Raw genomic sequence first — 128,373 nt, 5'->3', positions numbered from 1 at the left:
ACATAGGCGTACAGAGGCCCATTATCAGCAACCATCACTCCTGTGCTCTTGAGTCAACATGGGCCAGCATCCCTGGGAACGCTTTTGGTGTGTAGCCAGTTCAGAAGGGAAACCCGAGTGTGGTGGCATCAGCTGATTGCATCAGTGGATATTGCACCAATTGGATTCACACACTAATTACATGCGGTCTATTTAAGTTTACCAGTTCTACACACGCTTCATCAATGCTGGATGTCAGGCACTCCCATTGCGTGACTCATGCTGATGTAACTAGCTGTTACTCGCTATGCTCACTGTTTCTGATATGAACTTTTGGTAACACTTTATTTGACCCCTAGCATAACACGGTCATAACCATGCCATAATATATAAGTCACAACACTCTCATGACACATTTATACGCATTGTGATATATATTCTAATATTTTCTGGCTGGTTATGAGTGTCAAAGACAACAAATCATACACAAGGCAAACCATTCCATTCTACGTGTAAATAGTATGTTATATAACATTTCCTAAAATTGGCAATTTTTTTACTGTTGTAATTGTAAACGCATTGATGTCAAATATGGGCCGAGCCCAATGGTTTGTCGCTGATGAATGCAGGAGCAGGACAAAACGCCCTCTTTGGGACTTATAACTGACATATGGTCATGTACGTGATAGGCCTATCTGGCTTATTATTACTCTTATAACTACAAAACATGTACTGTGATAGATTCTATACATTTCCATATTTTGAAATTAAAGTTTGACAACATTTATGTAGTGCTACAACTAGGGGCAGACATTTGAACTGTTAGCTGCAGCCAAAACCATGCCCCGTTAGCCAAAACCATGCCCCGGGACGTTCATGTAGAATGCCCCGGGGCGTGGTTTTGGCTTAACTGCGTTGGGAAAAAGCAATTTTTCCACTGGGCTTCTCTTCTTCTAACGTATGAGGCGCACCTGATCTCTTTCCAAGTCCGGAAGTGAATATCACGTAGTGCGATCTTTTTTATTTTATTTTTTTATTTAAATTTTATATAACAATGTTGTGGACCGAGCTAGCCATTAACGTCACTTAACGATCAAAGACAGATTCAATGGCTGTAGCATAGCGTATTCGACAGAATAATTAGCTAATAAATATTTGAGAAATTATGAATAATAAGCATATGCTTTTACCTGATAATAGACTACTGATGATAATATAACTTCAAATACTGAGCTAGTAACGTTAAGTAGCCTAGGTTAACTTAGCTGACCTTCAATTGAGGGAATTAAGCAGATTTCCGAGACATTTCTTTTTGAAACTCTGAAAATAAATACATGGGCAGCTGGGCTTGACAATCTGGACCCTCGCTTTCTAAAATTATCAGCCGAAATTGTTGAAACCCCTATTACTAGCCTATTCAACCTCTCTTTCGTATCGTCTGAGATCCCCAAAGATTCGAAAGCTGCCGCGGTCATCCCCCTCTTCAAAGGGGGAGACACTAGACCCAAACTGTTAAAGACCTATATCCATCCTGCCCTGCCTTTCTAAAATCTTCGAAAGCCAAGTTAATAAACAGATCACCAACCATTTCGAATCCCACCGTACCTTCTCCACTATGCAATCTGGCTTCTGAGTTGGTCATGGGTGCACCTCAGCCACGCTCAAGGTCCTAAACGATATCATAACCGCCATCGATAAAAGACCGTACTGTGCAGCCATCTTCATCGACCTGGCCAAGGCTTTTGACTCTGTCAATCATCACATTCTTATCGGTAGACGCAATAGCCTTGGCTTCTCAAATGACTGCCTCGCCTGGTTCACCAACTACTTCTCAGAGTAGTCTGGCCCTTATTTGAACACTGTGCTAACAAACCTCCAAACGAGCTTCAACGCCATACAACACTCCTTCCGTGGCCTCCAACGGCTTTTAAATGCTAGTAAAACTAAGTGCATGCTCTTCAACCGATTGCTGCCCACACCCTCCCGCCCGACTAGCATCACTACTCTGGACGGTTCTGACCTAGAATATGTGGACAACTACAAATACCTAGGTGTCTGGTTAGGCTGTAAACTGTCCTTCCAGACTCACATTAAGCATCTCCAATCCAAAATTAAATCTAGAATCGGCTTCCTATTTCGCAACAAAGCCTCCTTCACTCATGCCGCCAAACATACCCTCGTAAAACTGACTATCCTACCGATCCTTGACTTCGGCGATGTAATTTACAAAATAGCCCCCAACACTCTACTGAGCAAACTGGATGTAGTCTATCACAGTGCCATCCGTTTTATCACCAAAGCCCCATATACTTCCCACCACTGCGACCTGTATGCTATCGTTGGCTGGTCCTCACTACATATTCGTCGTCAAACCCACTGGCTCCAGATCATCTACAAGTCTTTGCTAGGTAAAGCCCCGCCTTATCTCAGCTCACTGGTCACCATAGCAACACCCACCCGTAGGACACGCTCCTGCAGGTATATTGCGCTGGTCATCCCCAAAGCCAACACTTCCTTTGATATTACGGTAGGCATTACGGTAGGCAGCTAATTGTTAAATTACATTTTCCATCCTTACCTTGGAAGGTCACTGTCTCTGTGCTGATCACCTGTGAGTGAGACAATGCTAGCTAGCCAATGGGAGCGTAGTAGAATGCCTCTCGGAATAACCGGGCGTGGTTTTTCCTTAACTGCGTTGGGGGGGGGGAAAGACGCAGGAAAATGTAGATTGTCCGTGTCTCCTTATGTGCTATTTCATAGTATTGTCTTCACTATTATTCTACAATGTAGAAAATGGTAAAAATAAAAGAAACCCTTGGATGAGTAGGTGTTCTAAAACTTTTGACGGTAGTGTATAAAAGGTAATGCATTTCAAATATAAATGATAATTATTTAGGCAATATTTAAGCGTTAGGTTCTAGGTGCGCAAAGAATAGCTGCTCTGATTGAAGAGGAGCCAGAGTCACATGTCTGTGGAACTTGTTCAGTTTATGTCTCAGTTGTTGAATCTTGTTATGTTCATACAAATATTTACACAGTGAGATGACGTTTCCTTTTTTTGCTGAGTTTATCTCGTTTTTTTGATCTGGAATGGATCCGGGAAGTTTTGAAGAGTTAGTGAGGAAGACAGTAATGAGGGAAGAAATCAGCCCAGCACAGAGATGGTCAGTCACCTTGAGATTTTTGTCCCCCGGGGAGACATTCATCTCCCTGTCCAACATGTTTAGAATCAGCCGGCAAGCCATTCTGAAATAGTGATGGGAACATGCACTAGTGCAAAGTGCTAAAAGGTAGCTAGCTAAGTATGAGGAGCTTAGGCAATTTCAACACTGCATAGGATCTTTGGACGGGAAACACATCAACATCCAAACCCCCAAGCACAGTGGATCCCAGTACCACAATTACAAGGGCAATGCTAGGGACACTCACACACAAACAGTGCTTTTAAAATGTGTTTTCAACTTATATACAGTATATCACAAAAGTGAGTACACCCCTCACATTTTTGTAAATATTTGAGTATATCTTTTCATGTGACAACACTGAAGAAATGACACTTTGCTACAATGTAAAGTAGTGAGTGTACAGCTTGTATAACAGTGTAAATTTGCTGTCCCCTCAAAATAACTCAACACACAGCCATTAATGTCTAAACCGCTGGCAACAAAAGTGAGTACACCCCTAAGTGAAAATGTCCAAATTGGGCCCAATTAGCAATTTTCCCTCCCCGGTGTCATGTTACTGGTGTGATAAAGTCCTCTCCTCTCCTCTTTTGACCTCACCCTCTCACCTTCCCCCCCTACTCACAAGGCAGGCAATACGCTTGACCTCATCTTTACTAGATGCTGTTCTTCCACTAATCTCATTGCAACTCCCCTCCAAGTCTCCGACCACTACCTTGTATCCTTTTCCCTCTCGCTCTCATCCAACACTTCCCACACTGCCCCTACTCGGATGGTATCGCGCCGTCCCAACCTTCGCTCTCTCTCCCCCGCTACTCTCTCCTCTTCCATCCTATCATCTCTTCCCTCTGCTCAAACCTTCTCCAACCTATCTCCTGATTCTGCCTCCTCAACCCTCCTCTCCTCCCTTTCTGCATCCTTTGACTCTCTATGTCCCCTATCCTCCAGGCCGGCTCGGTCCTCCCCTCCTGCTCCGTGGCTCGACGACTCATTGCGAGCTCACAGAACAGGGCTCCGGGCAGCCGAGCGGAAATGGAGGAAAACTCGCCTCCCTGCGGACCTGGCATCCTTTCACTCCCTCCTCTCTACATTCTCCTCTTCTGTCTCTGCTGCTAAAGCCAATTTCTACCACTCTAAATTCCAAGCATCTGCCTCTAACCCTAGGAAGCTCTTTGCCACCTTCTCCTCCCTCCTGAATCCTCCTCCCCCTCCTCCCCCCTCCTCCCTCTCTGCTGATGACTTCGTCAACCATTTTGAAAAGAAGGTCGACGACATCCGATCCTCGTTTGCTAAGTCAAACGACACCGCTGGTTCTGCTCACACTGCCCTACCCTGTGCTTTGACCTCTTTCTCCCCTCTCTCTCCAGATGAAATCTCGCGTCTTGTGACGGCCGGCCGCCCAACAACCTGCCCGCTTGACCCTATCCCCTCCTCTCTTCTCCAGACCATTTCCGGAGACCTTCTCCCTTACCTCACCTCGCTCATCAACTCATCCTTGACCGCTGGCTACGTCCCTTCCGTCTTCAAGAGAGCGAGAGTTGCACCCCTTCTGAAAAAACCTACACTCGATCCCTCCGATGTCAACAACTACAGACCAGTATCCCTTCTTTCTTTTCTCTCCAAAACTCTTGAACGTGCCGTCCTTGGCCAGCTCTCCTGCTATCTCTCTCAGAATGACCTTCTTGATCCAAATCAGTCAGGTTTCAAGACTAGTCATTCAACTGAGACTGCTCTTCTCTGTGTCACGGAGGCGCTCCGCACTGCTAAAGCTAACTCTCTCTCCTCTGCTCTCATCCTTCTAGACCTATCGGCTGCCTTTGATACTGTGAACCATCAGATCCTCCTCTCCACCCTCTCCGAGCTGGGCATCTCCGGCGCGGCCCACGCTTGGATTGCGTCCTACCTGACAGGTCGCTCCTACCAGGTGGCGTGGCGAGAATCTGTCTCCGCACCACGTGCTCTCACCACTGGTGTCCCCCAGGGCTCTGTTCTAGGCCCTCTCCTATTCTCGCTATACACCAAGTCACTTGGCTCTGTCATATCCTCACATGGTCTCTCCTATCATTGCTATGCAGACGACACACAATTAATCTTCTCCTTTCCCCCCTCTGATAACCAGGTGGTGAATCGCATCTCTGCATGTCTGGCAGACATATCAGTGTGGATGACGGATCACCACCTCAAGCTGAACCTCGGCAAGACGGAGCTGCTCTTCCTCCCGGGGAAGGACTGCCCGTTCCATGATCTCGCCATCACGGTTGACAACTCCATTGTGTCCTCCTCCCAGAGTGCTAAGAACCTTGGCGTGATCCTGGACAACACCCTGTCGTTCTCAACTAACATCAAGGCGGTGACCCGTTCCTGTAGGTTCATGCTCTACAACATTCGCAGAGTACGACCCTGCCTCACGCAGGAAGCGGCGCAGGTCCTAATCCAGGCACTTGTCATCTCCCGTCTGGATTACTGCAACTCGCTGTTGGCTGGGCTCCCTGCCTGTGCCATTAAACCCCTACAACTCATCCAGAACGCCGCAGCCCGTCTGGTGTTCAACTTTCCCAAGTTCTCTCACGTCACCCCGCTCCTCCGCTCTCTCCACTGGCTTCCAGTTGAAGCTCGCATCCGCTACAAGACCATGGTGCTTGCCTACGGAGCTGTGAGGGGAACGGCACCTCCGTACCTTCAGGCTCTGATCAGGCCCTACACCCAAACAAGGGCACTGCGTTCATCCACCTCTGGCCTGCTCGCCTCCCTACCTCTGAGGAAGTACAGTTCCCGCTCAGCCCAGTCAAAACTGTTCGCTGCTCTGGCACCCCAATGGTGGAACAAACTCCCTCACGACGCCAGGTCAGCGGAGTCAATCACCACCTTCCGGAGACACCTGAAACCCCACCTCTTTAAGGAATACCTAGGATAGGATAAAGTAATCCTTCTAACCCCCCCCCCTTAAAAGAGTTAGATGCACTATTGTAAAGTGGTTGTTCCACTGGATATCATAAGGTGAATGCACCAATTTGTAAGTCGCTCTGGATAAGAGCTTCTGCTAAATGACTTAAATGTAAATGTAAATAAAGGGTGTGATAAATTTGGTGTCATCGCTCTCACACTCCCTCATACTGACTGGTCACTGGAAGTTCAACATGGCACCTCATGGCAAATTATTATAGGCGGATTAAGGTGTTTTTGACTGAGGTCAAAATGACCCCAAATGACTTGAATTTATAAAAAGTCCAATATTTTGAAAAATTGAACAAACCATCTTTCAAAATGACCCTAGTTGGTAGTACGAGGGTTAAAAGCAAGGGTTGGAACCTAAATTATTTTCCAATCATTTCGTTCTAAACAGAACTGCTCGGCCTCCGACCGCAAGGCACTACAGAGAGTAATGCGTACAGCCCAGTACATCACTGGGGCCAAGCTTCCTGCCATCCAGGACCTCTATACCAGGCGGTGTCAGAGGAAAGCCCTAAAAATAGTCAAAGACTCCATACACCCTAGCCATAGACCGTTCAATCTGCTACCGCAGGGCAAGCGATACCGGAGCGTCAAGTCAATAACTCTAAGTCGGACGTTTACATACACCTTAGCCAAATACATTTAAACTCAGTTTTTCACAATTCCTGACATTTAATCCTAGTAAAAATTCCCTGTCCTAGGTCAGTTAGGATCACCACTTTATTTTAAGAATGTGAAATGTCAGAATAATAGTAGAGAGAATGATTTATTTCAGATTTTATTTCTTTCATCACATTCCCAGTGGGTCAGAAGTTTACATACACTCAATTAGTTTTTGGTAGAACTGTCTTTAAATTGTTTAACTTTGGTCAAACATTTCGGGTAGCCCTCCCCAAGCTTCCCGCAATAAGTTGGGTGAAATTTGGCCCATTCCTCCTGATAGAGTTGGTGTACCGGAGTCAGGTTTGTAGGCCCCCTTGCTCACACACACTTTTTCAGTTCTGCCGACACATTTTCTATAGGATTGAGGTCAGGGCTTTGTGATGGCCACTGCAATATCTTGACACTTTTGTCCTTAAGCCATTTTCCACAACTTTGGAAGTATGCTTGGGGTCATTGTCCATTTGGAAGACCCATTTGCGACCAAGCTTTAACTTCCTGACTGATGTCTTGAGATGTTGCTTCAATATATCCACATAATTTTCCTACCTGATGATGCCATCTATTTTGTGAAGTGCATCAGTCCCTCCTGCAGCAAATCACCCCCACAACATGATGCTGCCACCCCCGTGCTTGTTGTTCTTCAGCTTGCACGCATCACCCTCTTTCCTCTAAACATAACGATGGTCATTATGGCCAAACAGTTCTAAAAAGAAAGTGTGATCTTTGTCCCCATGTGCAGTTGCAAACTGTAATCTGGCTTTTTTATGGCGGTTTTGGAGCAATGGTTTCTTCCTTGCTGAGAGGCTGTCACGCCCTGACCATAGAGAACCCTCGGGGTTCTCTATGGTCTATGTTTTAGGTCAGGGCGTGACTAGGGGGGTTCTAGGTGTTATTTTCTACGTTGGTTGGTGTGTATGGTTCCCAATTGGAGGCTTTCGTTGCCTCTAATTGGGGATCATACTTAGTGTGTCCCTTTTCCCACCTGCGATGTGGGATATTGTTTTGTTTAGTGCCTATGTGCGCTACGTAGTGCACGTTCGTTAATTCTTTGTTGTTTTGAAGTTTCACTAATAAATATGTGGAACTCTGATCACGCTGCGGCTTGGTCCACTCATTTATATAACGAGCTTGACAGCGGCCTTTCAGGTTATGTCGGTATAGGACTTGTTTTACTGTGGATATAGATACTTTTGTACCTGTTTCCTCCAGTATCTTCACGAGGTCCTTTGCTGTTGTTCTGGGATTGATTTGCACTTTTCGCACCAAAGTACGTTCATCTCTAGGAGACAGAGAGGGTCTCCTTCCTGAGCAGTATGACGGCTGCGTGGTCCCATGGTGTTTATACTTGCGTACTATTGTTTGTACAGATGAACATGGTACCTTCAGGCATTTGGAAATTGCTCCCAAGGATGAACCAGACTTGTGGAGGTCTACATTTTTTTTTGTCTGAGGTCTTGGCTAATTTCTTTTGACTTTCCCATGATGTCAAGCAAAGAGGTACTGAGTTTGAAGGTAGGCCTTGAAATACATCCACAGGTACACTTCCAATTGACTTAAATGATGATCAATTAGCCTATCAGAAGCTTCTAAAGCCATGACATTATTTTCTGGAATTTTCCAAGCTGTTTAAAGGCACAGTCAACTTAGTGTATGTAAACTTCTGACCCACTGGAATTGTGATACAGTGAAATAATCTGTCTGTTAACAATTGTTGGAAAAATTCCTTGTGTCATGCACAAAATAGATTTCCTAACCAACTAGCCAAAACTATAGTTTGTTAACAAGAAATTTGTGGAGTGGTTGAAAAACGAGTTTTAATGACTCCAACCTAAGTATATGTAAACTTCCGACTTCAACTGTAGCATATCGTGCTTACTAACTGTAGTTCTATTATCTTCATGTGATGCTTCGCTCTGGCAGTGAGCTACCCTGAAGAAGCAGAGCCCTAACACAAAGACATGCATTTATAAATGGTTAAATGTACACATGGTGTTTCCTTTCTCAAATAAAGCTTAGCCAGTTCAGATAGGAAACCCGAGTGTGGTGGCATCAGCTGATTGCATCAGTGGATATTGTGCCAATTCGATTCACACTAATTACATGTGGTCTATTTAAGTTGACCAGTTCCACACATGCTTCCTCAATGCCAGATGTCACGCGCTCGCATGTGCTGGGGTCTCTTGGTGCCGCTAGCTGTTACTCGCTATGCTCGCTGAGCCCTAACACCAAGACATGCATTGTTATCTTTTCTAATAAATAGTTAAACGTATACGTGGTGTTTTCTTTCTGAAATGTATTATATCCAGCACAGAGAAAGATAACCCATTTTAACAAAATACTTTTATGATAAGACCTTTCAGCTTTTATACAAAGTAAGTAAAAGTCTAAACAAAGATGTCTAGCTATAGTGCCATTGCCGATTTAACCTATTATACTCAGTGGTGTAGTGCTATTTTTGTAGGTGCCAGAGCGCAAAAAGAAAATGTCATAATTTTTCTAACACTTGCACCGTAGCCTGTTGAATACTATCATTTTATATGCGTAAAACGCATCATCCAAATGCTACGTATGCCTATACGCATTGACTTGAACAAATGTTTGTATTTTTAATCCCCTCAAACTGTAATGGAGATGCAGGGAGTCAGGAAGCAGGTGCAGTTGGTGAGTTTAATAAGTGATACGAAACAAGAGCAGCATCTGGACATGAAAACAGAACCAATGCTGCCTGATGAGTGAGGCTACAGAGCGTGAGATAAAGGGAAAGTAATCAAAGGTAGTGTGCATGATGATGGTTGCCAGGTGTACATAATGATGGGTTGCCAAGACCGGTGGTTTGTAAACCGGTGAAGTCGAGTGCTTGGACTTTGACTAGGCCATTCCAAAACGTCGTGCTTTTTAGCCATTTTCATGTAGAATTGATTGTGTGTTCTGTATCATTATCTTGCTGCATGACCCAGCTGTGCTTCAGCTTACAGACAGATGGCCTGACATTCTCCTGTATAATTCTCTGATACGGAGCAGCATTCATGGTTCCTTCTATTAAGGCAAGTTGTTCAGGTCCTGAGGTAGCAAAGCATCCCCGAACGATCATTTCATTAGGTACTGTATGTCGGCACAATCGAAAATTAGGTTTAAATTTAAATCAAGCTAAATAACATGGATCTTCAATGTCCGGAGTGAATCTAGCCCTTAGTAATGAACTGTAGAGATTCTTAAATATCGTTCCTTCCTTACCAGTAAGTCCGTTCCCTGGAAGAGATAACCACCACAGCTTTATACCGTGAAACCTTGACATTATCAACCCAATGGATTTAAGTTATTTTCAACACCCAACGGTACATGTTGAGACAGCAAAAACATTGAATAGCTGTTGCCAATTAAACTTTCAGTTACATATTTTCAGTGAAATATTAATTCAAGAGTGAGATCTCATAGGAGGCACAGAAAACTCACTTCAGAAGGAATGTTTTAATGGTAGACCATTTCCACACAACAATGACACAATTAAAATGTTCACACGTGTCAACTTCCGCAACAGTTACTCATAAGGGAAGCAAATACAGAATTTCATCCGATTGTTTCTCTGCACCCATCTCATCAACCATTCATGTAACACTTGTTCCATGTAAGAAAATACAGCATTTTTTCCCAACTTAATATTTGGCAAATACAAAAGCAAACCTAGTCTTCCTCCCACAAAGAAATGTGATGACATGGATTCCTAGACCTCCAATCCTTTTTTTCTACTAAAATAACCCATAATGTTAACTCTATACAGCTAAAGGGTGTAGTTACTAATAGAGTCCATTTATACAACATTAGGGGAGAAATAAATTATTTCACAAAGTCACAGTCAGAGAAAGAAATAAGAACTTTACAATATTGTAATTCGGACAATGTATATATTTTTTTCAGAAACAAAAGTGTCCATCTCTAATAACAGAGAAATTAAAGATAACTATATTTTCAGTACATTCATCTTAAACAATGTTAAGAGACTTGGGTAAAAAAAACAATAAAACAATGACCGTTTAAATACAAGACGGAGCTTTTTGGTGGGTCATTTCGACCCACAAGGTCTATGGAGTAGCCTGGTCTCAGATCTGCTTTTGCTCTTGCCAACTAGCCAACAGAAGGCACTTTTGATGGCATTTGTTGATGCAGCGAACATGACCGTCTTAGTTCTAAATCTTGGGACCTTTTAGAATTCACTCAACACTTTATGAACAGGACACTGGTCAAGATTAGCCGAGGGCGTATTATGCATTTAGCTGTATTTCTATTGACTTTATTAATAAATTATTTTAATTTGACATAAGGAGTCACATTTAACGTATGTTTTTATCTAACAGGTCAGGAACACAGCCTGAAAGCTTATTTTAGGGACTTTGACTTGTGTGATATAATAAGCCAAACATATTCCACCCACCTCTCTGGAATTGTGGGACTATTATTAAGTCTCCCAAATAATTCCATAGTAACATGGTTTATGTCCCAACAGCACTGAACTACTGTACCAACGATTGCTATTGTAGTTTGTTGATGGCTGACAGTGCCAACATAGACACAGTGAGTAACCCATAGGAAAGTCTGTACTGTGCAACCAGACTACTTTAAATCAACCAGGAGTGGAGCTTTAGAAGTGAGCACACAGGCTTATTTCTTGATCAGTGTCATCATGCAATGATGTCTCTTCCCAATGACCTCAGTGAGTTTGTCACTGCTAAATACCAAGTGCAGAGCTAGTGAGTGAGTTACAATGCAAACAATATGTACCTCATAAACCAAATTGTGTAACAATCTGCCATATAACATGTAGCTATGATAAGTGCCCATCTAAAACCGTATCAATGAGACTGTTCAATGTGAGCCAGGGGATGTTGCATTGGAAAGCAACCTCACAAACAAGTACAATATTATTTGGGGTTGAATGGCTTTAAGCTGATCTAGTCTGCTTCCCTTGGCGCTGGTTCTGGACGTTCCAACTGGCTTGGGTTGTTCCACACACCTTGGGCAATACTGAGAGGTAGTGGCAAAGACACTGAGTACTGTGTGGTTTCCTTCCCCACAAACAGTGCTGTTGTACCATTAAGAGAGAGACAATGAACCGTATTTCTCAACCAACAACAGTAACCTACAAAAATGCCTTAAGAGCTTTAAAAAAAATAAAAAACCAGCCTACTACTACTATCACCACCATTGAGCAGACAGACAATCATTGCTTGTTTAGCCGCCTGTGCTACATTACCATTAGAATATACAGGAGGGGTGAGACACTAACATAGCATTTAAATAGTTATTAATAAATTAAAAAAATAACAACGGTGAGAATGAGCAAAAAGTAGTGATACATTACATATATCCCACCTCCCAACAAAATAAAGGCAATTCACTTCACATCTCTTTTAGGCACATACGTCTTAATGGATCCCACTCCTACAGTAGCGTGTGGTGTCAGGAATGCTTTTCACACGTAATAAAGACAAGACAGTGAAGGTGCCATTATGGAGAGTAAGTAGTCTCGGCAGAGAAGAAATTAACTAGGGCCATGTTCATTAGACACCAAACGTAAGAAATCTAAATGAAACAGCTGGGACTACCTGGACCTTGTTTTCCAGTGGAGATAGTTGAACACTGAGGAAGGGCTTATCAGATGCCTTGGGACCTCAGTGAGTGTGACTGAGAAAGAGATGAAAGAAACTGATCAGTGAGCACTTAACTTACATTAGATCCACGCAACTTAGAGCAGCATGCCTCGCTTGGGATTGTATGAACTTAAGATGTCACACACTGACTGACTGCAAAACAGATCTTCATACAGACTCAGATGACGACTTGATTTCAGTTACTTTTTTGTTCCTCATTTTGTGATTCAATTATTAGATTTTTTTACTTAAAGTCTATGTTAACACTAAATCACAATCTAGCCTGGAATACTGCTCAGCAGCTATTTACAGAATTTCTAAAAGAAAACAAACACAATAATCTGACTGAATTACACACAATCTCAAATGGTTCATATTAGTGGTCCTTTTCAAAAGACAAAACAAAATTGCTGTAAAATGTAAACATAAAAAAACTACTGTATGGTGTTTGTTGTTCATCTGTTTCTCTGTTTCGCTCTCCTCATGGATTCATAGCTGCTGCTGTGAACTGTATGATTGTTCACCCCATGACCATGCATTTTGTATTCTGACCCATTTTTCAGTTCCGCTCAGGTTGTAGTAATGTTTCAGCTAGCTTCCGGACCCGGACAGATGTGCAGGAACTTCCTATTTATTTCAAGTAAACACCTTTTTATAAGTCCCAGTTTTTTCCCATGTTCTGGTCCTTCTGTTTCAGGAGAAGGGTGTCCTGTCCTCCCATCTTCCACAGTGAAGACTGGCATTCTGCCTTCCTGCTTGCTTGGATTGAATGTGTTTTACCCCCATAACCCTATTCATCACCTGTGTCACAGGAGTTAGATTTTTTTTTTTTAAGAAACAAATTATTCCCCCTCTTTTAAAAAATTCTTCCATCACATATGAAACAATGAACTTGAGAGATGTCTGGCCCAATTTTTTTTTAAGGTAATCTTCTTGTTTCTTTTTTACAACACACAGCAGAATAAACATTGTTTTGGAAGCAAGGTCTCCTGGTGGCAAGTCAAAATGTTCTGTTCAAGAGGTCACATTTCATTTTTTGTTTGTTATATTTTTCACTTGCCTACTGTACTTTTACAACCCATCTTAGTCCTGTTTGGCTGGCACCTGCTGCTTCCAGGCCTCATTCAAGTAAACCAGTCGCTTGTAGTTGAGCATAAAGAGAATGAAGTTCAGTGCATATGTGGTGATGCAGATGATGCAGAAGTCCTTGAGGACGAAGTAGAGGATGTAGCCCAGATAGAGCGAGCCCATCACCGATAGGATAGACGTCGTCATGAGGATCAGGGCAGCCATCGCACTCACGGTGATTCCTGTAACCAACCAGATGAGAGAGAGCAGGGGCTTAGGCTACTGACATGACGTGCACTGCACAAACAAGTACAGTAAGACATGCTGTGCAAAGGTGGCAGTGAAGAAATATAATCACTTTGACAAACACTACTACATGGAAAAGACAAAAGCAAGCGTTTTGGATAAAAACGGTGGTCATGAAATGCCTGGACCTTGTACACTTGAATCAGGGGGGAATACATTTGGTGCCTTTGTATGGAGCCAGTCAGCTTTAAGTCTTAACACTTATTTATTTGCTTACTCATGCTTGACATCGATGTACATAAATACAGAGATCAGACACCTGGCTGTTAATGGCACCCTATTTCCCATACAGTGCACTACTTTTGAACAAGGCCCATAGGAATCTGGTCAAAAGTAGTGCACTATATAGGGAAAACGGTGCCATTTTGGACTCAGTCAGTGACCCATCACATTAGTGGTGGCTTCTGTGCTATGCAGCCCTTAGGCCCCTCATTTGTAACCTGGCACTAGTGAGTGACCACCACAAATCTCTGGCTGCACCCTTCAACTGAAAGTGGAGCGCTTAAGACCAGACCTGGGTTCAAAATACTATTTGAAATCTTCTACAGTGCCAGATGGGTGGGTTTGCAGTTTTAGGACTTGTCTTGGTCCAATAAGCCGGGCAAGCTCAATCAAACCCAGAAAGTTTTTGAAATGACTTAGTCAACATGGATGTGGAGTCTCTATACACCACCATTGAACATGAACAAGGATTGGCAGCTATGCACCATTTCTCGAGTACCCGGCCTGAGACCGAGATGCCTCCCACAGAATTCATGGTCTCACTGACTGAATGGACTCTTAATAATAACATTTTTCTTTCAGAACAAGTTAAAGGATGTACCATGTGAGCTTACTACGCTGGTTTGTACTTATGTAAAATGGGAAAAATACTTCAGTTTAGATCCTTCTAAAAACCAGCTATTTGACCGGATTATATGGTGGGGATGCTAAATTGATGGATGTTTGCCTGTTCTGGTCTGGCTCAGAAGATTAACTTATTTCTTCCACCAATACCTTAACAGCATTAACCTTAACATCAAACTATGGAATACTGCAAGGATAACATTTTTTGGACCTTGACATCAGTAAAGATGACAGAGGTTGTTTGCACACATCAATCATTTGGAAGCCTACGGATTGGAATAGCATTCTGAGGGCAGACAGCTTCCAACCTAAAAGGCTAAAAGAGAACATTCCATATGGCCAATTCGAAAGAATCCACAGAATTTGCGATCAGGAAACAGACTACAGTGTCAAATCTGCTGAATTGGAGAATCGCTTCTTGAATCGGGGCTACGGCGCTCAGGTCCTGAAAGATGCAGGTAGTAGGGCTGGACAACTTGACAGAGAGAACATGTTGCGAAGGGGAGCGCCTCATGATGCACCAGAGAGAGTGTACTTTGTTACAAAATATGTCACTACGCCAAGTCTTACCAGAGCCACCAGTTATAAGCGATGTCCTACCCAAATTGACAAATTAGTCTACAGCTATCTTCCTGGTTACTCTCAAAACACTTTGCTATACCACAAACCCAGGAGCTCATTTAAATGCAAGTATTTTGTTGACAGCTTCAAGTCAAGCATTTCCTTAACTGCAAAACCACTCGTGGTTACAGATTTATCGGCACCATCTTGAAGGCAAGATGACGCCAATAAAGATGGCAGAGTCGCTTCTAGTCCTTAGGAAACTGCAGTATTTTGTTTTTTATGCATTATTTTTTACATTGTTAGCCCAGAAAACATTAAGTGTATAAGCATTTCGTTACACTCGCAATAACATCTGCTAACCATGTGTATGTGACCAATTAAAATTTGATTGGAATGTCCACAGTGCAAGGTGTTATATATTGGACGGACAAAGAGACACCTTCAAGACCGCTTAGTTGAACACAAGTATGCCATACGGGTAGGCAATGAAGACTACCCCATGGCAAGGCACTACAAGCCCTTACACCATTGCAACCCTGCCTCCCTACAAGCTATGGGCATTGATCATGTTCCGGCCTCAATTAGAAAAGGGGACCATCTTAAACAGCTAAACCAAAGGGAAAGTTTTTGGATTTACAAACTACAGGCCACTAAGTACCCTGGTTTAAATTAAGATATGGATTTCTCTCCTTTGCTGTCATCTAGTGGACATTTTGCTCTATTTCCCTCAGCTATGTTTAGACTGTTGTGGTCCATGTTAACTGTGTAATAGTGTACTATAAAATAAATGGTTATCCTATTCTTAACACTGACCAGTCATATTCAGGGTTGGAACGGCCTTTCTGGGGCTTCTGATGCTTCTAGCCTTGAGATGCATTTCTGATAACATATCTACAGTATTTCACTTTTTAATGTGGATAGTATTGCTTACTAGGTGTTACAAATAATTTCTGTAACCACTCCCTCTTCAAAATCAGGGTTGATCAAATCAAAGATTTTTAAACTTTGTTTCCATTGAACATGCCATACAAATAAAGGCATTTTATCTTGGTCCTCCTCTCTTTCTGATGACTTCAAATAGTGTTTGAACCCAGGTCTGCTTAAGAAAGTAAACCACCGAGCCAGATGCATGACAGGACACAGGACCCTCTGGTTAAAGGAGGAAGAAGAGCAGGTGTTCTAGAGTAAAGGACATTCTAAACAGACATGTTCTGGTTCTGGCACAGACTTCTATTCATAGTGATGAAATTATATTAGAGGGGAAAGGGACAAACAGTGCTCACACATTCTGTACGAGAGTACAGGGCGAGAGTGCTACAGGATAAGGTTAAAGCTACCGGTTTTTAGTTAACGGGGAACTGTGTAAATACAGTGTGAAAAAAGCAGCAAGAATGGGGCAACAGAAACCAAATGTACAGTAAGCCTTAGGCCATATCTTTTGGCCTAAGTCTTCTTAGCTGACTTGATCATGAGAATAAAAAATGAAACGATGTCCAGTGGCCACAGATGAAAAGGCCCTCTCGCTCAAGCTCTTTTTAGGAGAATTACCATTCTGAGACACCAGCTAATCTAAGGTCCCTTCAACCTACGTGTCTAAATGATAATTTAAAAAAAATAACTAATATCCTCACTAACCTAACCACAATGCCTGGACAGTAAGTTTCACCCACTGTACCACTGTTGTGTTAGTCAAATCCACCTGTGTAGTAAATCGGTATGGGAGAAGGGCCTCTAGTTCTGAGGCAGCACCAGTTGGTTAAGCAGGCCGCAGGGCCCTTAGGCCAGTCAGCAGGGGAACAGATCTAAACCTGCAGGACTGAGTCAGCAAAACCTCCAACCTGCCACAAGGACATCAGACAGTCAGGCGGGAGTGTATAGTATGACTTCACACAGGGAAGGGGCCCTTAGAGGGGCTCAGCAAGAAGCATTACACTTATCTAGGCCTACTACCTTAAGGACACCAACATTTCAGGTATATAATAGAGCAGGGTTCCCCACAACTGGCTTCCCGTGGGCCGAATTCGGCTGAAAACGTTTGAGTATTTGAATTTGTTGCTTTCGGTGCTGCTGTCAAAATGTCTCTCACATCGTATACTGGTTGAGAGGACCAAGTCCCCTCATGAAAGCTTGTCCCCAAAAACATGAATTCACTTAATCATCTCTCCCTCACGTCCAAATATACTTTCCCCCTTTTGTCTGTGTCACATCTAAAGCCTTCCACATGCTTCAGTTTGGTTAGGCAAACGAGTGTGCCCGCATTCTTCCTTAATATAGAGAAATATTTTTATTTTTCACACATTAGGTGGAACAGTGTCTCATCTATCTGGTCAGATCCGCTGGAGAAAAGGAGAGAGCAGGGAGATGGACCCGTAAGAGACGGACCCTTTGCTGCTTTCTCCGTCTCTCCCCTGAGACTGACCATCAAATGGAGGCGCCATCAGTCCAGTAAAATAAAAAAGCAAATGATTTACATGTATGCTCAGCTGTGCCTCGCAAGTAATACAACTGATCTATTTTGTTATCATAGCTCGAGTTTTGAAATATAATACGGTCTGAGACAGTGGTTCCCAAACTGTTTATAGTCACATACCCCTTCAAACATTCAACCTACACCTGCGTACCCCCTCTAGCACCAGGGTCAGCGAACTCTCAAATGTTTTTGCCATCATTGTAAGCCTGCCCCACACACACTATAGTATACATTTATAAAACATAAGAGTGTGTTGTCACACCCCGCTCGTGGGAAGTGACAAAGAGCTCTTATAGGACCAAGGCACAAATAATATTATAATAACCAATTATCTTACATATAAAACCTTATTTGTTCATCGAAAATTGTGAATAACTCACCACAGGTTAATGAGAAGGGTGTGCTTGAAAGGATGCACATAACTCTGCAATGTTGGGTTTTATTGGAGAGTTTCAGTCTTAAATCATTTTCCACACACAGTCTGTGCCTCTATTTAATTTTCATGCTCGTGAGGGCCGAGAATCCACTCTCACATAGGTACGTGATTGCAAAGGGCATCAGTGTCTTAACAGAGCAATTTCTCAAGGCAGGATACTCTGAGCGCAGCCCAATTCAGAAATCTGTCAGTGGCTTCTGATTGTAATACATTTTCACAGAACCGCTTGTTGCAATTTTGATGAGGCTCTCTTGTTCAGATATCAGTAAGTTGACTGGAGGCAGGGTATGAAAGGGATAACGAATCTAGTTTGTGTCATCCGTTTCGGGAAAGTACCTGTGTAATTGCGCAACCAACTCACTCCGGTGCTTCGCTATATCACATTTGACATTGTCCGTAAGCTTGAGTTCATTTGCACATAAAATCAAACGACGATGGAAAGACCTGTGTGTTGTCCTTGTTAATGCAGTCAGAGAAGAGCTCCAACTTCTTAATCATAGCCTCAATTTTGTCCCGCACATTGAATATAGTTGCGGAGAGTCCCTGTAATCCTAGATTCAGATCATTCAAGCGAAAAAAAACATCAACCATATAGGCCAGTTGTGTGAGAAACTCATCATGCAAGCGGTCAGACAAGTGAAAATTATGGTCAGTAAAAATAACTTTAAGCTCATCTCAATTAAAAATAAACGTGTCAATACTTTGCCCCTTGATAACCAGCGCGCTTCTGTATGTTGTAAAAGCATTACATTACATGGTGCCCATGTCATTGCAAAGTGCAGAAAAAACACGAGAGTTCAGGGCCCTTGCTTTAACAAAGTTAAACATTTTCACTGTAGTGTCCAAAACGTCTTTCAAGCGGTCAGGCATTCCCTTGGCAGCAAGAGCCTCTCGGTGGATGCTGCAGTGTACCCAAGTGGTGTCGGGAGCAACTGCTTGCACGCACGTTACCACTCCACTATGTCTCCCTGTCATGGCTTTTGCACCATCAGTACAGATACCAACACATCTTGACCAACAAAGTCCATTTGATGTCACAAAGCTGTCCAGTACTTAAAAAATATCCTCTCCTGTTGTCCTGGTTTCCAGTGGTTTGCAGAAGAGGCTGTCTTCCTTAATTGACCCCCCATAAATGTAACGGACATATACCAGGAGATATGCCAGGCCCGCCACGTCTGTTGACTCATCCAGCTGTAATGCATATAATTCACTGGCTTGTATGCGAAGCAGTAATTGTTTCAAAACATCTCCTGCCATGTCACTGATGCATCGTGAAACAGTGTTGTTTGATGAAGGCATTGTCTGTGTAGTTTTTTGGGGCCTTTTCCCCCAGCATTGTCCCAGCCATATCCGTGGCAGCAGGAAGAATTAAGTCCTCCACAATAGTATGGGGCTTGCCAAGCCTAGCCACTTGGTAGCTCACCATATAAGACGCTTCTAGCCCCTTCTTATTAATGGTATCTGTTGCTTTTATACACGTCTTACTACTCGAAAGTAGTCTTAATTTTCGCTTATTTTTCAAATTGGCATGTTTTGTTTCTAAATGTCTGCGCAATAGTGAAGGTTTCATCGAGTTGTGAGATTGTTATATGTGCATAAGTACTCACTGTGGCTGAGGAAAGGCACTACTCCCAATATAAGTGAAGCCCAAATCAATGTAGTTCTCATCATATTTGCGCCTCTTCGATGGTCCATGTCCCTGTCTGTTGTTTGGTGCTTTCCCGGGTAAGGGGGCAGTAGCTCTTCGGCTGCATCATCAGACTCAGTGTCCATGCTAGCTGGGCTAACAACAAATGTAGAATTACTGACGCTAGTATTGGATCTGCTCGTGGAAGCAGAACAACTTGTGTCGTCGACAGGTGCAGTGCTGCTGGTATGTGTCTCTATGGGCCTTAGTTTTTTTAGACCTTTTATCCATTTTCGAGCAAACGGAATGAGCAGCACCTACGTTTGGCTACATACGGAATGTTAGTGGAATTCCCACAAGAAACGGTTATTGTGATTGGATGTTAATTATTTGACTAGACTACCTGTATTTGACATTGTGTTGTTATTTTGCTCAACACTAGATAGTTTACATTTTATTTTTGGCAGTGAAACAAGGCTACTCAGGCAAGAAAAAAACCTCACCCAAATGTATAGCCCTGTTGGAAAATATAAATGGACCGTTGAAAAATGTGAAGAAAATTTTTACTTAAATTAAATAAAATAATGAATCGCTTTTTGGTGTACCTCCGGCGGCATTGCGCGTACCCCTGGTTTGGGAATACCTGGTCTGAGAAGAACAATATTGGCAGACCATGCCAATACAAGAATGTGATATTAGGCCTACTGCACAAACCTAATTCCTACAAAACGTTTATTAGGTTAATGTTGTATATGCTTACATTTTGTAAGTATTTTATTTTTTAATCTGAGTGGTAAAAAAAATATTAAAAAAGAGGTTGGTGACCACTGGCCTAGGCTACATCTTGATTTAACCGGTTGATTTAGATTTAGCATTAGCTGATTGTCTCTGTCTAGATCAAGTGCCATTCTGTGACTGGCTAATATGCTTTTTTTGCTGCGGTAAAGAGTATCTTGATGATATGGAGTATCGTGATACTAAACCTGGCATTGAAGTAAAAATTCTGGTATCGTGACAACGCTACCTTTAATATACTCCACAGTCCTGACTCAGGACTTATCTGAGCCAGGGTGCAGTCAAATATAGTAAAGAGGGAGTGAGGGCTTGACAGAGTGGTGTCAGCACAAATAGCCCAAAGCGACTATTCAAGGAGGCTTGTCACCTAAATTCTCTCCATACTTTGAATAGCAAGAGCCGGTGGCTGTGAAATCGAAAGTCTTACCTAGTAACAGTTGAAAGACATAAAAGAAAATTCCATAGACACTGTTTGGCTGGTTCATTGCACTGTCGATTCCGAAGATTGAGCCCAACAGTCCAAATCCTCGACCCCACCTACACAGGGAGAGAAATTAGAAAAAAACGAATGGAAATTTGTTAGTAATCGTGATGAATTGCAGGGACAAATAGCAATGTACGCCAAGGAAAATGTCTGAGAAGGTCAAACTATTATTGGGTGAGATTCTGATAAGGTGATAGCCTAAATGGTGTAATTTACAAGTTATAATCATAAAGATATGACGGGTGACGTCTACAATCCTAAATTATATAACCATGTTGATACAGTATCTCAATAGGAAGGCTTAACAGTGTCATTTACAAGTTAGAACCATAAAAGTAAAAGCAGAATTTCATCAAACCAAAGGGAACAAACGGAATATAGTAACTGAGCCTACTGTACGGCCTCAGAAGCAAGATAAAAGTACCCTGGAAACCTGAGTGGCGCAACAACCACTGGTCCTGGTTTGTCGTCTCCCCTCCTTGCACTGCCTCCACAGGATCACACCACTGCATTGTTCACAGCAGAATTTAAGCAATGCATTCAGGACCTACAGAGTGTACAAAACATTAGGAACACCGTCCTAATATTGAGTTGCAACCCCTTTTGCCTCAATTCATCGGGGCATGGACTCTAAAAGGTGTCGAAAGCATACCACCGGGATGCTGGCCAGCTAGGGAAATTAACTTTTTGGCCCACCCGCCACTATGTCATCTACCAGTCTCTCAGATCATTTACCAGCCAAAATATGTTTTACGCTATATTTACAGAAAACACATTTTTTGATAAGACAAGAAATGTATTACTAGTAAGAAGTAATGGGGTATATTGCTGAATTTCATGAACTGCGTCTTAACAAATACATGGTAAACATTTTATTTTTTATTTTTTAGATACAATAGTAAAAACAGCTGTTCGGTTGTAGAACTGTTTATCAAGAATCAACAAAGGCGTCTACCATGCCACAAAAGGCTAAGTGATGTGGCTTATTTATTATACTTCAGGGCACTACGCTGATATAAGGAGTACATGTGCTCCTAATTAGAAATGTAGAAGCACACAAATCTAGGAGAAGGACTAAAGAATAAAGTTTTGATAAGAAATAACAAAAGAATTATGAATTAAAGTCCTTAGGGGTGATCCATGCTCAATCAACCACAATCATTAGGTGAGACAAATGTTCAGCTGCCCCTTTAAGGGACAGGGAGTATACGTTATTTATAATAAGAGTCACCTGGAGAAAATCTGACCTCAGAAATTAAAATGGAAGGCCCCCCTTCAGCAAAAAGTGACCTTCCCCTTTAGCAAAATAAAAATGTAAACGAAGTGGATAGCAGATAACATGCCTACCGTTTACCAGAGAATAAGATATGCAGTTTTATAAACTGTTCTTCGTACTGTAAGCATTTGCAGAACATACATCCATAGTAGACCTGATTACCAACAATGACGAGACAGCCTACAGGGAGGTGGTGAGGGCCCTGGTGGAGTGATGACAGGAAAATAACCTCTCAACGTCAACAAAACGAAGGAGCTGATCGAGGACTTCAGGAAAAAGCAGAGGGAGCACGCACCTATCTACATTGACAGGACTGCAGTGGAGAAGGTGGAAAGCGTCAAGTTCCCCGACGTACAAGTCACTGACGATCTGAAATGATTCACCCACATCATCCACAGTGGCGCAGTGGTCTAACACACTGCATCGCAGTGCTAGCTGTGCCACTAGAGATCCTGGTTCCAGTCCAGGCTCTGTCACAGCCAGCTGTGACCAGTAGATCCATGGGGCGGCGCACAATTGGCCCAGCATCGTCCGGGTTAGTGGAGGGTTTGGCCGGCCGGGATGTCCATGTCCCATCGCGCTCTAGCGAATCCTGTGGCGTTCCAGGCGCATGCATGCTAAGGTTGCCAGGTGTACGGTGTTTCCTCTGACAAATTGGTGCGGCTGGCTTCCGGGTTAAGCGGACATTGTGTCAAGAAGCAGTGTGGCTTGGCCGGGTCGTGTTTCGGAGGAAACACAGCTCTCGACCTTTGCCTCTCCCGAGTCCGTACGAGAGTTGCAGCGATGAGACAAGACTAACTACCAATTGGATATCACAAAATTGGGCAGAAAAAAATTATACAGTTGAAGTCGGAAGTTTACATACACTTAGGTTGGAGTCAATAAAACTAGTTTTTCAACCACTACACAAATTTCTGGTTAACAAACTATAGTTTCGGCAAGTCGGTTAGGACATCTACTTTGTGCATGACAAGTAATTTTTCCAACAATTGTTTACAGACAGATTATTTCACTTATAATTCACTGTATCACAATTCTAGTTGGTCAGAAGTTTACATACACTAAGTTGACTGTGCCTTTAAAAAGCTTGGAAAATTCCAGAAAATGCTAATTGACATCATTTGAGTCAATTGGATGTGTACGTATGGATGTATTTACTTTCAAACTCAGTGGCTCTTTGCTTGACGTGATGGGGAAATGAAAAGAAATCAGCCAAGACCTCAGAAAAAAAACTGTAGACCTCCACAAGTCTGGTTCATCCTTGGGAGCAATTTCCAAACGCCTGAAGGTATCACGTTCAACTGTACAAACAATAGCACAGTATAAAGTATAAACACCTTGGGACCACGCAGCCGTCATACCGCTCAGGAAGAAGATACTTTCTGTCTCCTAGAGATGAACATACGTTGGTGTGAAAAGATGCTGGAGGAAACAGGTACAAAAGTATTTATATCCACAGTAAAACAAGTCCTATATCGACATAACCTGAAAGGCCGCTCAGCAAGGAAGAAGCCACTGCTCCAAAACCACCATAAAAAAAGCCAGACTATGGTTTGTAACTGCACATGGGGACAAAGATTGTACTTTTTGGAGAAATGTCCTGTGGTCTGATGAAACAAAAATAGAACAGTTTGGCCATAATGACCATCGTTATGTTTGGAGGAAAAAGGGGGAGGCTTGCAAGCCGAAAAACACCATTCCAATCGTGAAGCACAGGGGTGGCAGCATCATGTTGTGGGGGTGCTTTGCTGCAAAGGGGACTGGTGCACGTCACACAAATGTTGGCATCATAAGGTAGGAAAATGATGTGGATATATTGAAGCAACATCTCAAGACATCAGTCAGGAAGTTAAAGCTTGGTCGCAAATGGGTCTTCCAAATGGACTACGACCCCAAGCATACTTCCAAAGTTGTGTCAAAATGGCTTAAAGACAACAAAGTCAAGGTATTGGAGTGGCCATCACAAAGCCCTGACCTCAATCCCGTAGAAAATTTGGCCTACAAAACTGACTCCGTTACACCAGCTCTGTCAGGAGGAATGGGCCAAATTTCACCCAACTTATTGTGGGAAGCTTGTGGAAGGTTACCCGAAACGTTTGACCCAAGTTAAACAACTTAAAGGCAATGCTACCAAATACCAATTGAGTGTATGTAAACTTCTGACCCACTGGTAATGTGATGAAAGAAATAAATGACTAACATTATTCTGACATTTCACATTCTTAAAATAAAGTGGTGAACCTAACTAACCTAAGACAGGGAATTTTTTACTAGGATTAAATGTCAGGAATTGTGAAAAACTGTGTTGAAATGTATTTGGCTAAGGTGTATGTAAACTTCCGACTTCAACTGTACCTAGACATGGAATCACTGGTCACTTTAATAATGGAACACTAGTTACTATAATGTTGACATACTGCTTTACTCATTTCATACATATATACTGTATTCTATTCAATGCCACTCCGACTTTGCTCGTCCTAATATTTATACATTACTTAATTCCATTATTTTACTTTTAGATGTGTGTATTGTTCGATATTACTGCACTGTTGGAGCTAGGAACACAAGCATTTCGCTTGTCAGAACTGTCCTGTGAGGATCCAAATAGGTCAGATCAGCTTTGTAATAAATAACTTCAACCAGACCCATTCTCACCCGCAGAGTGGGGAGAAGAAAACTGGTGGGGGTTGACAGCTCACACCCAGTTGTAAATCAAGGCGAGAACATTCAGCAAATCCCTCTCCAAATTCACCTAAGGAATGTGCTTTTGTTTCAACAGACCTTTTCCTGACGAAACTAACACGTTCTAAAGCGAATACTGGAACAATATTGCTAACATAGGACGTGGGGAATGGTCAGGGGCGATCTGGAGAACACTGGTGACGTTTTGGGTGTTATTTTGTGATGTCATTAAAAATGCCATAAAAGGAAATACTGTAACTTGGAAAGATTATCAACTATGTGTGTGGTGTCCAGCCGATGCATTGTGCATGAAAAATGATGTTTTTGTTAAGGGACATGATTTTAGGAGCCATTTATTTTGACAAGGCACACCCTTGAGTGAGGTCAGAGAGCGTGTCAGCCTGACGGATCCACCCCTTTTGAATGAACTGTATAAAATGATGGGTTAAGAATGAACATATCATACCAGAGACGTTGAGCTACAGCTCACGTTTAAAGTGGTTTGACCTCAATCTCAACATAAGGTAGAGAAGATAAAGTCACCTCCCGGACAATCACTGGTAAGGCTGATTAGCTATCCTAAGTAAAAATCGAATTGAAGTGGGACCATTCTACTACTTGGCTCAATCCACTGTAGTATGCTACTCTCATTACCCCACTGGGATCCATCAACACGGCTGACTAGCCTATTTTCAAAGCAGCATCTTCCAGAGCAAATGGAAGGAGAATAAACGTTTAGTTCTGTTCAGGACTATACGACAACTCACCGGATACTGGACGACTTCCGAGAAAAACAGTAGAAGATAGGTTGGGATCCTTTTAGACAATCAGAGCCTTACAAGCATGCCACGATAAATGCCCAACCAATCCCCTTTCCAAGGCAGCCCGTTTCAGAGAGATACATGGCGAACCAAGGCTTTTCCACATAAATACATTCATGACTTCTTACTCCAAGCGGGCGGCGGTTCGTGTGCAAAGTATAAGTGAGAGTAATTTCAAAATGTTCCAACGTTAAGTGTCTGTCCCTCTCGCCCTCTCCATGTCTTTTGGAACAAGCAGCCATATTGTTGTCAGTCCGCTAGGGACCTGTTTCTAATGCATTAAGTGTGTATGTTTATCCTGTGCTACCATTTAGTTAGCTAGTAAATAAATAATTAAACCAATTTGTGTAGTACTGAATCATAAGTAAGGCTTGGGTTTTTGCAGAAGCAAGGTTATGACTGTTCAGAACGATATGATAAGAGGTTGTGATTGATAAGCTGACTGTTTATGGATGTGATAGGTAAAGACCTTAAGAGTTTAATTTGGGAGATGGTAACTCTTTTAAAGAACCGCTCTCATGGTGCCCCAGATCCCAATGAGTTAATTGTTACATGTTACATAATTGTTTAACCGGGTAACAAAACATAGTTAATTGATTAGATAAATAACAGTCTTCAAATTAATGAAAGTAAAGTCGCGCTACACCCGCAATAACATCTGCTAAATGTGTATGTGACCAATACATTTTATTTGATTACATGGTAATGCAGAATATATAGCGCACATGGCTGCGAGCAAGAAGGTTGTGGGTCAGCAGACCACCGTGGACAAGAGTAGGGGTGGAAATATCTTTCTAGTAAAAGCATTGCATGAATCTAGCATAGTATTTGCGGGTCCAAGAAAAAAATTGCCGTTTTTATGTCAAGCAGTTTTAAGGTATTTTACATGACTGGAGACCTTAGTATAATATGTTTTAATACCACCTGTACAGAGATGGGCCTATATATTAATCTTATCATATTTCTCAAATGCCAAATCAATGTGTCTTGTTTGCAACAAAACTGTCCCTGTTTGCAAATAATGAAATCTAAGGCATCATTATGAATCTGAGAATGGGATTTTCAAAAGTTAAGACTACCTTTTCAACCCAGACAGAGTAGGCCTACCAACTCAGAAAAATGTAAGCTTTAACTTCTGCCTACTCTTCTCCGGTGGCTTAACCCAACGAGAGAAAGTCACAAGTGTTCCCCTAAAAGCTGTCTTGGTTGAAACATTTTCTATTGTAAAGAAAGTGAATAGCTTAATCAATTGATAGTGACATAATTAGATTACTTCCCAAGCTATAGGTTGTAGCTCAGCCTCAAAGTCAAAGAAACAAAACAAAGATACCATATGCATTGGAGTCACCTCTTTCCCATGTATTTGACAACTTGTTTCTAGCATAAAGCATTGTTATAGATCACTTCAAATAATTGGATTCGTTATATTTTCTTCTAAATCTTAAGCTAAAAGGCGTAGGCCTATGCTTTTTGACATTTTCTTTAATATAAGGTATTCCTATGGCATACCCTCTCATACACGCTCAATTCGAGTCCTGGTTTTAACTTAATAGCTCTTCACTGACACAGAGGTAGGCTATTTAAATACTGCATGGTGGGTGGAGGAATCTATGGATAGCAGCCTATAGCCTAATTTCGTCTATCAAAAAGGTAGACATACCTTTTATTTCTTAAGAAGAAATAGGCTCCAACATAAAGCCCCCTGGTTGTTAGTTTAGTCAAAACTAAAATTATGACTGTTGAAATTAATTATGCCTACTCGAATTTGAGCTATCCATTTCAGATTGACTGTGCTGCAGCTTCAAGTTTCAGCACCAAGTTACTTGAATCTGGCTTATAGTGAGGTCAATAACTCTGATTACTACATCATAGACAAGAAACATACTGTTTTATTCAAATCAATTATAGTAGTAGCAAGCTATCAAAGTTGACCTCCAGTCCTCACATTCGCGCTCGCCATCTCAAACGGAACAGATCATATAGGCTAGTCCACGTGTACGAAATCAACTTTTTTGGACTAGGCCTACCCAAAAATTATTTTGAGAAGAAGCCTTTGACTCTTCTCATAATCAATATTCCCAGGTAAGAAGTTTTAGGTTGTAGTTATTATAGGACTATTTCTCTCTATACTATTTGTATTTCATATACCTTTGACTATTGGATGTTCTTATAGGCACTATAGTATTGCCAGCCTAATCTCGGGAGTTGATAGGCTTGAAGTCATAAACAGCGCTGTGCTTCAAGCATTGCGAAGAGCTGCTGGCAAAAGCAGGAAAGTGCGGTTTGAATGAATGCTTACGAGCCTGGTGCTGCCTACCACCGCTCAGTCAGACTACTCTATCAAATCATAGACTTAATTATAATATAATAAACACAGAAATACGAGTCTTTGGTCATTAATATGGTCAAATCCGGGAACTATCAGTTCGAAAACAAAACCTTTATTCTTTCAGTGAAATACGGAACTGTTTCATATTTTATCGAACGGGTGGCAACCTTAAGTCTAAATATTGCTGTTACATTGCACAACCTTCAATGTTATGTCATAATTAATTAAAATTCTGGCAAATTAGTCTTTGATAGGAAGAAATGGTCTGCATATACCCGAATGCGCTTTTGTTAAATCATCACCCGTTTGGCGAAGTAGGCTGTGATTCGATGATAAATTAACAGGCACCGCAATTATTATATGCAACGCAGGACAAGCTAGTTCCCTAGTAATATCATCAACCATGTGTAGTTAACTAGTGACTATGTTAAGATTTTTTTATTTTTACAAGATAAGTTTAATGCTAACTAGCAACTTACCTTGGCTCCTTGCTGCACTCGTGTAACAGGTGGTCAAGCCTGCCACGCAGTCTCCTCGTGGATTGCAACGTGATAGGCCATAAACGGCATCCAAAAATGCCGATTACCAATTGTTATGAAAACTTGAAATCGACTCTTTAATCAGCATGGCTGATTTAATTATCGGTCGACCTCTAGTTAATGGCTTTTGTTAAAAAGAGGGGAGTCACAGCTTTCCATTCCTACTTTATTTCTCAACTCCTAAATATGTGTGAACTGCACCATTTTAAACCCAGGGTTTTTAGCAGAAGCATGGTTAAGCACATTACCGCTCTGCAACTGGCAGTGAGTGCACAGGGGAGAGTCAGGCTAAATGTAACATCGGTCAATTGTAGGCTGACTGGGGTACAATGCCTCTCTACCTCGAAATAATGTATTTAGAACTACTCAAATTGTGATGAGACAGATAATATTTTTTGTTGAGTAAGAGTAGTGGAAACCAGGAAAAGTGTTGGGGGGAAAATTGTTACATGAAGTGGTTTCTGTGAGAAGTACAGGCAGGGGGCTTTTTACCCCGGGTGGCGAGTTACCAAGTTACCCTAACAGGTAGGCCTACATTATATTCAGTGTTTATGCAAGTTTTTTGGGACATAAAATTTATCTATGATAATAACTAGTTAAAAGATCACATTTGAGATCTGGCTAATGATTAGCCTAATAGGGTAAATGCAGAAAGGAAACCCCATGCTTCAGCCTATTTATTTGTACTTTGCTGCATCAGTTGGGCTAAAGGTGATAATGATTATTGCTAATGACATGGTCCATATCAGGTATGCTTAGGCTATATGTGACTCGTTTCTGAAAACTAGGTGTATGTTGCGTGTCACTACTTAACAGGAGCGCCATTTGAATGTAAACTTCTTTTTTTTTTTTTTTTTTTATCAAAACGTTTTTTGGGGCAGAAATGCTTTCTGGAACATGTGAAATTTCATGTGCCTTAATAACAAACTATATGCCATCTGTAAATACAAATACAATTGTTAAATAACGAGCATAGTTGGTTTAGCCATGGAAAAAGCCCGCAACCTTCCCGCTAGCCATGATTGGCTGAGATAATGAGTGGGCTGGACATGCCGAGAGATGAGTTCAGATTGGTCTGCCACGTAGCACGCTTCTGTCTATAATATGAGCTGGTTAGTATGTGTAGGTAATCCTTTCTAACATGGCTGTTTTGAAAGATATCACGTAAAATAATTGCTTAAGTGGCGCTCTCCACTTTCTGGAGGACCAAGTTTTGAAATCAGTGGAATTCCCGGTGGAATTAGAGTATGATAGCTAAGGAGATGGAGAAAATTCTGGCGTTTGATTGCAAATATGAAGACTGAGTCGAAAAGAGAACACACGGAAGTCTCCGGATTACATGTTCAAACTAAGGGCAACCATGGCATCCGTGACAAAAAGGGAGAAGCGTCCATCCATGTATACGGGTAAGTGAGTCTAGCTAGCTACATTTTCAGATATTACACATTTCTAATTTTGTCAGAAAGTCGTTTTCATTTCAAGTTAGTGTACTTCCTAGCAGTTAGGCCTACTTCCCTATAGGGTTCCTGTATACAGTTCACAGACATGCCACACAGACAAAGAGCATCAAGTCACTACGCTCTACCATAAAAAAACTCCCCTTGTTGAGACAAAATACTGTAGTCCTACACAATGACACTTCACAGGGCAGGTTGAGGTTGGTTATTTGCTTCGGTGTTATTCAAGGCTGCTCATGATGGCGTTTGGCAGGCAGATTGTGGTTGATTAACTGAATGTCTCAGCAGTGCTGTTCTCATGACTTGTGCATCATGTCTGAAAAAACTTTCCCTGCATTTTCCCCTGACATTGCTTGGATGTCAGCATTTGTACACCAAACAGGAGTGTGCATGTCCTACAACCCAGATAGCTACTCACAAATAAATTACCTAAGATCACTTGGGCACATGAACTATGTGTGACCAACAATCATAAGCTGAACTCTAATGACACTGTTTCACTTTAGGACTCTAGTTTAATTCAACAGACTATTCAACAGTTTCAGACAACAGATGCCCTTATGTGAATTCAGGTTTGTTAATATACTATTCTGTATTTCCCAATCTAAGGATTCGGTTGTTTATCTTGTCATTGACATATTACAGCCCACAATCCAACTAATCGCATCGAGGGCAGAAATGCCAGGCCCATATTTGAGATCGCTATGGAATTATACAAATGCAGCATAGTTTCTAAAATTGTAGTGAGACTTATTAAAATGATATCAGTTTAAGATCTTGGTAAACTTGTTTGAGGTACTCTCCAATGTATTTAATGTGTAAAGTAGACAGCTGATTCACATAGCTAAGAAAATGCTACACAAAACTGGCTGAATGGCTACGCCTCTCGTCGAGCTAGCTAGCCAATGTTAACTCAATAAGGGTGGCGCCCCATTCGCTAACTAGCTAATTTAGCAATCTAATTAAAACTAAATATCAGTGTTAAGGTTGGAGAACAATAGTGTGCATCCATGCAAATTAAAATACACAATTTCATAGTATCTAACAGCCAGCTAGTAGCTAACTTAGTTGTTGCCTGGTGAATAGCTAAGTAACTTACCGTAGTGTTAGCAATGTGGCTACGATAGCTTCTACACACTAAACAGGCTACGTTTATTATCAACAGAGTTGACATGTTTAATGTACTAAAGAACAGCGCATGCTAAAACATTGACAGTTTAGCACAATGATGGTAAAAAAAACGCTCAGTGTCATCCAGAGCGCTGCTAGTACTCGGCGCCGCTGTTGAATTAAAATTACCTGGAGGTGAAGACTTTTGAACAGCTGATAGAATTGCTCAAGTCGCACATGGCCCGATAATTCGAGTCTCTGGCCTTTTCCGTTTCCACATGATAGGCGTATAAAGACAACAATATGCCCAATAAGCAAACAAGGAGCCTGGCTATTCTTTCCCATCGAGGGGTGGACACTCTCAGGACGGGCGCCGCCATCTTTCCGGCCTCGCTCGAGTCGTCCACGCAACGCAACCGATGACGAGAACTGCGACGTGGAAAAACGTGCCACACGACCAGGGCAGTCGGTATTGATGCTGCATTCAAATAGTAGTCGGAACTAGGAAACTCGAAAATGTCCGAATTGCTGATTCGATGTGCCACCTGTATAACTACTGTTAGTACGTCGGAAATTTCCGAGTTTCCTAGTTCCGAATAACACGTAAATGCTGATTGGCTGACAGACGTGGTATATCAGAACGTATACCATTGGTATGACAAAACATGTATTTTTACTGCTCTAATTATGTTGGTAACCAGTTTATAATAGCAATAAGGGACATATGGGGTTTGTGGTATATGGCCAATATACCACGGCTAAGGGCTGTATCCAGGCACTCCACGTTGCATCATGCTAAGAACAGCCCTATACCACACCCCATCATTCATTATTGCTTAAGTATAAGTCATAATACCTAGCCGTAAAACCCAGAAATGTTTCCAATCGTTTTTTAACCATTCATTTTTCCGTCTGGAATTTTAGAACTACTTCATATAAGGTATCTGTTTTTGTAGGCTTATCCTGGCATGACGTTTTGATAACCGCACAAATCTCTCTCGGACAAGGTAACTTTTCTCAATATATTTGCCTGTAATTACCCCCCCAAAAAATGAAATGCTAATTACCTCTAATGTGGCTATCATACAGAACTAACTACACATCCTGCCTCAAGCTTTGACGTCATCACCCAAGGCACGTTTCTCCATGCAAACTCTCATCGACAAGTAACAAGTAAACTACCATGTAGATACAGTATTATAGCCTTTTTAGTTTCTCGTGTAAATTATTGATAGTGTGTATTTCTCGTGTAGTCTTGTTTAGCATTTTTTAAATTAGCTAGCTACGTTTAGCAGTTTTTAAATGACTCGATTTTCTAAATGTTTATTACACTCTGGCCTTTTGTAGCGAGCTATCTAACCTTAGGTCTCTCCGTCGATCAGAAACAAGGATGGTTCTGTGCTATGTACCGGATTGTAACCACTACTCCAATAAGCACACACACATTTGATTGTTTTCCGACCTCGAGAGACGTCGCTGGAGCAGTCTGATAAGGTAAGCCCTGTTTGCTAGCTACTAACAAGCTATTTTGGTTAGGTCAAAGCTCTGTGGTTAGCTAGGTACTTATGAAAATTAGCTAGATAACTACCGACCGTAGGTAATGTGCGTGTACAATGCACGTTACCTACCTTAGAAGTAAAAGGAGAACCAGCATATGCTAGAATGACTGTGTTGAGTGAGCTATTCAGCTGGTTAACGTTAGCTCACGGTTTGTGTAACGTTAGTCATACTTTTTCACGTGGTGACATGCTAGCTAGCATTAGCCAACCAGGGAAGGGATATTTAGCTAACGTTAACTCACCATTTGTGTAGCCAGACTTGCTACAGTAGCTAACATTAGGACGGCACCACGGCAATGATAGTTGGTTAGCTAGCATGTCACCACTTAGAAAAGTCTGACTACACGAACGGTGAACTAATGTTAACTTATGGCTGCAGGGGCAGTATTGAGTAGCTTGGATGAAAGGTGCCCATTTCAAACGGCCTGCTCCTCAGTCATAGTTCCTAATATTTGCATATTATTATTAGTATTGGATAGAAAACACTCCAAAGTTTCTAAAACTGTTTGAATTATGTCTGTGAGATTAACAGAACTCATATTGGCAGGCAAAATCCTGAGTTGAAATCAAAACAGGAAGTCAGAAATCTGAGCTTGTCTGTATTCACCAGAGTCCTTTAAGAAATCCAATTGAGTTATGACTGATGTTGCACTGCCTAGGGGTTCCACTAGATGTCAGCAATCAATAGAAATTCCAATGAGACTTCTATGATGTTGTGGGAGCGAATGAGAGCAGAATCAGTCAGGTGTCTGTCAAGCTGCCATGCGCTGCTCATGCCTTTTCTTCATGCACGACACTGACGTTCCATTGCTCACAGAGACAAGAAGGAATACTCCGGTTGGAACTTTATTGAAGCTATATGTTAAAAACAGCCTAATGATTGATTCAGTACTTAGTTTGAAATGTTTCTTCGACCGGTAATATCACATTTTGAAGTTTTGGTCCGATATAACGCTGACCAGAGTTAGCGTTTGGATATGTAAACCAGACTCGCTAACAAAAGAAGGTATTTGGACATAAATAACGGATTTTTTCGAACAAAACAAACATTTATTGTGGACCTGGGATTCCTGGGGCCTGTTGCACAAAACTAGGATAAGGGATTAAGCCAGGATATCTTGGTGATCCTGGCTCAATTGATCCGTAATCCGGTTGCACTAAAGATGGATAGGGGGCAGGAGGATATGTTATGGTATAAATTACCATGGAGATTTATTCTGTGGAGCTAGCCTGCTCCAGACCAGGCTAAATTCCAGGATCTATTTAATCTCATCCCTAATGTCAGTCAGCAGTCACCACAAATGGAAACCAATAGTTATTTCACTGCTCACTATACATTGTTATCACATATAACTAGACCCACTGTTATTATTTAAACGTTTGTGATCATTAATTTCAATGATTTTGGATAAAAAATGATTTTTAGATGATGTTGCTATCATTAGATAATTTACAGTTTCCCATAGACTATAAGGCTATATATAAAATGATAGAATATTAGGGCCACAGAGGGGAAAAAAACACAAGTCATAATATTGTAACCAGTTGTTTTAAAGGAGGACAGTTGTTAAAATGACAGATGTGGGGCATTTCGTGAAATTGTACTTCAGTATGGTTTCATAAACAAAGACATGCTGATGTGCCAGAATATTAAGTATCACATTGTCATAAGTATCAAAACTAAAAACAATATGTAGCTTTTCTGCAGAAAGAACCAGCCTCATAAATTTATGACTTTATCCTTTTTCTTCAGTGTGGCCCTAGTACTCTGTCATATAAACAAATACACATTCCATATGAATATAAAAACACAATGTGTAACATTATGTTCCTTTATTGAATAAGGACAAAACAAAGCAGGTAAACCATCAGCTCCTTTCGAAACTGAAGTCACAGTGACTCTACAAGATGGAAAGCACAGAATCCAAGCATATTATACAAAATGATACATACACATTCAAAGGTCTGTATATAACACACCCTGCATGTCTGCACACTAAAATAAATGCAGGACAAATCCATACACATCAACTGAACAGACAAATGAATGGATGCAGTAGCCTCCCTGCAGCCTTGTATTACACACAGTATACCGCACAAACATCATAAGAGGCCAAATTCGTCAAAAAACGAACCCAAAAAAACCCAAATTCCTCTGCCACCGCAGGACATATTTAACCAAAATTGAAAGCACACATACTAACTAAAATAATTCAACACATATTGGTCCCTCAGCAGCCGACCACTGTCGTCATCAGGGAAGATTGCCGGATTGTCCCAGTCCATGGCTGGTGGCACTCTGGGGGCCCTCTCCTTCCTCAGGCAGGCCACATTGTGGAGGACAGCACAAGCCACAGTAATATCACATGCCCTAACAGGGCTGACCCTTAATTTGTGAAGGCAGTGAAAGCGTGCCTTCAGGAGGCCAAAGGTCATTTCAACTCTGGCCCTGGTCCTGGCATGGGCATGGTTGTAGGCCTGCTGTGCTTCCTGGGGGTCTGTGAAAGGTGTCAGGAGAAAAGGCTGGCAGCCATACCCCCTGTCTCCCAGCAACACACCAGAGAATTCACCTGTCAACACAAAATCTCATCATTACTACCTCATAAACACAGTGATATTCTTGACACAGCCATGATGGTTATAAATAGGGGTTGTGTGGCTTACCTTGTGATAGGCACTGATAGATTTCAGAGGCCCGAAAGATTCTGGAGTCATGGACTGAGCCAGGCCATTTTGCCACAACATTGCTGATCACACAGTCAGCATTGCAGACCATCTGAAATCATAAGATGAGGAATATTACACCAATCAATGCACATCACTGGCAATGCAGAGTGTTCGTCAATGGACAATATCAAAAAGTTATGTTCACCTGAACATTAATGCTGTGAAAGGATTTCCTATTCACAAAATCGGCCTCATGGGCACCTGAGGGGGCTTTTATCCTTATGTGTGTGCAGTCCACTGCACCAATGACATTGGGGAAACCTGTCACACAAAGTAATGAGTATCCTACTATGTGTTAACAGTTGTCCTGTAATTTGTAGATCCTCTTACCTGCAATCCTATAGAACTCCTCTTTGATGTCACAGAGTCTTCTGTGGCCAGGGAAGGAGATGAAGACATCTGCTAATGCTTTGATAGCCAGACACACACTCCTTATTGTGCGGCAAATTGTGGCCTTGTTCAGCTGTTCTGCATCCCCCACTGAGTACAGGAAGGCTCCACTAGCAAAAAAGCGCAAGGCCACACAAACCATTTGCTCCACACTCAGTGCATGGCTCCGTGCAGTGCGGTGCTTAATCCTGGGACCCAGTAGTCTGCATAGATACCTGATGCCATCTGCAGAAAACCTGTATCTTTCATATAGATGGTCATCAGGGAAGGCCAGTGGGTCCAACCGGTCCCTGAAGACCCTTTCTCGCCTGAAGGCTCTCCTCAGCACAAGTGCTTCTTCATCCACCACATCTCGCACGAATGGGCATGCCATTGTCAGAGCAGAAAGGAACACACAATTTTGGGCCTTCATATAGGCTAGTGGCCACACCTGGTGCTGGGGGGGTGGGCAAAAGAGGGCGATGCCTTATAACGATGACTTGGTTGTACTGATTGCTGGGAAAATTAAAAAAAACTTAGAAAGATGCCACCGTCCTGTGTGCTCACAATAAGAGCTCATATGTCATGGCTCACTTGACTTTACGAGAATATACCTAATTTTTATTTTGAGCTGTGTCATCTTCTTGGAGCTGGGGGAGGAAAGAAAAATAATGATTAATACATTTGTGTTACAGTTAGCATACAGTGTACATTGAAGGCATATCTCACCTCCCTCTCAAGTTTTTTTATTTCAAGGTCCAGTTTCCTAATTGTCCTCTTTTTTATTTCGGACTCCAGTGCAAGATTTTCCATCTTTTTCTTCTTGTACTGAATGTCTATGTCTGCCAGTTCTATTTGGCGCCGGAGGTGGTTGCCATACAACTTTCTGATAGCTTGTGAGCTCTGTGAACACAATACAATTAGCGCAGCTGGAATTTGGCAGGATGTGGTGTCCTTTTATTAATACGCACTATGTTGCCAGGCTGGTTTTCCCACTGTATAGCATCTGGGTCCTGTAAAAGAAATTAGATTTTTTGATTTTGATGAGGACTCCTCACCATTGTAGAGTAAATAGTACTTTCACAGTCTTAACATGATACCTCATGCCTTCTGGAATCCAGAGAGATGGTCTCCTCCTCATCATCGTCTCCATCATGTGCTGTTGCTGCTGCACTGGGGCCTTCACCCTATCACATTTAATCGGATTCATATTGAAGCTAGTAGACAAGACATGCCAGGCCTACAGTATGCCTTTGATGGAGTACTCACTGGATCAGCATCGTCTGGTGCTTGTGCTGGTGGCTCTAACAGGAACACAGTGCTGCCAGACACTGCAAGGCAATAGGTAAACCAAAGTCAGACAGTCCAAATTGATTCAATATGAATGTGGTTGTATCCCATGTAGAGATGGAAGGACATACCTTGAATGAAGCGGGTGGCATCTTGGGAGGAACCTATGCTCGTCTCTTTCCCCCCAGGGATCCCCTCTAAGACGGGCCTGCCTTTATTTAGCTCCAAGGCCATGTCCTCTGCTGGGGTAAGGTCAGCCTTTGGTGACCCACCACCCGTGCCTTGTCTGTGGGTATTCTTTTTCACTGCTAAAACAGTACAGACAATGTGTGAGCAGGCACCTTCTGGGTACAATATATGCTTGTGCTTTGTTAAATATTAGTCAGGGACCATACCATTCTGCAGAATGTTCTTGTATTTGATTTTGACCTGCTGCCATGTCCGTTTTGGCCCGTTCATGTTTAATCTACACACACACACACATTTAATGGAGTCACACTGCAAAAAATTACTTGGTATTTTTGTCTTGTTTTCAGTAAAAATATCAAAAAATTTATCATAGCTTTATACAGTGTGATGGAGTTACTTTACACAATTTCACTCATATCTGCAGTGCATTTCAAATAAAAATTTAACCGTTTCATAATTACAGTACAACTGCATTTTTGGAGATGTGAATTAAATATTTGAATTGTAATTGTGATGTTTCAGCGGAGCGGTGAGTGTGTAATTGTGCACTACTTACGCATTCAGGCGGTCTGCAATACTTTGCCACGCTTTTTCTCTTTGCTTTATCACTGTGGCGGTGTTGCCTTTCTTCTTAATTATATCTTTTACCTCCTCGTATGCCTCCATGAGGATTTGTGCTTCCGACGGGGAAAAGTACGCGGCTCTAGTTGCCATGGTAAATCAGTTAATCTGTGATCTGTGGCGGGGTCTATTTGAGTGAGCCGTGAGCGCGCACCTATCCAGGATTGGTTTCACCTGGCTTAATGAATCCGTGTCTGCTCATCCTGGCTTGGTCTTTGTGCAACCAATTAAGCCTGGACGCACATGTTTTGGCTTCATTGAGCTCAGCTGAGTCATTTATCCCGGATGTCTTAATTCTACTTTTGTGCAACAGGCCCCAGGCAATATTTAGCTAAATAACTAGTTAAAACTTCTTATGGCTGCAGTCCCGATATCGGGACCAATATGACAACAGCCAGTCCAAGTGCAGGGCGCCAAATTCAAAAACCAGAAATCTCATAATTAAAATTCCTCAAACATACATGTGTCTTATATCATTTTAAATGTAATCTTGTTGTTAATCGCACCAAAGTGTCCGATTTCAAATAAGCTTTTCAGCGAAAGCACTACAAACGATTATGTTAGGTCACCACAAAACCAAAAATAATCACAGCCATTTTTCCCAGCTAAATATAGCTTCACAAAAACCAGAATAGAGATAAAATGAATCACTAACCTTCGATTATTTTCATCAGATGACACTCATAGGACTTCATGTTACACAATACATGCATGTTTTGTTTGATTAAATTCATATTTATATCAAAAAATCTGAGTTTACATTGAGGCTACAAGATTCACTAAATGCAAAAACATCAAGTGACTTTGCATAGCCCATTGTTTCAACATGAATACTCATCATAAATATAGATGATAATACAAGTTATACACATTGAATTATAGATATACCTCTCCTTAATGCAACCGCTATGTCAGATTTCAAAAAAACTTTACAGAAAAATAACTGCACGCTATTATCTGAGACGGCGCTCAAAGTAGCATACCACAGCTGCAAAGATAGCGTCACTATAAATAATAAAATACATGATAAATATTCCATTACCTTTGTTGATTAGGATCAGAAAGCACACCAGGGGCCTGTTGCACAAAAGTAGAATTAAGACATCCGGGATAAATGACTCAGCTGAGCTCAATGAAGCCAAAACATGTGCGTCCAGGCTTAATTGGTTGCACAAAGACCAAGCCAGGATGAGCAGACACGGATTCATTAAGCCAGGTGAAACCAATCCTGGATAGGTGCGCGCTCACGGCTCACTCAAATAGACCCCGCCACAGATCACAGATTAACTGATTTACCATGGCAACTAGAGCCGCGTACTTTTCCCCGTCGGAAGCACAAATCCTCATGGAGGCATACGAGGAGGTAAAAGATATAATTAAGAAGAAAGGCAACACCGCCACAGTGATAAAGCAAAGAGAAAAAGCGTGGCAAAGTATTGCAGACCGCCTGAATGCGTAAGTAGTGCACAATTACACACTCACCGCTCCGCTGAAACATCACAATTACAATTCAAATATTTAATTCACATCTCCAAAAATGCAGTTGTACTGTAATTATGAAACGGTTAAATTTTTATTTGAAATGCACTGCAGATATGAGTGAAATTGTGTAAAGTAACTCCATCACACTGTATAAAGCTATGATAATTTTTTTGATATTTTTACTGAAAACAAGACAAAAATACCAAGTAATTTTTTGCAGTGTGACTCCATTAAATGTGTGTGTGTGTGTAGATTAAACATGAACGGGCCAAAACGGACATGGCAGCAGGTCAAAATCAAATACAAGAACATTCTGCAGAATGGTATGGTCCCTGACTAATATTTAACAAAGCACAAGCATATATTGTACCCAGAAGGTGCCTGCTCACACATTGTCTGTACTGTTTTAGCAGTGAAAAAGAATACCCACAGACAAGGCACGGGTGGTGGGTCACCAAAGGCTGACCTTACCCCAGCAGAGGACATGGCCTTGGAGCTAAATAAAGGCAGGCCCGTCTTAGAGGGGATCCCTGGGGGGAAAGAGACGAGCATAGGTTCCTCCCAAGATGCCACCCGCTTCATTCAAGGTATGTCCTTCCATCTCTACATGGGATACAACCACATTCATATTGAATCAATTTGGACTGTCTGACTTTGGTTTACCTATTGCCTTGCAGTGTCTGGCAGCACTGTGTTCCTGTTAGAGCCACCAGCACAAGCACCAGACGATGCTGATCCAGTGAGTACTCCATCAAAGGCATACTGTAGGCCTGGCATGTCTTGTCTACTAGCTTCAATATGAATCCGATTAAATGTGATAGGGTGAAGGCCCCAGTGCAGCAGCAACAGCACATGATGGAGACGATGATGAGGAGGAGACCATCTCTCTGGATTCCAGAAGGCATGAGGTATCATGTTAAGACTGTGAAAGTACTATTTACTCTACAATGGTGAGGAGTCCTCATCAAAATCAAAAAATCTAATTTCTTTTACAGGACCCAGATGCTATACAGTGGGAAAACCAGCCTGGCAACATAGTGCGTATTAATAAAAGGACACCACATCCTGCCAAATTCCAGCTGCGCTAATTGTATTGTGTTCACAGAGCTCACAAGCTATCAGAAAGTTGTATGGCAACCACCTCCGGCGCCAAATAGAACTGGCAGACATAGACATTCAGTACAAGAAGAAAAAGATGGAAAATCTTGCACTGGAGTCCGAAATAAAAAAGAGGACAATTAGGAAACTGGACCTTGAAATAAAAAAACTTGAGAGGGAGGTGAGATATGCCTTCAATGTACACTGTATGCTAACTGTAACACAAATGTATTAATCATTATTTTTCTTTCCTCCCCCAGCTCCAAGAAGATGACACAGCTCAAAATAAAAATTAGGTATATTCTCGTAAAGTCAAGTGAGCCATGACATATGAGCTCTTATTGTGAGCACACAGGACGGTGGCATCTTTCTAAGTTTTTTTTAATTTTCCCAGCAATCAGTACAACCAAGTCATCGTTATAAGGCATCGCCCTCTTTTGCCCACCCCCCCAGCACCAGGTGTGGCCACTAGCCTATATGAAGGCCCAAAATTGTGTGTTCCTTTCTGCTCTGACAATGGCATGCCCATTCGTGCGAGATGTGGTGGATGAAGAAGCACTTGTGCTGAGGAGAGCCTTCAGGCGAGAAAGGGTCTTCAGGGACCGGTTGGACCCACTGGCCTTCCCTGATGACCATCTATATGAAAGATACAGGTTTTCTGCAGATGGCATCAGGTATCTATGCAGACTACTGGGTCCCAGGATTAAGCACCGCACTGCACGGAGCCATGCACTGAGTGTGGAGCAAATGGTTTGTGTGGCCTTGCGCTTTTTTGCTAGTGGAGCCTTCCTGTACTCAGTGGGGGATGCAGAACAGCTGAACAAGGCCACAATTTGCCGCACAATAAGGAGTGTGTGTCTGGCTATCAAAGCATTAGCAGATGTCTTCATCTCCTTCCCTGGCCACAGAAGACTCTGTGACATCAAAGAGGAGTTCTATAGGATTGCAGGTAAGAGGATCTACAAATTACAGGACAACTGTTAACACATAGTAGGATACTCATTACTTTGTGTGACAGGTTTCCCCAATGTCATTGGTGCAGTGGACTGCACACACATAAGGATAAAAGCCCCCTCAGGTGCCCATGAGGCCGATTTTGTGAATAGGAAATCCTTTCACAGCATTAATGTTCAGGTGAACATAACTTTTTGATATTGTCCATTGACGAACACTCTGCATTGCCAGTGATGTGCATTGATTGGTGTAATATTCCTCATCTTATGATTTCAGATGGTCTGCAATGCTGACTGTGTGATCAGCAATGTTGTGGCAAAATGGCCTGGCTCAGTCCATGACTCCAGAATCTTTCGGGCCTCTGAAATCTATCAGTGCCTATCACAAGGTAAGCCACACAACCCCTATTTATAACCATCATGGCTGTGTCAAGAATATCACTGTGTTTATGAGGTAGTAATGATGAGATTTTGTGTTGACAGGTGAATTCTCTGGTGTGTTGCTGGGAGACAGGGGGTATGGCTGCCAGCCTTTTCTCCTGACACCTTTCACAGACCCCCAGGAAGCACAGCAGGCCTACAACCATGCCCATGCCAGGACCAGGGCCAGAGTTGAAATGACCTTTGGCCTCCTGAAGGCACACTTTCACTGCCTTCACAAATTAAGGGTCAGCCCTGTTAGGGCATGTGATATTACTGTGGCTTGTGCTGTCCTCCACAATGTGGCCTGCCTGAGGAAGGAGAGGGCCCCCAGAGTGCCACCAGCCATGGACTGGGACAATCCGGCAATCTTCCCTGATGACGACAGTGGTCGGCTGCTGAGGGACCAATATGTGTTGAATTATTTTAGTTAGTATGTGTGCTTTCAATTTTGGTTAAATATGTCCTGCGGTGGCAGAGGAATTTGGGTTTTTTTGGGTTCGTTTTTTGACGAATTTGGCCTCTTATGATGTTTGTGCGGTATACTGTGTGTAATACAAGGCTGCAGGGAGGCTACTGCATCCATTCATTTGTCTGTTCAGTTGATGTGTATGGATTTGTCCTGCATTTATTTTAGTGTGCAGACATGCAGGGTGTGTTATATACAGACCTTTGAATGTGTATGTATCATTTTGTATAATATGCTTGGATTCTGTGCTTTCCATCTTGTAGAGTCACTGTGACTTCAGTTTCGAAAGGAGCTGATGGTTTACCTGCTTTGTTTTGTCCTTATTCAATAAAGGAACATAATGTTACACATTGTGTTTTTATATTCATATGAAATGTGTATTTGTTTATATGACAGAGTACTAGGGCCACACTGAAGAAAAAGGATAAAGTCATAAATTTATGAGGCTGGTTCTTTCTGCAGAAAAGCTACATATTGTTTTTACAGTTTTGATACTTATGACAATGTGATACTTAATATTCTGGCACATCAGCATGTCTTTGTTTATGAAACCATACTGAAGTACAATTTCACGAAATGCCCCACATCTGTCATTTTAACAACTGTCCTCCTTTAAAACAACTGGTTACAATATTATGACTTGTGTTTTTTTCCCCTCTGTGGCCCTAATATTCTATCATTTTATATATAGCCTTATAGTCTATGGGAAACTGTAAATTATCTAATGATAGCAACATCATCTAAAAATCATTTTTTATCCAAAATCATTGAAATTAATGATCACAAACGTTTAAATAATAACAGTGGGTCTAGTTATATGTGATAACAATGTATAGTGAGCAGTGAAATAACTATTGGTTTCCATTTGTGGTGACTGCTGACTGACATTAGGGATGAGATTAAATAGATCCTGGAATTTAGCCTGGTCTGGAGCAGGCTAGCTCCACAGAATAAATCTCCATGGTAATTTATACCATAACATATCCTCCTGCCCCCTATCCATCTTTAGTGCAACCGGATTACGGATCAATTGAGCCAGGATCACCAAGATATCCTGGCTTAATCCCTTATCCTAGTTTTGTGCAACAGGCCCCTGGTTGGCTAGCTAGCTGAATTTGGCTAGCTAGCTCACAAGGGACTTATTTATTTATTAGATTTTTTTATTTCACATTTATTTAACCAGGTAGGCTAGTTGAGAACAAGTTCTCATTTGCAACTGCGACCTGGCCAATATGAAGCATAGCAATTCGACACATACAACAACAGAGTTACACATGGAATAAACAAAACAGTCAATAATACAGTAGAAAAAGAAAACAAAAAGTCTATATACAGTGAGTGGAAATGAGGTAAGATAAGGGAGTGAAGGCAATAAATAGGCCATGGTGCCAAAGCAATTACAATATAGCAATTAAACACTGGAATGGTAGATGTGCAGAAGATGAATGTGCAAGTAGAGATACTGGGGTTCAAAGGAGCAAGATAAATAAATAAATACAGTATGGGGATGAGGTAGGTAGATGGATGGGCTATGTACAGGTGTAGTGATCTGTGAGCTGCTCTGACAGCTGGTGCTTATGTGACAGGTTAAAGGAAATACTCATAGCCTGTTATACATTAAAAAGTATTAGTAAGTTCATAGATGTTTTAAGATCCTCACATACTAAGGTTAAGAAGATCATGCATTCAGTATTAGTTGATAGAGATTGATAACATTCATATAATTGTGTTAAAATCCGTCAAGCGTACAAAGGGTACGAATTGTGAGAGGAATGTGTAAACGTTATATTGATTACTTTATTTTGTGGTGCCTAATGGAAGGGTAAAAGTGTTAATCTGTGATCTACTAAATGCTCTTAATCTATGAGCCTGAGATCGATTGCTCTGGTCTCCACCCAAGTTCCCGGGGAAATCGCGGTCTTTCCTTATTGCACTAAAAGTTCTCCTTGAGGAAACAATACCGTATCACTCTCGTGATTATTTCTCCCCTTTTTCAGGTACGTTATTGATGATAAAAAAGAGTAATTTAAATGTAATAACTCACTAACATGTCAAGAGTGTTTAAGGTTAATAAGTTTGCAGAGAGTAATATGATCCCTGCTCGGTTGCAGCGAAGAATAGCTTCGTACTGAGAGTAGCTGCCATTTTATGTCGATTGTGAATGAACATGTGCGTTGTTAATAAGATATTTTGCGGTGTTATTTGTATAATGGTTTTTCAAACACTTTATTGCCTGTTGATAAATTTAGTTATGGTTTACTGAGGTAAAGCTTTGTGCTTGACAGTTATATTGAAATTAGTATCTGTTTCAGTGAATTACAGTGTATACTGTTGTGACTTGAATAAGCCTTGTACCCTACAAAACTATCTATTTCCTGTAGATCTGTTGTTCTGTAAAATGTGTTACTTTTGTAAAATGGATTGCACTAAAAGTTATCCTTGAGGAAATCACTCTCGTGATTATTTCTCCTCTTTTTCAGGGGCGTAACACTTAAAGCTAGTGAGGGAGATATGAGTCTCCAGCTTCAGAGATTTTTGCAGTTCGTTCCAGTCATTGGCAGCAGAAAACTGGAAGGAAAGAAGACCAAAGGAGGAATTGGCTTTGGGGGTGACCAGTGAGATATACCTGCTGGAGCGAGTGCTACGAGTGGGTGCTGCTATGGTGACCAGTGAGCTGAGGTAAGGCGGGGGTTTACCTAGCAGAGACTTTTGGCCTCAATGCTTTCCCCATACAAAACACAGAAACGGTTTTGTTCCACAAGTGCATCTGGTGTACATGACTAATCAAATGACCTGTGAAGTCAGTTGGAAATGTCAACAGGGATGGAAATTAAGCTTGCCCGAGGCTATTACTTTTCAGACTGGGCTAGTAGACAATGTGCCAAACTAGCCTGACACAGCTGTGGAATAGCTTGTAGAAAATGTGCCAAACTAGTCTGACACAGCAGTGAAATTCTGCCTTTACAAAAATTGCATGCCACAGATTTGGGACCTGAATGTTACCCAGGCTAGTTGAAATCCTTATGTTCTACCCCTGCATGTCAGTCCCCTTCAGACGATTCCCCCATCATTGTTGGTCCTCCTCGGGGACCTTACGGCTGAGGGTTTTAACTTTCCTCTTGAGAATTAGAATCATAAGTACAGCCGTATAGCTCATCGCAATACTTCCTCTTCGGACAAATAGTATCCTAGACTGTCTTGATCATCTAGTTGAGCATTCCAGATAATTTCTCCATCCCAGCAGAAATGTCCCATCCACATAGTAGGATTTCAGATGTGCAGATAGACCAAAGTCCAGTCTATTTTACTGTTACTATAGTCAAGTCTGTGGGTTTTGGTATTTAAATATAGATGTTACAATTTTAGTAATCAACCTATTGGGGCGGGAAAAAATACCACTGACCAAATGTCTTTGTTTTCCAGTTCAACAGGAGTGCATCCCTCAGACCATCCGGTACATGGACATCCTGTGCCAGTGGTATGACATCCTGTGCCAGTGTGAGCCGAGCGCAACCGTCCAGTTGTAGACTACAGCAGATCGAGCCTGTGGACGGAGAGGTCAGTAACTCATCAAATGTGATACAATGCATTTGTAGATATCTGCACAGTATGTTTGTGTATGGTTCCCATGAGTTAAGATTGGGTGGTGAGGGACCACTTGTCACATTGTCCAAGGTGTGTTTGTGTTATGAAAAACAATGTGTTTTCTGTCCAGATAAAGATGGTGATACAGCATTGAAAAAGACCTATCACTGACCAAATGTCTCTTTTTTGTTTTCCAGTCCAACAGGAGTGCATCCTTCAGACCATCCGGTGCATGGACATCCTGCGCCAGTGTGATCCGAGCATGAGCGTCCAGTTGTGGAGGCTACCAGTAGTGGAAAAAGGACTCAATTGTTATACTTGAGTAAAAGTAAAGATACCTTAATAGAAAATGACTCAAGTGAAAGTCACCCATTTAAACCTACTTGAGTGAAAGTCTAAAAGTATTTGGTTAAATATACTTAAAGTATCAAAAGTAAATGTAATTGCTCAAATATATAAGTATCAAAAGTAAGTCTAAATCATTTAAAATTCCATATATTAAGCAAACAAGACGGCACCATTTTCTTATTCTTTTAATTTACGGATAGCTATGGGGCACGCTCCAACACTCAGAAATAATGTACAAACAAAGCATGTGAATCAGCCAGATCAGGGGGTGAATCCGCCAGATCAGAGGCAGTAGGGTTGACAAGGAATGTTCTCCTTAAGTATGTGTGAATTAGACGATTTTCCTGTCCTGCTAAGCATTCAAAATGTAACAAGTACTTTTGGGTGTCAGAGAAAATGTATGGAGTAAAAAGTACATTATTTTCTTTAGGAATGTAGTGAAGTAAAAGTTGTCAAATATAAATAGTAAAGTACAGATACCCCAAAAAACTACTTAGGTACTTTCACTTAAGTACTTTACACCACTGGAGACAGACAGGTCAGTAACTCATCAAATATGATACAATAGTGTAAAACACTGAATTTGTAGATGCATCGAAATTGTAATGTTATGTCCCCTTTTCCCCATGTTTTAGATGAGGCGTGACATGCGAAACAGTCTCACCCCACGAGAAGCAGTACATGATCAACGCCATCCTCAGCAAGGAGATCTGCTGGAAGTGATGTACTCTCACTCTGGGGGTAAGACATAATTTAAACATCAGATATAAATTCTCACTGTGACCATGATAATATGCAATGTGAATTGTGTTGTACTACTTAACAAAACTGAGGAGCTGCACTCAGACCAGACTTTGTGATTGAACTAAATTACTTTAGTTGGCTGCTTTGAGCCAACTTGTATATAATATAACCTATTCTAGGAGCCTAGTGTGTGTGTATGAACCATGTGGAATATCTTTGGACCATTGGCTTCACAGAAAACGGGTACTGACAGGAGGAGCAATATGAGTCTGTCAGAGGTCGTCACGCTGGATAGTGATGGAGGCTTGGTGGTCCACACAACACAGAATCAGGTGTTCCTTCCAATGATGTGGCACAGACCTTGGACCTGGTTTCATTAAGGATGGTCTTCAGAGGCTGTAAGACCCTCCCTCCTTGATATAGAAATCCTTTGACTTCAATGGTAATGCCCCTGCACCATAAGAATACTTGACCTCTAACCACTGCAGTGGTGCTCACCATACCATCTAGTGAGGCTCCCAGGACCTAAAGCCCTGACTCCCACACATTCATCCCTGTAGCCATTTTGAATGCCTGATGCCGCCCTCTTTATGTGCCCCACTTTACAGACGACACCCCATCCAATGAGTGTGATCTGAGGACCCTGCTCCACCGACAGCACCATGCCAGCCTGCATGCCCCAGGTGGCCTGGTTTTTGAACAATGTCTGGTACAGGGAGGGTTGCGGTTGTTCTAGCTCAGGTTCAAGGAGACATGCCATTCCACTGAACCTTCCCCGGGGACGGTTCCTTAGCCACTGAAGATCCTCCTCTGTGGGCTCTCTGGACAGAGGGTTGTAGTCTTCGGCCAGGTACAGGTCCTCCACTGAATGCACCTGGTTGGGCACGGCTGGCTTCCTCCTCACATTCCACATCCGTACAACCGATATTGTGAACTGCCAAAATAGGCTGCATTGCTACACTTATGAGCTCCACGGAGGCATTTGCATGTGAATTACCTGGTCACTTATTAACTTATTATAGAGACCTGACAAGTGGAAGGATGTTAAGTGCCACATGCCTTTCAATGCTTGACTTTGAACACGCTGAAATGCATTTGTTGTAAGAAAGTGCTATATAAAAAGTTTGATTGACATTACAACTGTAGAATATTTCAACTGTAATTTTCATAAGGACAAGTGCAGTTTTCCCATAAACTTTTAATTGATAACTTGGGATTTTATCACTTGACATCAGTCAGAGTGCAAAGGGTCCTATAATCAAGACTGTGTGAATACATGTACCACTCTGAATAAATAAATAGTTTTTGAAGCTTTGTCTCTGGTCATGAAACTAAAATACAGGCAGAAGGTCTAAACAAAGTCAATTCTGAACGTCAATCGATTTTAAGATGAATTCTCATCAATGACAACATTCTATACTGAACAAAAATAAATGCAACATGTAAGGTTTTAGTCCCATGAACTGAAATAAGATCCCAGAAATGTTTCATAAGCAAACATTTCTCATTTTGTGCACATTAGTGTACATCCCTGTTAGTGGGCATAACTCCTAGATAATCCATAGGTGATTAAAGATTATGATTTACATTTACATTTAAGTCATTTAGCAGACGCTCTTATCCAGAGCGACTTACAAATTGGTGCATTCACCTTATGATATCCAGTGGAACAACCACTTTACAATAGTGCATCTAACTCTTTTAAGGGGGGGGGGGGTTAGAAGGATTACTTTATCCTATCCTAGGTATTCCTTAAAGAGGTGGGGTTTCAGGTGTCTCCGGAAGGTGGTGATTGACTCCGCTGACCTGGCGTCGTGAGGGAGTTTGTTCCACCATTGGGGTGCCAGAGCAGCGAACAGTTTTGACTGGGCTGTGAGGAAGTACAGTTCCCGCTGAGGTAGGGAGGCGAGCAGGCCAGAGGTGGATGAACGCAGTGCCCTTGTTTGGGTGTAGGGCCTGATCAGAGCCTGAAGGTACGGAGGTGCCGTTCCCCTCACAGCTCCGTAGGCAAGCACCATGGTCTTGTAGCGGATGCGAGCTTCAACTGGAAGCCAGTGGAGAGAGCGGAGGAGCGGGGTGACGTGAGAGAACTTGGGAAAGTTGAACACCAGACGGGCTGCGGCGTTCTGGATGAGTTGTAGGGGTTTAATGGCACAGGCAGGGAGCCCAGCCAACAGCGAGTTGCAGTAATCCAGACGGGAGATGACAAGTGCCTGGATTAGGACCTGCGCCGCTTCCTGCGTGAGGCAGGGTCGTACTCTGCGAATGTTGTAGAGCATGAACCTACAGGAACGGGTCACCGCCTTGATGTTAGTTGAGAACGACAGGGTGTTGTCCAGGATCACGCCAAGGTTCTTAGCACTCTGGGAGGAGGACACAATGGAGTTGTCAACCGTGATGGCGAGATCATGGAACGGGCAGTCCTTCCCCGGGAGGAAGAGCAGCTCCGTCTTGCCGAGGTTCAGCTTGAGGTGGTGATCCGTCATCCACACTGATATGTCTGCCAGACATGCAGAGATGCGATTCACCACCTGGTTATCAGAGGGGGGAAAGGAGAAGATTAATTGTGTGTCGTCTGCATAGCAATGATAGGAGAGACCATGTGAGGATATGACAGAGCCAAGTGACTTGGTGTATAGCGAGAATAGGAGAGGGCCTAGAACAGAGCCCTGGGGGACACCAGTGGTGAGAGCACGTGGTGCGGAGACAGATTCTCGCCACGCCACCTGGTAGGAGCGACCTGTCAGGTAGGACGCAATCCAAGCGTGGGCCGCGCCGGAGATGCCCAGCTCGGAGAGGGTGGAGAGGAGGATCTGATGGTTCACAGTATCAAAGGCAGCCGATAGGTCTAGAAGGATGAGAGCAGAGGAGAGAGAGTTAGCTTTAGCAGTGCGGAGCGCCTCCGTGACACAGAGAAGAGCAGTCTCAGTTGAATGACTAGTCTTGAAACCTGACTGATTTGGATCAAGAAGGTCATTCTGAGAGAGATAGCAGGAGAGCTGGCCAAGGACGGCACGTTCAAGAGTTTTGGAGAGAAAAGAAAGAAGGGATACTGGTCTGTAGTTGTTGACATCGGAGGGATCGAGTGTAGGTTATGATCATTACACAGGTGCATCTTGTGCTGGGGACAATAAAAGGCCACTCTAAACTACTCAGTTTTGGCACAATACCAGATGTCTCAAGTTAAGGGAGTGTGCAATTAGCATGCTGACTGCAGGACTGTCCGCCAGAGCTGTTAACGTTAATTTCTCTAACATAAGCCACCTCCAACGTAGTTTTAAAGAATTTGGCAGTACATCCGTCCGATCGCACACCACGTGTAACCACACCAGCCCAGGACCTCCACATCCAGCTTATTCACCAGCGGGATCGTCTGAGTATTTCTGTCTGTAATAAAGCCGTTTTGTGGGGGGAAACGAATTCTGATTGGCTGGACCTGGCGAACTGAAAAGACGAGCGACCCAGGGAACTGCACATATATATGAACTATAACTTAGTAAAATCTTTGAAATTGTTGCGTTTATATTTTTTTGCAGTATCGAAGTGAGTTATCACTCATCCAAGTCTGTTATCCAGGGTAATCTGGTTAATGAGTATATAATTGATTAAGTGGCTATTTTCTTGTAGAATGCTGACAGCTGTGTAGAACACATTGTACTGCTAAGACGCTCAAACTTAACTTAATAGCTGCACTCACCGACACAGGATACACTTTAACCCTCATGCCGGCCCTGACCAAACCTCTAAGTTGCCTTAACTGTAGCTGCACTTCTCCACATGACCAGACTTATAGACTTCTCCCATTTTAATGCTCTTATGCTCATCCTTAAAATGTCATAAGGTCTGAAATAGACACCAAGGTTATAATAAATAATAAATACTTTTTTGATCTACTGCTATTCTAACTAGCTAGCTAAAGTGCAGTCAGTGGCTAGCTATGACAGAAAGGGTACCAAAGAAAGAATTACACGGTTATCAAAACGTCACACCAAGATAAGCCTACACCAAACACACACTCAATTAAGTGTTTGTAAAATTCACTGTGAAAAATGAAGGGTGGAAAAAGGATTGGAACCATTTCCATGTTTTACCGCTAGGTTTTATGGGTATTATGACACCTCCACTGTGGCGGACTATTAAAACGTTGCGGCCCACACGCCTGTGTGGGGGAAAACAACCTGGGGTTACCTAGGTTAACCCATTGGCTTACAGCAAAAACTTCCCTTACAAAAAAGATTGCAGTTTTAAAGCTGCAATAAAAGTGCAGCAACTGCAGGCAACTGTGATATTTTGGACGCAGTATTTGTAGCATACTGCACTCTAACAGCAAAAGGTTTGACTTTTTCCAAACGCAATTTTCTTGTCTGCTTGTTTAGGTCAATTACAAAACTTAATTTAAGAAAAGTACATGTCTAAAGATTACTTTTCAACATTGACTGCTCTCGAGCATTCTCACTACGTAAAATAACGTAATGTTAGGCTTCCCTCATGCCCCTTTTCATGACAGTGCTAGTAGCCACGTGAAAGCTAGCTAAACTCAGCAACAACAAAAAAGTCCTCACTAGCAACTGTTTAGTTTCAGCAAACTTAACATGTGTAAATATTTGTATAAACATGACAAAAGTAAACAACTGACAAACTGAACAAGTTCCACAGACATGTGACTAACGGAAATTGAATAATGTGTCCCTGAACAAAGGGGGGGGGGGGTCAAAATCAAAAGTAAGTCAGTATCTGGTGTGGCCACCAGCTGCATTAAGTACTGCAGTGCATCTCCTCCTCATGGGCTGCACCAGATTTGCCATTTCTTGCTACGAGATGTTACCCCACTCTTCCACCAAGGCACCTGCAAGTTCCCAAACATTTCTGGGGGGGGTCCAACAGGTCCCAGACGTCCTCAATGGGATTGAGATCCGGGCTCTTCGCTGGCCATGGCAGAACACTGACATTCCTGTCTTGCAGGAAATCAAGCACAGAACGAGCAGTATGGCTGGTGGCATTGTCATGCTGGAGGGTCATGTCAGGATGAGCCTGCAGGAAGGGTACCATATGAGGGAAGAGGATGTCTTTCCTGTAACGCACAGCGTTGAGATTGCCTTCAATGACAAGAGGCTCAGTACGATAATGCTGTAACACACTGCCCCAGACCATGACGGACCCTCCACCTCCAAATCGATCTCGCGCCAGAGTACAGGCCTCGGTGTAACGCTCATTCTATCGACGATAAACGCGAGTCCGACCATCACCCCTGGTGAGACAAAACCGCGACTCGTCAGTGAAGGCAGTGCACTTTGCCAGTCCTGTCTTGTCCAGCGACGGTGGGTTTGTGCCCATAGGCGACGTTGCCAGTGATGTCTGGTGAGGACCTGCCTTACAACAGGCCTACAAGCCCTCAGTCCCTCTCAGCCTATTGCGGACAGTCTGAGCACTGATGGAGGGATTGTACGTTCCTGGTGTAACTCGGGCAGTTGTTGCCATCCTGTACCTGTCCCGCAGGTGTGATGTTCGGATGTACCAATCCTGTGCAGGTGTTGTTACATGTAGTCTGCCACTGCGAGGACGATCAGCTGTCCGTCCTGTCTCCCTGTAGCGCTGTCTTAGGCGTCTCAAAGTACGGCCATTGCAATTTATTGCCCTGGCCACATCTGCAGTCCTCATGCCTCCTAGCAGCATGCCTAAGGCATGTTTCTCACAGATGAGCAGGGACCCTGGGCATCTTCCTTTTGGTGTTTTTCAGAGTTAGTAGAAAGGCCTCTAGTGTCCTAAGTTTTCTTAACTGTGACCTTAATTGCCTACCGTCTGTAAGCTGTTAGTGTCTTAACGACCGTTCATCAGGTGCATGTTATTTAATTGTTTATGGTTCTTGAACAAGCATGGGAAACAGCGTTTGAACCCTTTACAATAAAGATCTGTGAAGTTATTTTGGATTTTACGAAGTTATTTCTTACATTGGTACCCCAGGTAATCTTAGGTTTTATTACATACAGTAGGGAGGAACTACTGAATATAAGAGCAACGTCAACTCACCATCATTACGACCAGGAATATGATTTTCCCGAAGCGGATCCAGTGTTTTGCCTTCCACCCAGGACAATGGATCTGATTCCAGCCGGCGAACCATAAACAACGTCGCCGTAAAAGGGGCAAACGAAGCGGTCTTCTGGTCAGGCTCCGGAGACGGGCACATCGCGCACCACTCCCTAGCATACTACTCGCCAATGTCCAGTCTCTTGACAACAAGGTTGATGAAATCCGAGCAAGGGTTGCCTTCCAGAGAGACATCAGAGACTGTAACGTTCTTTGCTTCACGGAAACATGGCTCAATCGAGAGACCCTATCGGAGTCGGTGCAGCCAGCTGGTTTCTTCACGCATCGCACCGACAGAAACAAGCATCTTTCTGGTAAGAAGAGATGCCTTATAATATGCCTTATAATTTAATGAGACGTGGTGTGATCATAACAACATACAGGAACTCAAGTCCTTCTGCTCACCTGACTTAGAATTCCTCACAATCAAATATCAACCGCATTATCTACCAAGGGAATTCTCTTTGATTATAATCACAGCCGTATATATTCCCCCCCAAGCAGACACATCGATGGCCTTGAACTAACTTTATTTGACTCTATGTAAACTGGAAACCACATATCCTGAGGCTGCATTCATTGTAGCTGGGGCTTTTAACAAGGCTAATCTGAAAACTAGACTCCCTAAATTCTATCAGCATATCGATTGCGCAACCAGAGCTGGTAAAACCCTGGATCATTGTTATTCTAACTTCCGCGACGCATATAAGGCCCTCTCCCTTCGGAAAAGCTGACCACGACTCCATTTTGCTGCTTCCAGCCTACAGACAGAAACTAAAACAAGAAGCTCCCGCGCTCAGGTCTGTTCAACGCTGGTCCGAACAATCTGATTCCACACTTCAAGACTGCTTCGATCACGTGGATTGAGATATGTTCCGCATTGCGTCCAACAACAACATTGACGAATACGCTGATTCGGTGAGCGAGTTCATTAGAAAGTGCATCGGCGATGTCGTACCCACAACAACTATTAAAACATTCCCAAACCAGAAACCATGGATTGCTGGCAGCATTCGTGCGAAACTGAAAGCGCGAACCACTGCTTTTAACCAGGGCAAGGTGACCGGAAACATGACCGAATACAAACAGTGTAGCTATTCCCTCCGCAAGGCAATCAAACAAGCTAAGCGTCAGTATAGAGACAAAGTAGAGTTGCAATTCAACGGCTCAGACACAAGAGGTATGTGGCAGGGTCTACAGTCAATCACAGATTACAAAAAGAAAACCAGCCCCGTTGCAGACCAGGATGTCTTGCTCCCAGACAGACTAAATAACTTCTTTGTTCTTTGAGGACAATACAGTGCCACTGACACGGCCCGCTACCAAAACCTGCGGACTCTCCTTCACTGCAGCCGACGTGAGTAAAACATTTAAACGTGTTAACCCTCGCAAGGCTGCAGGCCCAGACGGCATCCCCAGCCGCTTCCTCAGAGCATGCGCAGACCAGCTGGCTGGTGTGTTTACGGACATATTCAATCAATCCTTATCCCAGTCTGCTGTTCCCACATGCTTCAAGAGGGCCACCATTGTCCCTGTTCCCAAGAAAGCTAAGGTAACTGAGCTAAATGACTACCGCCCCGTAGCACTCACCTCCGTCATCATGAAGTGCTTTGAGAGACTAGTCAAGGACCATATTACCTCCACCCTACCTGACACCCTAGACCCACTCCAATTTGCTTACCGCCCAAATAGGTCCACAGACGATGCAATCGCAACCACACTGCACACTGCCCTAACCCATCTGGACAAGAGGAATACCTATGTGAGAATGCTGTTCATCGACTACAGCTCAGCATTTAACACCATAATACCCTCCACACTCATCATCAAGCTCGAGACCCTGGGTCTCGACCCCGCCCTGTGCAACTGGGTACTGGACTTCCTGACGGGCCGCCCCCAGGTGGTGAGGGGAGGTAACAACATCTCCACCCCGTTGATCCTCAACACTGGGGCCCCACAAGGGTGCGTTCTGAGCCCTCTCCTGTACTCCCTGTTCACCCACGACTGCGTGGCCATGCACGCCTCCAACTCAATCATCAAGTTTGCGGACGACACTACAGTGGTAGGCTTGATTACCAACAACGACGAGACGGCCTACAGGGAGGAGGTGAGGGCCCCATGAGTGTGGTGTCAGGAAAATAACCTCACACTCAACGTCAACAAAACAAAGGAGATGATTGTGGACTTCAGGAAACAGCAGAGGGAGCACCCCCCTATCCACATCGATGGGACAGTAGTGGAGAAGGTGGAAAGTTTTAAGTTCCTCGGTGTACACATCACGGACAAACTGAATTGGTCCACCCACACAGACAGCGTTGTGAAGAAGGCGCAGCAGCGCCTCTTCAACCTCAGGAGGCTGAAGAAATTTGGCTTGTCACCAAAAGCACTCACAAACTTCTACAGATGCACAATCGAGAGCATCCTGTTGGGCTGTATCACCGCCTGGTACGGCAACTGCTCCGCCCACAACCGTAAGGCTCTCCAGAGGGTAGTGAGGTCTGCACAACGCATCACTGGGGGCAAACTACCTGCCCTCCAGGACACCTACACCACCCGATGTCACAGGAAGGCCATAAAGATCATCAAGGACAACAACCACCCGAGCCACTGCCTGTTCACCCCGCTATCATCCAGAAGGCGAGGTCAGTACAGATGCATCAAAGCAGGGACCGAGAGACTGAAAAACAGCTTCTATCTCAAGGCCATTAGACTGTTAAACAGCCACCATTAACATCGAGTGGCTGCTGCCATCATACTGACTCAACTCCAGCTCACTTTAATAATGGAAATTGATAAAAAATGTATCACTAGCCACTTTAAACAATGCACTTTTATGTTTACATACCCTACATTACTCATCTCATATGTATATACTGTACTCGATACCATCTACTGCATCTCTTGCCTATGCCGTTCTGTACCATCACTCATTCATATATCTTTATGTACATATTCTTTATCCCTTTACACTTGTGTGTATAAGGTAGTAGTTGTGGAATTGTTAGGTTAGATTACTCGTTGGTTATTACTGCATTGTCGGAACTAGAAGCACAAGCATTTCGCTACACTCGCATTAACATCTGCTAACCATGTGTATGTGACACATAAAATTTGATTTGAAAGACAGGGTCCTGAAAAAGGGACGTTTCTTTTTTGTTGAGTTTAGTTACGAACATTAACATTATCTAGTCAACACCATCAACACAAACGGACTATACAGCTACAAGTAGTGAGTTGAGTTACAAATGGACTATACTAAAAAAATTACAGTAAATGTCTACCTGTGATGAAATGTTTTCCACACACAATGTCAATATAGCACAGGATTTCTAAACCCTACTTAACAGTAGGGTATAAGGTAAGAAAATGTGGTTGTTTGTAAATGTATATTTGTGAATATGAAATTTGGCCTAAAGAATAATGAAATGAATTACATAAAATTGTTGCAACTTGTTCTATCGTAGGTAAAGAATCCAAGCAGTACATCTCTCCACAATAGTGTAAAATCTTCATAAATGTGTTCAATTATAAATCTACTGATGTCTTGCCAGTTTCCTGACATGAATACAATGCCAAAAAAGATGCAACACCGTTTCTATGTGGTCATTACAAAAGCTACAATTTGAATTAGCTTTTCTTAAACTTCTTCATATAGTGGTTGGCAGGATAATATTTACTCATAATTTTAAAGGAAACTTCCTTAATTTTGTTAACAAGTAGGTATGTTTGTGGCAACATCCAACCTTATTTCCAACAGATATTATCAATAAAACCGTTCCAATAAGGCATGACAAAAGGTATAGATACAACATCCTGCTGAAACAAGGTTCGTATCGCTCTGTTGTTGAATGGACCAAAAGAGAAACAAATCTTTCCTACTGATGAGTCAACAGGGAAGGTAGATTCTGAGGGTCAGATCTTGACACGTTCCTGAATAATAAATCAACACCTGAGGGAATGGCATCTAAAACAATTGCAAAATATTTAGGTGTTACAGGGATCATGTAAAGTGATAAGAATTCCTTATAACTAAGTTTTATAAAACTCTGCATTTACAAGTTGGCTCACCAACAGGATATTATTTCGGAAACAGTATTCTAAAAACAAAAGTATTTTTATACCATATCCCGATTATTCCACATATAATATCTGTGTGGAGAAAAATTATGCTTAGAAATTAACTTGAAAAGAAGAAAACCTGCCGATGAAAAGCAGAGTTTCACTGGAACTTCAATATTATAATTGCAAACCAACATGAAATCAAGGCCACCAAAAGTAGAGAAGACATGATGAGGAATACAATTCCACATATAAGTGGGTCTTCTTGGGAATTGTTTTATCCAATTGATCTTAAAAGTATTATTTAAGGTAGTAAAGTCCAGAATTCATCCCACCATACTCATAAGTGTTCACTACAACAGTTTTCCTACGATTGGGAACTATTTCACGCTGGGAAGATTTTAACATGACACCGGCCATTAGGCTACCATATTTGGAAGTGCGTGAAAACGCCAAGCGGTTGCACATTTATACATTCGGTGAAATACCTGTATCATTGTTCTATCTGTTCTTATCTCTGGCAACCCCTAGCGCCCGAATCTCATCTCGAGCGTACATCTGGAATTTATTTGTTGCTACGTCTTGAGGGCAAAGGTTACACATGAAGATTCCTCCGCCTATTACGCGCTTGTTTTTGTATAAAAAGGCAACTTTCAAAAGCCTGGTAAGTAATGTACGATGATTGCTTGTGTTTACAAAATAATGTTATTAATAATGTTATTATACATTTGTAAATTCGTGAATAAGTTTCAGTTGTCAAGAACATGAAACAAGATCAGTAATTTACAGATTGATTGACATAACGTTAACTCTTCGCCGGAAAAGCAGCTAAAGTTAGCTAGCTAAATTAATCTGTTTCTTTGACGCTTCAATTTGATTCGAATTTCTTCAGACCCTGGTGCCAGTGGAGGTAGTTGCTAGTTAACCAAATAAGAAAGTTAACCACAGTAAATGTAAACTTTTCCGTAATCTAACACGTTCTGGTTGTAGTTTTTGTATTTCATAACGATTGCTACTCAGTTTAAAACACTCCAGTTAGCTAACTATCGACTGTGCCGCAAAAGCATGCTCGAGCGGCAGAGTCGATATCCGCGCGTATAAACCCAGGGTCGTCACACTACTCCCTCCTTTCAAAGAGCACGTCCTCGCGCTAGCTTGCGACTCTACGTCTTATAGGAGCGCGCTCACCGGCCAAGCACAGGCACTGTTGTGGATGCAAGGTCCGATCAATTCTGACACCAATGTAATAAAACACCAGGGAGCAGGTCTCGAACCCTCGACCTTCTAGCCCGAAGTCCAGCGCGCTAACGGTAACTAGCAGCAGGCAGCCAGTTATCCATGACTAATATATCATTGACTTGCTACAGTGGCATTTATCAACCACAGAAGCGTTTAAAAATGTTGGGATCATTTCATATTACAGTACACACTGCTATGCTTTATCTTGGCCAGGTCGCAGTTGCAAATGAGAACTTGTTCTCAACTAGCCTACCTGGTTAAATAAAGGTGAAAAAAAATAAAAATAAAGAACATTACATTGTATTTTTTCCCAAATTATAGTTCACTGCGTGTTATGACAAGGCATAGAACTTGAAATGACGCGCGGTGTGTCCGTTAGCCCTAGCTATTGGTGAATCTGTGACTGTTGGATTTGCTCAATCTGTCCCCACTGTATACAGGCAATACGTGATACCACCGCGACAGGAGCTGTAAGACATGGCGAGTTTGGTTGCGGTTTGCAGGGACGGGGAAGAGGACTTCCCTTTCCTCGCACGACAGATTCCCCTGTACATCGATGACACTCTCACAGTAAGAAAGTGCAGTGTTTCCGTCTCCCATATGGTGCTCAAGTTGTTTGAAGGCTTTACAATCAGGCACTCTTCTGAACCTAGCTAGCTACCTATGTCGACAATGAAACACGGTTGCGAGCGAGAGACCGAGAGGACTAGCTAGGCCTCTCCAACAACTAGCGCCAGCAAGCTAGCGTTAGCTATCCGGATCCACCAACCGGCTTTCTAGCTAGCTAGGCATGTTCTAGCTGTCACGTATTTCCAATGACACCTTGATGTAGGTTAAGCATTGTTCCATTACATTTCTGAGCTGTTAGGCTAGCCTAATTGACCAGTTAACTAACCGGCAAGCTAATCATGACCGCAAACTGGATGCGGTTGCTGGGTGGCTAGCCTAAATGGTTATAATTTGAGCAGTGGCAGCATATTAGATACTGTGCTTGGACCTATGTTGGCGATGCAGACACTGTATGGACAAGTTAATGTTGGAAGAGTTTTACTTAATGCTGGAACAGCTTTACTTCCTCTACATAGTGTAGAATTTCCCAGTTGTGTTGTGGAATACTTATGCTGATGACACTTTCAATATATGTCCTCTTGTTATTACAGATGGTGATGGAGTTTACTGACAATGTCATGAACCTTGACAGTCACCAGATCAACAGCTCTGAGATGAAGCAGTTTGTTGAGGTGAGTACTGTCAACATCCTAGTCATGAGGAAGGAAGAAGATTTGTGTGTATTAGGGACGTTACCCATTTACCGTTAGTCGGTTACCCACTGAAAACACATTTGACCGGTCATTCTTAATTTAATTTATCTCCAGAGTGGCGCAGCGGTCTAAGGCACTGCATCTCAGTGCTAGAGGTGACACTACAGGCCCTGGTTCGATTCCAGGCTGTATCACAACCGGCCATGATTGGGAGTCCCATAGGGCTGCGCACAATTGGCCCAGCATCGTCCGAGTTAGTGTTTGGCCGGGGTAGGCCGTCATTGTAAATAATAATTTTTTTCTTAACTGACTTCCGTAGTTAAATAAAGGTTATAAATATAAAATAATTCGCATAATTAGGTGGAATTAAATTGCAGTGTGTTTTCGTTAGTCGTCATGCATCTTATTAACCAAAATGTACTTTTAAAAAAGTTTTTTAAACAACTAATTGACAGATGTCAGTTAAATTATTTGAATTCCATTTTGTTTGTTTTTTCTTCTTCTGTGCACTCAATGCGCTCATTGATACAGTTTCTATAGAGATAAATCAGGTCCAGCCTGAACTATGTGATGTACTAAGGAGTTTCTAAAAGGCCAATATTCTACATAGTTTAGTGCTTAAAATGTGGTTATTAACTAGAATGACCATAATCCATTGCGCATCTACTTATCCGGTCTGTGTTTCTTTTATGCCTGCTACGGAAGAGGCAGAAGAATGCGCGATTGTGAGGGTATCTAGAAAGCAGCTTTTGCTTGGCGATGTATCTCTATCTGAAAATACATGATCTAAGTGATTGATAGTTGGAATTTGACCATCAACATTTACCGGACCCGTATGCATTGGGTGCGTAACCTAATTAGGGCATAAACCCACGGTGCTCAGAATGACAAATCACATTTCGAATATGGTCATTCATATTAACAGAACATGCAAGTTGAGGATGCAACGATGTGCGGTCCTTAATGATTTTTGATGTGCACTTTGAACATGTTCGAATAACTGTCCACATTTTACTTTTCCTCAGCCAGCAAGATGAGTAACGAACAGCAAAATCACTAGCCTATGTCAATCTGCTATAGTCAAAGTTTAGGCTACCTATTCTATTGGTCAGCTTGTCAAAAAAAATAGCCTATTCCAAACAGACTCCGGGACAGTTGTGGGACGATCGATTCCAAATTCATACAACCAGTAGGCCAAGTCTACGTAAAAAATATGTTTCAAAGCAAAGAGTCTGATGCAACGTTTATCTTAAAATGTTGAACTATTATTTATTTATATTATAAGCGCACAAGGCAGTAGTCTACGTGCAAATGTTCGTTCCATACTGCAGTTAGTTAAAAACACCATTGTCAAAAGGGCACTGCATATGTGAGCGGTTTCATGTGACGGATGACAATATCAGTTAGAAATTTAGAAAGAGGAGATCTAATAGGCTACTTTGACACAAAGTAAGACCTGCCTAATAATATGTATTAAAACTTTCATGTTTAAAACAATAAAGTATGTTTTCAAAGTGATTACTGGCTCCAGCTCATTGCAAAGTGGTGTGTGATGCGCTGATGAAGCCTGCCTTCATTTGCTGTTTGATGCTGCGTTCAAGACAGTTGGGAACTCGGAAATCATCGACTTCAGTGCAGAACTGGGACAAAAACGAGCTCCAACTGGGAAAAATAATTTTGAACTGTCATCCAACTCGGAATTCCAACTCGGGAATTTAGGCCTCTTTCTAGAGCTCATATTTTCCGATCGGAAGATCTCTGACGTCATGATTTGACCTCGTATTTCTCCTGAGTTCCCAGTTGTCTTGAAAGTGCCACAAGATGCTGCTCTAGCAGCAGCTCTTGCGATCTCTAACAAATGTTCCACACAAAGGCTCTGTATCTATATGCTGTACGCGTGTGATAAATAAGATGCATAACGAATATACTGTACACACTAGAGGTCGACCGAGTATGATTTTTCAACGCCGATACCGATTATTGGGGGACAAAAAAAGCCGATACCGATTAATCGGCCGATTTATAATAAATAAAAAGTGTATTTATTTATATACACTGCTCAAAAAAATAAAGGTAACACTTAAACAACACAATGTAACTCCAAGTCAATCACACTTCTGTGAAATCAAACTGTCCACTTAGGAAGCAACACTGATTGACAATAAATTTCACATGCTGTTGTGCAAATGGAATAGACAAAAGGTGGAAATTATAGGCAATTAGCAAGACACCCCCAAAAAAGGAGTGATTCTGCAGGTGGTGACCACAGACCACTTCTCAGTTCCTATGCTTCCTGGCTGATGTTTTGGTCACTTTTGAATGCTGGCGGTGCTTTCACTCTAGTGGTAGCATGAGACGGAGTCTACAACCCACACAAGTGGCTCAGGTAGTGCAGCTCATCCAGGATGGCACATCAATGCGAGCTGTGGCAAGAAGGTTTGCTGTGTCTGTCAGCGTAGTGTCCAGAGCATGGAGGCGCTACCAGGAAACAGGCCAGTACATCAGGAGACGTGGAGGAGGCCGTAGGAGGGCAACAACCCAGCAGCAGGACCGCTACCTCCGCCTTTGTGCAAGGAGGAGCACTGCCAGAGCCCTGCAAAATGACCTCCAGCAGGCCACTGCTAACCTGGATTTCTTTTAGCTAAATATGCAGGTTTAAAAATATATACTTGTGTATTGATTTTAAGAAAGGCATTGATGTTTATGGTTAAGTACATATTGGAGCAATGACAGTCATTGATTGATTGTTTTTTATAAGATAAGTTTAATGCTAGCTAGCAATTTACCTTAGCTTACTGCATTCGCGGCACAGGCAGGCTCCTCGTGGAGTGCAATGTAATCAGTGTTAGAGCATTGGACTAGTTAACTGTAGGGTTGCAAGATTGGATCCCCCGACCTGACAAGGTTAAAAATCTGTCGTTCTGCCTCGTTCAGGGGCAGAACGACTGATTTTTAACCTTGTCACCATCTGTAATAACAAGAGGACATATATTGAAAGTGTCATCAGCATAAGTATTCCACAACACAACTGGGAAATTCTACACTATGTAGAGGAAGTAAAGCTGTTCCAGCATTAAGTAAAACTCTTCCAACATTAACTTGTCCATACAGTGTCTGCATCGCCAACATAGGTTCCTAGGCCGTCATTGAAAATAAGAATGTGTTCTTAACTGACTTGCCTAGTTAAATAAAGATTAAATATATATATACATTTTTTTACACCTTTTTTTTTAACGAATCGGCGTCCAAAAATACCGATTTCCGATTGTTATGAAAACTTGAAATCGGCCATTCCGATTAATCGGTCGTCCTCTAGTACACACGCCAATTTAATTCCTCAAAATTATGCAAATTAACCTATAGGTTGATAAGCATAACCAGTCAAATGTATTTACCCACCGCAATATCAAGTCAAACTTTATTCGTCACATGTGCCGAATACAAGTGTAGACTTTACCGTGAAATGCTTACTTACAAGCCCTTAACCAACAGTGCAGTTCAAGAAGAAAATATTTACCAAGTAGACTAAAATAAAAAGTGATAATAAAAATGAACACTAAGAATAATAATAAAGAGGGGCACCGGTACTGAGTCAGTGTGCGGGGGTACATGCTGGTTGAGGTAATATGTACATGTAGGTGGGGGCGAAGTGACTATGCATAGGCAACAGAGTAGCAGCAGTGTACAAAAGGGAGGGGGGTCAATGTAAATTGTCCGGTGGCGATTTTATGAATTGTTCAGCAGTCTATTGGCTTGGGGGTAGAAGCTGTTGAGGAGCCTTTTGGTCCTAGACTTGGCACTCCAGTACCGCTTGCCGTGCGGTAGCAAAGAAAACAGTCTATAACTTGGGTGACTGGAGTCTCTGACAATTTTATGGGCTTTCCTCTGACACCGCCTATTATATAGGTCCTGGATGGCAGGAAGCTTGGCCCCAGTGATGTACTGGGCCGTTCGCACTACCCTCTGTAGCGCCTTACTCTCAGATGCTGAGCAGTTGACATACCAGCCGGTGATGCAACCGGTCAGGATGCTCTCGATGGTGCAGCTGTAGAACTTTATGAGGATCTGGGTACCCATGCTAAATCTTTTCAGTCTCCTGAGGGGTAAAGGTTTTGTCGTGCCCTCTTCATGACTGTCTTGGTGTGTTTGGACCATGATAGTACGTTGGTCATGTGGACACCAAGGAACTTGAAACTCTCGACCTGCTCCACTACAGCCCTGTTGATGTTATTGGGGGCTGTTCGGCCCGCCTTTTCCTGTAGTCCATGATCAGCTCCTTTGTCTTGCTCACATTGAGGGAGAGGTTGTTGTCTTGGCACCACACTGGCAGTTCTCTGACCTCCTCCCTATAGGCCGTCTCATCGTTGTCGGTGATCAGGCCGACAACTGTTATGTCGTCGGCAAACTTAATGATGGCATTGGAGTCGTGTTTGGCCACGCAGTCGTGGGTGAACAGGGAATACAGGCGGAGACTAAGTACACACCCCTGAGGGGCCCCAGTGCTAAGGATCAGTATGGCAGACATGTTGTTGCCTACTCTTGCCACCTGGGGGCGGCCCGTCAGGTAGTCCAGGATTCAGGTGCAAAAGGGAGGTGTTTTGTCCCAGAGGCCTTAGCTTAGTGATTAGCTTCGTGGGCACTATAGTGTTGAACGCTGAGCTGTAGTCAATGAACAGCATTCTCACATAGGTGTTCCTTTTGTCCAGGTGAGAAAGGGCAGTGTGGAGTGCTATTGAGATTGCGTCTTCTGTGGATCTATTGGGGCGGTATGCGAATTGGAGTGGGTCTAGGGTGTCCGGGAGGATGCTGTTGATGTGAGCCATGACCAGCCTTTCAAAGCACTTCATGGCTACCAACGTGAGCGCCACGGGGCGGTAATCATTTAGGCAGGTAACCTTCGCTTCCTTGGAAACAGGGACTATGGTGGTCTGCTCGAAACATGTAGGTATTATAGACTCGGTCAAGGAGAGGTTGAAAATGTCAGTGAAGACACTTGCCAGTTGGTCCGCGCATGCTTTGAGTACACGTCCTGGTAATCCGTCTGGCCCACCGGCTTTGTGAATGTTGACATGTTTAAAGGTTTTGTTCACATCGGCTACCAAGAGCGTTATCTAAGTCATCCAGAACAGCTGGTGTGCTCGTGCATGCTTCAGTGTTGCTTGCCTCGAAGCGAGCATAAAAGTCATTTAGCTCATCTGGTAGGCTCGTGTCACTGGGCAGCTTGCGTCTGGGTTTCCCTTCGTAGTCCATAATAGTTTTCAAGCCCTGCCACATCCGACGAGTGTCAGAGCCGGTGTAGTAGGATTCAATCTTAATCCTGTATTGACGCTTTGCTTGTTTGATGGTTCATCTGAGGGCATAGCGGGATTTCTTATAAGCGTCCGGATTATTGTCCCGCTCCTTGAAAGCGGCAGCTCTAGCCTTTAGCTCGATGCGGGTGTTGCCTGTAATTCATGGCTTCTGGTTGGGATATGTACGTACAGTCACTGTGGGGACGACGTCATTGATGCACTTACTGGTGAAGTCGAAGACTGAGGGGGTGTATTCCTCAGTGCCATTGGATGAATCCCGGAACATATTCCAGCCTGTGCTAGCAACAGTCCTGTAGTGTAGCATCCGTGTCATCTGACCACTTTTATATTGAGTGAGACACTGGTACTTCCTGCTTTAGTTTTGGCTTGTAAGCAGGAATCAGGAGGATAGAATAATGGTCAGACTTGCCAAATGAAGGGCGGGGGAGAGCTTTGTATGCATCTCTGTGTATGGTGTAAAGGTGGTTTAGGATTATCTTCCCCCTGGTTGCACATGTGACATGCTGGTGTAAATTTGGTAAAACTAATTTAAGTTTGTCTGCATTAAAGTCCCCCTCCACTTGGAGCGCCGCTTCTGGGTGAGCATTTTCTTCTTTGCTTATGGCCTTAGAGTTGGTTGAGAGCGGTCTTAGTGCCAGCTTCTTTTTGTGGTGGTAAATAGATGGCTACGAATAATACAGATGAGAACTCTTGGTAGATAATGTGGTCTACAGCTTATCATAAGGTACTCTACCTCAGGCGAGCAATACCTCGAGACTTCTTTAATATTAGACATCGCGCACCAGCTGTTATTGACAGACACATACCCCCACCCCTCGTCTTACCAGAGGTGTAGTGTCTCTGTTCTGCCGGTGCATGGAAAATCCCGCTAGCTCTATATTGTCCGTATCTTCGTTCAGCCACGTCTCCGTGAAACATAAGATGTAACAGTTTTAAATGTCCCGTAGGTAGGTTAATCTGAATTGTAGGTAATCAATTTTATTTTCCAATGATTGCACGTTAGCGAGAAGAATGGAAGGTAGTGGGAGTTTACTCATTCGCCTCCGGATTCTCAGAAGGAGTCCCGATCTGCGTCCTCTTTTCTGGCGCCTTTTCTTCACGCAAAAGGCGTGGATCTGGGCCTGTTCCAGTGAAAGCAGGATATCCTTCTCGTCGGATTTGTTACAGGAAAACGTTTCTTCCAGTCTGTGGTGAGTAATCGCTTTTCTGATGTCCGGAAGTTCTTTTCGGCAACATTATGTACACAATACGTTTTTAAAAAGTTAAACAAAACGCTACAAAAATAACAAAATAGCACTATTGGTTGGGAGAATGTAAAACGTCAGCGCCATCTTGTCATATCACCTATCATCAACGTTTTGGAAAAACATTTTTAAACCTTTCTACCCCTTTTTCTCCCCAATTTCGTGATATCCAATTGGTAGTTAGTCTTGTCCCATTGCTGCAACTCCCGTAAAGACTCGGGAGAGGCGAAGGTCGAGAGCCATGCGTCCCCCGAAACACGACCGTGCCACACCGCACTGCTTCTTGACACACTACTCGCTTAACCCAGAAGCCAGCCGCACCAATGTGTCGGAGGAAACGCCGTACAACTGGTGACCGTGTCGGCGTGCATGCGCCCGTCCCACCACAGGAGTCGCTACATCGTGATGGGACAAGGATATCCCGGCCGGCCAAACCCTCCCCTAACCCAGACGACGCTGGACCAATTGTGCGTCACCTCATGGGTCTCCCGGTCGCGGCCCGGGATCGAACCCGGATCTGTAGTGACGCCTCAAGCACTGCAGTGCCTTAGACCCCTGAGCCACTCAGGAGGCCCGTTTTTGAAACTATTTAACTGTAAATGTAATTGTTTAACCTAGACGTTTTATTTTGAGGCATTTCTTAGCATGTTCCAACCATAGCAATGTTAAGGGGATTATTTTATGAACCCTTCCTCATATGCCATTTAAAACCAATATTTAACTAATGTTCTCAACTTTCTTTCATTGTCCAGCAGCCAAAGACACAATCCTAATTATATTAGTGGCAATATGTAACTTTTTGGGCGACCTGACCAAATTCGCATAGAAATGCAAGTTATTGATATATTATTTTACTTGAAAGCAAGTATATGAAGCTGTAGATCTGTTCTATGTGCACTATTTCTATGCGTCCCGTTCTTAAGTCATTTTTTGCGTCTTTTCACTGTCTGTTTTGTACACCAGCATCAAACAGCTGAAAATGTTTTTGGTTATTGAAAATATATTTTGGGGGTTTAGATGGCACAAGGATGCTCTACACCAGGGGTTCCCAAACTTTTTCACTCAGGGGGCCCCACTTCCAGCATTGGGGAAAATCCCGCGCTCTGTGAGGGAGAAGGGAATTGTAATAACAATTATTTAAAATATTATATTCAGCCCAATGGCACAACGTCCACTTTGGCATGGATTTTTTTTAGGTGTCATTACAGCCACACGTGGCATCGACGGCCATGGCGGTCGATGCTGACGGGAAATTTGAGGCCTTCTCCAGGACCAGGGCTGTCTACCGTTGATCTATTGGTTGATTTGCTTCTGACAAATTTAAGGCCCTGCCCGAAATCAGAAATACCTTCCTCTGTTAGTAAATCTATTAGTGGCTCCTCTGTCTGTCACTTGCTCTCTGTGTGCAGCTCACTCTGCATGTTCTCTGCTCATGGTTGCTCTGTGAGTAACCATAGCAACGGCTCCGTGAGTAACCATAGCAACGGCTCCACTTGGGTTGCTCTGCTCAATGTGGAGACATGAGAGCAGTTAGCTACTTTTCATCACTCTAAACTCAAGGAACATTATTTTCTGTGAAATATCCTTATACTTGACGAGTTTGAAGCCCTTCTGACACCATGTTAGGATCTTAGTCAGATATGACTGTACTGTGTAGCAGTGCACAAGCAAATGGCTCCGCTTCAAAATGTATAATGTCGTGGCCCAGTGACGAGAACCATGTAGCTGTGATGCGTTCCTACACGATTTCCTGATTTCAGATTGAACACTTAGAGAAGTTCGTTATTTTACCCACTGATAGAACATAGGCTTTCACTGAATTGACAGGAGTTTCATGATTTTTATTTCTGGGGTTGGATTATAACCGCTTAAACGTTTGACACGTTAATGAGGGTCAGTTCAGGCTCTGGCTGGGCCACTCAAGGACATTCAGAGACTTGTCCCGAAGCCACTCATGTGTTGTCTTGGCTGTGCGTTTAGGGTCGTTGTCCTGTTCGAATGTGAACCTGCACCCCAGTCTGAGGTCCTCATCCCTAGTGTCAGCAGCAAAATTGACCCAAATTTGCATCCCTAGTGTGTGCCTTTCAAACATGGCTTGATGATATTGACCTTAAGACTGGTTGTCATACTCTGCTCAAGGATCATGCCTTTATTTCTTCAACACTTCGCTACACACTGTACTAAGTCAAGTTGTGTGTGTGCCTACCTGCCTCTGCCCCCCTCAGCATCACAGCATGCTGAAGCAGCAGGACCTGAACAACGCCATGATTGTGTCGTCCAGGGAGATGTTCAGCGCCCTGTCCCAGCTGGTGCCGTGTGTGGGCTGCAGGCGGAGTGTGGAGCGCCTCTTTTCCCAGCTGGTGGAGTCTGGGAACCCGGCTCTGGAGCCCCTCACTGTGAAGTCCATCGGCGTGCTCTCTGTCACTAAGGCCTGCGTGGTCAACGCAAAGAAGCTCTACACCCTCTTCTACGTCCGTGGGTGAGACCTGTCACATGAGACTCTTGTAGTCTTATCTCTTTATTCATACTTTATTGGCATGTCACAGACTGAATCTTGTGTATCGTAACTTTTATTAATACTTTATTGACCTGTCATAAGACGGACTCATACTATTGCTGTGGTCCATCTTTTATCCGTATTTTATTGGCCAATTTGCCTTAGAAAGAATCTGTAAACTGTCCCCTTGATGGACAGCAAAAATATTACTTACCATTTCTCGAGTCCCAGTAAGAATCAGCTGTATTTGTGTGTTGGAAGGTTTTTTGTTTAACTTATATAATAAGTACTGATCAAATCTGACCACTTATGTTTTTATGGTAAGCTATTAGTTAGTGTTGTCACAATAGTAGAATTTTTTGTTTGATACCAGGTTTAGCATCACATCACTTCTGCTGAATGAGTGTAGTTTTTGGTTTCACTCGGGACCTGCACAACTCTGACAGCCAGTTTATTATGTTGGTTGGTGTTCTGTCCAGTCGTGACAGCCTGTCGATGATGTCGCCGTAGTTTTCTCTCCCAGTCCGTAGTTGTAGAAACAAACCGTCATGTTTGGATTGCATCAGCTGATGAGTGATTTTCCCCATTTTTGGAGGATTTGAGTGCTTCTTCCATGTCGGGTAACCCACTGTCTAACCACTTCGACTCTAAACCTTTCTTCATATTCAACAAATGGTTATTTTCGGTTTTTGAACACATTTGGTTATCTCTCCCCAGTTGGTGGTTGCATTGGTCAGGCCTATAAGGAAAACATGTATGGCTCTCCATCCATCGGCCACATATTGCTCTTCACCACCCACAGCTCTATAAACCTTTTCTTGAAGTACTCCATGTTCACGGTTGTTCAAAATAAAGGCTAGTAACTGTAACCCATCATAAGGATGTTGATTGTAGAGTTTCTTATAACGCTTCAAATGGTCCCATGTCTTCATACCCACGTCTTGGGGATGTTTTTGACCATTCATCCATCTGTTTTGGAGATGCTGATTTATGTGATTACTGTCACTGGAGGTTTGTCTTTACTACCTTTTTGCAGCTGGTGTTCTGGTTGGCCTAAGACATCGTTTGTAACTTCTGTCAGTATCTGTTGACTCAAAGCCAGGTAGTGCTGACCAGATGGTTGAAACCTTATCTGCGTTGCGCAACTCGGTGTGACGGTAGATGGAGAAAACAAAGGGTCCACATGTTGGGGCCAAGTCTGTTTTTACAACCCTTTCCTGTACTTGTTGAATTTCTCCTTTAAAGGTTTTTATCTGTTCACTAAGAGCTCTCAAACTATCTATATCTCTCTGCAATGTCCTATCAAGACAGAATTTCTCATCCCGCTTCCTTACTTCTGTCAATACAGATAAAGACCATCTTGTTTTTGTCAACGAGTTAGACATTCTCTGTATTTTTTCATCCAAGCTTTTTGTACATCAGACAGATTCCATCTTTGTCAACAATGACAGAATATTTATTTATCTCTTGCCTACACTTCTCTGCTTTGAAATTGTTCTTCATATCACTAGACAGTGAATTTAAAATCTTTATCATGCTCACATCTGGAGGAGCTGTTCCGCCCTTTTCCAGAGTGGTTTTCTCACTTAATGTAATGCCATTAACTTCAAAAGTTGTATAATATATCTATATTTATTTAACCCCCCCCACCCACCCACCCACCCACCCAAAAAATCTTGAGGACTCAAACCTCCTTTCTATAGAATACATATTGTGTCTGTAGGGCCTGTTTACCCATAAAACCTGTTTTCTTCAAAAGCTTGTTGAAGGCTTACAAGGATTACATTACCCACACGTGTAAAAATGAGCAACTCCTATGCAACAAGGTTTCACAAAATGGACTTGAACCCATATAATAGAGATATAACAAACCTGTAACAGAGCAAACAAAGGACTCTAACCTTATACATAACAGATAGGTATCACTCATTGCATGCACTCATTTTGGTTCTTTTTAAATGATATCGGTCTAGACTCACCCAGCAATATGTTAGCAGTCAGGAGATTAAGATTTGAATCCCGTGGGTTGCGGGACCCGTGGGTTGTGCCGTGACCAATCCATCTGGGTCACGGCACCAAGTGTTAGCAGTTGATGTTACTCTTCAATAACACAGACCCCAAAGCAAACTGGGGGCGAAGAATAGGTTTATTCAAAGAGGACAAATCATAGACGTTATGCTGAGAGGTAGATGTTCATTCTCCCTTGTCCTCAGTGATACTCTCCACAGAACAAAGGGACAGGATGTAGTTTTATAACCCAACCCTAGTATGTGGTTGACCAATTAGAATTCCTTGAATTAAAACTGGACCAATGGCCAAATAACAAGTATCCTATTTCCGGCTCAATGTATCGACAAATTCCTCCCATGTCTCTAACCCATTGATCGTTAATCCCCTTTCCAACCACTTTCCATTCATCATTAGTACTCTATTGACTTTTAGTCCTCTGCATTGTGTAACTACTACAGTATTAGTAAATGTGCCAGAAATAAATAAATCATATATTTTTTTTAATATATATATATATATATTTTTTTGTAGGTCAAAGTTGAATGACATGATCGATGCCATTCCAAAAAGCAAAAAGAATAAACGCTGCCAGTTGCACTCCTTAGACACACACAAACCTAAGCCATTGGGGTGAGTCACATTAACTGGCACTATTTATCATCTATCTACAGTGCATTTGGAAAGTATTCAGACCTCTTCACTTTTTCCACATTTTGTTAGGTTACAGCCTTATTCTAAAATGGATTAAATAAATAAAAATCTTCAATCTACACACAATAATGATGTGAAAATATTATTTTGAAATTTTTGCAAAAAAAGAACATACCTTATTTACACAAGTATTCAGACCCTTTGCTATGAGACTCGAAAATGAGCTCTGATGCATCCTGTTTCCATTGATCATCCTTTAAATGTTTCTGCAACTTGATTGGAGTCCACCTGTGGTAACTTCAATTGATTGGACATGATTTGGAAAGCCACACACCTGTCTATATAAGGTCCCACAGTTGACAGTGCATGTCAGAGCAAAAACCAAGCAATGGGGTCGAAGGTATTGTCCGTAGAGCTCCGAGACAGAACTGTGTCTCGGCACAGATCTGGGGAAGGGTCACAAAACATTTCTCCAGCATTGAAGGTCCCCAAGGACACAGTGGCCTTCATTCTTAAATGGAAGAAATATGGAACCACCAAGACTCTTCCTAGAGCTGGCCGCCCGGCCAAACTGAGTAATCAAGGGCCTTGGTCAGGGAGGTGACCAAGAACTTGGTGGTCACTCTGGCAGAGTTCCTCTGTAGAGATTGGTGGAGTGCTGGAAGTTCCTCCCATCAGGCCTTTATGGTTGAGTGGCTAGACGGAAGCCACTCCTCAGTAAAAGGCACATGACAGCCTGCTTGGAGTTTGCCAAAAGGTACCTAAAGGACTCTGACCATGAGAAACAAAATTTGCTGGTCTGACGAAACCAAGATTGAACTCTTTGGCCTGAATGCCATGCGTCACATCTGGAGGAAACCTGGCACCATCCCTACGGTGAAGCATGGTGGTGGCAGCATCATGCTGTGGGGATGTTTTTCAGCGGGAGGGACTGGGAAACTAGTCAGGATCGAGGCAAAGATGAACTGAGTCAATTACATAGAGACCCTTAATGAAAACCTGCTCCAGAGAGCTCAGACTGGGGGCGAAGGTTCACCTTCCAACAGGACAACGACCCTAAGCACACAGCCAAGACAACGCAGGATTGGCTTCGGGACAAGTCTCTGAATGTCCTTGAGTGGCTGGACTTGAACCCACAAAGACTAGAGGCTGTAATCGCTAGCAAAGGTGCTTCACCAAAGTACTGAGTAAAGGGTCTGAATACTTGTGTAAATGTGATATTTCTGTTTTTATATACATTAGCAAAGAAACTGAAGGGGTCTGAATACTTTCCGAATGCACTAACTGCTGTATTGGACTTAATTGCAATACTGTTCTTTCAGTTCTGGTAAATTTAAATGTAAGCTGTATGTCCACCTATTGGTCAGACTAGGCAATTTGAAGCTGTAGTAAGAGTATTTTGTGATGTACAGTATTGAAGTGTCTTTGAGATGTCTCTGATTCTTTAGAGGAGAAGGGAGCGTAGACAAAGGGCTAGGTTTAGAGAAAGACAAAGATGGAGGAGCCAAGAGAGACCGCAGATGTAACGTCGTTTTTCACTTTGGACCTTTTCAGTCCCCCAGCAGGTATGCAGCAAAGCAAACACAGCTTGTTCGTTAAGAGTTTAAGTGACATTTCTGAATGCTAGCTAGTTAGCGCCAGTCTGAAGTAGTTTAGTTCATTTTCAGGATCAAAAGTAAAATACTTTGAGTTCAAGCGCATTTTTAATTAGGATTTATCCAATGAATACTTACCAATGTTAAGTTGGCATGCCTGTCTTGTTTGTCACCGTTATTGTGAAGCTGACTTGATAAGTAAAAAAAAAAATTATAATAATAAAAAATTGTTGATCGCTGTTAACCATGGGGGTTTGCTGCTCACAGGGGAAGCTGGCTGGAGGTGTGGGAGCTCATGTCTCAGGAGTGCAGGGATGAGGTTGTTCTGATTGACAGTGCCTGCCTCCTGGAAACCCTGGAAACATACTTGCGCAAACACAGGTAAGTTATAGTAATGTTACTTATGTAATGGCACCTTAATGTAACTTAGACTGTGAAAATATATTTTACTACTACTACAGTGTTTTCCTTTTGTCCCTTCTCCCTTCCTTTCAGGTTCTGTACTGACTGCAAGAACAAGGTATTGAGAGCGTACAACATCCTGGTAGGGGAGCTGGACTGCACTAAAGAGAAGAGCTACTGCGCTGCCTTGTACGAGGGTATCCGCTGCTGCCCCCACGAGCGCCATGTCCATGTCTGCTGCGAGACAGACTTCATCGCACACCTCCTGGGCCGGGCCGAGCCCGAGTTCACCGGAGGTTATGAGTATGTAAACTGCTACTTTTTCTTATGTTCTATAAACATGTAGTAAAGTATGATAAAATATGCACGTATCCTTCTGATATACTAGCTTAGTTGTAGTTTTTCCATTACCTTTGTTTGGTTGTTAAAGATCTTATAAACTCAGCAAAATAAGAAACGTCCTACCTGTCAACTGCGTTTATTTTCAGCAAACTTAACATGTGTAAATATTTATATGAACCTAAGATTCAACAACTGAGGCATAAACTGAACAAGTTCCACAGACATGTGACTAACATAAATTGAATAATGTGTCCCTGAACAAAGTGGGATGGGGGGGATCAAAAGTAGTAACAGTCAGTATCTGGTGTGGCCACCAGCTGCATTAAGTACTGCAGTGCATCTTCTCATGGACTGCACCAGATTTTGAACTCTCACCAATTCTTGCTGTGAGATGTTACCCCACTCTTCCACCAATGAAGCTGCAAGTTCCCGGACATTTCTGGAGGGAATGGCCCTAGCCCTCACCCTCCGATCCAACAGGTCCCAGATGTGCTCAATGGGATTGAGATCCGGGCTCTTCACTGGCCATGGCAGAACACTGACATTCCTGTCTTGCAGGAAATCACTCACAGAACGAGCAGTATGGCTGGTGGCATTGTCATGCTGGAGGGTCATGTCAGGATGAGCCTGCAGGAAGGGTACCACATGAGGGAAGAGGATGCTTTCCCTGTAACGCACAGCGTTGAGATTGCCTTCAATGACAACAAGCTCAGTCCAATGATGCTGTGACACACCGCCCCAGACCATGACGGACCCTCCACCTCCAAATCAATCCCGCTCCAGAATACAGGCCTCAGTGTAACGCTCATTCTTTCGATGATAAAAGCGAATCCGACCATTACCCCTGGTGAGACGAAACCGCGACTCGTCTGGTCCAGCGACGGTGAGTTTGTGCCCGTAGGCACACACCAGCCGACATATATTACAGGCAATTGAATAGGCGATGAGTTTAACATCGACCAGTCTCAGAATTCTCACTTCCTGTTTGGATGTTTTCTCAGGTTTTTCATAAAGAAGTTAATATTGCCTGCTGACCTGGATTTCTTTTAGCTAAATATGCAGGTTTAAAAAATATATACTTCTGTGTATTGATTTTAAGAAATGCATTAATGTTTATGGTTAGGTACACGTTGGAGCAACGACAGTACTTTTTCGCGAATGCGCACTGCATCGATTATATGCAGCGCAGGACACGCTAGATAAACTAGTAATTTCATCAACCATGTGTAGTTATAACTAGTGATTATGATTGATTGTTTTTTATAAGATACGTTTAATGCTAGCTAGCAACTTACCTTGTTTTCTTACTGCATTCGCGTAACAGGCGGGCTCCTCGTGAGGCAGGTGGTTAGAGCGTTGGACTAGTTAACCGTAAGGTTGCAAGATTGAATCCCTGAGCTGACGAGGTAAAAATCTGTCATTCTGCCCCTGAACAAGGGAGTTAACCCACTGTTCCTAGGCCGTCATTGAAAATAAGAATGTGTTCTTAACTGACTTGCCTAGTTAAATAAAGTTGTAAAAAAAAAAAGAAACGGCGTCCAAAATTACCGAATGTTATGAAAACTTGAAATCGGCCCGAATTAATCGGTCAACCTCTAGTCTGAGCACTGATGGAGGGATTAAGCGTTCCTGGTGTGACTCGGGCAGTTGTTGCCATCCTGTACCTGTCCCGCAGGTGTGATGTTCGGATGTACCGATCCTATGCAGGTGTTGTTACACGTGGTCTGCCACTGCGAGGACAATCAGCTCTCCGTCCTGTCTCCCTGTAGCACTGTCTTAGCACATCTGCAGTCCTCATGCCTCCTTGCAGCATGCCCAAGCCACGTTCACGCAGATGAGCAGGGACCCTGGGCATCTTTATTTTGGTGTTTCTCAGAGTCAGTAGAAAGGCCTCTTAGTTTGCTAAGTTTTCATAACTGTGACCTTCATTGCCTACCGTCTGTAAGCTGTTAGTGTCTTAATAGGGATAGCGGGACACCAGCCGACAACATCCGGTGAAATTGGAGGGCGCGCAATTCAAATAAATAATCGTAGTATTAAACATTCATGAACATACAGTATCTTATATCATTTAAAAGCTTAAATTCTTGTTAGTCTAACTGCATTGTCTGATTTCAAAAAGGCTTTACGGCAAAAGCATACCATGTGATTGTCTGAGGACGGCGCCCCACATCAACATATTTTTCAACCAGCACAGGCTTCATAAAATCACAAATAGCGATTTTTAAACAAGTCACTTACTTTTTTGAAGGTCTTCCTCTGTTTGCTATTCCAAGGGTCCCAGCTACAACATGACTGGTCGTTTTGTTAGATAAAATCCTTCTTTATATCCCAAAAAGTCAGTTTAATTGGTGCCATCAATTTCAGTAATCCACTCATTCAACATGCAGACAAAGGAGTCCAAAAAGCTAAACTTCGTCCAAATAAGTCAAACAACGTTTCTATTTAATCCTCAGGTACTCAAATGTAGATGAGCTATAATATTTCATACGGAAACTAGTATGTTCAATAGGAAAGGAAAATTAGTATGTGCGCTCCCTCTCCCACCGAAAGACTGATTTGTTCTGGTGCTCTTCTCACCAAAACTCCAAATACTTTTTCATTTTTCAAAAAACAAGCCTGAAACCTTGCATAAAGACTGACATCTTGTGGAAGCCATAGGAATTGTAATCTGGGAGATGGATTTACATAGAAACAATAGGTTCCCATTATAAGAGCCTGGGAACTCATAAACAAACAAAATCTGGTTGGATTTTCGCTTGCCATATCAATTCTGTTAGTCTCAGACATTTATTTTAACAGTTTTAGGAACTTCAAAGTGTTTTCTATGCAATGCTACCAGTTATATGCGTATCCTGGCTTCTGGGCCTGAGTAACAGGCAGTTTACTTTGGGCATGTCAGTTAGGTGGAAATTCAGGAAACTAGACCCTATCCCAGAGGTTTTAATGACCGTTCCACAGCTGCATGTTCATTAATTGTTTATGGTTCATTGAACAAGCATGGGAAACGGTGTTTAAACCCTTTCCAATGAAGTTCTGTGAAGTTATTTGTATTTTTACGAATTATCTTTGAAAGACCGGGTCCTGAAAAGGGACGTTTGTTTTTTTGCTGAGTTTAATTTTCACAACAAAACTCCTGCCGTCTCTTCTTAGACGTAGAGAACGGCACGCTAAGACCATTGACATTGCTCAAGAGGAAGTGCTGACCTGCCTGGGCATCCACCTGTACGAGCGGCTGCACAGAATCTGGCTGAAGCTGAGGGCAGAGGAGCAAACCTGGCAGATGCTCTTCTACCTTGGCATTGACGCTCTACGCAAAAGCTTTGAGGTTTGTTTATTTATTTTTGTTTTTTATGATCAAATTATATATTTTTCCACCCAATAACATACAAAAAAGAACACCAACAAACAAGCTGAGGTTTGTTATACACTGCCAGCTGCATGACATAATAACAAGTTGAAGTGACATGTATCAGACATTTGTTGATGGAAGTGATGTATTTGTATTTTTTAAGGATCCCCATTAGCTGCTGCCTTCTCTACCTGGGGTCCAGCAACATTAAGGCAGTTATATACAATAAATATTATATTTCATAACTTTTCACAACATGAAGTGTGTGCCCTCAGGCCACTACTCTACTACCACATATCTACAATACAAAATCTATGTGTACGTGTGTTGTGTATATCTCTTCACAGGTCCCGCTCTTCCATAAGGTGTATTTTTATCAGTAAAAAAATACTTCTGATTCTACTGCTTGCATCAGTTACCTGATGTGGAATATAGAGTTCCTTGTAGTCATTGCTCTAAGTAGTAATGTGTGCCTCCCATAGTCTCTTCTGAACTTTGGGATTGTGAAGAGTCTTCTTGTGGGATATGCGTGGGTGTCCGATAGTAGTTTAAAACTTCTTATGGCTGAAATCCCGGTAACGGGATCGATATGACAACAGCCAGTGAAAGTGCAGGGCGCCAAATTCAAACAGAAATCTCATAATTAAAGTTTCTCAAACATACATGTATCTCATACCATTTTAAAGGTAATCTTGTTGTTAATCCCACCAAAGTGTCCGATTTCAAATAGGCTTTTCAGCGAAAGCACCACAAACGATTATGTTAGGTCACCGCAAAATCACAGACAAACTGATTTTTCCAGCCAAAGACAGGAGTCACAAAAGCAGAAATAGATAGAAAATGAATCACTAACCTTTGATCTTCATCAGATGACACTCATAGGACTTCATGTTACACAATACATATGTTTTGTTCGATAAAGTTAATATTTATATACAAAAACCTCAGTTTACATTGGTGCCATGTTCAGAAATGCCTCCAAAATATCTGGAGAAATTGCAGAGAGCCATGTCAAATAACATAAATACTCATCATAAACTTTGATGAAAGATACATGTTTTACATAGAATTAAAGATACACTTGTTCTTAATGCAACCGCTGTGTCAGATTTCAAAAAGCTTTACGGCAAAACACAATATTCAATAATCTGAAAACAGCGTTCAGCCACAAAAGCAAGCCACAGTTACCCGCCAAATTGTGCAGTCAACAAAACTCATAAAAAGCATTATAAATCTTCACTTACCTTTGCTGATCTTCGTCGGAATGCACTCCCAGGACTCCCACAAGAAATGTTAGTTTTTTTCATGTCCATCATTTATGTCCAAATAGCTACTTTTGTTAGCGCGTTTGGTAAACAAATCCAAAGTCACGAAGCGCGTTCACTAAAAGCTGACGAAATGTCCAAAAGGTCCGTAACAGTCAGTAGAAACATGTCAAACGATGTATTGAATCAATATTTAGAATGTTTTTAACATAAATCTTGAATAACGTTCCAACCGGAGAATTACATTGACTTCAGATGAGTGATGGAACAGAGCTCCCTCATGTGAACGCTCATGGTTAGAGCATGGTCAGCTCATGGCAGACCTGACTAAATCCACTCTCATTCGGCCCCCCTTCACAGTAGAGGCATCAGACAAAGTTCTACAGACTGTTGACATCTAGTGGAAGCCGTAGGAAGTGCAAACTCATCCATATCGGGCTGTGATTTCAATAGGATCTTGGTTGAAAATCGACCAGCCTCATAATTCCCACTTCCTGTTTGGATTTTTCTCAGGTTTTTGCCTGCCATATGCGTTCTGTTATACTCACAGACATCATTCAAACAGTTTTAGAAACTTCGGAGTGTTTTCTATCCAATATGAATAATAATATGCATATGTTAGCAACTGGGACTGAGGAGCAGGCAGTTTAATATGGGCACCTCTGTGCATCTTTCATCCAAGCTACTCAATACTGCCCCTTCAGCCATAAGAAGTTAAACAGACAGCTCGTGCCTTCAGCATGTCAATACTTACAAAAACAAGTAGTGATGAAGTCAATCTGTCCTCTAATTTGAGCCATGTGAGATTGACATGCATATTAATGTTAGCTCTCCATGTACATTTAAGGGCCAGCCGTGCTGTCCTGTTCTGAGCCAATTGTAATTTTCCTAACTCCATCTTTGTGGCACCTGACCCCACGACTGGACAGTAGTCCAGGTGCAACAAAACTAGGGCCTGTAGGACCTGCCTTGTTGTTAAGAAGGCAGAGCATCACTTTATTCTAGACAGACTTCTCCCCATCTTAGCTACTGTTGCATCAACATGTTTTGACCATGACAGTTTAAAATCCAGGGTTACTCCAAGCAGTTTAGTCATCTCAACTTGCTCAATTTCCACATTATTCATTACAAGATTTAGTTGAGGTTTAGTGAAGGATTTTGTCCCTATTTTATTTTTGAAATTTATTAGGACAAATTTATTCAGTGCCACCCATTCTGAAACTGACTTCAGCTCTTTGTTAAATGTTGCAGTAATTGTATCTGAAGTGTTGTCATTCACATACATATACATGCTGGCTTTACTCAGCCATGTCATTAATAAAGATTGAAAAAAGTAAGGGGCCTAGATAGCTGCCCTGTGAAATTCCTGCTTCTACCTGGATTATGTTGGAGAGGCTTCCATAAAAGAACACCCTCTGTTCTGTTAAACAGTTAACTCTTTATCCACAATATAGCAGGGGGTGTAAAGCCATAACAGACTGGTCGAAAGCCACACTGAAGTCTAACAAGGCAGCCCCCACAATCATCTATTTCTCTCAGCCAATCTAAGTAATTTGTGTAAGTGCTGTGCATGTTGAATGTCCTTCCCTATAAGCGTGCTGAAAGTCTGTCAATTTGTTTACTGTGAAATAGCATTGTATCTGGTCAAACTATTTTTTCCAGAAGTTTACTATGGGTTGGTATCAGGCTGATTGGTCAGCTATTTGAGCCAGTAAAGTGGGCTTTACTATTCTTGGGTATCATAAAGTCTTATGTTTCTTTTGCATTTTTTTGCATGACTATTGCATTTTCGTTGCTCCCGAGCTTTTGTCATGGAAATTACCACCAAGGACACCGAAGTCAATCTTAAATGAATCATTCTTTATTATCAGCATGCTGGAGAGGTTCCAACAAACTTAATGCACCAAGTAGTACATGTCTGTGTAAGCAGCAGAGCTCCTCACAGACAAGTTTATGTTTTCATGATTTAGCTTATTCAATATTCATCATTAACGTTAGGTTCATGCATGTGACTGACCAATACCTTACAAGACTAATTCTCTCCAAGCTGAGACCTTGAAACTGAGACACCCTTTTCGGTTCTCAAAACAATTTTCTGGACGTACTGCCAAATTGCTTATACTGATAGTGAGAATAGCTCCCAGGCATGCTCGACAGAGGCATTCGGGGGAGTTAGAGGGACATAAATAAGGTTACTTGCATTGTGACTGCCAACAACCCCGGGATAATGTACATATGCTGCAGAATTACAACAACTCGGTGACACGATGGTAAGGATTATCTGAGCTGGGCTTGAGTCCAGGAGCTGATTTGGATGGACTCCGTCAATCCTGTAGAGCATCTTGTGTTTCCAGAAGGTGTCAAAGTTATCTATGAAAGTTACGCCAACAGAACTACAGTAATCTTTTAGCCAGGTGTGTAATGCCATTAGCCAGCTGAATCTTTCACACCCGCGGCCCAACAATGGTACCGGAGCTGAAATAATTGGCCACATTCTAAAATCTTTTAGAGCTTGAATCATTTCTTTAAAATCCATTGTCAGCAGTTCGGAGCTGTATTTTGTGTTGTGTTTCCATCAGACACATGACTCATGTACAGTGCCTTAAATATTCACACCTATTGTCTTTTTCCACATTTGGTTGTGTTACAGACCAGGTTTAAAATGTATCAAATTTAGATTTGTCACTGGCCTACATGCAATACCCCATAATGTCAGTGGAATTATGTATTTTGAAAGTTTAACTAATTAATAAATGAAGTTTAAATGTCAATCTTGAGTAAATAAGTATTCAACCCCTTTGTTATGGCAAGCCAAAATAAATTCAGGAGTATAGATTTGCTTAAGTCATATAATAAGTTGCATGGACTCAATCTGTGTGCAATAGTGTTTAACATGATTAAAAAAAAAAAATGATTACCTCATTTCTGTACCGCACATGCAATTACCTGTAAGGTCCCTCAGTCAAGCAGTGAAATTTCAAATACAGATTCAACCACCATGACGAGGGAGGTTTTCCCATGCCTCGCAAAGAATAGCACCTATTGCTATACTGAACAAAAATATAAATGCAACATATATGAAGTGTTGGTCCCATGTTTCATGAGCTGAAATGAAAGATCCAAGAAATGTTCTATATGTACAAAAAGCTTATTTCTCAAATGTTAACAAGTTTGTTTACGTCCCTGTAAGTGAGCATTTCTCCTTTGCCAAGTTAATCCATCCACCTGTTGTGGCATATCAAGAAGCTGATTAAACAGCATGATCATTACACAGCTGCACCTTGTGCTGGGCACAATAAAAGGCCATGCTGACTGCAGGAATGTCCACTAGAGCTGTTGCCAGATAAAATTATCTTCATTTCGCTACCAGCCGCCTCTAACGTTGTTTTAGAAAATTTGGCAGTAGGTCCAACCGGCCTCACAACCCCCGACCACGTGGACCACGCCAGCCCAGGACATCCACATCTGGCTTTTTCACATGCTGGAACGTCTGAGACCAGCCACCCGGACAGCTGATGAAACTGTGGGTTTGCACAACTAAGGAATTTCTGCACAAACTGTCAGAAACCAACTCGGAGAAGCTCATCTGTGTGCCCCTCGTCCTCACCAGGGTCTTGACCTGACTTGCAGTTCGACATTGTAACCGACTTCAGTGGGAAAATGCTCACCTTCGATAGCCACTGGTACACTGGATAAGTGTACTCTTCATGGATGGATCCTGGTTTCAACTGTGCTGGACAGATGGCAGACAGTGTGTATGTCATTGTGTTTGTGACCGGTATGCTGATGTCAACATTGTGAACAGAGTGACTCATGGTGGCGGTGGGGTTATGGTATGGGCAGTTATAAGCTATGGACAACGAACACAATTACATTTTATCGATGGCAATTTGAATGCACAGGGATACCATGAAGAGATCCTGGAGGCCCATTGTCATGCCATTAATCCGCCGCCATCATGTTTCAGCATGATAATGCACAGCCCCATGTTGCAAGGACCTGCACACAATTCCTGGAAGCTGAAAATGTCACAGTTCTTCCATGGCCTGCATAGTCACCAGACATATCACCTGTCAATGTGTACGACAGCGTGTTCCAGTTCCCGCCAATATCCAGCAACTTCACACAGCCATTGAAGAGGAGTGGGACAGCATTCCATAGTCCACAATAAACCGTCTGATCAACTCTAAGCGGAGATGTCGCACAGCATGAGGCAAATAGTCGTCGGCTGGTTTAAATATACTTTTATTTTTAAAGATATCTGTGACCAACAAATGCATATCTGTTTTCCAGTCATGTGAAATCCATAGATTAGGGTATAATTAATTTAAATTGACTGATTTCCTTAAATTAACTGTAACGGGCTCATAAGTATGCATTTCACCTGTTGTATACGCATGCATGTGACTAATCAAATTTGATTTGAACAGTAAAATCTTAGAAATTTTGTTTTCATATTTTTGTTTGGGGTAGATGTGTTTTTTTTTCTTCTCACATTGAATATCTCCTTAACTTCTAAATAGGGGGCGCTGTTTTCACTTTGGGAAAATATCGTGCCCAAATTAAACGGCCTCGTACTCTGTTCTAGATCATACAATATGCATATTATTATTACTATTGGATAGAAAACACTCTGAAGTTTCTAAAACTGTTTGAATTATATCTGTGAGAAACAGAACTCATTTGGCAGCAAACTTCCAAACAGGAAGTGAAAATTCTGAAAATGGGGCTCTGTGTCAGGGCCTGCCTATTCAACTGGCTTATATTTATGGATCTGTTTGCACTTCATACGCCTTCCACTAGATGTCAACAGGCAGTAGAAGGTTGAATGGGGTGTCTAGCTTGATGTGAGGCCGAATGAGCGCTTTTGCAGTGACAGATCCGCTCTTTTGTCAGTTTTCAACTGCGCACAGGGGAACTCCACATTGTCTTCTGAAATGCGTTACGTATACACGACGAAATGCTCCGGCTCTGATTTTATTGGATACATATGAGAAAAACATCATAAAGTAGGATTTTCAACCGAGTTTGACCAGTCTATTCGACGTTTATTGGGACTTTTGGAATTTTTCGTTCCAGGCGCAACGATTTCTTGGACATGTGCCCTCCACATGGCTAGCCAAAGTTGCTAATACGACAGAAGAAATGGACATTCTAAAACCAAACAACGATTTATTCTGGAACTAGGACTCCTTGCACAACATTCTGATGGAAGATCATCAAAAGTAAGAGAATATTTGTTATTTCGTATTTTTGTGTTTTATGTTGGTTCCAACAAGACGGAGAATTGTAGGGCGCTGTCTCACAATATTGCATGCTGTATGTTGTACTAAAGATATTTAAAAAAATCTAACACAGCGGTTGCATTAAGAACCAGTGTATCTTTCATTTGCTGTACAACATGTATTTTTTAAGTAAAGTTTAGATTAGGTGACTGTCCAAAATATCTCCGGACATTTTGGTGCATTGTGGCTACGTATTCACAATGTAAAACCACGATTTGTAGCTCTAAATATGCACATTTTTGAACAAAACATAAATGTATTGTATAACATGTTATAAGACTGTCATCTGATGAAGTTGTCCAAAGGTTAGTGATTAATTTTATCTCTATTTCTGGGTTTTGTGAAAGCTATGTTGGCGGTGAATAAATGGTGTTGTGTGTTTGGCTATTGTGGTGAGCTAATATAAATATATTGTGTTTTCGCTGTAAAACATTTTAAAAATCGGAAATGATGGCTGGATTCACAAGATGTTTATCTTTCATTTGCTGTATTGGACTTGTGATTTCATGAAATTATATGATATCCCTGTCGCGCTATGCTAGTCAGCTTTTTTGATGAGGAGGATCCCGGATCCGGGAGAGAGAAGCGATAGAGGTTAAGCATGGTAAAGTTCTTAATTACACTGGATGGTATATCAATACACCCAGTCACTACAAAGATACAGGCATCCTTCCTTACTCCGTTGCCGGAGAGGAAGGAAACAGCTCAGGGATTTCACAATGAGGCCAATGGTGATTTTTAAAACTAGTTAGAATTGAATTGCTGTGATAAGGAGAAATGAGGATGGCTCAACATTGTAAACTCAGCAAAAAAAGAAACGTCCCTTTTTCAGGACCCTGTCTTTCAAAGAGAATTCGTAAAAATCGAAATAACTTCACAGACCTTCATTGTAAAGGGTTTAAACACTGTTTCCCATGCATGTTCAATGAACCATAAACAATTTATGAACATGCACCTGTGGAACGGTCGTTAAACACTAACAGCTTACAGACGGTAGGCAATTAACGTCACAGTTAAGAACACTTAGGACACTAAAGAGGCCTTTCTACAGACTCTGAAAAACACAAAGAAAGATGCCCAGGGTCCCTGCTCATCTGCTTGAACGTGCCTTAGGCATGCTGCAAGGATGCATGAGGACTGCAGATGTGGCCAGGGCAATAAATTGCAATGACTACTGTGAGACGCCTAAGACAGCGCTACAGAGAGACGGGACAGACAGCTGGTTGTCCTCGCAGTGGCAGACCACGTGTAACACCTGCACAGGATCGGTACATCCGGACATCACACCTGCGGGACAGGTACAGGATGGCAACAACTGCCTGAGTTACACCAGAAACACACAATCCCTCCATCAGTGCTCAGACTCTCCGCAATAGGCTGAGAGAGGCTGGACTGAGGGCTTGTAGGCCTGTTGTAAGGCAGGTCCTCACCAGACATCACTGGCAACGTCGCCTATGGGCACAAACCCACCATCACTGGACCAGACAGGACTGGCAAAAAGTGCTCTTCACTGACGAGTTGTGGTTTCGTCTCACCAGGGGTGATGGTCGGATTCGCGTTTATCGTTGAAGGAATTAGCGTTACACCAGGGCCTGTACTCTGGAGCAGGATCGATTTTGGAGGTGGAGGGTCTGTCATGGTCTGGGGCGGTGTGTCACAGCATCATCTAACTGAGCTTGTCATTGCAGGCAATCTCGACGCTGTGCGTTACAGGGAAGACATCCTCCACCCTCATGTGGTACCCTTCCTGCAGGTTCATCCTGACATGACCCTCCAGCATGACAATGCCATACTGCTCGTTCTGTGTGTGATTTCCTGCAAGACAGGAATGTCAATGTCAGTGAACTTGCATGGCCAGCGAAGAGCCCAGATCTCAATCCCATTGAGCACGTCTGGGACCTGTTGGATCGGAGGGTGAGGTCTAGGGCCATTCCCCCCCCAGAAATGTCCGGGAACTTGCAGGTGTGTTGGTGGAAGAGCGGGGTAACATCTCACAGCAAGAACTGGCAAATCTGGTGCAGTCCACGAGGAGGAGATGCACTGCAGTACTTAGTATCTGGTGTGGCAACCAGCTGCATTGACTGTTACTTTTTATTATTTTGATCCGCCCCTTTGTTCAGGGACACATTATTCAATTTCTGTTAGTCACATGTCTGTGGAGCTTGTACAGTTTGTCTGTTGAATCTTTTGTTCATACAAATATTTACACGTGAACTTTGCTGAAAATAAACAGTTGACAGTGAGAGGATGTTTATTTTTTTGCTGTGTTTAGTTACTCCAGAATACTAACCTAATTTACAGAGTAAAGTAAGCATGTACAGAATAAAGTTAAAATATAATTTTTTTAAATTCCAAAACATGCATCCTGTTTTCAACAAGACACTCAAGTAATACTGCAAAACATGTGACAAAGCAACAAACCTTTTGTCCTGAATGCAAAGTGTTATGTTTGGGGCAAATCCAATACAACACTTTACTGAGTCCCACTTTCCATATTTTCAAGCATAGTGGTGGCTGCAGCATGTTATGGTTATGCTTGTAATCATTAAGGACTGGGGAGTTTTTCAGGATAAAAAGAAAAGGAATGGAGTTAAGCACAGGCAAAATCTTAGAGGAAAACCCGGTTCAGTCTGCTTTCCACCAGACACTGGGAGATTAATTCACCTTTCAGCAGGACAATAACCCCAAACACAATGCCAAATCTTCACTGTAATTACTTACCTAAGAATACAGTAAATGTTTGACTGGCCGAGTTTTGACTTAAATCTGCTTAAATGATTGTCTAGGAATCATAAACATCCAATTTGACAGAACTTGAAGAATTCTGAAAATAATAATTGCCTAATATTGTACAATCCAGGTGTACAAAGCTCTTAGACTTAACCAGATACTCACAGCAGTAATTGCTGCCAACTGTGACTAACATATATTGATTCAAGGGTGTGAATACTAAAAAAAATCCATTGCCAATAAATTTGCAAAAATTTCTTAACATGTTTTCATTTTGTCATTGTGGGGTATTGTGTGTATTTAATCTATTTTTGAATTCAGTTTAACGCAACATAATGTTGAATAAGTGGTATGAATACTTTCTGAAGGCGCTATATGTATTGAGTCAACATTAAACCTTTTATTTAGCCGAATAATTTTTACTATAACAACCTGTTAACACCCATTTCCCCAGATGGCGGTGGAGAAGGTGCAAGGCATCAGTCGTCTGGAGCAGCTGTGTGAAGAGCTGTCGGAGGAGGAGAGGGCCAAGGAGCTGAAGCAGGAGAAGAAGAGGCAGAAGAAGAAGAACAGACGAAAAAACAAGTGCGGCTTCAACATGTCCGACGGCAAAGAGAAGAGCCTGGATGAGGTAATCTTTTTCTCCACTCTTACACACGACAGGAATACTAAGGCAGTATGACAACAGGGAAATACCAGTGAGTCTGTTCTAGGAAACTGTCCCCACATGCCCTTGTCTGGCATACTTGTTCCACATTGTGGTTAACCTTATCCAGGCTCTTCATTATCAAGCTAATCATGTTATTGCCAGATTACTAAAGCATTCTATTTCTATTTTCCCTTTGCATCCTTCACGTTCTATAACACGTGAAGGATGCAAAGGGACAACTCAATTCCTTTTTAGTGTTTTATTATGGTTGATGCCATTTGTTGAATATGTTGAAACAGTTGATTTGTTGAATAGAGTAGTTGAATGACAGAGGAATAGGTTGATAACCTTAAACAGAGAATAAACATGCATTATTTTAAACAATAAACAATGCATGACACAGCAACAAAGCATGGCTTTGAATAAAGTAAACGTTTAAACAATTTAATCTAGCACTTCAAGCAATTACTTCTGCAGTCAGAAAATATCCACACAAAAAAGTCACCACTCCTACCAGAGTTAAACATGTAAATTGTGCTAAGCACTGGATGCAACATAATAAATAATTCCAAACATTACATACCAGTTGCGTCTTTAGGGTTGAACAATGAGCTGTTTGTATGTTGAGGACCCAAGCAAAGCTAAGCCCAAACATTTTATACCCATGCTTATCTGCCAGGTGCGCATGTAAAAGTAGTCCCTCCAGAAATCCTGGCTAAATTTTTTACTTCCACCCGTGTTTTTGGGGTATCTGCCCTCTTGAGGCCTGGAGTTCTTTAAAGGAAGAGCTGCCATTGTGCTCATGTTTTGAGTGTTCTGTTTTTAGTTCTTCAACGTAGCCTATTTGAAAAATCTTTCCAGCTCTCTCCTTTTCATAATCACCCATTATGAAAGGGGGAAAAAAAGTTGTGCTCTAATCTGGGTGGAAACGTCATGAAATAGTCCTACCTAATTACTTCTTATCCCTTGCGCAAATAGCCTACAGCTGTGTCTGTCAGGAGCTCACTGGCACTGGAAACTTCGGGCCCAGAATATTTTATACTATGTTGTAAATTTGCAGGACCAAGTTTATAGTTGATAAAAATGTTCAAGTTCCTTGCAGACAGGCCATGCGTAGCCAATGTGATTTTTATACAATATTTTCTACCTGCACATGACATTGACTTTGAGATATGATGACTTGATTATACATATTAAATTAAACTGTTCCACAAAAATGTGCACATGAAAAACATAACTGGCATGCAAATCAGTAGAAATGGTACGATAAATTGGCACTCCAAATGGAAAAGGTTGCCGACCTCGGGTGTAGCCTATTACCAGACACTTCTGAAGCATAAAGGCAGAAGGCCAGCAGCAGTGGGGAGGAGGGTTGGGAACAGGGCACAGATTCACAAAACACTTCTTGCGCAAAAATGTAAGATTAAGAAAACAAAAATAGGAAGTTCATAACATAGTAAGTTCAATTCCCCAACAATGTCTTAAGATTTAATGATTTTCTTACGAACTTCTCAAATATCATCTTATAAATGTTAAGATGTTTGTTGCTAGGCAACTGTTTTAGTTCGCTAGCACTGGCAATCATGTTAGCATATTTTTTTACTGAGATTACTGTTCTAAAACATGTTCTTGGATTTAAAATAATCAATACTGAAACTTTCAGAAGTTTGAGTGAATTAAACATGTTAATTTGCTTTCATGAACTTTTTTTCTCACTGCCCTGAGTTTAAGACAAAGGGTTTAGCTATCTTGGAATTAAGAACATTTCCAATAACTTTATTTTCAAGAATCAAATTTCTTAACTTTTTGCTTAAGGAGAAACATAAGAAATAGCGCAAGAAAATGTCTAAGAACTATTTTGAGGAATAGCAACTTTGCTTAACTTTCTTAAGTCTATAGTAAAGAAGAAATTGCTTTTAAGAAGGTTTTGTGAATCTGGGCCCAGGTTTTTTTTCTTTCTGATTAGGCTATATTAATCTCTGGCTCCCTCTAGTAATATTCCTTTAAGCACTGTGATTAAAAATTATCAGACTCAGTAGCCTGCATATAGTTGATTTTATTAAAACATGGGGTGTGTCTATATATGGAAAAATACATGTTACAAAATATAGACCAATCAATTAGTCGAAAGAACAGACGACTCGGTCGACCAAGATAGTTTTTGTCTGGGACAGCCCTACTGCCACCCCTTTGTGGTCATCCCATTAACAATAATATAATACTGTTCTGTCATTTTCTATGTTCCCCCATACAGGCTTCATTAGAGTCTGTGGAGAGAAGAGGCTGCAAGGCCTGTGGAAGCCCAGAGGTGGAGGGTCATGTCGGCTGTGTGGAGGTGGTCGTCACCAGCAACGAGAGCACTATGTCCTGCAGCTGCCCAGACGGCACCGTTCCTAAAGTCAAGAAAGGTAAAGCTGCCACCAATATCCAACCATCACCTAAGACCAGATACCTGACCCTGGGTAAGATCAATCTTTCACTCAAACTCTGAATGCAAGGGCTCTCGTGAAGTGTTAAATTATATTTTCGATCACATTTGCATTTGTCAGTGTGATTAGAGGGACTATAGAGTGTTTAGTACCAGGCCATTAGCGACTGGCCTTTGGCAAGTTTGGTAGGCTACTAATGACCATCAGCAGCATCGGAGTGCAGTTTTGGAGAAACCTACTTTCCGTGAATCAAGTCACGTGGAATTTGACTGCGGTCATGACTCGTTACTGCCAGTGTGGAGGTAATATGGTCACCGTAACAGCCCTATTCACACCATAGACTGCTGAATTTGCTAAATAACTTTTCTTTCATTTTGATTCCAGCACAATTGAAAATGTGGCACGAATTTGCTTCAGCCTAGTCTCAATGAAGAACTTAGTGTTGGACTAGCCATGTGCAACATGCACTCGCAGTTTCAAGCCTGCTTGAGTTAGCGGCAGGCGGACAAGCAATATCCACTGTCGTAGTACAGCTGAAGCATGACATGGAATGTGAAACTGAAGCTGGCTAGCTTTATAAAAGCCTGAGTTGATCTACTGTAGCTTGCTTCGTAGTCTTCCACTCGATCTACCCAATTGAACGCTTATGGGAGATTCTGGAGTGGCACCCGTGATGGCATTTTCCACCACCATCAACAAAACATCAAATTATGGAATTTCTCCTGACACTTGTGGATAATGTGCCGAAGTGTATTGAAGCTGTTCTGGCTCCTGGTGGCCCAACACCCTATTAAGACACTTTATGTTGGTGTTTCCTTTATTCTGGCAGTTATCTGTATATGGGTAGGCGGCATTGCCCGCTAGACCAGCCTCAGGCACTTGTTGAGCTCATTTAAAGGATTTTTCTCCTTGTCCTTTCCCCAGGTTTGTCACCCCACAGCAATGGGAGTGACTGTGGCTACTCTTCTAGCATGGAAGGCAGCGAGACTGGCTCACGGGAGGGCTCTGACGTCGCCTGCACTGAGGGAATCTGCAACCATGAGGAAGCAGGTTGGTCCATTTTTTTTTGTGTGTGTGGTCCAAATAGTGATGTGTTTTTCCAAGCCTGGTGTTGCTGTCATTTGTCTTCTTTTTTTGTAAGAGAGAATGTGGTGTATCTGGATAGGATGCCTGTCATGTTTTTTGACTCCTCACCGGTCTCCTTTCTCACTGCTGCTGTGTCTTGTTGTCATCTGAAGGAGACTACTTGTGTGGTCACCATCATAATCACTGTGATGAAGACGAGGTGGACGGGGTATACAGCTGTGTGGAGTGCTGGGCTAACTCTGAAGAAAACACTAAGGGCAAGAAAAATAATAAGAAAAGAAAGAGCAAGGGCTTGTTATGTAACGATCAGGTGAGATGAGAATTTAGTTTGATTTCACCATAGTAGGGATGTGATTTTTTCAGATCTTTCCATTTGTATAGCTTATCATTTAAATTGACTTTTCCCCTTGACATTTTTTTCTTATGTTATGTTAGTCTAGTCAGAGCTATGATTAGAACGTCATTCATTGCTAATCAGGTGAAACTATTAAACGAAACTATAAAACATTTATTTTCTCCAAAGGGTCGAAAAACAGAGGGTTGTGTGATGGAAGGGTACAGGAGAGGGCAAAACACTTCTACAACGTCACGTGTGTGCAGAACCAAAGAGATGTGTGCCAAGTTGTGCTGTGACACCTTTTCTAGCATTGCACTGCAGTTACCATGGGCAGAACATCAAAAGAACATGAGTCATTATCTGGAGGCAAACGTGTGTGGTCAGGGGAACACCAGAGCCAACAGTCTCATGGAACTACTGGTCAGTGAAATTTAAAAAAAGCTGTGATAGTCACTTCAGTGCTGGATGTCATTATTTGTACTCGTTTTGAGTTCCATATGAGTGGTGCTGTAGGATGTAAAATATTTATTCAGTGTGTGTGTGTGTGTGTGTGTGTGTGTGTGTGTGTGTGTGTGTGTGTGTGTGTGTGTGTGTGTGTGTGTGTGTGTGTGTGTGTGTGTGTGTGTGTGTGTGTGTGTGTGTTTGGAAGGTCCATTTAACTGTATTTTCTACTGAAAACAGACCGACTCTGAAGTGACTTCAGACGAAGAGAACTGCCTCACGCAGGACGAGATCCAGTTGTTTGTGGATAGCAACAAGTCCTTCTACAACAACCGCGACCAGTACAGACAGCACCTGAAGGATAAATTTACGAAGTACTGCCGCGGCGGTGGAGAGTGGTTCGCTGCTGCCACCACCAACGTCAATTAATGAATTCCCTGCTGTTGCACTACTCTACTGTTGTGAAATCGTTTTAACACTCATGATTATTACCACTGCTCTGTGCGTACCCCCTTTAAAAAACTAAATGAAAAAAATCGAAGTACATTTTGGTCTGGTGTTTATTTTATTTTCCCCCACTCTGTGGTTGAAGTAAATGTGATTCTTAATTCCCTCCATTTGTTTATCTTTTCTCCATCTATCTCTCTCCCTACTTTTCACCTATCTTGTCACCTCTCCCCGTTCACCTTGTCGCCCCATCTTTGTTCTCCCTCTCAGCCTGACCAAACATAGCTGTTTCTTTCTGGTCTCATTTTGTAGGGCTGATGGATTTTTTTGTTTTGTTTTTTGTAGCACAGTAGATCTGATAATCAAGCTTGCAAGCTGTGACATTAGGATTTAGATGTTGGTCGTCAGTCCTATGTCGTTTTTTTTTCTCGCATATTCCATTTTGTGTGTCTTACTCTGTGACACTTAATTTTAGTGGAATAAGTTGCACCAATAAATGTGTACATAAATGAAATGATCTGAATATAAAGATTTTACAGTAAGACAATGTGTAATATTTACTAAATAAAAAAATATTTATTGATCTGCGTTTTGATATTATTTATTAGTGCGTGCTTCTGACCTGGCTACCTACCATGCGCTATGTTTTTGAATAACCAGTAGATGGCGTAATATGACAAGTTTAGCTTCACAGGCCTGTCATTGGGAGCTGACCGAAGGCACGGTACTGTACCTTCGTTAGACTAAGTATTCCATTCCAATAACTTGTTATTATACACATGGAAAGTTTTGCAATAAATTCCCTCTTCAAGTTTGCACTTTGGCTCCCGTTGGTTGCAAAATAATGCAACATGCACGTGAATGTGAAGTAACGTGACCAGATTTTGGGAAATGTGTTGCTGGGGGGAAAAAAAATTATTGAACTATATTTAACGATTCATTTTAAATGTACAGTTCTTTCAACTACAACACATACATAGATTACCCCTTGTTTTACTCGAACATGCTGACTAGACTGGGCGCGCATGTTGCTCGTTGAAGTGTGCAAGCAGTGTGGAGGCAATGATTGAATAACATGTATGTGTACATTTATTTTGCAACACTCGCAGCGGTGTGGTCATGTTAGTCTATGTAGTAATTTTAGAATCACCCAAATTTGGTAGCCTATGCTGTTTGTTTTTTGGCTGTTCATTTTTTTGGGGTTCATTCGGTGGTTGAAATTGTATCACTGATAAAACGTCATAAAACGAGTGAAGGTGAGACTACATTTTTACATGCAAATCCGATTTGATACAGCTTTTGATTACTGAAATATCATCAATTTAACTACAGAGTTGCTACTTTCTAATCGTGGGACATTGCAGGGGACAGCTCTTGCCGGGGACAGGTCACACGTTACATGATGACAGAGCTTACTACTGTTTTTCTATACTGTAGCAATGTACTCTTCTGACTAGTTACTTTGAGGATGGCAATGTCTCCTAAAAGCACCAATTTTAAAGCATTAAATATAGTTTGGGCCTTGTTCCATAAAAAGTTGAGATGTCTAACCACCATTTAATTTGCAGTATAATTATAATTGAGTCAGTCTGTAATCCTTAAAAAAAAAAGATCCACTATTTATTCATATTTAAAATAAATCACCTAGCTACTTTAGAAAAACCTGTCAAACCTGTCATCGAGGCCTGGTATGCCAAAAGCATCTTAATTTAACCAATATGCTTTTGGGAAACGTCCTGATTAGGGCAGTGGTTGGCTACATTTTCAAGACCAAGGATATTACTTTCTGTATTTTAACAAATTGATAACTCATGTGTGCTGCAGACGTCTAAAAGAATGCATAAGGACATCTTATTCAAAAGCAGACTACAGAACGACCGCGTTTAGACAAATAATATCAGACTATCATTGTACGGTATTTGTATTAAGGATCTCCATTAGCAGCTACTCTCCCTGGGGTCCAAACACATTAAGGCACTTACAGTACGTCATAACATTATTACGCTACTGCATATTTAGTATTGTTATACTATCCGTATATAATGCACACAAAGAAATGTATGTCTATGTTTGTCAGTATGAAGATTACACAGTCGAGCACAGTGGCCGTTTCAGACTCATCTTTTCATACAAAACAAATACGCATCGTGATCCAGGAAGCAACAATTGGACGATTTACATACATTTTAACCAACCGAAGAGCAATACAAAACATATTAATCCCGCCTCTATTAGAAAATGACCAATGGTGATCCAGTAAGAAAACTTCCGCTGCAGTAGCAGGACGTGTTCATTGTACAAGCTATTCTGAAAGAATACCGCGGCTGTTGAAGTGAAGTCTATGAAATACGTGATGTCTTCAAAATTGTTTAATCAGTGAAAGACGATTGAAGTGTTCCGATTTAGTTTGATATGTGAACTGTTTAGAGCTACATGTACGAATGATAGAAAAGTAACGGTTGCGTGTTATCAGTTTAGGAATTTTGTTCGCTAGCAGTAGCTACCTAGCTAGCAAGCTACCTTGAGGTCCTGTCTCTTTCTTGGCATTCTAGCCTGTATTGTGGTATGGGTTCCTAGCTTGACGACGAAACTCAGTACAGTGACATTTCATTATCTAATTTTTCGCATTGGTTTAATATAAAATAAGTTGTTAGGTAACGACGTTAAACGCTTGTCTGTAGAAGAAAGTGGACATTGAAGGACGACAGAACGTTCTCAGTGGCTTTTACAAGAAGATCCAAACCAACTATCATGAACGGGTTCAGCACAGAAGAAGACAGTCACGATGGACCTCCGGCTCCGCCGTTTTACGGCCAGACGTGTTGTTTGATTGAGGATGGTGAGCGCTGCGGACGATCAGCTGGAAACGCTTCCTTCAGCAAGCGGATCCAGAAAAGCATATCGCAGAAAAAACTAAAGCTGGACATCGACAAAAGCGTAAGTGTGTATTGCTAACTAGTTGTTCCAACTATGAGACGAGGTAGCTAGCTAGCCCCGTAGACATTCCCACTGACAGTTTACTAGGCAAGAATGTGCTAATCGCGCACGCTTCAGCTTGTTGGCAAATTCAACGTCACTTATCTATTTGCTATTGTTTTACAATTGTTCTGCGCCATAATCACGGAACATTGGATTTCTCTGATTGCTTATGGCTTCATTTGGATTAGTTTGTGGAACATCAAACGAGGACCTCCAATCCTTGGCTGTTTCATCGAGAAGGTCCACCAACATCCCGCGCCCCCTGCCATTGATGCTGCTAGCTAGCCAGGCGACCGCCACAGTGTCCTTCGCCCCCCGCCTCCTCTCCGCAGATATTTTAACGTTAAGCAAGTGTTGGGTTGGCTCACTAACTAGCTACTTCCCTCGCTGTAACGTTAATAGAACTGCGGCAAAACAGTGCTCGGTAGGCGGTGGCGAAGAACACTGTCTACGGGTATCCTAGCTAACCAGCAGCCTTCTTCTTAGGTGGGGGTTTCCAACGTTGGTGCATTACGGCTACGGACTGTTCTGGTGTGTGTGTGTGTGTCAGAGACGGTGCTTAACAACCTAATGGCAGTGGGCGCGGCATGTTTATAACCGCAGTCTGCATATAGACAATTTGGTTTCACCCTGCATAGCTAGTAGTGCACGAGTCGACTCTTGCTCGCCTCCCAAAACACGGTGCACACATACTCAAAACCTCACTATTGCAGAGTCCTACTACTAGGAAGACAACATTTGCGTTCTAGAGGACTGACATGAGCGTGATGCTTCCCATTTGCCTATAAAAGGCCTACTTTGTTTGAATATAGGTGATGTGTACAAACTATAATAGCTCAGTGATATTTCTGCTGTGTGCAGCCTTGACTGATCCCATGGGATGATGTGGTGCACTCTATGCTGAGAAGCCTATTCTTTGCTATGTTATAGCCCTATTTGGACGGTATCATGAGACGCTGGCTTTGTAATTATTATCCAAGCATGTGCGTTATTCCAGAGGATGATTCACACAAGATTGTTTTTTCCAAACTGCCTCCTGTAATTGTTTTTTTTACTCTTATGACGGAAGCCTAGAGGTTTGTATTGTAGGCGTGAAGATATTTCAACATTTATAGACGATTAATAGGCTACACTGAAAACTCGTGCTGAAAACTCGTGCTTGGCTGCATTGAGTGGTCGTCTCCGGTAGGAGCTCGGCCTGTTAAAGGACCTTTAACAACTGCTCCCTGCTGTACCAGCTTGCCTCAGGGAAGCTAAGAGCCTGTTGGACAAACTTCTCACTAGCAAGATTCTTGTTAGAGGCACCCCCGGGCCTGAACACGAACAACATGGAGGAATCCGGGTTTGGTAACCTTCCCTCGGTGGTGCAGTCACTGGCTAACAACTTCAGGCCCTCACTCCCTTGAAAGACAGAGTGCTTTACTGCCTCAATTTTTCAGAAGATGTACCAGGACTCTGTATTGTAGGCATATCAGGCTGAGCTACTGGAGGACGTGGGGAAGCAACTGGACTCTGACACCCTAGATCCAAATGCGTGGGAGGAGGTCTGTATGATTACAGACTTAAATCTCTGTGCCTCAGGCTAGGTGCCTGAACCAGGCCCAAACTGTAGAGAAGCAGAGTCCCATAAAGCTATCTGGCACTCCTGATTCCACAAAGCTTTGGATTTTCCTCATTTGTTTATTTTCTGCGATTTGGTTCACACAACCGTGCCACTGCCTGCTCTGCCTTCCCATCTTACAGGAGCGAGCAGCTTAGTAGATATCCCCCTTCTCCTCCCCGTCATCTAAACTGATTTGAAGCAATTTAGCAGGTGACATCAATAAGGGATCATAGCTTTCACCTGGATTCACCTGGTAAGTATATGTAATGGGAAATGTTTTGTACACTCTTATTCCTCTTATTTTAGGTTCGACACCTCTACATATGCGACTTCCACAAAAACTTCATCCAGAGTGTCCGCAACAAAAGGAAGAGGAAGACGAGTGACGACGGAGGGGAGTCTCCTGATCATGATGTGGAAGTGCCAGAGGTAACAGCTGGGAAAACGAGCCCATTGTCCTCCCTTTAATCATGTGTCTCTAAGAATGACACTGCTTCTCCTTGAAGAAAAAAACATCAAGTTGAGTAGATATGAAAAAGAACATAAGATGACTATTGATGAAAAGGCATAATAGCATGACAGTTATATGCATTCTTTTGTGTGAAATATAATGATAGAGAACAGTCAGATGTGCTTAAAGATGTTCAATGCTTAATGGATAACACACCACTCTTTCCTCACAATGTCTGTTTCTGTGATGTTAGGTGGACCTGTTCCAGCTTCAGGTAAACACGCTGAGACGCTACAAGAGACACTACAAGCTCCAGACCAGACCTGGCTTGAACAAGGCCCAACTGGCTGAGGTAGGCCAATATTTACATTTTAGTCATTTAGCGTTCAATCTTATCCAGAGCGACTTAGTATGCATTCAACTAAGTTAGGTAAGACAACCACATATCAGTCACTGCAAGCAAAACAAATGTTGGTGAAATAAGTGCTAGTAAGAAATGCAGCAATTTTGGCCTTTGTTATAAAAAAAAAGGAGGGGGTCCCTGGTTTCCATTGCTACCGTGCTTATTTCTCTACTCCTTGAGTGGCATCTTTCTACATGTGCAAGAAAGATAAGTATTTCTACACAGGGGTTGAAGTTCTCCTTTACTGCGATGGATTTTCATCATATGAATCCTGAACAGGTTGTTTTTGAGATCAGTGTAGATCCGCAATAAACATCTCTGGAGATGATGTAGCCTAATACAGAAGCATGTCTGTTCTAAGAAATATATTCCCAAATAAGTGTATTCTCAAATATTTTATTTTCTGTTATGCTGTGTGCACAGCCTATACTTTGTCACTCAGGATGCAACTTTCCAGTGCTACTATTTTTGCCATGTAATGTTGTTATTAAAACATACTCACACAACCCCATAGTAGAATAGTTTACCAACTTGTGTTCTATGCGAGATACATATTCCTTTTGAGGCTCATTCAAGTTGCAGGAGCCATATGGGGGGGAAACAACTGCCTCTACTCTAGCCTTCCTCCTGGTGCTGACTGCTCAAGCCATTAATTAACTATTAGATAGCCTTAAAAAGTATATATTTTAATACACTAAAAAAGTGTGGACCAGAAGGCTCTCTCCTCACTATATTGTTTCTGCACAATGAGAAATGACCATCTTCAGAGAAGATACTAGTAGTATGCAAATCAGGGAGCCAAATGAATGGCTCTTTCACATGTTCGATTCCTGACGTTCACCAAAAAGAGCCGTTTGTAGAGAAAACCGCTATACGATCTCAAAAAAATGATTGTGATACTCCATGAAATTCGTTGTATCTTCGCTGAAGATGGTAATTTCTCATTGCAGAAACAATATTAGTATTTTTTATTTAACCTTTATTTAACTAGGCAAGTCAGTTAAGAACAAATTCGTATTTACAATAACGGCCTACCAAAAGTCAAAAGGCCTGCGGGGACGGGGGATTAAAAATAAATAAAATATAAATATAAGCAAAACCCATCACGACAAGCGAGACAACACTACATAAAGGGAGACCTAAGACGACAACATAGCAAGGCAGAAACACATGACAACACAGCATGGTAGCAACACAACATGACAACATGGTAGCAACTAGAGGTCGACCGATTATGATTTTTCAACGCCGATACCGATTATTGGAGGACAAAAAAAGCCGATACCGATTAATCGGTCCGATTTATAAAAAATATAAAAAAATGTTTTTATATATATCATACACACACACACACATTTTTGTAATAATGACAACTGCAACAATACTGAATGAACAATGAACACTTTTATTTTAACTTAATACATAAATACACACACACACAGCTCTGAAGTGACAATGATACTGAAGAGTCTGCTTAGGAGACAAATACTCTCAACTGTTTGAATAAAAATAGAGTTTAAGTTACCTGTGATGAATGTTGAAAACAAAAACTGTCATTTCTATATGCAGGAAATCCTATTTTAATAATGGGCATGGTAAGAATTGACGACCAAAGTGCGAGTCATAATTCCCATGACACCTAGCAAAATCTGAAAAGCGGTTCCTTCATTTATTCCATAGGATATTTTTAGATTCACTTAAAATAAGGCTGTGTTTCGTGTAGGCTTACACCACCTTGCCAATTTTTTAACTGTGTAGATATCCATAGGACAAGGTAACTCTGATCAATATTGGCTAAATATAAGCGAAGATCATTTTTTTTGTAGAGTGGATTTATGAAAATATGTTGACAAACGTTACCTTATCCTAGTGAGATTTACACGGGTATCAAAACATCGAGGCGGTTTAAGCCTGCACGAAACACAGACCTTATTTGAAGTAGATCAAGACATTCTCTATGGAAGACATGAACGGTAAAATAACGAAGGAACCCCTCGACTATTTCTCTCTAAACCATATACCTTTGACTAATCCGGAAACTATCACCTCAAACAAAACGTTTATTCCGTTCCGTATTTTATCTAACGGGTGGCATCCATGTGTCTAAATATTCCTGTTACATTGCACAACCTTCAATGTTGTCATAATTACGTAAAATTCTGGCAAATTAGTTCGCAAAGAGCCAGGCGGCCCAAACTGTTGCATATACCCTGACTCTGCGTGCAATGAACGCAAGAGAAATGACACAATTTCACCTGGTTAATATTGCCTGCTAACCTGGATTTCTTTTAGCTAAATATGCAGGTTTAAAAATATATACTTGTGTATTGATTTTAAGAAAGGCATTGATGTTTATGGTTAAGTACATATTGGAGCAATGACAGTCATTGATTGATTGTTTTTTATAAGATAAGTTTAATGCTAGCTAGCAATTTACCTTAGCTTACTGCATTCGCGGCACAGGCAGGCTCCTCGTGGAGTGCAATGTAATCAGTGTTAGAGCATTGGACTAGTTAACTGTAGGGTTGCAAGATTGGATCCCCCGACTTGACAAGGTTAAAAATCTGTCGTTCTGCCCCTGAACGAGGCAGAACGTTCCTAGGCCGTCATTGAAAATAAGAATGTGTTCTTAACTGACTTGCCTAGTTAAATAAAGATTAAATAAAGGTGTAAAAAAATAAAATATATATATTTTTTTTAATCGGCGCCCAAAAATACCGATTTCCAATTGTTATGAAAACTTGAAATCGGCCATTCCGATTAATCGGTCGACCTCTAGTACACACGCCAATTTAATTCCTCAAAATTATGCAAATTAACCTATAGGTTGATAAGCATAACCAGTCAAATGTATTTACCCACCGCAATATCAAGTCAAACTTTATTCGTCACATGTGCCGAATACAAGTGTAGACTTTACCGTGAAATGCTTACTTACAAGCCCTTAACCAACAGTGCAGTTCAAGAAGAAAATATTTACCAAGTAGACTAAAATAAAAAGTAATAATAAAAATGAACACTAAGAATAATAATAAAGAGGGGCACTGTGCGGGGGTACATGCTGGTTGAGGTAATATGTACATGTAAGTGGGGGCGAAGTGACTATGCATAGGCAACAGAGTAGCAGCAGTGTACAAAAGGGAGGGGGGTCAATGTAAATTGTCCGGTGGCGATTTTATGAATTGTTCAGCAGTCTATTGGCTTGGGGGTAGAAGCTGTTGAGGAGCCTTTTGGTCCTAGACTTGGCACTCCAGTACCGCTTGCCGTGCGGTAGCAAAGAAAACAGTCTATAACTTGGGTGACTGGAGTCTCTGACAATTTTATGGGCTTTCCTCTGACACCGCCTATTATATAGGTCCTGGATGGCAGGAAGCTTGGCCCCAGTGATGTACTGGGCAAATCGGCGCCCAAAAATACCAATTTCCGATTTGTTATGAACTTGAAATCGGCCCCAATTAATTTGTCGACCTCTAGTAGCAACACAACATGGTAGCAACACAACACATGGTACTAACATTATTGACAGACAACAGCACAAAGGGCAAGAAGGTAGAGACAACAATACATCACACAAAGCAGCCACAACTGTCAGTAAGAGTGTCCATGATTGAGTCTTTAAATGAAGAGATTGAGAACTGTCCAGTTTGAGTCTTTGTTGCAGTTCATTCCAGTCACTAGCTGCAGCAAACTGAAAAGTGAGGAGGAGAGCCTTATTCTGGTCCATACTTTTTTTTCAGTGTATTAAAATATATAATTTTTAAGGCTATCTAATAGTTAATTAATGGCTAGAATGTCCTTTTTTTAAAGAGCTTCTCAACCCTTCTGCATAAAAATTATCCCGGGGAGGACCCCGGTCCCCCTAAGAAAGGGAACTGGAATTTGTGGAATTTACATGAAAAGGGAGGTTAACTTGTTTGTCTTGGGATTTTTATTTGTTTTAACCACAGGGCCTACAGCAGTAATATGTTTGTAGTATGTTATAGAACGCTAACAGTGTACACCGTAGTGGGGTATCTATTCCAGCTAAAGACAAGCACCAGGCACAATATTTAACTTTGATGAATGTATTCATATATTGTTGTCCTATATGGAGTTTTCGCATTTTGCAATCTAGATGTACTTCATAATACTGGACTATTAAATACAATGGTCTGTTTTGATGCCAAGTCTCCCAGCGGCTATCCAAAACAAACTGCAACTTGCGAAACCAGTTTCGCCTGACATCTTGGCCGAAGGGGAGCTGGCTGGTAGAGTAGAAAGCCAAAGTGTCAGACCCACAGGCAGGAGAAACTACTCGCGTCCCTCTTGCAATCTCGTTCCTTGTCTAAATAAGCTTATTCCAACCTAATTATGGCTTGTACTGCTTAGTGTCAACATATCCAAATGATAAATGGTTCATTTGTTTATTGCCACAGTGACAGTAGGCAGGCTTTAAAAATCGTACATTACTGATTTTATACAGCAGTGCTGTCCTGTTAGTAAAAAAAAAATACTATAGAACAAAAATATAAACGTGACAATTTCAACCATTTTACTGAGTTACAATTCATATAAGGAAATCAGTCAATTGAAATGAATTCACTAGGACCTAATCTATGGATTTCACATGACTAGGCAGGGGCACAGCCATGGGAGGGCATGGGCCCACTTGGGAGCCAGGCCCAGCCAATTCGTTTTTCCTCACAAAAGGGCTTTATTACAAACAGAAATGCTCTTCTGTTTCATCTGTTGTCCGGGTGGTTGGTCTTTGACGATACCGCCGTCGAAGAAGCCAGATGTGGAGGTCCGGGGCTGGTGAGGTTAAACGTGGTCTGCGGTTGTTAGGCCAGTTTGATGTATTGCCAAATTCTCTAATATGACCTTGGAGGTGGCTTATGATAGAGAAATTAACGTTCACAGCGCTGGTGGACATTCCTACAGTCAGCATGCCAATTGCACTCTCCCTCAACTTGAGACATCTGTGCCTTTTAGTGTCCCCAGCACAATGTGCACCTGTGTAATGATTATGTTGTTTAATCAGCTTCTTGATTATGCCACACCTGTCAGGTGGCTGGATTATCTTGGCAAAGGAAAAATGTTCAGCGATTACAGATTTGTGCACAACATTGTCGAGAAATAAGATTGAGGCATATGGGACATTCTGGGATCTTTTATTTCAGCTCATGAAACATGGTGACCAACACATGTTGCATTTATATTTTTGTTCATTAGTTAGTAGCCCATCTAAAGAACTTGGTAAGCTGTCTCAGAAGTACTCAGCTCTATAAGAGTTAACTTCTGTCTTGGGATTTCATTAGGGCAATTATCCAAAGTCATTTTCCTCTCCTAAGAACTCCAGTATCCTCAAAGGGAGTGGTTCCTAATCCGTGACCGGATCTTTTATTTCTGAGACTTCGTATCAGTAAGTGTGTGTCGCAGTATCTCGCCGGGAATTTGGGACTTCACTCATTTTCTCATGCGAAAACCGGATTAGATACAGTGCATTCGGAAATGGATTAAATAGTTTCCCCCCTCAATCTAAACACAATACACCATAATGACAATTCAAAGTCTTTTAGACATTTTAGTAAATTTATAAAATACAAAAAATAACATTTACACAGGTATTCAGACCCTTTACTCAGTACTTTGTTGAAGCACCTTTGGCAGCGATTACAGCCTCGGGTTTTCTTGGGTATGACGCTACAAGCTTGGCTAACCTGTATTTGGGTGGTTCTTCCCATTCTTGCATTCTTCTCTGCAGATCCTCTCAAGCTCTGTCAGGTTGGATGGGGAGCGTCGCTGCACAGCTATTTTCAGGTTTCTCCAGAGATGTTCAAGTCCGTGCTCTGGCTGGGTAACTCAAGGACATTCAGAGACTTGTCCCGAAGCCACTCCTGCATTGTCTTGGCTGTGTGCTTAGGGTTGTTGTTCTTGTTCAGACTCCCAGTCCCTGCCGCTGAAAAACATCCCCACAGCATGAGGCTGCCAACACCATGCTTCACTGTAAGGATGGTGCCAGGTTTCCTCCAGACGTGACTCTTGGCATTCTTGGTTTCATCAGACCAGAGACTCTTGTTTCTCATGGTCTGAGAGTCATTTAGGTGCCTTTTTGTAAACTCCAAGCAGGCTGTCATGTGCCTTTTTTTACTGAGGAATGGCTTCCGTCTGGCCACTACCATAAAGGCCTGATTGGTGGAGTGCTGCAGAGATGGCTGTCATTCTGGAAGGTTCTCTCATCTCCACAGAAGAACTCTGGAGCTCTGTCAAAGTGACCATTGGGTTCTTGGTCACCTCCCTGAGCAAGGCCCTTCTCCCCCAGTTGCTCAGTTTGGCTGGGTGACCAGCTATAGGAAGAGTCTTGGTGGATCCAAACTTCTTCTATTCTTAAAAACAATGGAGGCCACTGTGTTCTTGGCCCTTCCATGCTGCAGAAATTTTTTGGTACCCTTCCCCAGATCTGTGCCTCAACACAACCCTGTCTCGGAGCACTATCGACAATTCCTTCGACCCCATGGCTTGGTTTTTGCTCTGACATGCACTGTCAACTGTGGGAACTTATAGACAGGTGTGTGCCTTTCCAGATCAAATCAAATGTATTTATATAGCCCTTCTTACATCAGCTGATATCTCAAAGTGCTGTACAGAAACCCAGCCAAAACCCCCAAACAGCAAGCAATGCAGGTGTAGAAGCACGGTGGCTAGGAAAAACTCCCTAGAAAGGCCAAAACCTAGACAGGAATCAGGCTATGAGGGGTGGCCAGTCCTCTTCTGGCTGTGCCGGGTGGAGATTATAACAGAACATGGCCAAGATGTTCAAATGTTCATAAATGACCAGCATGGTCAAATAATAATAATAATCACAGTAGTTGTCGAGGGTGCAACAAGTCAGCACCTCAGGAGTAAATGTCAGTTGGCTTTTCATAGCCGATCATTAAGAGTATCTCTACCGCTCCTGCTGTCTCTAGAGAGTTGAAACAGCAAGTCTGGGACAGGTAGCACGTCCGGTGAACAGGTCAGGGTTCCATAGTCGCAGGCAGGTCAGTTGAAACACGGCCAGGTGGACTGGGGACAGCAAGGAGTCATCATGCCAGGTAGTCCTGAGGAATGGTCCAAGGGCTCAGGTCCTCCGAGAGAGAGAAATAGAGAATTAGAGAGAGCATGCTTAAATTCACTCAGGACACCGGATAAGATAGAAGTGCTCCATATATAACAGACTGACCCTAGCACCCCGACACAAACTACTGCAGCATAAATACTGGAGGCTGAGACAGGAGGGGTCAGGAGACACTGTGGCCCCATCCGATGACACCCCCGGACAGGGCCAAACAGGCAGGATATAACCCCACCCACTTTGCCAAAGCACAGCCCCCACACCACTAGAGGGAAGTCTTCAACCACCAACTTACCATCCTGAGACAAGGCCGAGTATAGCCCACAAAGATCTCCGCCACGGCACAACCCAAGGGGGGGGGGGGGCGCCAACCCAGACAGGAAGATCACGTCAGTGACTCAACCCACTCAAGTGACGCACCCCTCCTAGGGACGGCATGGAAGAGCACCAGTAAGCCAGTGACTCAGCCCCTGTAATAAGGTTAGAGGCAGAGAATCACAGTGGAGAGAGGGGACCTGGCCAGGCTGAGACAGCAAGGGCGGTTCGTTGCTCCAGATCACGTCCAATCCAATGGAAGTTACCACAGGTGTACTCCAATCATTTTGTAGAAACAGCTCAAGGATGAGCAATAGAAACAGGATGCACCTGAGCTCAATTTTGAGTCTCATAGCAAAGGGTCTGAATACTTATGTAAATAAGGTATTTCTGTTTTTATTTTTAATAAAATTGCAACAAAATCTAAACTTGTTTTCACTTTGTCATTATGGGGTATTGTGTGTAGATTGAGGGTAAGAAATTATTTAATCCATTGTAGAATAAGGCTGTAACGTAACAAAGGGAAACGGTCTGAATACTTTCGGAATGCACTGTACATACCGGTAGTTAAATTTAGAGTTAAATTACAAAAATATGATATTCGCAATGTCACTAAGCAAATAAACAAACAACCAAAACATTAATAGCCACTACAATGTGGAAACGTGATTTTTGTCCTGAGTTCAGTAGCATTTACTTGATTTTTGCGGACCCAGCATTAGCTAGCTAGTATATTAGCAATGCTAGTCAGCATAGGCTGCTACATGATTATCAGCTCACGTTAGCCAGCTAGCATTAGCTAGCTAGCCAGCCTAGTTAGCTCTAGTCCAATAGAAACGTATGCAACCCTGCTGGTTACGTGGCTAGCTAGATGACCAGTGGTGACAGGGATCCCTATGAGATTCAAGGCTTTAATAAGTGTCATAGTGCAGAAATAGCACAGAAAAATACTGATTGATTGAGCTAGCTAAGTTAGCTATGACAGTTACGAGTGTGCAATAAATGAAATGTTTCCCTAGGCGGTAGAGGCCTAGACCTCCATTAATGAGCCTGTCATGTCATTAATAAAGCACAAGTCAACAGGTCCAAACAATTACTGCTCTCTACGCGCTGCCCCCATTGAGTGGAACTGTCAGCCCTGAATGGAGCTGGGTGAGACTAGGGCTGTGGCAGTCACAATTTAGTCGGCCGGTGATTGTCAAGCAAATCAAATAACTGTCGGTTTCACGGTAATTGACGTGAATGAACATAAACACATTTAGCATCTTCTGGCATCCACACATTGCCTACAAGCCACTGATGCAGACCTTTGGAACATCTACATTTTAAGAAATCTAATAAATCCATGTAATATAGCCTACACCTTCACAATAAATCCATTATTTATTTTAGACAGGTCTAAAGAAGCATGATATGAAGAAAATGTAGTCTTTTTCAGAAGAACAGAATAGCATACTCTGTTGTCTTGATCTGGCTATGCCAAATGGCTGTGGACTACACTACGTCATTTAGCAGACACTATTTGCTTAGAATTCCCTGGCATTATTTTATAGTATAAAGAATACAATTGAACAAAGCTGAAGAAAATATAATTTCTATTTTATACAAATTATTTGAGTATTCTGTGTTGAGCGGTTAATGAAGAAATAGATACTCCTATATGCTGAATTTAGTTAATGTAACTTTAGTTCTAAACTTTGGGCTAAATGTTTTGATTTTGAATACATTGTAAGGCTGTGTGATGCGACTCTAAATTATTGGGGAAAATTTGCTTGAAAGGCATGAGCTCTGCTTTGTTTTTTTGCGCAGGCTGTACACACTTTATCAGTCTCTCATTCACAATTTGACAAGCACTTGATAATGTCGTGAATCGAATTTCTCGGCGTTATACCCTTTGTGTGGCCGTAATGCACCCTAAAAAAATCCATGCCTTTTTTGCAGCCAGTGGCCGTTGTGCCCTTGGCCCGGAGTGCTGCGGGCTCCGAAGCACCTCTCACTCACATGGCTCTCCATCACATGATTGGGTCTTTCTCACAGGCTACAATTGAAGACCGATGCTTCCGGGATGCAACTGTGCGCGTTCTTATCCAATTCCGAGGTGCATATGGAAGATATTGGAAGAACTGTCCACATTTTACTTTTCGTCTGCCAACAAGACGAGTAGGCGTAACGAACAGTAAAAGCACTAACCTATGTCCATCTACTATCCCCATAGTACAAAAGTTGACCTATTCTGTGCGAGAAATAAATATTCCAAACAAAGTCTGGGACAGTTGGGGGATGCTATAGATCCCAAATTAATACAACCACCAGCATCAAAAAACATTTTTTTACGCATTGTGGCTGACGCAACAGATCAGAATGTTTAGCTTTGAATGTTGATAAACTATTAGGCTATTTCTTCATATTATAAGCGCAGCAATGTGCACGTGGCAGTAGGCTATAAGCACAAATGTTCCATTAACAGGAAAACACCATTATCTATGTGATTTTGCAACTAATGCTTTTATTATAAAGGTGCATTTTTAAGGTGAAAAAGTATCTTCCCCAAACTAGACTCACACTGCGTATGTATGCCAGTTAGGCTCTCCACTTGTAAAGCAGTGCTTATTTTTAAGAAGTTATTTGGCCACTTTAGTTGTTCTGGCTGTGCCTCTTTGGCACAGCCAGAAGAGGACTGGCCACCCCTCATAGCCTGGTTCCTCTCTAGGTTTCTTCCTAGGTTCTGGCCTTTCTAGGGAGTTTTTCCTAGCCACCGTGCTTCTACACCTGCATTGCTTGCTCTTTGGGGTTTATGTACAGCACTTTGAGATATCAGCTGATGTAAGAAGGGCTTTATAAATACATTTGATTTGATACAAACCTTATCAAATGATATAGGCCTATGAGCTAGGCTACATGAGGTGTGCGACTTTGATCAGAAAAGTCCCCCCCCCCAAAAAAGGCATTGTTTCTTGCCTTACGCTGGGCATTATTCACAAGTGATAGGCTAATATTGGTGAAATTTGTTTTGCTTTAGAATGGATCATTATCATGCACCTGTCTCAACAGGGGTAGTGGGGAAAATACATGTCATCTATGCACTTAAATAGTAAATGGAGGACGCTTTTCCCGTGGTTCATTTTCATGCCGGTCAGGTAGGCTATACTCCTGTTGGAAAGATAAGCAATGTGCTTAATATTAGGAAAGTTGAGAAATAAATATAGTAGGCTTAGCCTATAGAAAGCTGATTGGATCCTCTTTTTAATAGAGGCCATCACTCTGTTTTCTCGCGCAATTGCATAGCCTATAGAAATGTTGCGCAACATGAGCTCATAAGCTCTCATGAAGTGTTTGATTAGAATTTCGATTAGACTTGTATTGATGTCAGAGTGATTAGAGGGAATATAGAGTGCTGGGTACAAGGCAGTTTGGTAGGCTACTGATGACCATCAGCAGCATCAGAGCTTGAAGCCTAATTATTGTGACTAAACTGTCACATGGAATTTGACTGCCTTCATAACTCATGACCGCCGGTGTGACGGTAATACCGCAACAGCCCTTGGTGAGACTACATAGAGGATGTTTATTTCCCTTCACGTTTATTATTTTAAATCAAATAATCTGTTTGGGTTTAGACGGGGTCTCCTGAATTTATTTATGGAGTTCTGATCCTTGTCAGAATTGTGGTCATTGATTTGGTTGGGAGTTAAACAGATGCTTTAAACTGCACGCAGAGACATAAAAATGGTATCCATGAGTTCATCTGACTCTGGGGAAGTAGATCAAGGGCTTCCTTGCCAAAATCCCGAAGTGTCCCTTTAACCAGACTGATGAGGTAGGGCGCAACTTTGGTTTTAGAATTATTTATCCAGTCGGATAAACGCTCCCAACAGCCTACCCGATCGCTTGGAGGCATCCGCATGGTCCTAAAGCACACCTGCGCTTGGGTTTTTTGTATTACATTCCAATGAAAGAACTGGGGGGACAAAAATGTAAATTCAGAATGTGGGGGGAACATGTCCCCAGTGAAAGTTGCGCCCCTGACCATACCACTAATCCTCACCACAATGTTTTTATTAAAATTGGGGAGAAAACAACTGGATGTTCAAAAAATAGACTGATTAAACTGACCTCTACCTCTCTATTGTCTTACATACCACTTTGGATAGAATGTAGTTCTTCTCTGTGATAACTAAATGATTTTGGCCTCAATGCAATGTTATTTGTTTTCAGACTGTCAGTCGCCACTTCCGGAATATCCCAGTGAACGAGAAGGAGACTCTCACATACTTTATTTATATGGTGAAGAGCAGCAAAAGCCGACTGGACCAGAAATCGGAGGGCAGCAAACAGCTGGAATAAAGGCCACCAATAAGTCTTGGACATGAGCACGTGTGTTTGATGAAAAGGTGTTTCCGCCAGGCAGCCTAATCTGATTTCAGACTGTTGTCAAGACTCTCCGCAGGGTAATGTAATTCTGTAATGTGAATATGCCGATATGTACAAAATACGCAGAGTATAAAGATATCAGCAACACGATAGAATGCAATGTATGAGAACTGCCTTAAAGATTTGTTTGTATTTTTTGTATTTTGCATGGACTGTTAACAACTTTAAGAAAGGCTTGTGTCAAACCAGAGTGTGCAAACTTAATATTTCAATAAACTAGTCATGGAGCATTTTGTGAATGAAAAGATGGTGGATAAGGTTTTGGGAAGCGTTTTCTGGTGTCCAACTAGAATTTAAGCAATAAGGCCCGGGGGGGGTGTGGTATATGGCCAATATACCATGGCTAAGGGCTGTTCTTATGCATGACGCAAAGCAGAGTGCCTGGATACAGCCCTTAGCCGTGGTATATTGGCCATATCACACAAACCCCTGAGGTGCCTTATTGCTATTATAAACTGGTTAACAACGTAATTAGAGCAGTACAAATAAATGTTGTCATACCCGTGGTATACGGTCTGATATACCACAGCTGTTGGCCAATCAACATTCAGGGCTCGAACAACCCAGTTTTATAATACTCATCCAGTGTTATGACATACATGGGATGACTGAAGTTGAATGATGTAGCATTTGGCCCTGACCCTTTTTTACATTTTACATTGACTTTACCCGCTCTTTCCCGTCTTATACACTGAAACACACTGCAGATTGAAATGGCCTTTCAGTGAATACCAAGCTCTTTTCAAGTATTGGTGGAAATGTTATGTCTGACTTTTTTCTTTACTACATTTTCTACTTTTTTGTGAGATGTCAGTACAGTACTTTAGTTCATCCTTGATTGTAAGGTCTCTGTAAAGTTGTGTGTGTCTGGTGGAAAGTAACTTTCAGTTTGTGTTCATTTTCATGGTTTCAGCTTTTGAGACTAATTTAAAGCAATTAATTGAACTTGTTCATTAGGGGTTTAAAATGCATTATTATTATTATTACTACTACTATTATATTATTTCAGAAGAATTGTTGCTGTACTAACACAAGCACGTAGAACGTCTCAACTTGAGAGCAATGAACCATATTTGAACCACCTAAATAGTTTTCACAGTGCACACAAGCACTGGCTGTACTTTGCCTTAGTGTTCACGATAAATTTGTTCTATTCTATTGCAATGTATTTCTGTGGAATCATGTCACCCTCAGCTGTCAAGTCTATTTCCTCTCCTGGCACAGTGTTGAAATTATGTGTGTGTCTCGTGGGCACGCAACCACACGATAACACTACCTACCGCTTATTGAAGATGGGAGTTGTAAAAAAATTAAAATAAAATGTTTTTGCTTTCTCTCTATCACTAATTGGGATTTTCTTGTTCACTTCAACACTGCTGTATGCTCGCTGTTTTGTTTGTCAGTGGTCTCTTCACAGATGATGCTATGCCTTAGTATTGATTAGGTTCTCTGTCCCAGACCTTATTTAAGTCCTACGTAATAAGTTATGTCTACTGTTTTCCATCTTACACCATCAATTAGTCATGTCAAATGTGTCATTTGCTGAACTATCGATGGCTTTTTTTTGTTTTTGCTTGTAGGTTTGTAGTGTCAGATTTCCCTCTTCTTTTTTTTTCTCCTATGTTAGCATATTGGCTGTGCTGCTTAACCCAATTGTTGTATTATAGAAGACACATTTATTTAAATATGGCTGCTTATTGCTTTTAATAAATGTATTGTACATAATGGCTTGTCTTTTGTTTATTGTGGGGCAGTCGCGCCATTTTCTGATTTTAGTGGGTGGATGGAATTAGTGACTGGACAAAACTTCTCCTTTCATGCTTTTTCAACCATAGACAAAGGAATAGCTGGGAGACTTATGTAGTCGTACTAAATGGAGGGATATATTTTTAAAAAATGCCCCAAATCATGAATTCCCCGGAGGCCAGGTTGCTCTGTGTTACTAGATCCACCACCAGGTGTCCAGCAGCATTCTGTTGGGGCCCCCCAGTGGTTGAGCAGAAACACTAGATCTACCTACTGCTCTATGCAGGTCACAGGACTTAAACCTCTATACTTTTATGATACTGTCTTTTAGTTTTCTAAAAACACACATAGGCCTTATATATATATATATATAAATTCAGTTGTATGACTTTGTAAGGACAATTAAAAAATGTGTATCCTGCCTAGCCCTTTCTCTCTGCAATAATTTAGTCCATGCACGAGTAGGGCTATGTCCAGAATTGAGGCGCCAATATCAGGAAATAAGGACATTGCTCAGGCTGTATATTTTGAATTTCCCTACAAAGGCTATGGAATACAAGGTTCCCTGCATGCTACTAATTACTATCATAGCCTACCACACCTTTTCAGTGAGTTTTCGCATAGGCGAATTTATATAGTTTGCATTGATGTTGGAGAATGACACACTTGTTTTTCAAAGAAATATTGCCTGAGCATGATTGGTTGATGAGCAATGAACTTGAACGCGCACAGATGCACACCTTTGCTCGAGGAACCCCTTTCTTGTAGAGAACTAAGTTAGACCACGTAGGTTATAAGTTATACAATATAAGGATTTAGGTTTTGGCTCAGCCTCTTTATTTAGCCTAATAATTATTTATTCTGGCCAATTTGATTGTTTTTCCTCTCTGATGTGAAACGTGTTGTCATGTATGATTAGGCTTCTGCAAATAGCCTATTCCAAACCAATATTATTCTGACCTATAAGCAAATATTTGTTCATAGGCTATATACACTGTATGTTTATCATTGAAATAATAGCCTACATCTCTTAATTCGATTATTATATCCTATAGGATATACTTTGAGATTGATTGATTGATGGGACTACTATCTTGTGGGCTGTTCAATCGAAAGACCGCTCTCTTAGTTCAGGCGAAATAGCATGCATCTGTCCCAGCCCTAAAAAGGAATAGAACCGTAAATTGAAAAATATTTGTTTCGTCTACATTTAGATAATATCATTTGATTGCTGTAGACATATTGATCTATAATTAATTTCTCAATTTGGTAAATATCGTGTAGAGCCAATCAAATATTTTAGCTCACACCATGGAACCATGCGGGTACCCTGAAATAAAATAGCCTATAAAATCACAAATGGCATATGGCTAGAAATATCGAGAGCTTGGGACGATAAGGTTCTATCTTCAAAAATATGATTCTGAAATAGTTGGCTTTAAAGTTCCGAACCCTCATTGGTATAAATGTCAGCAAATTTTCATCTTGTACTCTTTTGAAGTTAACCACATGAATTGGGGTATTTAGAGTAGACCATACATTAGCCTTTTTCTGTTCCATGTTCTATGTCAATAACTCAATTTCGACAAAAATACAGATCGAACCTTAGTCCTACCACTGTTTATTGACCTCCGGACACAGCACACTGAAGCATGTATTTTCATATGTTATACTACTGCACCTCAAACCCTTAAATTATCTAGTCAGCCTACATCACCATAAAACAAAAGTTTTAATAAATAAAATAAGAATGTGTCCTCATAAAGCAAATTAATAATTGCCTAGAGCTATGCATATCAAGATTTGTATAGCCTACCTAATCATTCTGTTGAAGAACTGACTGATTTCATTGCCGTTTTAAAGATTGTGTGATTAAATTAAGTCATTATGAATATAATTTCACATTGAATTCATAAGAAGAAAACTATCAAAACGAAATACCAATAGTCTAATAGTTGGCCTTTACCGGTATCATTTCGAAGTAATATAAACCCGTGCGTTCCATTGTTTTTTAACAAATAGGTTATTTGTCTTGAACTGCTGAATGTATTAGTTTTCTATTTCAAACGAACAGTTACATTAATTTGAGGTAGATTCAACATTTTTCTTTACAAGACATAGCACGACAGTAAGTCGACTCTACTACAACAAGACAAATGCAAAGCGGGAAAAATAATGCTGAACAGCATTGCCCCATAACCGTGAGGCATAAAGAAACACCTCAAATATCCCAGTCTCTCCGTTCGTTATTGTGGCCTATCCACAACCAAAAATATGTATTCTAAGCTATACAACTTTCATTTAAGTTCTCTCAGACGACAATTGACAAAGAAACGTTTACCAGGCAGTTGTTGAAATATTTGCATAATATTGCATTTTACCAAGTCCACCTTGTTTGAATTTAAACATTGCACGTATATACAGTAGATGAGTATAAGTGGTTGTATTCCTTGCAGCGACGTGCTTGAATATGGAGTCTTTGAGTGGGTTGCATGCTCAGAGGTCAAAACATTCACTGGTTCAGTTCCAAAGCCCAGACTTGCTGTGGCCAACCTGTCCGTCCTTTGAACTTTTTCTCGTTTCCTAATGACTCTTGCAGGCCATCGTTCTGTGAAATAAAGCAAAAATGTAGTCAATATTGATATAAGCACTCTGCAATTGTCATAGACTGATTTTAAACTCAATGTAAAATGACATGGTCTGAATTAAATAAACACTTAGGCCTATTACATGTTCACATTAACAACCAGAGGTCGGATAATGTTATATTGTTTATCTTTATAGGCCTTTTCAGGCTTGTTCAATTGAGCTCAAAGTATAATTTCTCTGACATGGGATTGCTCTAAACTTTGAAATGTTTTCGCTTACAGAGCCAACAAACACAATTTATTTTAACAACTGTAATAGGCCTACACAGTAATTACAACATTATGGCCTCAACGTTGTTTCAACATAAAACCACAATCACGAAGGTGCATATTCCATCATATTCCGTAATATAAAACACATAAGACACTCAATAATTAAGACAATAATTTAGATTGATGGCAGAACGTAGACTACGTGATCCTAATTCATATAAATAATTTTTACAATGCTGTTATAGTTTGCAGAATATGAATTTAGATTTTCGGAACAGTAAAATATTATCACCATATAGCTTAGGCCTATGCAAAAATAATAGGCTGCTTATTAAAATAGTTCACATAGCCTACCGTTTCCCGTTTCCGTTTCAAATCTCTATCATATTTCTTGATTTCGGCCTTGAATCCCTCTGTCTCCCCAGTTTCTTTAGCCAGCACGTCCATTAGGTAGGCAATGTAACTTGTTGCTAGTCGTAACGTTTTAATTTTGGACAGTTTCGTATCTACCGGTACGTTAGGTATACATTCTCTCAGTTCGGCGAACGCGGTGTTGATGCTCTCCGTCCTTCTCCGCTCCTTCTTCGGCCCTGATGCTCTCCTCTTCCCCATGCACGCGGAGAGAGCGTCCAGCTGACTTTCTTGCGCCGGACCCGGAGCCCCGAACTCCGTGGAGTAAGGCATCTGGATCTGGAAATCAGAGTTGACTTCACCATGGTTCACCACCCAGTTTTGGAAGTAGGGATAATCTTGATGACACCTCTGGACGAATGGAAACGTCTCGTGCATCAGATGATGATGCTGGTAGCCCCCAATAAGGTTCATTTTTACAATAAATAAAAATCGGCACCGGTCTGCGGGTCTTTTGGAGTCTTGCGGTTGGTGACACTAGTCAGTGACCTATGCTATAGTGAACAGGGGAAAGTGACATTCGCGAATGATGTTCCAATCGACATATGAAGACCTTCACTATTACAAATAGGCCCAAAAACACATAAGACAACCAGCACACGTTTTAAACGTTTATCATCAAAAAAGTGTCAAGTTTGTTGAGAATCTGTCGTTGACATTCTGATACGTTTAAAGTGAGGTTGGCCTAGTATAATCCAGACAGGTTTTGGCAATCTCGAGTGCACAATTTTTTCGTGGGATTGCGCTCGTTTGCGCAATACATTTTGACGGCAATGAAGGTGCGGGCCATAGGTTTATATGGTTTCGGAAGTGACAGAACGAACAGCCAATAGCGTGAGAATGCTAGAGGTTTGGGTGGAGCGTGTTTGATGCCACGTTCAAACAACTGGGAACTCGGAACTCTCCAACTTCCGACTTCTCCGACTTGGAAAAATCGTTCTGAATGATCCAACTCGGAAGTGCAAGTCGGAAACTCTGGCATCTTTCTAGAGCTTCGTCTTTCCCACTTATAAATCACTGCCGTTACGTTTTTCCGAGTTCCCATTTGTCTTGAAAGCACCATGAGAGCAGAGAAGTCCGCGAGGTCAGGCTTTGCCAACGTATTTCAGATCTTACCACGCCTGGATAGGTATTTTACGGATCAGCTAACCACATCATATGTTATAGCAATATGGTGCCCGACGGTACAGTCGATGACGTGGCACGCGACCATTGGATGATGCATGTAATGTCTGAGCAGGGGACGCGACCTAAACCTACAAAAACATGCGCCATGGTCCCACTACAAAACTGCAGTAACTGGATATGGGAGCATACAAAGCAAATCAAGACATCATTTGCAGGGTCTTTCCCCATTTTAAAAATGGCATAATGCCATCATTTTCATGTGTTTATTTAGAATATTTGCAGTGGAAAGGGCTCCTGCTGATTCCATAATGACCTCTCTGACAGCCTTTGCACACGTATTTTACGCAATTTTGATATTTATATTTTGCTTCAGTTAGTAAAATGTTGTGTTTTCGTTCAGCATGCTTACGTTGGTCCCCTTTTGCATACATTTGTGGAAGAAATAAGTTCCTTGAATGCATGTTGTATTTCTTTGTGAGTATAGCCTAGTATATGTTATAGTAGGCTGATACAATTAGGCCGCCGCCTAGATGTGAAATACTTTGAGGGAGGGAAATGGTTTATTCAATATAATGTAGGCTAGAGAAAGAAATGCAAAATAAACGTGCAGGCTAATATTGTTGTCTTACGTCTACATTTGAAAAAAAACATGCAGGGATGTATTTTATAGCTATTACTTTGTAAAATTGTTGGTACGTGGGCCAGTCGTTTCGTGTGAAATCCGTGTATTATCATTTGTAAGATGTGTGGCCGAGACAATTTAGAAACACTTTTGGCATATAACCCAAGGAAACACTTTTTTTTATTTTTTATTAACCTTTCAAATGAGGGTCAATCAGTTCTGTTTTCACTCCCTGGATTGAAATCTTCCCCAAATAATTGTTGCTTTACCAGAACTGTAGAATCAACCTTTATTATAATTGTATAAATGCATAATCATATAATACCATAGAAAATGTATTTATAAAGATCCTTTAAATTATGACCTCATAGTTGACAAGCTTATCTGACTTACATGTAGCTTAATATTTGTGTGTCCTGTGAATAATTAAATTATAACATAATTTTGTCAATCTAGCAAGGGACTTTTTTATTAAACTCAACAGTGTGTATCTTTTTCAATATTAGTCCTAATTGGGAAATTATAAAAATGTAAAAGCTGCCCATTTCATCAAATAGGCATACTTGTTTACATAGGCTATCACATATGTATATTTTAACTATAAAAATGTCTATGCAGTTAACATGACCAACAAAATATCAATTATTAATTAGGCTATCTATTCCCTTAATTGGAGAGGCTTATGTTGAATCCTATATTTTTTAAATTCACTGTTAAAGTAATGTAATTCATGGCAAGTAATAATAACAGTCTAAGTCTAAGTATTGATATGCTACAGAAACATTCATATTAATCATAATTTTTTGTTGTTGTTGTCATATGTTAAATGTTTATAATTCAAATGCATGACTCATAGTTTGAATTAATGTTTATGGTCTTGAGGTTGAAATGAATGGTGGTTCAGTGTGTGAATATCAAGGTTATTATATTTTTGTGTTTATATTTATATTAGTTTTAAGATTTTTCTTTGGAATTTGCTGTCTGGTCAAAAAGAGTATGAAATTGTTGCCACCTGTAGCATTGAATGCAAGGGAAGCTCATAAATAATTTGGCCTCCCTTGATAAAGAAACTATAAAATAATAGCCAATCAGTGTTGAGCTAAACTGAGTGACCTCAACTGTGAATGGTCCTGGTGTCAAGGGAAGCCAGTTTGGATATGGCTTCACACCAATCACACCACATCAAAAGCCAAACGTCATTGACAGAGAAAACTTGAATTGTTGCATCTCGTTGTGTTGTCCTCCGGTGGCTAGATAACTCAATTGTCCCTTTCATAAATTCGCTATGGCTGGAGATTTGGACTTGTGGTTTTACTTAATTCTCTGTACTGGCAAATGATTATAACTGCGATTCTGATCCAACCATAAATTCATACACTGTGTCCTGGCCTGAGAGGATGGAAGTTCAATATGTAGCTAGATGTAGAAGGCTAGATGGCTCATCGTTGCCCATGAAAGGAAGTTAGGCTAGCGAGCAAGCATTTTAGCCAGGTAGCCAAGAACAACAAAAAACTAAAAGTGTGTAGACTTACTGTATGACAGAGTCATAGATTGTTTCGGCAACATGAAAGAGAGGAGGATGGTATAGGCGTTTCTCTACAAGTATGGTGAGTATACATGCTTTTTTCTACTTATACACACACACACACACACACACACACACACACACACACACACACACACACACACACACACACACACACACACACACACAATCACACACACAATCACACACACACACACACACACACACACACACACAGATACTTACTTAGTTATGGTAGTACATCGTATCCGATGAGGACTTACACTTTTGAGTTGACAGTGAATTCTTTGGTGGCTGTAGAGTCCAATCCTAGGTCCACACACTTTATTGCAGGTGGGGCATGTGCAGTTGGCAGGGGGCTGGCATGGTTGTATGTCTCATGAACTGTTTTGCTCCTCTCTTCCTCCCACCTCTGTACACTGCTCTGGCAGAGCTGCCGCCAGGTGGAATGGTTGGCAGCAGCATCCTCCAGGCCTGTGGGTTTGATGTTGCACATCTTTTCAGCTGGTCCTTGTAACGCTTCATCTGCCCCCCTGCAGACCACCGGCCTAGGTGTAGATGGCCATACCGGATCTTCCACGGCAAGCTCTCCTGAGACATTCTAATGACATGCCGAGCCAGCACTGTTGGTGTTGGGTGACCATGGCCTCCATACTCTTGCAGTTGATCTTAGCAAGTATTTCCGTATGGGGCACATGGTCGTGCCAGGTGATTCCCAGGATGTGCTGCAGGCCTCCTATGTGGATTCACTCAAGCGGCTTGTTGTGGCGACTATAGGTGACCCAGGCTTCACAGCTGTAAAGAAGTGTGGTAATGCAGATTGCTTGATAGATGGCAATTTTGTTGTAGAGGTGGCGATCCCTGTTTTGGAAGACTCTGTGTCTGAGTTTGCCGAAGGCATGCATGATCCTGTTTTGAAATTCGGGGTCGATGCTGCAGTCCTCCAAGAGGATGTTGCCCAGGTATTTGAATGACGGGACTATTGTCAATGATTTGTGTTTAATGGTGAGTGGAGAGCTGGATCTCCATTGGCAGACCACCTCTGTCTTGGTGGGGTTGATAGACAGTCCAATCCTGCTACAGACCCTCACAGCCATTACAAGGATGGATTGAAAGTCTTCTGGAGTGTGAGCCACAAGAGCACAGTCATCAGCATACTGCAGCTCAAGAACCCGCTCTATCGAAACCTTGGTGCTTGCTTGGAGCATTCTGATTTCCATCCAGTCTGAAGTCCACCGCAACGCCGCTGCTGTCCTCAAGCTCCATGTGGAGAAGCTGGGTGACACATAGGAGGAAGATGTTAAAGAGTACAGGTGCCAGCACGCACCCCTCCCTTACACCAATGTGTACTCCAAAGGGCACTGACTCCTGTCCTCCTATGGCCACCTGAGCCATCATCCCATCATGGAACTGGCAAAGGATGTTAACAAATTTGTTTGGACAGCCAAATCTGAGTATAATGCCCCACAGTAGTTCCCTGCTCACAGTGTCGAAGGCCTTGGAGAGGTCGACAAAGGCCATGAAAAGGTCCTGATGTTGTTCATGGCACCGCTCCTGGAGTTGCCGTGCCGTGCATATCATGTCGACTGGGCTCCTATTCATTCTGAAGCCGCATTGTGACTCTGGCAGCAGTTCCTCTGTGATGTTATTCACCAGCCTGTGTAGCATCACCTTGGCCAGGACCTTGCCGGCAACAGCCAGAAGGGATATCCCCCGGCTGTTGTCGCAGATTGACTTGTCACCCTTTTCATATATAGATGGTGTTTGCATCCCGCCACTGTTGGGGGACAATCTCCCAGTCCCAAACCTCAGTGATGTACTGGTTGAGCATTCTGGGGCAGAAGTAACCTCCATTCTTAAGTAGCTCTGCCAGAATTCTGTCAGCGCCAGGAGTCTTGATAACCCCTCTAGGAAGGTTGGTGAATGGTTGAGGTCTTGAATAGGGGGACAGACAGGCAGCTTTTCCAGGATGGAGTGGGCGGTTGGAGAGCGCTGGTTAAGTAGTGCTTAAAAGTGGTCAGCCCACCTCAACAGTATCTAGTTTTGGTCCTTCAAGAGAGTCAGACCATCAGCTGTTTTCAGGGGGGTGATGGAGCATCTTCTAAGGCCATAGATAGCTTTAACTGAGTTTAGCTGTACAGTCGTGGCCAAAAGTTTTGAGAATGACACAAATATTAGTTTCCACAACGTTTGCTGCTTCAGTGTCTTTAGATATCTTTGTCAGATGTTACTATGGAATACTGAAGTATAATTACAAACATTTCATAAGTGTCAAAGGCTTTAATTGACAATTACATGAAGTTGATGCAAAGAGTCAGTATTTGCAGTGTTGACCCTTCTTTTTCAAGACCTCTGCAATCCGCCCTGGCATGCTGTCAATTAACTTCTGGGCCACATCCTGACTGATGGCAGCCCATTCTTGCATGGAGTTTGTCAGAATTTTTGGGGTTTTGTTTGTCCACCCGCCTCTTGAGGATTGACCACAAGTTCTCACTGGGATTAAGGTCTGGGGAGTTTCCTGGCCATTGACCCAAAATATCGATGTTTTGTTCCCCGAGCCACTTAGTTATCACTTTTGCCATATGGCAAGGTGCTCCATCATGCTGGAAAAGGCATTGTTCGTCACCAAACTGTTCCTGGATGGTTGGGAGAAGTTGCTCTCGGAGGATGTGTTGGTACCAATCTTTATTCATGGCTGTGTTCTTAGGCAACATTGTGAGTGAGCCAACTCCCTTGGCTGAGAAGCAACCCCACACATGAATGGTCTCAGGATGCTTTACTGTTGGCATGACACAGGACTGATGGTAGCGCTCACCTTGTCTTCGCCGGACAAGCTTTTTTACGGATGCCCCAAATAATCGGAAAGGGGATTCATCAGAGAAAATGACTTTACCCCAGGCCTCAGCAGTCAAATCCCTGTACCTTTTGCAGAATATCAGTCTGTCCCTGATGTTTTTCCTGGAGAGAAGTGGCTTCTTTGCTGCCCTTCTTGACACCAGGCCATCCACCAAAAGTCTTCACCTCACTGTGCGTGCAGATGCACTCACACCTGCCTGCTGCCATTCCTGAGCAAGCTCTGTACTGGTGGTGCCCTGATCCCGCAGCTGAATCAATTTTAGGAGACGGTCCTGGCGCTTGCTGGACTTTCTTGGGCGCCCTGAAGCCTTCTTCACAACAATTGAACCGCTCCCTTTGAAGTTCTTGATGATACAATAAATGTTTGATTGCAATCTTACTGGCAGCAATATCCTTGCCCGTGAAGCCCTTTTTGTGCAAATGATGACGGCACGTGTTTCCTTGCAGGTAACCATGATTGACAGAGGAAGAACAATGATTCCAAGCACCATCCTCCCGTTGAAGCTTCCAGTGTGTTATTCAAACTCAATCCACATGACAGAGCGATCTCCAGCATTGTCCTCGTCAACACTCACACCTGTGTTAACGAGAGAATCACTGACATGATGTCAGCTGGTCCTTTTGTGGCAGGGCTGAAATGCAGTGGAAATGTTTTTTTGGGGGATTCAGTGCATTTGCATGGCAAGGAGGGACTTTGCAATTAATTGCAATTAATCTGATCACTCTTCATAACATTCTGGAGTATATGCAAATTTCCAATATACAAACTGAGGCAGCAGACTCTGTGAAAATTTATATTTGTGTCATTCTCAAAACTGTGGCCACGACTGTAGAAATTGTGCATGTCATTTTTGTCGACATAAATTAGGATTTCCTTTGCCTTATTCATCCATCATTCGTTCTGCAGAGCACGCAATGTTGTTTGCACTTCCTTGCAGGATGCTCGGCATTGTTGGCGGAGAGTAGCAGATGTGGGGCTGAGAATAGCACTGTAAGGTTGTGATGGTGTCCGAGTTCTCATCGAACCAGTCATGATGTTTCCTACCTCTGTAGCCAATGGAGTGGGCCATTGCCTGTTAGAGCACTGAGCTGATAGATGCCCCCTTCTGGTCCATGGGGTCCTCTGAGATCAGAAGAGGCTCAATCTCCTTCAGCCTTTCAGCGAGAGAGCAACAGAACTCGTCCCTTACTGCAGCTTTCTCAAGCTGGGCACAGTGCAGATGCCTCTTACTGGACTTTTGCAGGCATTGGGAGGGGACGTCACCTGGAGTTTAGCCAGTATCATGCAGGGATCTGTCCAACATTCTGCACCCCTCATGGAATGTGTCAGCAGGACGTCATTGGTGTCAGAACATCTCACTATGACATAGTTGATCAGGTGCCAGTGTTTGGAGCCTGGGTGCATCCATGTTTTATTTTTGTTCTTCTGCTGGACAAGGTGTTCGTGATGATGAGATCATGCTCAGCACATAGAGTTAGCAGTCTCATGCCGTTCTCATTGACCTGGCCAACACCATGCCTACCCAGCACTCTGCTCCATATCCTGTTCTTCTGTCCCACCTAGGGCTGTGGCGGTCATGAAATTTTGTCAGCCGGTGATTGTCAAGCAATTAACTGCCGTTCTCACGGTAATTGACCGTTAATTAACATAAACACATTTAGCATCTCCTGGCTTCCACGCATAGCCTACAAGCCACTGATGCAGACCTTTGGAACATCTACATTTTAAAAAGTCTAATAAATCCATCACAATAAATCCATTATTTATTTTTAGACAGGTTTAAAACTTATTCGGGATTGGTGTCCCTTCCACGGGACGGTTGAGCTAATGTAGGCTAATGCAATTAGCATGAGGTTGTAAGTAACAAGAACATTTCCTAGGACATAGACATATGTGATATTGGCAGAAAGCTTAAATTCTTGTTAATCTAACTGCACTGTCCAATTTACAGTAGCTTTTACAGTGAAAATATACCATGCTATTGTTTGAGGAGAGTGCACAATTTTGAACATGAAAAGTTATTAATAAACAAATTAGGCACATTTGGGCAGTTGTGATACAACATTTTGAACATAAATGCAATGGTTCATTGGATCAGTCTAAACATTTGCACATACACTGATGCCATCTAGTGGTCAAAATCTAAATTTCACCTGAGCTGGAATAATACATTATGGCCTTTCTCTTGCATTTCAAAGGTGATGGTACAAAAAAGTAACATTTCTTAAAATTAAGCACATAAATCTGCTTTACAAGGGGTGTAGAACCTAACTGGCATTCATAAGCAGCGCGTGAGTTTCTAGTTTGGGGGAAGATCACTTTCACCATAGAAATGCACCTTAATAATGAAAGCATTACATGCATAATCGCATTTGTAGTCGCTTTTGATAATGGTGTTTTTCTGCTGATGGAACATTCGTGCTTATAGCCTACTGCCATGTGGACATTGCTGGGCTTATAATATGAAGAAATAGCCTAATAGTTTATCAACAATTAAAGCTAAACGTTCTGATCTGTTCTTCCAATATCTTCACAATGCACCTCAGATTTGGATAAGCAGGCGCGCAGTTGCGTCGTGGGTGTGTTGGTCTTCACTTGTAGCCTGTGAGAAAGACCCGATCACATGATGGAGAGCCATGTGAGTGAGAAGTGCTTCGGAGCACTCAGCGCTCAGGGAGAAGGGCACAACGCAGCACTCCAGGCCAAGGGCCCAACGGCCACTGGTCACAAAAGGCATGGATTTTCTTAGGTTGCATTATGGCCACACAAAGGGTATTCCGCCGTGAAATTCGAGGCATTATAAAGTGCTTGTCAAATTGTGAATGAGAAACTGATAAAGTGTGTGCAGCCTACTCAAAAAACAAAGCAGAGCTCATGCCTTTCAAGCTACTTTTTTCAAATCATCATTGGAGTTGCATCATGCAGCCTTACAATGTAAGGCATCAGTGGCTTGTAAGTTATGTTTGGAAGCCAGGAGATGCTAAAAGTGTTTATGTTCATTAACGTCAATTACCGTGAGACCGACAGTTATTCGCTTGACAATCACCGGCTGATGAAATTTCGTGACAGCCCTAGACATGAATCCAACATATCAGTTATTAATTTGTGGACAAACTTGTCACACCCTGATCTGTTTCACCTGTCTTGTGCTTGTCTCCATCCCCCACCAGGTGTCTCCTATTTTCCCCATTATCTCCTATGTTTTTATACCTGCGTTTTCTGTTTTGTCTGTTGCCAGTTCATCTTGTTTTGTCAGGTCTTACCAGCATGTTTCCCGTTTATCCTGTTCTCAAGTTTTTGTTTTCTAGTCTTCCCGGTTCTGACCTTTCATCCTGTCCTGACCCTGAGCCTGCCTGCCGTCCTGTACCTGTCTGACTCTGACCTCGTTTACGAACCTCTGCCTGTCCTCGACCTGCCTTTTGCCTGCCCCCTTTGTTATAATAAATATTCAGAGAATCGAACTATCCGCCTCCTGTGCCTCCATCTGGGTCTTATCGTGAGTCGTGATAAAACTGGAATTGCAGCCAGACTAAGTCAGTGGCACAGATGGAACTATCCAAGCAGAAGATTAATCTCCTTCCTTCAAATGTTGATATTTGTTTGCGTTGACAACCAAACACAATTCAATATTACTTTTGAAATACAATAAATAGCCTAATTTGTTAACAAATAATATGTTGCATTCACGTCTCCAACTCAACCAAAAATTAGAGCTAAAGAATGGGATTAAGCTAGGGGCTCAGATGGAACTATCCAAGCAGTAAATACATCTCCTTTAAATGTTGATATATGGTTGCGTTGTCAACCAAACACAATTCAATATTACTTTGTAATAGAGTAAATAGCCTACAGTTAAGGATATCTTACAAAATAATAATAATAATAATTCATCCTTAAAATAATTAACACATCCATGGGCACATTGAGGTTACTGTGACTAAACATTTATTTTTATGTAATCATATAAATATAGCATGCATAGGTCGTCGCAGGGCAGAGCTTCACAATTGCTGTAATAATCTGTGAATAATCTCAAACGGCATTGATCACTTGCACCATGTACTTTTAATGTAATCTCAGCTGCAATCCAGATCTTTTGGTTCTGCTAATTAGAAGAAGCACAGTGATAATAAATGAATCTCTTGTATAAATAAACAAAATACCTGACATTGTATGCCCATTTGAACTTTGCTGTGCTTATAAATAGTTGAAAGTGCAGTGATAGACATTTGGGTGACAACTAAACCAAAAATTAGACATTGTATTTCCATTGGAATTTGGTTGTGCATTTAGATTGTTGGAAGCATAGTAATAACCAATTTGAAATGTTGGCTGTCTTTTTGAGTGGTGACCCTATGGGCCCAGGTCAAAAGTGGTGCACCATATAGGGAATAGGGTGCCATTTAGGAAGCATACTGATTATGGGCCATGGATGCCTTACCTGGGTGAGGTAGCCTCCCACTGGGCACACACTGGTTGAATCCATGTCATTTCAATGAAACGTGGAATAAAAGTTGAATTGACATCTGTGCCCAGTGGGCTCTATCTTCAGTCTGGACTTTCCCATTTACAGTATGTGTATTATAATATAGAGGGAAAATGTGTGTGTGTGGCAAAGCAACTAAATAGCATTATGAGCAGTGTTAGCACAGTATTTTTATTTTTTATTTTTTTTATTTCACCTTTATTTAACCAGGTAGGCTAGTTGAGAACAAGTTCTCATTTGCAACTGCGACCTGGCCAAGATAAAGCATAGCAGTGTGAACAGACAACACAGAGTTACACATGGAGTAAACAATAAACAAGTCAATAACATGGTAGAAAAAAAAGAGAATCTATATACAATGTGTGCAAAAGGCATGAGGTAGGCAATAAATCGAATAATTACAATTTAGCAGATTAACACTGGAGTGATAAATCATCAGATGATCATGTGCAAGAAGAGATACTGGTGTGCAAAAGAGCAGAAAAGTAAATAAATAAAAGCAGTATGGGGGGTGAGGTAGGTAAATTGGGTGGGTAGTTTACAGATGGACTATGTACAGCTGCAGCGATCGGTTAGCTGCTCGGATAGCAGATTTTTAAAGTTGTTGAGGGAGATAAAAGTCTCCAACTTCAGAGATTTTTGCAATTCGTTCCAGTCGCAGGCAGCAGAGAACTGGAAGGAAAGGTGTCCAAATGAGGTTTTGGCTTTAGGGATGAAGTATAACGTAATGCAAAGAGGGAAATTCTGTGGCTAGAACATAAATCTGTTCATATTGTTTGAACCTTGTCATGTAAGGAATTCTCTGGGAAGAGAAAACACAGGGTCAATCTGGGCTAAGCTCCAGTGGTGCCAGTGGACCACCTTGTCATCTGAACCCAGGATAGGCCATCACAGCCTGGCCATAGCCCTGGGTCTTATCTGGACCCAAACTGCCTCTGGGACTAGGGCTGCGTGCTGTCCCTGTCCCGGATCGTAGGCCTGGGGTGGGTTTGGAGCCTTGCATAGGGCTGGAGATTCTTCCCCGCTCACACCACTTTCCCATTCCCTGGCTTTTCCACGTCGGCCTTGCTCACAGCCTCGCTCCTGAGAAAAAGCAGACACCTCCACCACCCTCCCCCCTCTTCCCCTCCTCCCCTCATCCCCTCCTCCCTTCCTCTTCCAGCTTTCTTCTCTTTCCCTTTTCCTCTCAGGCTGTTTTATGGCAGGTCCTTTGACATTTGACCTCTGCCATGCATTAGACAGCATGTACACTATCATACAACGCCAGAAATACAGAGCATGTGATTATATAGTCATGTCCATAGAGCTGTTTAATAGGAAGCACTACTTTCCAATCTCTGTCCATGCCAGTTTTCTGCAGCGATAACATTGTTGATTAATTCCTCCCTAAAATATATATACTATAATCCAATCAAACTACATTCACTTGGATTTTCAGTACGCTTGGCAATTTAGGAAGGTAAGAAATCATCTCTGTGTAGTGTAGAAGTCATTGGGCAAATTTCTTTTTTACCTGTCTACCTTGCCTAATTGTAGGTTTCTGTGGACTCTCTGCTTGGCTATTGGCTTATGCAGTATGACATGTTGTAACTCTGTGTATACATTATACTCATTTGCATGACGACTATTTGTTCTGCCTGCCACCAAAATGAAATATTTATTTTATATACTTTTATTATTTTTTATTATTTTTTTAAACAAAGGGAGCTCAATTTCAGTTGAGTTATGCTGGAGAGGCAACACGTTGCCGTTTAACAATTAACCTTGCGTTAAAGGTTTGTGTATTTTCTTCCTCTGTATCTCTGTGTAATGGTGTCTGTTTCTATTTGTAGAGGAGATGCTCTGGTATTGAGAGCAGCACTGTTGGACATGGTCCTGGATCAGATGTCGAGACGATGTGTAATGGAATCCTATCCTATCTCTTAATTGATTCAATATTGATTCACAAATAATAATGAACACAGGGACTACAAATCTAACATCTGGTACAATGATTGTTGTACATTGTCCCTGTCAAATCAAATAATACAAAATAATGAGTTATTTCACTTTCATTCAGATTTCAGATAAAATACTTAATTATCCACTTGTAATGCATTTGCCTTGACTTGAAGAACAGCAAGTCAGGATGGAGACACATGGATGAATGGAGAGAGCAGTGTGCACAGATCTCCTGTGAACTCATCTCATGGGATGCGAGCCCATCAAGTATTTCTGTGCATGCCGTCATGTACGATGTTGTGCCTTATTTCAGTAAAGATTATAATTGGCCATGGAGCCATGTTTTTGACTGGCTGAATTTATTGCAGGGGCCCCAAGCTCAAGACCTTTGTTTTTCAAGCTTTTCTGAGACGTTTTTTCTACTTCTGTGCATGTGTCATCTTCTTAAGTACTTCTCATGAGAGTCGTACATAATATATTGTTTATTTGTGAGGAGGATAACAATGTTCTGGCCAAATGATCAATTCTAAGGTTTAAACACACTCCCCCTCCAATCTATAGTCTGTAATTTGGCAAACTCTGAACCTGCGGGCTCCCCTCTGCCGCTGAGAACCACCGTTGGCCGGCCGCACTGGAGATGGGGCGCATTGTTTTATGGCGCTATCTGTCTTATGTGTCTCAGACCAAATCCAATTTTTATTGCTTGCTTATACATTCCTGCTGCAAATGGTTTACATACTAAAGCAGGGAGCCCTCCTAAATCACCTGGCAGGTCCAGGCAGCTCGGACAAGGTGGAAACCCTGTCATCGGGTCGCTTCTCACGGGATTAATGAACCCCAAATCAAGATAACATCTCCGCTTACCCGTAGCACCGGATTACATCACTTTAACAGAAATTCAATTTAGACTCTTGTCGTTCTCTGTCAGTGGGACTCCTCTGTGACATTTTCTCCCTCTTTCTTTATGAAAAGCAAGAAAGCAACACCCATTCATGAATGAAATGTTTTTTTTTCTTCACTGTTCAAACACTGTTGAGTGAAGGTGGAGAGGCTGTAGTGAAGGGATGCATCCATAGGGCCCTGGTCAGAAGTATTGCACTATGTAGGGAATAGGGTGCCATTTGGGACGGAGATTAGGAATCTTGAGAAGTTAAAGGGTGCTGACTCGACCATTCAGGATGGGGCAACAATCTAGTCCAGCGTTCAGGAGGCCCCAGAGTGCAACTACACAAATCCTCTGTTACCTACTCTCTTTTAAAACCTGGTTCCATTCATGTTAGCTGCTCATAAAGGGCCGCCCACTGCCTCTGCAAAAACAATCTACAGCCTTCAGATTTATACGACATACTATAATGTGGGCCATAATCACATTTTGGCTTTCTTTAGGAAATTCATTTGGCTTGATAAATCAAATCATCAAATCAAATAGCGTACACAGTTTAGCAGATGTTATAGCGGGTGCAACAAAATGCTTGTGTTACTAGCTCCAAATGGTGCAGTAAAATGTTAAATAAGTAGACAAATAATAAATAATAAAATACTAGAAACAACCCAAATAACACTGTCAGTAATCCAAATGCAATCTTTGCATACATACAGTGGGGCAAAAAAGTATTTAGTCAGCCACCAATTGTGCAAGTTCTCCCACTTAAAAATATGAGAGAGGCCTGTAATTTTCATCATAGGTACAC

General features: G+C 42.0%; 6 protein-coding genes and 1 long non-coding RNA gene across 25 annotated transcripts; 3 read left to right on the top strand and 4 right to left on the bottom strand.

The window, feature by feature from the left end:
* Positions 1 to 10,229: 10,229 nt before the first annotated feature.
* Positions 10,230 to 31,750, bottom strand: LOC139582782 (vitamin K epoxide reductase complex subunit 1-like protein 1). Its single transcript, XM_071413117.1, has 3 exons — positions 31,424 to 31,750; positions 20,961 to 21,070; positions 10,230 to 13,731 (listed from the first exon to the last, which is right to left on the bottom strand). The coding sequence occupies exons 1-3, from the start codon at positions 31,612 to 31,614 to the stop codon at positions 13,505 to 13,507; spliced, it is 528 nt and encodes a 175-aa protein (XP_071269218.1). The 5' UTR covers positions 31,615 to 31,750; the 3' UTR covers positions 10,230 to 13,504.
* Positions 31,751 to 34,590: 2,840 nt separating this feature from the next.
* On the bottom strand, positions 34,591 to 38,290 carry LOC139582711 (putative nuclease HARBI1). 8 transcript variants are annotated; one of them, XM_071413017.1, is made up of 11 exons: positions 37,575 to 38,287; positions 37,311 to 37,487; positions 37,159 to 37,220; positions 36,990 to 37,076; positions 36,861 to 36,902; positions 36,619 to 36,792; positions 36,504 to 36,539; positions 35,851 to 36,405; positions 35,666 to 35,781; positions 35,458 to 35,569; positions 34,591 to 35,363 (listed from the first exon to the last, which is right to left on the bottom strand). In XM_071413017.1, the coding sequence occupies exons 1-7, from the start codon at positions 37,636 to 37,638 to the stop codon at positions 36,504 to 36,506; spliced, it is 642 nt and encodes a 213-aa protein (XP_071269118.1). In that variant the 5' UTR covers positions 37,639 to 38,287; the 3' UTR covers positions 34,591 to 35,363; positions 35,458 to 35,569; positions 35,666 to 35,781; positions 35,851 to 36,405. The 8 variants fall into 8 exon arrangements, with proteins under 8 accessions (XP_071269118.1, XP_071269109.1, XP_071269092.1 ...); XM_071413008.1 differs by having other exon boundaries at positions 36,504 to 36,792; positions 37,575 to 38,290; XM_071412991.1 differs by having other exon boundaries at positions 35,851 to 36,792; positions 37,575 to 38,289.
* A 22-nt stretch (positions 38,291 to 38,312) lies between these two features.
* Positions 38,313 to 48,402, top strand: LOC139582746 (myb/SANT-like DNA-binding domain-containing protein 4). Of its 9 annotated transcripts, XM_071413106.1 has the most exons (16): positions 38,313 to 39,444; positions 39,724 to 39,794; positions 39,882 to 40,058; positions 40,149 to 40,210; positions 40,293 to 40,379; positions 40,467 to 40,508; positions 40,577 to 40,750; positions 40,830 to 40,865; positions 40,964 to 41,518; positions 41,800 to 41,911; positions 42,006 to 44,408; positions 44,892 to 45,090; positions 45,835 to 45,969; positions 46,194 to 46,324; positions 46,980 to 47,085; positions 47,325 to 48,402. In XM_071413106.1, the coding sequence occupies exons 1-8, from the start codon at positions 39,287 to 39,289 to the stop codon at positions 40,863 to 40,865; spliced, it is 807 nt and encodes a 268-aa protein (XP_071269207.1). In that variant the 5' UTR covers positions 38,313 to 39,286; the 3' UTR covers positions 40,964 to 41,518; positions 41,800 to 41,911; positions 42,006 to 44,408; positions 44,892 to 45,090; positions 45,835 to 45,969; positions 46,194 to 46,324; positions 46,980 to 47,085; positions 47,325 to 48,402. The 9 variants fall into 9 exon arrangements, with proteins under 9 accessions (XP_071269207.1, XP_071269146.1, XP_071269155.1 ...); XM_071413045.1 differs by having other exon boundaries at positions 40,577 to 40,865; XM_071413054.1 differs by having other exon boundaries at positions 40,577 to 41,518; positions 47,325 to 47,486; positions 47,697 to 48,402.
* A 9,346-nt stretch (positions 48,403 to 57,748) lies between these two features.
* Positions 57,749 to 92,392, top strand: LOC139582694 (gametogenetin-binding protein 2-like). Of its 3 annotated transcripts, none has more exons than XM_071412937.1 (14): positions 57,749 to 57,898; positions 58,914 to 59,043; positions 59,634 to 59,714; positions 68,517 to 68,770; positions 71,330 to 71,428; positions 73,312 to 73,425; positions 73,540 to 73,749; positions 76,942 to 77,116; positions 86,875 to 87,051; positions 89,324 to 89,477; positions 90,423 to 90,548; positions 90,737 to 90,894; positions 91,108 to 91,341; positions 91,603 to 92,392. In XM_071412937.1, exons 2-14 carry the CDS (start codon positions 58,951 to 58,953, stop codon positions 91,789 to 91,791), a joined length of 2,064 nt encoding a protein of 687 aa, XP_071269038.1. In that variant the 5' UTR covers positions 57,749 to 57,898; positions 58,914 to 58,950; the 3' UTR covers positions 91,792 to 92,392. The 3 variants fall into 3 exon arrangements, with proteins under 3 accessions (XP_071269038.1, XP_071269030.1, XP_071269047.1); XM_071412929.1 differs by lacking the exon at positions 57,749 to 57,898 and adding an exon at positions 57,968 to 58,544; XM_071412946.1 differs by lacking the exons at positions 57,749 to 57,898; positions 71,330 to 71,428 and adding an exon at positions 57,968 to 58,544.
* On the bottom strand, positions 83,370 to 86,943 carry LOC139582707 (uncharacterized). Its single transcript, XR_011676406.1, has 2 exons — positions 86,853 to 86,943; positions 83,370 to 85,505 (listed from the first exon to the last, which is right to left on the bottom strand). It is a non-coding gene; the product is annotated as an uncharacterized lncRNA (long non-coding RNA).
* Positions 92,393 to 94,064: 1,672 nt separating the features above from the next.
* LOC139582685 (histone deacetylase complex subunit SAP30L-like) lies at positions 94,065 to 110,809 on the top strand. 2 transcript variants are annotated; one of them, XM_071412915.1, is made up of 4 exons: positions 94,065 to 94,746; positions 96,698 to 96,820; positions 97,096 to 97,194; positions 108,869 to 110,809. In XM_071412915.1, the coding sequence occupies exons 1-4, from the start codon at positions 94,561 to 94,563 to the stop codon at positions 108,995 to 108,997; spliced, it is 537 nt and encodes a 178-aa protein (XP_071269016.1). In that variant the 5' UTR covers positions 94,065 to 94,560; the 3' UTR covers positions 108,998 to 110,809. The 2 variants fall into 2 exon arrangements, with proteins under 2 accessions (XP_071269016.1, XP_071269006.1); XM_071412905.1 differs by lacking the exon at positions 108,869 to 110,809 and adding an exon at positions 102,989 to 108,862 and having other exon boundaries at positions 94,071 to 94,746.
* A 1,613-nt stretch (positions 110,810 to 112,422) lies between these two features.
* LOC139582678 (heart- and neural crest derivatives-expressed protein 1-like) lies at positions 112,423 to 114,644 on the bottom strand. Its single transcript, XM_071412890.1, has 2 exons — positions 114,046 to 114,644; positions 112,423 to 113,438 (listed from the first exon to the last, which is right to left on the bottom strand). Exons 1-2 carry the CDS (start codon positions 114,514 to 114,516, stop codon positions 113,343 to 113,345), a joined length of 567 nt encoding a protein of 188 aa, XP_071268991.1. The 5' UTR covers positions 114,517 to 114,644; the 3' UTR covers positions 112,423 to 113,342.
* Positions 114,645 to 128,373: the final 13,729 nt, after the last annotated feature.

The sequence above is a fragment of the Salvelinus alpinus genome, chromosome 1 (genome assembly GCF_045679555.1).
Source record: "Salvelinus alpinus chromosome 1, SLU_Salpinus.1, whole genome shotgun sequence".
In the NCBI taxonomy this organism is placed as follows: domain Eukaryota; kingdom Metazoa; phylum Chordata; class Actinopteri; order Salmoniformes; family Salmonidae; genus Salvelinus; species Salvelinus alpinus.
The sequence above is the reverse complement of the archived record's forward strand: the minus strand, read 5'-3'. Positions and strand labels throughout refer to the sequence as shown.

Excerpts from the sequence above, each read along its gene's own strand:
- LOC139582694 (XM_071412937.1), top strand. The coding sequence starts at position 58,951 with ATGGCGAGTTTGGTTGCGGTTTGCAGGGACGGGGAAGAGGACTTCCCT. Across the intron at positions 71,429-73,311 it reads CACAAACCTAAGCCATTGGG|GGGAAGCTGGCTGGAGGTGT; the intron begins GTGAGTCACATT and ends TGCTGCTCACAG. Across the intron at positions 73,750-76,941 it reads GAGTTCACCGGAGGTTATGA|ACGTAGAGAACGGCACGCTA; the intron begins GTATGTAAACTG and ends GTCTCTTCTTAG.
- LOC139582782 (XM_071413117.1), bottom strand. The coding sequence starts at position 31,614 with ATGGCGGCGCCCGTCCTGAGAGTGTCCACCCCTCGATGGGAAAGAATA. Across the intron at positions 21,071-31,423 it reads TCAAAAGTCTTCACCTCCAG|GTGGGGTCGAGGATTTGGAC; the intron begins GTAATTTTAATT and ends CTCCCTGTGTAG. Across the intron at positions 13,732-20,960 it reads TGTCTTTCAACTGTTACTAG|GAATCACCGTGAGTGCGATG; the intron begins GTAAGACTTTCG and ends GGTTGGTTACAG.
- LOC139582711 (XM_071412972.1), bottom strand. The coding sequence starts at position 36,322 with ATGAAGGCCCAAAATTGTGTGTTCCTTTCTGCTCTGACAATGGCATGC. Across the intron at positions 35,782-35,850 it reads GGAGTTCTATAGGATTGCAG|GTTTCCCCAATGTCATTGGT; the intron begins GTAAGAGGATCT and ends TTTGTGTGACAG. Across the intron at positions 35,570-35,665 it reads TTCACAGCATTAATGTTCAG|ATGGTCTGCAATGCTGACTG; the intron begins GTGAACATAACT and ends TTATGATTTCAG.
- LOC139582678 (XM_071412890.1), bottom strand. The coding sequence starts at position 114,516 with ATGAACCTTATTGGGGGCTACCAGCATCATCATCTGATGCACGAGACG. Across the intron at positions 113,439-114,045 it reads TGAAACGGAAACGGGAAACG|AACGATGGCCTGCAAGAGTC; the intron begins GTAGGCTATGTG and ends TTTATTTCACAG.
- LOC139582746 (XM_071413045.1), top strand. The coding sequence starts at position 39,287 with ATGGCAACTAGAGCCGCGTACTTTTCCCCGTCGGAAGCACAAATCCTC. Across the intron at positions 40,059-40,148 it reads TGCCACCCGCTTCATTCAAG|TGTCTGGCAGCACTGTGTTC; the intron begins GTATGTCCTTCC and ends ATTGCCTTGCAG. Across the intron at positions 40,211-40,292 it reads CACCAGACGATGCTGATCCA|GGTGAAGGCCCCAGTGCAGC; the intron begins GTGAGTACTCCA and ends TAAATGTGATAG.
- LOC139582685 (XM_071412905.1), top strand. The coding sequence starts at position 94,561 with ATGAACGGGTTCAGCACAGAAGAAGACAGTCACGATGGACCTCCGGCT. Across the intron at positions 94,747-96,697 it reads AGCTGGACATCGACAAAAGC|GTTCGACACCTCTACATATG; the intron begins GTAAGTGTGTAT and ends CTCTTATTTTAG. Across the intron at positions 97,195-102,988 it reads ACAAGGCCCAACTGGCTGAG|ATCCTCTCAAGCTCTGTCAG; the intron begins GTAGGCCAATAT and ends TCTTCTCTGCAG.